Source organism: Oncorhynchus keta, chromosome 11, assembly GCF_023373465.1.
Source record: "Oncorhynchus keta strain PuntledgeMale-10-30-2019 chromosome 11, Oket_V2, whole genome shotgun sequence".
Taxonomy (NCBI): domain Eukaryota; kingdom Metazoa; phylum Chordata; class Actinopteri; order Salmoniformes; family Salmonidae; genus Oncorhynchus; species Oncorhynchus keta.
The window spans coordinates 22,907,328-23,047,517 of record NC_068431.1 but is presented as its reverse complement, the minus strand read 5'-3'; the positions used below and the strand labels follow the sequence as shown (position 1 = coordinate 23,047,517).

The 140,190-nt window shown below is 42.7% G+C and overlaps 5 protein-coding genes across 10 annotated transcripts in view; 3 read left to right on the top strand and 2 right to left on the bottom strand.

The window, feature by feature from the left end:
* Nucleotides 1–23,931: 23,931 nt before the first annotated feature.
* Nucleotides 23,932–71,428, top strand: LOC118389946 (galactosylgalactosylxylosylprotein 3-beta-glucuronosyltransferase 1-like). 3 transcript variants are annotated; one of them, XM_035779967.2, is made up of 6 exons: nt 23,932–24,456; nt 55,465–55,702; nt 64,243–64,385; nt 65,660–66,180; nt 66,718–66,825; nt 69,517–71,428. In XM_035779967.2, exons 3-6 carry the CDS (start codon nt 64,274–64,276, stop codon nt 69,601–69,603), a joined length of 828 nt encoding a protein of 275 aa, XP_035635860.1. In that variant the 5' UTR covers nt 23,932–24,456; nt 55,465–55,702; nt 64,243–64,273; the 3' UTR covers nt 69,604–71,428. The 3 variants fall into 3 exon arrangements, with proteins under 3 accessions (XP_035635860.1, XP_035635859.1, XP_052385726.1); XM_035779966.2 differs by having other exon boundaries at nt 23,934–24,456; nt 66,529–66,825; XM_052529766.1 differs by lacking the exons at nt 23,932–24,456; nt 55,465–55,702 and adding an exon at nt 58,047–58,668 and having other exon boundaries at nt 66,529–66,825.
* Nucleotides 70,929–81,497, bottom strand: LOC118389945 (beta-galactosidase-1-like protein 2). Of its 2 annotated transcripts, none has more exons than XM_035779965.2 (19): nt 81,279–81,495; nt 80,666–80,851; nt 79,793–79,861; nt 79,137–79,232; nt 78,528–78,636; nt 78,316–78,408; nt 77,994–78,075; nt 77,799–77,863; nt 77,538–77,622; nt 77,087–77,224; nt 76,807–76,887; nt 76,503–76,609; nt 76,134–76,280; nt 75,870–75,941; nt 75,662–75,740; nt 75,471–75,558; nt 75,125–75,236; nt 72,099–72,215; nt 70,929–71,905 (listed from the first exon to the last, which is right to left on the bottom strand). In XM_035779965.2, the coding sequence occupies exons 1-19, from the start codon at nt 81,368–81,370 to the stop codon at nt 71,819–71,821; spliced, it is 1,905 nt and encodes a 634-aa protein (XP_035635858.1). In that variant the 5' UTR covers nt 81,371–81,495; the 3' UTR covers nt 70,929–71,818. The 2 variants fall into 2 exon arrangements, 1 of the variants encoding a protein (XP_035635858.1); XR_008147411.1 differs by lacking the exon at nt 70,929–71,905 and adding an exon at nt 73,264–73,482 and having other exon boundaries at nt 81,279–81,497.
* A 13,254-nt stretch (nt 81,498–94,751) lies between these two features.
* Nucleotides 94,752–114,819, top strand: micu2 (mitochondrial calcium uptake 2). The gene is made up of 12 exons (XM_035779964.2): nt 94,752–94,973; nt 101,848–101,977; nt 102,169–102,200; nt 102,340–102,415; nt 102,608–102,655; nt 105,450–105,532; nt 108,574–108,633; nt 108,903–109,000; nt 109,315–109,486; nt 109,796–109,904; nt 110,428–110,585; nt 111,708–114,819. The coding sequence occupies exons 1-12, from the start codon at nt 94,785–94,787 to the stop codon at nt 111,867–111,869; spliced, it is 1,317 nt and encodes a 438-aa protein (XP_035635857.2). The 5' UTR covers nt 94,752–94,784; the 3' UTR covers nt 111,870–114,819.
* On the bottom strand, nt 114,398–117,515 carry LOC118389943 (interferon regulatory factor 2-binding protein 1-like). Its single transcript, XM_035779963.2, has 2 exons — nt 115,418–117,515; nt 114,398–115,317 (listed from the first exon to the last, which is right to left on the bottom strand). The coding sequence occupies exon 1, from the start codon at nt 117,221–117,223 to the stop codon at nt 115,433–115,435; it is 1,791 nt and encodes a 596-aa protein (XP_035635856.1). The 5' UTR covers nt 117,224–117,515; the 3' UTR covers nt 114,398–115,317; nt 115,418–115,432.
* Nucleotides 117,516–118,682: 1,167 nt separating this feature from the next.
* The window catches only part of LOC118389940 (cation channel sperm-associated auxiliary subunit gamma-like), a 32,337-nt gene continuing 10,829 nt past the window's right edge, over nt 118,683–140,190 (top strand). The window contains exons 1-19 of one of the 3 annotated variants that reach the window (XM_035779953.2): nt 118,683–118,762; nt 119,174–119,433; nt 119,533–119,586; nt 119,668–119,815; nt 119,973–120,096; nt 120,604–120,676; nt 120,946–121,101; nt 125,524–125,695; nt 128,258–128,395; nt 128,646–128,711; nt 129,064–129,186; nt 129,323–129,370; nt 131,888–132,017; nt 137,881–137,995; nt 138,110–138,271; nt 139,065–139,183; nt 139,321–139,534; nt 139,921–139,983; nt 140,131–140,190. The exon at nt 140,131–140,190 is cut by the window's right edge and continues 142 nt beyond it. In XM_035779953.2, the coding sequence (XP_035635846.1) occupies nt 119,176–119,433; nt 119,533–119,586; nt 119,668–119,815; nt 119,973–120,096; nt 120,604–120,676; nt 120,946–121,101; nt 125,524–125,695; nt 128,258–128,395; nt 128,646–128,711; nt 129,064–129,186; nt 129,323–129,370; nt 131,888–132,017; nt 137,881–137,995; nt 138,110–138,271; nt 139,065–139,183; nt 139,321–139,534; nt 139,921–139,983; nt 140,131–140,190 (2,223 nt within the window). In that variant the 5' untranslated portion in view covers nt 118,683–118,762; nt 119,174–119,175. Of the gene's footprint in view, nt 118,763–119,173; nt 119,434–119,532; nt 119,587–119,667; nt 119,816–119,971; nt 120,097–120,603; nt 120,677–120,945; nt 121,102–125,523; nt 125,696–128,257; nt 128,396–128,645; nt 128,712–129,063; nt 129,187–129,322; nt 129,371–131,887; nt 132,018–137,880; nt 137,996–138,109; nt 138,272–139,064; nt 139,184–139,320; nt 139,535–139,920; nt 139,984–140,130 lie in introns of those variants that run through there. The other 2 variants (XM_035779954.2, XM_035779955.2) reach the window with 2 other exon arrangements.

The following is a 140,190-nucleotide window of genomic DNA, read 5'->3' as shown; positions in this document are numbered from 1 at the left end:
TGAGTATAATTGTGGATGATATTGCACTCTTTTTGCCATATTTTCAATTTAAGCCTCTGAGAACGTGTGTGCTCCAGGCTTGGAGGGAAGCAAAAGTCCCCTTTACAGGCTCAAATAGCCAACCAATCAGCCTGTTACCAACCCTTAGCAAACTTTTGGAAAAAATTGTGTTTGACCAGATACAATGCTATTTTACAGTAAACAAATTGACAATAAACTTTCAGCATGCTTATAGGGAAGGACATCAACAAGCACAGCATTTACACAAATGACTGATGATTGGCTGAGATAAATTTATGATAAAAAGATTGTGGGGGCTGTTTTGTTAGACTTCAGTGTGGCTTTTGACATTATCGATCATAGTCTGCTGCTGGAAAAAGTAATGTGTTATTGCTTTACACCCCCTGCTATATTATGGATAAAGAGTTACTTGTCTAACAACCTGTCCATCTTTACTAATGACATAACATTGAGTAAAGCCAGAGTGTCTATGTATGTGGATGACTCAACACTATACATTTCAGCTACTACAGCGACTGAAATGACTGCAACACTTAACAAAGAGTTGCAGTTAGTTTTAGAGTGGGTGGCAAGGAATAAGTTAGTCCTAAATATTTCTAAAACTAAAAGCATTGTATTTGGGGCGTCAAGTAGCCTCGTGGTTAGAGTGTTGGACCAGTAACTGAAAGGTTGCAAGATTTATTCCCCGCGCTGACAAGGTAGAAATCTGTCATTCTGCCCCTGAACAAGGCAGTTGACCCATTGTTCCTAGGCTGTCATTGAAAATAAAATGTGTTCTTAACTGACATGCCGAGTTAAATAAAGGTAAAAAATAAATAACATACTGTGGGTCACTCCATAGTTCCTCATCAAGACTAATACCTACATCTTTTCCCCATCTAACTCAGGCAGTGGTAATCCTGACATAAGAGCATCATGAATATGGGAAATGGTCTTGATTAGTGGTTGGTCTGCATGGCAGAGTTGTTCAATAGATGACATTTTAGGAAGGTTTCATTGGCCCTTGAGATTCACCCTAATAAAATGTCGTAGTTGAAGGTAACTAAGGAAGTCCTTGTTAGAAAAGTGGTATTTCTTTTTCAGCTGTTTCAACGGACATCAGCATTCCCTCCTCAAATACATTTTTCCAGAAGAGTGATACCCTTGTCAGACCATGGTCTAAAGTTACCATTCTGGAAAAACATAGGAATCAATCTATTGTTCCATAAAGGGGTTTTAGGGAAAATAAATCCGTCTCATCTGAACAGCTCATGCAGTTTGCACCATGCCAGGACAGAATGTATAGTTAAAGGGTTGTCTGTGATGGTTTTTATAGGTTTTATAGATGTCCCATTTCTATAACAAATCTGCCCCAGTTCTCATATACCTCAAACCTTTCAATGTTCAACCATGAGGGGGAAGGACCATTGTCAAACCAGGTTTAGGCCCCTTGACCAGTTTGTCCAAACTAACCCTAGGAGTTTTGCCGTGCCAGATAAACCGTCTGGTCAGCTTGTCGAGGAAGGAAAAGAATGCTGCGGGTACAGGGATGGCGAGAGATTGAAACCAATATAGAAATCTGGGCAGGACATACATTTTAATAACATTAACCCGACCCAGTAGAGTGACAGGCAAGTCCATCCATTTACACAGGTCACCCTCAACCTTTTGCAACAAACCGGACAGATTGAGTTTATAAAAGGTTCTTCAGGTTACCATCCACCATTATGCCCAAATCTGTGAAGCCCATAGGCAACCATCTAAAAGGAAACTTATGCTTGATGGTATGATGGTCAAAGACAGACTATGATAAGATCCCACTTATCAAAATTGACCTTATATCAAGATAAATAACTATAATGCTGTAATAGGTTCTATAATTGAGAGAGGGAATGTTCTGGGTTTATTAGAAATAAGATAAGGTAATCTGCAAAAAGTGATAATTTAGGAGTATGGGGGCCCACCTGAAAGCCATGTATGTCAGGGCACGTTCTAATGGCCTCAGCCAACGGTTTGATGACGAGGGCTAAGAGGTGGGGGCTAATATGGCAATGCGGTCTGTTCCCCCTATAGAGAGGGAAACAGGAGTAAGTCATCCTGTTGGTAGCAATCCTAGCTTTAGGACATTTGTAGAGTGATTTTCGCAAGTTTACAAATACAGTGTCAAACTTTTCCAAAACTTGAAAGAGATATGGCCATTCGGCCCTATCAAAGGCATTTTCAGCATCAAGGGAGACTGTAATACTAGGTAATTTATTTTTGTTAACAGGGTGAATCATAAAGAACCGTTTAAGATTATTGGAAGACAATCTATTAGTTATGAAGCTGGTCTGATCTGGGTTGACCAGCAGAGGGAGCAATGACTCCAGTCGTTTAGATAGCATCATGGTGGTCAGTTTACAGTCTGTATTAAGGAGAGAGTGGTCTATAGGAGGTGCACTTTAGCAGGTTTTTCCCTTTCTTGTGAATTACTGTAATCACAGCTTTTGAGAGATACAGTGCCTTGCGAAAGTATTCGGCCCCCTTGAACTTTGCGACCTTTTGCCACATTTCAGGCTTCAAACATAAAGATATAAAACTGTATATTTTTGTGAAGAATCAACAACAAGGGGGACACAATCATGAAGTGGAACGACATTTATTGGATACTTTTTTAACAAATCAAAAGCTGAAAAATTGGGCGTGCAAAATTATTCAAAATTAAACACGAACACTACAAAACAATAAACGAAACGAAAACCGAAAACAGCCTATACATGTGTCAACTAACATCAAACAAGGACATCAATACACTCAGGACAATCACCCACAATACAACCAAAGAATATGGCTGCCTAAATATGGTTCCCAATCAGAGACAACGATAAACACCTGCCTCTGATTGAGAACCACTTCAGACAGCCATAGACTCTCCTAGAACACCCCACTAAGCTACAATCCCACTAAACTACAATCCCACTAAACTACAATCCCACTAAGCTACAATCCCACTAAGCTACAATCCCACTAAGCTACACACCACATACAAAAACCCATGTCACACCCTGGCCCGACCAAATACATGAAGAAAAACACAAAATACTTCGACCAGGGCGTGACAGTCAGACTAAAATCACAATCCCCAACAATCATACATGAAAACACTTGTAGAGACACATTGTTGCTGGCTCTCCATTTTGCTCTTACTACCTAAAGTTTGCAATAAACTAAAACCAAAACCTACAAAAAAACTAAAACCTCTACATTGAAAACAAATGTTGTGAATAGACCTTTATGGCTGAACATTTTACTGTCAACAATAAGGGCTGCTTGAGTCTCTTTTCAGGAGAAGAAGAGAAACATAAACGGGGGGAAAAGCAATGGGCCTAGGCCTACTAATTTTCTTTGCCCAATGGATATTGTCAAAACCAAAATATACTCTCCTGTAAATGTAATAGAACTCACCACAGGAAAAATAACTCTTAGTTGAAAATGTCCAAATTATTTGTAGCGGTAAACAGATCCCAATTCCAAATGTTACCTTAGATTGTAAACGGTCATGGTCAAAACATATAGATTCAATGGTTGTAAAGATGGGGAGAGGTCTGTCTGTAATAACGAGAAGCTCTGCTTTGTTGACACCACACTCCAAAAAGCAAATCCTGCAGAATATATTTTTGTCTTATCTTGATTATTGTCCAGTCGTGTGGTCGGGTGCTGCAAGGAAAGGCCTAGTTTAGCTGCAGCTGGCCCAGAACAGAGCTGCATGTCTTGCTCTTCGTTGTAATCAGAGGGCTGATATAAATAAGTGTTTAGGAGAAACTGACTGCATCACTTCTTATTTTTGTGAGAAACATTAATGTGTTGAATATCCCAAATCGTTTGCATAGTCAATTTACTCACAGCTCTGACACACACACTTACCCCACCAGACATGCCACCAAAACCCAGTATCTTTCCCTGTCCTGGAAACAGAGGAACCTGGTCTGGACGTCCCGTGGGGGCTTATCTGGTGTGGTTAAGGTTCTGTGGGCATGTTCGATTTCCAATGGCTTTGTAAAGTTGGTTATGCCCAGAACATCAGGGATCCATTGAGTGAAGAAAAGGACGGGATCACCGCCCTCGCTGTCCTCCTTCAATCCGACCACACGCTTATTGCTACATCTGCTCTGGTTCTCCATCTGGTCCAACTTGTTTGTGAGATAGGCATTGTCTTTCTGCAGCTGTTTGATAACCTGGTCATGTCAGGTGATGGTATCTTCAACCATGCTAAATCACAAGTCAGCCTCAGAGGTTCTCAAAAGGAAGGCATTCAGGGAGGATTTCAGGCCGTCAATGGAAGAATGTTCAACCAATTTCTTGTCAATTTCTTTGTTACCATCTTGAATCTCCCAGAGGAGAGTAGCAAGCATGCCAGAAGACTCGGAAGAGGCTGCTGAGAGGAACAGTGAGGCACTGCCATCTGAGTTATCAGGACTAATGCTAATCTTGCTAGCTGTGGAGTTATTATTATCTTGGGATTCAACTATGTTTTGGTCAACCTTCTTGCCTCTCGGCCGGAGGTCCATGGCTCTTTGAGAAGGTAAGTACTTAACAATTTATCAGCCGATGTTAGAATATTGTTTCAACATGTTTATTAAGGTAATACTAGGATAACTTTGAAGAGTTAAGTTTGTTAAAACTTCTTATGGCTGCAGGGGCACTATTGAGTAGCTTGGATGAAAGGTGCCCAGAGTAGACGTTCTGATTCTCAGTCTCAGTTGCTAATATATGCATATTATTATTAGTATTGGATAGAAAACACTCTGAGGTTTCTAAAACTGTTTGAATGATGTCTGTGAGTATAACATAACTCATATGGCAGGCAAAAACCTGAGAATAAATCCAAACAGGAAGTGAGAAATCTGAGGTTGGTATATTTTCAACTCATTCTCTATTGAAATCAAATCAAATGTATTTATTTTGCCCTTCTTACATCAGCTGATATATCAAAGTGCTGTACAGAAACCCAGCCTAAAACCCCAAACAGCAAGCAATGCAGGTGTAGAAGCACGGTGGCTAGGAAAAACTCCCTAGAAAGGCCAAACGATGTTTACAATCAATCCTTAGGGTCTTTTTATTATAAATCTTCAATAATATTCCAACCGGACAATAGCGTATCATTACAGAGGAAAAAGAAGGAACGGCGCGCCCGCGTGACAGTGCAGTAAACAACTGATTGGCCTCAGCCTAGTTCACTTGTTGAAACAGCTCTTATTCGACACCCTCAAACAACTTTCTAAAGACTGTTGACATCTGCTGGAAGCCTTGGGTAGTGCAATCTGGCCCCATAGACACAGCATATTGGATAGGCAATCACTTAAATGAAACGACAAACCTCAGATTTCCCACTTCCTGATTGGATTTGTCTAAGGTTTTCGCCTGCCATATGAGTTCTGTTATACTCACAGACATCATTCAAACCGTTTTAGAAACGTCAGAGTGTTCTCTATCCAATACTAATAATAATATGCATATATTAGCATCTGGGACAGAGTAGCAGGCAGTTTACTCTGGGCGTCTTATTCCTCCAAGCTACTCAATACTGCCCCCCGTCACCAAGAAGTCAGTGGGGTACTTTACCACTTTTTAACCTCATGTTAATTTTATCTAACAACATACCAGTGTCTCCGTAAAAATATAAATTTGCTACATTCTGTAGGTGTCCTGGAGGGCCGGTAGTTTGCCCCCAGTGATGCATTGTGCAGACCTCACTACCCTCTGGAGAGCCTTTGTCATACCAGGTGGTGATACAGCCCGACAGGATGCTCTCAATTATGCATCTGTAAAAGTTTGTGAAAAAAGAGTTAAAAAATAGTGTTTTTGATGACAAGCCAAATTTCTTCAGCCCCCTGAGGTTGAAGAGGCGCTGCTATGCCTTCCTCACCACGCTGTCTGTGTGGGTGGACCATTTCAGTTTGTCCGTGATGTGTACGCCGAGGAACTTAAAACTTTCCAACTTCTCCACTACTGTCCCATCGATGTGGATAGGGGGCTGCTCCCTCTGCTGTTTCCTGAAGTCCACAATCGTCTCTTTTGTTTTGTTGACATTGAGTGTGAGATTATTTTCCTGACACCACACTCCGAGGGCCCTCACCTCCTACCTGTAGGCCGTTTTGCCATTGTTGGTAATCAAGCCTACCACTGTAGTGTCGTCTGCAAACTTGATGATTGAGTTGGAGGCTTGCATGGCCACGCAGTCATGGGTGAACGGGGAGTACAGGAGAGGGCTGAGAATGCACCCTTTTGGGTCCCCAGTGTTGCTCCCTGAAGAGCCTCCTCATCCCAGCCTCTCTCTGCGACGAGAGAGCGGAACTCACATGCCAGTTCAGCAACACTCTGGGAGACTTGACAGAGGGACAGGAGTCATTTAGCAGCGTCCTTTCTGCAAACTGGGTGGTCAAAAACCTTCCTCATCTCCTCCGTGAATCTATTATAGGAAAAGCAAATGGGTGACTGTCTCTCCCACACAGCAGTGGCTCAGGAAAGCGCTGCTCCACAGAGGCAACCAATCAAAAACTACATATTGGCTCATTCACTAGCATACGAGTAGGGGTGTTGCTCAAATACTAGTGAACATTGTACCAAAAAGGCTCTGCAGTTTCCGAGATTACCATCGTAGCGCTCTGGAGGCGGAACAAATGGCTCCCGTGCGGAGAGGAGGGACTTGGGACAGGTTTTGAGCTTTGGGCAAAGGTTTGACTGTAGGACAGACAGGTTCTGTGAACACTCATTGATAGTCTCCAGAAGGGTTTTAAGAGCTTGGTCATGTTGATTGAGAAGGGAGCCTTGACCAATGAGCATTTGGTGTACTATCAGCACTCAAGTGCTTCCTACCAGTCTCAAAGCAACTCAAAAGTCACCTCCAGATGCTCAAGCGTTTCATCTGTCAAGAGACAAGAGGCTGCGGCAGAAGTTGCTGCTAACCAAGCAGCTTTAGAAGTAATGGTTAAGCAAGAATGCCAACTAGAAGAGCTTCAGAGACTCGAAGATGAAGATTAGAAGAGGACAGCGGAGCAAGAAGCTGAGGCTGTGAAACGCAGCTTAAAGAAGCTAGGCTGTGAGTCAAGTTAGAGGTTGAAAATGCTGCCAGACGAAGGACACTAGAAGACAAGCGTAGAGATCTAGAGTGCCTAGAAGTGCTCAAGAAACTAGATGTTGCCAAGGCGTGGATGCAAGTGTATGAGCAAGATGAATACTCAGAGGATGAGAAGAGAGAACTATTCTCTAACTGCAAATCTGTGAAAGAGAAAGAAGTCATGCACAAAAGTTGCTCATTTCACAGTCTCTCACCACAACATGTTGTGACAAGCACACAACAAGAAGATAGCACCAAGACCATGGTCAGGTTACTAGCGGAATCCATCAGTTTAAGCCGCCTCCCCATACTAGAACTAGTAACATTCATCGGAGAACCACTCTCATTCACTGACTGGAAGGTCTCGTTTCAGACTCTGATAGACAGGAAGAACTGAGAAGATATACTACTTAACTTCTTCGGGCTAGGGGGCAGTATTCGGAAGTTTGGATGAATGAGGTGCCCAAAGTAAACTGCCTGTTACTCAGGCCCAGAAGCTAGGATATGCATATAATATTGTAGTATTGGATAGAAAACACTATAAAGTTTCCAAAACTGTTAAAATAATGTCTGTGAGTATAACAGAACTGATACGGCAGGCAAAACCCCAGGAGAATCCATCCAGAATAAAAAACATTTAGCTCGCCTCTGATTACAATGGCTGGGAATGGGAATATAAAAGTCCTCCCAGATTGCAGTTCCTTGGGCTTCCACTAAATGTCAACAGTCTTTAGAAAGAGTTTCATGCTTGTTTTTTGAAAAATTAGCTAGAATTTGTAGTTTTTCTAAGTGGCTCCCATTTTGGCTGTAGTGTTTGTAGCGCGTTCCGGTGAGTGTACGTACTTCATTATTTATCTCCGGTAATGGTCTCCTGTATTCTCCGTCTTAAATTTGATCGTTTATTTACATAATAGGGTACCTGAGGATTGATTAGGAGCGTTGTTTGACTTGTTTAGAAGAAGTTTATTGGTAACTTACGTGATTCATTTTGTATGCGTTTTGAATGAGGGAAACTGGTGGATTACTGAGTCAAGCGAGCCATTGAAACATACTTTTTTGGGATAAAGAAGGACTTTATCGAACAAAAGGACAATTTGTTATGTAGCTGGGAACCTTGAGATTGCAACCAGATGAAGATATTGCTATTTCTGACTTTTGTGACGCACCTGCTTGGTTGGAAAATGTATGTAATGCTTTTGTGGGCGGGCCGCTGTCCTCAGATAATCGCATGGTGTGCTTTCGCTGTAAAGCCTTTTTGAAATCTGACAACGGATCTGGATTAACAAGAAGTTAAGCGTTTAAATGATGTTTGACACTTGTATTTTCATGAATGTTTAATATTACGATTTCTGTCATTTGAATTTGGCGCTCTGCAATTTCACCGAATGTTGGCCAGGTGGGACGGTAGCATCCCAAGGATCTGCAAGAAGTTGAGAAAATATGTCGGTGGGCCTCCCAAGAAGGCCATCGAAAGTTACTTTCTGTTAGGAAAAGAGTCAGCCTACCATGCTGCATGGAACATTCTTGAAGAAAGGTATAGAAAAAAATCCTCATCACCAAGTCCTTCAGAGATAAGCTCAATGCATGGCCTAAGACAGGATCCGAGGACAGTCTTGAACTTAAAGACCTTGTAGATTTTCTTCACAGCTGTGAGGGTGCTATGTCTCAGAATAAGGGCCTTAAGGTGCGTAATGACTGTAACGAAAACCAAAAGATCCTCGCTAAACTTCCAGATTGGCTAACTTTCAAGATGGAATAGAAAAGTCATAGACATCTTAGAAGAAACTGAGACCTTTCCTAGCTTCAGTCAATTTGTGAAGTTTCCTTTTTTCATCTTGTGTAACTCTCAACAGTGTAACGTTGTTCCAGGATGTGCTTCTTCTTCGTTGCACCAATGATTAACTTCAACCCCATTCCAAAGACTGGTGACATCCTGTGGAAGTCGTAGGAACTGTAAAATGGTCGCTATCAAATATCCCTTGGCAAAGACAACTGAGAGAACGGTCAGAGGCAAAAAAAAATATCGTAACAGTTTTTCCTCTGGGTTTTGCCTGCTACATAAGTTCTGTTATAGTCACATACATGATTGAACCAGTTTTAGAAACTTCAGAGTGTTTTTTATCCACACCTACTAATCATATGCATATAATATATTCCTGGCATGAGTAGCAGGAAGTTGAAATTGTGCACGCTATTTATCCAAAAGTGAAAATGCTGCCCCCTATCCCTAAGAAGTTATTAAAAGAAGAAGTGAGTGAAGTCAGTCTCTCCTCTACTTTTAGCCAAGAGACAGACTGGCATGCATAGTATTTATAGTAGCCCTCTGATTACAGTAAAGAGCAAGACGTTCCTCTCTGTTCTGGGCCAGCTGTAGTTCTTCTACGTCCTTCTTTGCAGCACCTGACCATATGACTGGTCAATGATAAAATAAGATAAAAGGCTGCAGGACTTGCTTTGTGGAGTGTGGTGTCAAAAAAGCAAAGCCTCTCTTTATCACGGACAGATCTCTCCCCATCTTTACAACCATAGTATGAATATGCTTTGACCATGACAGTTTACAATCCAAGTTAACACCAAGTAATTTAGTCTCCTCAACTTGCTCAGCCACATTATTCATTATCATATATAGCTGAAGTCTAGAACATGATGATTTGTACCATCAGCATAGACACACAGGATTTGTAGGAGGTCATTAGTCAAATTCTAAAAGAGTACAGGGCCAAGAGAGCTGCGGTACACCACACTTTACATGTTTAGCATTAGAGAAGCTTCCACTTATTTAACTAGGCAAGTCAGTTAAGAACAAATTCTTATTTTCAATGACTACCTAGGGACAGTGGATTAACTGCCTTGTTCAGGGGCAGAACATCAGATGTTTACCTTGTCACCTCGGGTACTCAATCTTGCTACTTTTGGTTACGAGTCCAACGCTCTAACCACTAGGCTACCTGCCGCCCCATTCTAGAAACCCCTCTGTGTTCTATTAAATAGATAGGTCTGAATACACGACATGGCAGAGCCATAACACATACGTTTTTTCAACAACAGGTTATTATCTTGAGATTCAGTATTTTATCATAACAGAAGTGTCGCAATGCCGGCTGAGTAGATGATGCTTGCACATCTTTCCTGCGTTTACATTACATACATCTCTCTGTGTGTGTGTGCATGTGCGTGTGTTGACTCTGTAGCCATGCAATGCTTTGACACACATCTAAGCCATCATCCCACACACCGGACCCACTCCAATTCACATACAACCCATAAAGAGCCACAGAAGACGCAATCTCTATTGAACTCCACACTTCCCTTTCCCACCTCGACAAGAGGAACAGGAATGCTTTTCATTGATTACAGGTCAGCGTTTAACACCATAGTGCACTCCAAACTCATCACTAAGCTAAGAACCCTAGGACTGAACACCTCCCCCTGCAACAGGATGCTGGACTTCCTGACCCCAGGTGGTGAAGGTAGGCAACAACACATCCGTTATGCTGACCCTGTACGGGAGCCCCTGTACCTATTCACCCATGACTGCGTGGCCGTGTATAACTCCAACACCATCATTAAATTTGGCAACGACACAACGGTGGTAGGCCTGATCACCGACGACAATGAGACAGCCTATAGGGAGGTGGTGAGAGACCTGGCAGGGTGGTGCCAGGACAACAACCTCTCCCTCAAAATCATCAAGACAAAGGATCCGATCGTGGACCACAGGAAATGGATGGCGGAGCAGCCCCCATTCACATCTACGAGGCTGTAGTGGAGCAGATTGAGAGCTTCAAGTTCCTCTGTGTCCACATCACTAAAGATCTATCATGGTCCACACACACACAAACACAGTTGTGAAGACGGCACAACAACACCTCTTCCCCCTCAGGAGGCTGAAAAGATTTTAGCATTGACTCTCAGATCCTCAAACAGTTCTACAGCATCTTGACTGGCTGCATCATCGCTTCGTATGGCAACAGCTTGGCATCGACCGCAAGGCCCTATAGACGGTAGTGCATACAACCCAGTACATCACTAGGGCCAATCTCCCTGACATCCAGGACCTCTATACAGGACCTCTATGGTGTGGATCTGCTTTTTTTCTAAAGCATCTTTCTTTTCTTCCGAACCGGAATCCCCCAACAGAAGCTAGCCAGTTAATAACTAGCTACTAGCCAGTAGTCAGCTAACCACTGCTAGCGGTCATCAGCTAACCAGTTTGCACAACGCGATTCAAACCAGAGCATATCCGGACCTATTTTCTTTCCATATCCCCGGATTCCTACAGAAAGCTCTAAACCTTTTCACCTGGATCATCGCACCAAGCTATCTGCAATCCAAGTGGCTACTCCTGGCTAATGTCTCTGTCCTGAAGCAAGCACCAATTAGCCTGGAGCTAGCCCATGCTAGACCCATTTCCCAGCTAGCTAAAGAGGTCCATCAGCCACTCCTGGGCTACAATACCTATTTTGCTAACTGGTCTGGACCCCTTTTACTGCCGGTACGGGGTACTGAGCCCCGCCGATCCTTCACGACTGGACTACCGATGTAATCTGCTCGAGGGGGGTTACTCAACTTGATCCTACGTCACACGTCCCCTGAATGCCCATCTGCTAGCCTGCTAGCCGCGGACCGCTAGCTGTCTAGAGCATATTGGACTGTTAGCTGAATAGATCCATCTGCAATTTCCTGGGACACTATACCTATTTTGCCAATTGGACTAGACCCCTTTGCTAAACGGAAACCTACTTATGCATCACGACTGGTCTACCAATGTAACCGCTTGAGAAGGCTATAGCAGACTTCCTCTGTCGCAACGTCCATCTAAGGCCCTTCCGCTAGCTTGCTAGCCCCGGCCTGCTAGCTGTCTGAATCGCCGTGTCTCCAGCCAGCCTAATCTACTCACTGGACCCCTATGATCACTCGGCTATGCATGCCTCTCCCTAATGTCAATATGCCTTGTCCATTGCTGTTCTGGTTAGTGATTATTGTCTTATTTCACTGTTTCGCCTCTAGCCCTGCTCAATATGCCTCAGCCAACCATTTAGTTCCACCTCCCACACATGTGGTGACATCACCTGGTTTAAATGTGTCTAGAGACAATATCTCTCTCATCATCACTCAATGCCTAGGTTTACCTCCAATGTACTTACATCCTACCATACCTTTGTATGTACATTATGCCTTGAATCTATTCTATCGGGCCCAGAAACCTGCTCTTTTTACTCTCTGTTCCGAACATACTAGATGACCAGTTATTATAGCCTTTAGCCATTCCCTTATCCTACTCCTCCTCTGTTCCTCTGGTGATGTAGAGGTTAATCCAGGACCTGCGGTGCCTATCTCCACTCCTATTCCCCAGGTGCACTCATTTGTTTACCTCTGTAACCGTAAAAGCCTTGGATTCATGCATGTTAACATTAGAAGCCTCCTCCCTAAGTTTGTTTTATTCACTGCTTTAGCACACTCTGCCAACCCGAATGTCCTAGCCGTGTTTAAATCCTGGCTTAGGAAGACCACCAAAACCCCTGAAATTTCCATCCCTAACTATAACATTTTCCGACAAGATAGAACTGCCAAAGGGGGCGGAGTTGAAATCTACTGCAGAGATAGCCTGCAGAGTTCTGTCTTACTATCCAGGTCTGTACTCAAACAATTTGAGCTTCCACTTTTAAAAATTCACCTTTCCAGAAAGAAGTCTCTCACCGTTGCTGCTTGCTATAGACCACCCTCTGCCCCCAGCTGTGCCCTGGACTCCATATGTGAATTGATTGCCCCCCCATCTATCTTCAGGGCTCGTGTTGCTAGGTGACCTAAACTGGGACATGCTTAACACCCCGGCAATCCTACAATCTAAGCTTGATGCCCTCACACAAATCATCAATGAACCTACCAGGTACAACCCCAAATCCGTAAACACGGGCACCCTCATAGATATCATCCTAACCAACTTGCCTCCAAATACACCTCCGCTGTTTTCAACCAAGATCTCAGTGATCACTGCCTCATTGCCTGCTTCCGTAATGGGTCTGCGGTCAAACGACCACACCTCATCACTGTCAAACGCTCCCTAAAACACTTCAGCGAGCAGGCCTTTCTAATCGACCTGTCCCGGGTATCCTGGAAGGATATTTACCTCATCCTGTCAGTAGAGGATGCCTGGTTATTCTTTAAAAGAGCCTTCCTCACCATCTTAAATAAGCATGCCACATTCAAAAAATGTAGAACCAGGAACAGATAGAGCACTTGGTTCACTCCAGACCTGACTGCCGTTGACCAGCACAAAAACATCCTGTGGCGTACTGCATTAGCATCGAATAGCCCCCGTGATATGCAACTTTCCAAGTTAGGAACCAATATACACATGCAGTTAGGAAAGCTAAGGCTAGCTAATTCAAACAGAAATTTGCATCCTGTAGCACAAACTCAAACAAGTTCTGGGACACTGTAAAGTCCATGGAGAATAAGAGCACCTTCTCCCAGCTGCCCACGGCACTGAGGCTAGGAAACACTGTCACCACTGATAAATTGAGAATTTCAATAAGCATTTTTCTACGGCTGGCCATGATTTCCACCTGGCTATCCCTACCCCGGTCAACTGCCCTGCACCCACCACAACAACTCGCCCAAGCCTCCCCATTTCTCCTTCACCCAAATCCAGATAACTGATGTACTGAAGGAGTTGCAAAATCTGGACCCCTACAAATCAGCCGGGCTTGACAATCTGGACCCTCTCTTTATAAAATGATCTGCCTAAATTGTTGCAACCCCTATTACTAGCCTGTTCAACCTCTTTCGTATCGTCGGAGATTTCCAAAGATTGGAAAGCTGCCACGGTCATCCCCCTCATCAAAGGGGGAGGCTCTCTAGACCAAAACTGCTACAGACCTATATCTATCCCACCCTGCTTTTCTAAGGTCTTTGAAAGCCAAGTTAACAAACATAATACTGACAATTTTGAATCCCACTGTACCTTCTCCGCTATGCAATCTGGTTTCAGAGCTGGTCACGGGTGCACCTCAGCCACGCTCAAGGTCCTAAAAAATATCATAACCGCCATCGATAAGAGACATTACTGTGCAGCCATATTCATCGACCTGGCCAAGGCTTTCAACTCTCAATCACCACATTCTTATCGGCAGACTCATCTGCCTTTGTTTCTCAAATGACTGCCTTGCCTGGTTCAACAACTACTTCTCTGATAGAGTACAGTGTGTCAAATCGGAGGGCCTGTTGTCTGGACCTCTGGCAGTCTCTATGGGGGTGCCATGGGGTTCAATACTCGGGCCTTCTTATTGCCTTTCCTCCCTTATCTTACCTAATTTGCACACACTGTATATATACTTTTTGTACTGTATTATTGACTGTATGTTTGTTTATTCCATGTGTAACTCTGTGTTGTTGCTTGTGTCGTTCTGCTTTGCTTTATCTTGGCCAGGTCGCAGTTGTAAATGAGAACTTGTTCTCAACTAGCCTACCTGGTTAAATAAAGGTGAAAAATATATATATATATATTCCAGGTGGTGTCAGAGGAAAGCCCTAAAAATTGCTGAGGACTCCAGCCACCCAAGTTATAGACGGTTCTCTCTGCTACAATATGACAGGCAGTACCTCATATGTATGCTCGTTGTTCTCACAAGGGTCTTGACTTGACTGCAGTTTGTCGTTATATCCAACTTCCGTGGGAAAACGCTCACTTTCAATGGTCATTGGCACGCTGGAGAAGTGTGCTCTTCACGGATGAATCCCGCTTTCAAATTTTCCATGGCAGATGGTAATTTGAATGCACAGAGATACCGTGATGAGATCCTGAGGCCCATTGTCGTACCATTCATCTGCCACCATCACCCCATGTTTCAGCATGATAATGCATGGCCCCATGTTGCAAGGACCTGTACACAATTCCTGGAAGCTGAAAATGTCCCGGGCCTGCATACTCATTAGAAATGGCACCCATTGAACATGTTTGGGATGCTCTGTATGGACGTCTATGACAGCATGTTTCCTTATATGGAACTGTAACTCGGAAAAATCGTTAAAATTGTTGCATATTGCGTTTATATTTTTGTTCAGTGTAGTTCGTTAAATAGTGAACGAAATAGCTGCCAGGTCTATCTGCATTGACCCTTTTTGCACAAACTTTTTTGACCCATCACATACGCTGCTGCTACTGTTTATTATCTGTCACTTTATTTGGAGTTATATGTACATACAATGAGCTCCAAATGTATTGGGACAGTGACACCTATTTTTTTTAGCTCTGTACTCCAACACTTTGGATTTGAAATGATACAACTATGAGGTTAATGTGAAGACTGTCAGCTTTAATTTGAGGGTATTTTCATCCATATCGAGTGAACCATTTAGAAATTACAGCACTTTTTTGTACACATAGTGCATTTTGTTACAATACCCCATAATGACAAACCAATGTTTAGGGTCGTTTTCCTGTTGGTGTAACCAATACTCAGGGAGAAAAAGGTATAGATTCACGCGCAGAGTGCGACAGATGTTTATTGGGCCTACGCAGAAGGCAGGAATCGTGGTCACAGGCAGGCAATGGTTAAACACAGGTCAAAAACAAACAATACCTCACAACCATTCAAATAGAAATAACTAAATAGGGAGTTGATGAGACCAGGTGAGAAACGAACACAGGTGAAATCATGTGTATTTAGCCACGTTATTGTTACTCATTGTGTATTTATTATTACATGTATTATTACGTGTTTTACTTATGTTATTTCTCTATTTTCTTTCTATCTGCATTGTTGGGAAAGGCCCGTAAGTAAGCATTTCACTGTTAGTCTCCACCTGTTGTTTACGAAGCATGAATACAATTTGATTAGTTTTGAGGTGTGTGCTCAAGTTCTCTCTTGTCCATTTTTACGACAAATAAGGCTGGAGAGTCACCCTCTGAGAATACCAATTGAGCTGGAAAAGCAATTTGTTGGCTGTCAGGGAGAGCCTTCCTTCAAGGCCTTTTGTGAAGGGTGAATTAACACAAACTTTAGGCTGCCCCCTGAGACACTCAGAGACAAAATACCGTAGGATTCAGCTTGGCTGAGCTTCTTATCCCTCTCATTGCAACGTACCCTGCCTTGATCTCTCTTCTATTCCTTTTCACTAACACTATTTTCACCAATCCTATGGTAACTGGGGAATGACATGGTGTATGGTGGGTATCCAAAAGGAACACCGCTGAACTTGGACATGCTTTCGCATTGCAAAAACACTACCTGAAATACACAGTGGATACACAAATGAAAAGAATACACAACTCCCACCATAACTTCTACTTTTTAGCCATTTGCTGATCGTAATCAAAGCTATAGGATTGAGAAGCCATTCTACCCTCACAATCCTGAGCTACTGTACTGTACATTTCACAACCGTCGACAACAGCTATCAATAGTTGTTTACATGGTAGTTAGGTATTATCGCCCAAACCTAGTATTGTGTTTAATGTATGGTCCTGATTTTTGCTTTGCAGTCCAAGATAAAGATTTATTTTCTTCTGGACAATCTCATCTGAATGTCTAGCAAGGGAGAAAGGTTGAGTAAAAGTAAAACAAATAAAACATTGCTAAAAGAGATGTCCTTATATACTATAGTTGGTTCACATTTGATTTGGCCTGTGTGTTATAATAACTTCAGATGGAGACAGATATTCAATTCATAGGAAATTTCACTCCTGGGAGAAAGCATAAGGTTATGTTGTAGGGTTGTATACCTCACATGTCTTCAAAAAATTGGTAGGGCCTTCTCGCAGGAAGTATGGCAAGCCTCGGGGCACAGCCTCTCTCTTCCTTTGGTTGGAAGAGAGACAGAAAAAGCACAATTTACTGTTTTACAACATTGTTCATGTGGTTGTCAATGTTAAGATCTCATCCACAATACTGATTTAAAAAAAGTAGCAATTATCAATACACCAAAACGTAGGTAATAACTGTACGGAAGACTTTGTCTATATAATATTACTTCTAAGGTTTTGACCTGTTGCACACTCGACAACCACTATGATTATTATTATTTGACCCTGCTGGTCATCAATGAACATTTGAACATCTTGGCCATGTTCTGTTATAATCTCCACCCGGCACAGCCAGAAGAGGACTGGCCACCCTCATAGCCTGGTTCTTCTCTAGGTTGCTTCCGAGGTTCTGGCCTTTCTAGGGAGTTTTTCCTAGCCACCGTGCTTCCACACCTGCATTGCTTGCTGCTTGGGGTTTTAGGCTGGGTTTCTGTACAGCACTTTGTGACATCGGCTGATGTAATAAGGGCTTTATGAATACATTTGATGGATTGAAATTTGATTGAGGTAGTTTTGTGGCAACAAAAAAAAGTTTTAAATATGTGTCCAAAACACTTAAATATTTCCTGAACTTTCTTTTATCTCCCATTTTTAGGACAGGCACTTCAAAACCTTATTCCTTATGATTTATTTGTTGATTTTTTTTTGCCATTTATGAATGGGCTATTCAATGTGTTTGTATGGGCTATAGTAGTAAAGGTAGTAATCAGCAATCAATAGCAATGTAATACTAAAAATAATATAAGGTAGAACAAAAACACACAAGAAATACAAATAAGAAATAATACGAACAAGAGAAAGTAAGTAAGCATACTATATACAGGGTCAGTCAGTTCTAGTACCAAATTTACAATCTGCAGGGATACTGGGGTGATAGAAGTAGATATGTATAGAGATAAGGTGACCAGGCAACAGGATATATGATAAACAGAGTAGCAGCCGGGTATATGATGATTGTATGTGAGTGGGTGTGCGTGTGTGTAGTCAGTATGAATGTATGTGCAGATGTGTGTGTGAGCAAATTGTGAAGTGAGTGTCAGTGTGTGTGAGTGTGTAGGGCCCTGTGAGTTTGCATAAAAAGCAAATAAAGGGGTAACTCAGATAGTCCTTGTAGCCATTTTGTTAGTTATTTATATAGTTAGCTGTTAAGCCATCTATGTCTCTGGGATAGAAATGCTTCAGGAGGCTGTTGGTGGTGTCAGACTTGATGCACCGGTACCGCTTGTCGTGCGGAAGCAGAGAGAACACTATGGCTTGGGTGACTATATCACACCGCCTCATGTAGAGGGATGGCAGGGAGTCCGCGCCCCAGTGATGTACTGGGCTGTCCGCACCACCCTCTGTAGTGCCATGTGATCGAGGGCGGTGCTATTGCCATACCAAGCAGTGATGCAGCCAGTCAAGATGCTCTCAATATTGACTCCCTTTATAAATACAGGTTAAATAAATACAAATAAGTGAAACGTAGAGCATGTTCATAGAACTTCAAATCGGCTTAAATGGAAAGCTAACACCCTGCCATCATCTGTGAAGCTCAAAATGTGAGAGATTTTAGATTAGACCATCACACAAGCTCAATATTTGAATACCTTGAACCAGTTTCCAATTCATATGAGTCTCTTGATGTATGGCCACTGCGCAGTATTTGTAAAGGTTAGGTTTGAATTTGTTAGATGCTGTATTTCTTCTAAATGTCACCCCTGTCAAAAGTGGGCAGACAAATAAATAAGCTGTACATGAATGATTTTAAATATGTGATATTTCAAAGGATAACTCAATGCTATACATGAAATAAATGCTTCACTTGCTGTATTGCTGTACAATATACTATAAGAACATAGAGTACAATGCAGAGCAGTATTAACCTAATCATTATACAGTTGAAGTCGGAAGTTTGCATACACTTAGGTTGGAGTCTTTAAAATTCATTTTTCAACCACTCCACAAATTTCTTGTTAAAACTATAGTTTAGGCAAGTCGGTTAGGACATCTACAGTGGGGCAAAAAAGTATTTAGTCATATGGTCAGATGAAAACAAAATATAACTTTTTGGTAAAAACTCAACTCGTCGTGTTTGGAGGACAAAGAATGCTGAGTTGCATCCAAAGAACACCAAAGCTACTGTGAAGCATGGGTGGGAAACATCATGCTTTGGGGCTGTTTTTCTGCAAAGGGACCAGGATCCGTGTAAAGGAAAGAATGAATGGGGCCATGTATCATGAGATTTTGAGTGAAAACCTCCTTCCATCATCAAGGGCATTGAAGATTAAATGTGGCTGGGTCTTTCAGCATGACAATGATCCCAAACACACCGCCCGGGCAACAAAGGAGTGACTTCGTAAGAAGCATTTCAAGGTCCTGGAGTGGCCTAGCCAGTCTCCAGATCTCAACCCCATAGAAAATCTTTGGAGGGAGTTGAAAGTCCGTGTTGCCCAGCAACAGCCCCAAAACATCACTGCTCTAGAGGAGATCTGCATGGAGGAATGGGCCAAAATACCAGCAACAGTGTGTGAAAACCTTGTGAAGACTTACAGAAAACGTTTGACCTCTGTCAATGCCAACAAAGGGTATATAACAAAGTATTGAGATAAACGTTTGTTATTGACCAAATACTTATTTTCCGCCATAATTTGCAAATAAATTCATTAAAAATCCTACAATGTGATTTTCTGGATTGTTTCTCTCATTTTGTCTGCCATAGTTGAAGTGTACCTATGATGAAAATTACAGGCCTCTCTCATCTTTTTAAGTGGGAGAACTTGCACAATTGTTTACAGACAGATTATTTCACTTATAATTCACTGTATCACAATTCCAGTGGGTCAGAAGTTTACATACACTAAGTTGACTGTGCCTTTAAACAGCTTGGAAAATTCCAGGAAATTATGTCATGGCTTTAGAAGCTTCTGACAGGCTAATTGACGTCATTTGAGTCAATTGGAGGTGTACCTGTGGATGTATTTCAATGCCTAACTTCAAACTCAAACTCACCTCTTTGCTTAACATCATGAGAAAATCAATAGAAATCAGCCAAGACTTCAGAAAACAAATTGTAGACCTCCACAGGTCTCGTTCATCCTTTTGAGCAATTTCCAAACGCCTGAAGGTACCACGTTCATCTGTACAAACAATAGTATGCAAGTATAAACACCATGGGACCACGCAACCATCATACCGCTCAGGAAGGAGACTAATTCTGTCTTCTACAGATGAACGTACTTTGGTGCAAAAAGTGCAAATCAATCCCACAACACCAGCAAATGACCTTGTGAAGATGCTGGAGGAAACAGGTACAAAAGTACCTATATCCATAGTAAAATGAGTCACATATCGATATAACCTGAAAGGCCGCTCAGCAAGGAAGAAGCCATTGCTCCAAAACCGCCATAAATGAGATGACGCTGGAGAGACGAAGCAAGTACGGGGAGTAAAACATTTAATAAAGATGGACATGGAACGAGACAGAAACAGCATCAGCAAACTAATCCTAAAGACCAAAAACAATACATTGCAGCAGCGGGGAACAGAGCTGGGGATCTGACAAATATAGGGGAGGAAATGAACAGGTGATAAGTGAGTCCAGGTGAGTCCATGGATGGCAGGAGTGCGTGATGCAGGGCAACCTGGCACCCTCAAGCGCCAGTGGGAGGGAAGAGCAGGAGCAGATGTAATACCCAGACTACGGTTTGCAACTACACATGGGGAAAAAGATTGTACTTTTTGGAGAAATGTCCTCTGGTCTGATGAAACAAAAATAGAACAGTTTGTTCATAATAACCATCTTTATGTTTGGAGGAAAAAGGGGGAGGCTTGCAAGCCGAAGAACACCATCCCTACCGTGAAGCACGGGGGTGGCAGCATCATGTTGTGGGGTTGCTTTGCTGCAGGAGGGACTGGTGCACTTCACAAAATAGATGGCATCATGAGGATGTAAAATTATGTGGATATATTGAAGCAACATCTCAAGACATCAGTCAGCAAGTTAAAACTTCTTTGGGATAGGAGCAGCATTTTCACTTTTGGATGAATAGCGTGCCCAGAGTAAACTGCCTCCTACTCAGTCCCAGATGCTAATATATGCATATTATTATTATTATTGGATAGAAAGCCCTCTAAAGTTTCGAAAACTGTTGGCAGGCAAAAACCTGAGAAAAAAATCCAAACAGGAAGTGGGAAATCTGAGGTTTGTAGTTTTTTTAACTCAGCCCCTATCGAATTCACAATGGGATATGGGTTATTTTGCACTTCCTAAGGCTTCCACTAGATGTCAACTGTCTTTAGAACATTGTTTCAGGCTTCTACAGCAAAGGGGGGCAGGATGAGAGCTGTTTGACTAAGGGGTCAGGCAGCAGCCTCGTTCTCAGTCACGCGCACTTCACATGAGAGGTAGCTCTCGTTCCATTGCTTTTCTACAGACAATGGAATTCTCCGGTTGGAACATTATTGAACATTTATGATAAAAACATCCTAAAGATTGATTCTATACATAGTTTGACAAGTTTCTTCGCCCTGTAATATAACTTTTTTAACTTTTCGTCCTACTGGACCTGAACACACTTTTGGATATGTTTACTAAACGTGTAAACAAAAGGAGGTGTTTGGACATAAATGATTAACTTTATCGAACAAATCAAACATTTATTGTGGAACTGGGATTCCTGGGAGTGCATTCTGATGAAGATCATCAAAGGTAAGTGAATATTTATAATGCCATTTTTTACTAATGTTGACTGCGCAACATGGCAGATATTTCTTTTCTGGTTTGGTCTGGTTTCTGAGCGCCGTACTCAGATTATGCTTTTTCCGTAAAGTTTTTTTGAAATCTGACACAGCGGTTGCATTAAGGAGAAGTGTATCTAAAGTTCCATGCATAACACTTGAATTTTCATCAACATTGATAATGAGTATTTCTGTGAATTCATGTGGCTCTCTGCACAATCACCATGTTTTAGAACTACTGAACGTAATGCGCCAATGTAAAATTAGATTTTTTTATATAAATATGAACTTTATTAAACAAAACATACATGTATTGTGTAACATGAAGTCCTAAGAGTCTGATGAAGATCATCAAAGGTTAGTGATTAATTTTATCTTTGTGCTTTTTGTGACTCCTCTCTTTGGCTGGAAAAATGGCTGTGTTTTTCAAACATAATCGTTTGTGGAGATTTCACTGTAAAGCATTTTTTAAAACAGACACTGTGGCTGGATTAACAAGAATGTTATCTTTAAAATTGTGTAAAATACTTGTATGTTTGAGAAATTAGATTTATGAGCTTTCTGTTGATTTATATTTGGCGCCCTGCAATTTCATTGGCTGTTGGCGAGCGGTACCCCAGTCCTAGACAGGTTAAAGCTTGATCAGAAATGGGTCTTCCAAATGGACACTGACCCCAAGCATACTTCCAAAGTTGTGGCAAAATGGCTTAAGGACAACAAAGTCAAGGTATTGGAGTGGCCATTACAAAGCCCTGACCGCAATCCTATAATGTGTAGGGAGAACTGAAAAAGCGTGTGTGAGCTAGGAGGCCTACAAACCCAACTCAGTTACACCAGCTCTGTCAGGAGGAATGGGCCAAAATTCAATCAACTTATTGTGGGAAGCTTGTGGAAGGCTACCTGAAACATTTGAGCCACATAAAACAATTTAAAGGCAATGCTACCAAATACCAATTGAGTGTATGTACATTTCTGAACCACTGGGAATGTGGTGAAAGAAATAAAAGCTGAAATAAATCATTCTCTCTACTACTATTCTGACATTTCACATCCTTAAAATAAAGTGGTGATCCTAACTGACCTAAGACAATTTTTACCAGGATTAAATGTCGGGAATTGTGAAAAACTGAGTTGAAATGTATTTAGCTAAGGTGTTTGTAAACTTCCGACTTCAACTGTATTGTGGCGAAATCCTGCACGGAGCCTTCACCGTGCGCTGCCACTTTAAGAGCGCATCAGCAGTAAGGAAGGAGGAAATAAAGACAGCTCTTTCAGCTCTTTGGGGAGGAGCTCTTGGTTGGCGCGGCAGTTTGATTGTGTGTGCTATGCTGCAGGTGCCCTTGTTTATTTTCAGCGTGTGTAGTTTATAAAGTATTTAACTCAATCATCGGTGTGACCGCTCTAGGTCGTGGTTGTTATCGTTTGGGACCACACCGGTTATGGATCGCATGGATTAGTAGCAACATTGATGCGAACCTTTGACATACAAACGAACAAAACATCAGATAGTCAGACAGTACACCGGCAAGCCTCCTTTGTTGTCTGTGAACACCCCCCACATTCATACCCTCTGCACTCCTCCACTGGAAGATCATTCAGATTATAGCAAATCCTCTGACTGGGTTCTTTCTTGTAAATTGTTTCTATGAAGTTGCTGTTCAACTGCGCTGCCATTATTATTATTATATTATTATTAGAATAATATGAGGTATTCTGGTGGGGTTACCCCTGTGCTGTGATGTGGGTTTTATAGGGTGTGTAATTCCCTTTTCTCTCCACTGGCTATCTGGTAAACAGGCTACACTCTGGGCAGTCTCTTCTGCTGATGTGTGTGGGTCTGGTAGTGGTACTCCGCCTATTCTACTCTTTTCCTTTCAGCATAGTTAATGCCTGGCGCCTGAACAAAATCTTTATCTTTACCCCTCTCTAATAAATACCGCTACAGTATATTATGTCTGTTTTAACACATTTTAAAACAGACATATTACACAAGTGCTTCTGAAATTAATATTGAAACAAAAACCTGATGTCTGAGAGTCAAGAGAAACCTTATATTTTTCTTTTTTTTTCTTTCTCTTTTTTGCCAGGCCATCCAGCCACTTTGTGCGCCAGTAGTACATGTAATCAGCTAACTCATTTCTTCAAGGTGTGGGGGGTGGTCTTTGCCAGGAAAGAGATACTCTGTTAGTCCCTTGTAAACACATTCACAAATGTCTCACTCCAAGGTGTCTGCCTCTCTCTCTCTCTCTCCCTCTGCCAGATTCAGCTAAGCACCAGCACTAAGAGAGAAAGAGAGCGGGAGAGATGGACAGAGGGGAGAGAGCAAGCGAGAGAGAGACAGAGAGCTCCGAGAGAGCTGAGAGAGGTCAAGCATTAGAGGGAGAGAGCTGAGAGAGCAAGCAAGAGAGGGAAAGAGCTGAGAGAGCAAGCTAGAAAGGGAGAGAGCTGAGAGAGAGGAAAAGAGAGTAAGCAAGAGAGTGCGTACTGTATACTACAGGATACGCTGCCTTATCTATTTCCACGTCTGTATGCGTGTGAACCGAAGCAAGGAGTGAGCATTGGGAGTATCTTCTGCTTCTCCTTTCAGCCAGAGTGAGCATTGGGAGTATTTTCTGCTTCTCCTTTCAGCCAGGTGTTTATCGGGGTTGAACATTTCAATAGGAATGTCAGCTACAGTGTTGGCATGAAATGAAATGTAAAAATGCTTTGAGTCTGTCTTGGAGGTGGAACAGAGCTTGGAAACATAGGAGAGTGAACTGGATTTCATGGACTGAATTGGATTATACACAGCAAGAGGAACGCTGTCAGACTGGAGTTACAATTAAGACTTAAAGTAAGTTCTAATCGTCTCTCTTTGTCATGCCCTGGTCGAAGTATTTTGTGTTTTTCTTTATGTATTTGGTCAGGCCAGGGTGTGACATGGGTTTTTGTATGTGGTGTGTAGCTTAGTGGGATTGTAGCTTAGTGGGGTGTTCTAGGAGAGTCTATGGCTGTCTGAAGTGGTTCTCAATCAGAGGCAGGTGTTTATCGTTGTCTCTGATTGGGAACCATATTTAGGCAGCCATATTCTTTGGTTGTATTGTGGGTGATTGTCCTGAGTGTCTTGATGTCCTTGTTCGATGTTAGTGGACACAAGTATAGGCTGTTTTCGGGTTTCGTTTATTGTTTTGTAGTGTTTGTGTTTATTCGTGTTTACGTTGTTTGATTAAACATGGATCGCAATATACACGCTGCAGTTTGGTCCGACTCTCCTTCACCATATGAAAACCGTGACAGAATCACCCACCACAGGACCAAGCAGCGTGTCAACAGGCAGGAGCAGCCCAAAGAGGAGAAGCGCAATAAGGATTTCTGGACATGGGAGGAAATCCTCGACGGGAGAGGACCCTGGGCTAAACCAGGGGAATATCGCCGCCCCAAGGAGGAACTAGAGGCGGAAAAAGCGGAGAGGCGCTGGTATGAGGAGGCAGCACGGCGACGTGGAAGGAAGCCCGGGAATCAGCCCCAAAAATGTCTTGGGGGCTTACAGGGAGTATGGCAACGCCAGGTAGGAGACCTGCGCAAACTCCCTGTGCTTACCGTATCGGCTGGGCTAGATTGAGCGTCGAGCCAAATGCCATGAAGCCGGCTCTACGCATCTGGTCCCCAGTGCGTCTCCTTGGGCCGGCTTACATGGCACCAGCCTTGCGCTCGGTGTCTCCGGTTCGCCTACATAGCCCAGTACGGGCTATTCCACCTCGCCGCACTGGCAGGGCGACCGAGAGTATTCAACCAGGTAAGGTTGGGCAGGCTCGGTGCTCAAGAGCTCCAGTGCGCCTGCACGGTCCGGTCTATCCAGTACCACCTTCACACCCCAGCCCTCCGGTAGCAGCTCCCCGTACCATGCTTCCTGTGCGTGTCCTCGGCCCAGTACCACCAGTGCCAGCACCACGCATCAGGCCTACAGTGCGCCTCGCCTCTCCTGCGCTGCTTCCAGAGTCTCCCGCCTGTCCGGCGCTGCTTCCGGAGTCTCCCGCCTGTCCGGCGCTGCTTCCGGAGTCTCCCGCCTGTCCGGCGCTGCTGCCGGAGTCTCCCGCCTGTCCGGCGCTGCTGCCGGAGTCTCCCGCCTGTCCGGCGCCAGAGCCCCTCAGCCCAGAGGCGCCAGAGCCCCTCTGTCCTGAGCTTCTTTTCACTCCTGAGCTTCTTTTCACTCCTGAGCTTCTTTTCACTCCTGAGCTTCTTTTCACTCCTGAGCTTCTTTTCACTCCTGAGCTTCTTTTCACTCCTGAGCTTCTTTTCACTCCTGAGCTTCTTTTCATTCCCGAGCTTTTCATTCCCGAGCTTTTCATTCCCGAGCTTTTCATTCCCGAGCTTTTCATTCCCGAGCTTCCCCTCAGTCCCGAGCTTCACCTCAGTCCGGATCTGCTCCTCAGTCTAGTGGGGTTCTGGGTGAGGAATACTAGGCCATGGTTGGCGGCGAGTGTGGACTATCTAGGGACGCAAGGAGAGGGGACTAAGACATTTACTGAGTGGGGTCCACGTCCCACGCCGGAGCCGCCACCATGGACAGACGCCGACCCGGACCCTCCCTATTGATTTGAGGTGCCATCGGGAGTCCGCACCTTAGGGGGGGGTTCTGTCACGCCCTGGTCGCAGTATTTTGTGTTTTTATTTATGTATTTGGTCAGGCCAGGGTGTGACATGGGTTTTTGTATGTGGTGTGTAGCTCAGTGGGATTGTAGCTTAGTGGGGTGTTCTAGGAGAGTCTATGGCTGTCTGAAGTGGTTCTCAATCAGAGGCAGGTGTTTATCGTTGTGTCTGATTGGGAACCATATTTAGGCAGCCATATTCTTTGGTTGTATTGTGGGTGATTGTCCTGAGTGTCTTGATGTCCTTGTTCGATGTTAGTGGTCACAAGTATAGGCTGTTTTCGTTTCGTTTATTGTTTTGTAGTGTTTGTGTTTATTCGTGTTTACGTTGTTTGATTAAACATGGATCGCAATATACACGCTGCAGTTTGGTCCGACTCTCCTTCACCATATGAAAACCGTGACACACTTTCTTCATTGATGCCTCCTTTGTCCAAGTCCTTTATCACTTGGAGATGCTAGTGGTTAATCTAGTCAGTCTTTCAGTCTTGTGTTCATTGACGGGAGTGAGCTATAGTGTGTTCTCACAGTGAAGAGGGACACAACCATGTACAGGTGCTGAACTCCTCCATGTCTTCTGTGTTATTTTGTTGCCGTCACCAAAGGACATGTTGAAGACAAAAATATTATGTGTCATGGGTCTACAGTTAGCATCCTGAGTGTCATGTTCTAAACAGAATAAATTATTTCCCTACTGAAAATTTAGATTTGGTTTCTTCTAAATATTGTGTTTCTTTGTAATAACACTGCAAACACATTTAGAGCTAAACGTGTTTAAAATGCATTTTCAGTTTCAGCAAGTTTATTGCAAATAGATTGAAAATATAGATTTGGTGTTTACAAATTCAGCAAAAAAAAGAAATGTCCCTTTTTTCAGGACTGTCTTTCAAAGACAATTCGTAAAAATCAAATAACTTCCCAGATCTTCATTTTAAAGGGTTTAAACACTGTTTCCCATACAATTAATGAACATGCACCTGCGGAACTGTCTTTAAGACACTAACAGTGTCCCAGACATGCTCAATGGGGTAGGCATTTAAGGTCACAGTAAAGAGAACTTAGGACACTAAAGAGGCCTTTCTACTGGCTCTGAAAAACACCAAAAGAAAGATGGACATGGTCCCTGCTCATCTGTGTGAACGCACCTTAGGCATGCTGCAAGAAAGAATGAGGCCTGCAGATGTGGCCAGGGCAATAAATTGCAATGCCCGTACTGTGAGACACCTAAGACAGCGCTACGGACAGCTGATCGTCCTCGCTGTGGCAAACCACATGTAACAACACCTGCACAGGATTGGTACATCCGAACAACACATCTGCGGGACAGGTACAGGATGGCGACAACAACTGCCCGAGTTACACCAGGAACGCACAATCCCTCCATCCGTGCTCAGACCGTCCGCAAAAAGGCTGAAAGAGGCTGGACTGAGGGCTTGTAGGCCTGTTGTAAGGCAGGTCCTCACCAGACATCACAGGCAACAACGTCGCCTATGGACCAGACAGGACTGGCAAAAAGTGCTCTTCACTGACGAGAGGCGGTTTTGTCTCACCACGGGTGATGGTTGGATTCGTGTTTATCGTCGAAGGAATGAACGTTACACCGAGGCCTGTACTCTGGAGCGGGATCGATTTGGAGGTGGAGGGCCCGTCATAGTCTGGGGCGGTGTGTCATAGCATCATCGGACTGAGCTTGTTGTCATTGCAGGCAATCTCAATGCTGTGCGTTACCGGGAAGACATCCTCCTCCCTCACGTGGTACCCTTCCTGCAGGCTCATCCTGACATGACCCTTCAGCATGACAATGCCACCAGCTATACTGCTCGGTCTGTGCGTGATTTCCTGCAAGACAGGAATGTCAGTGTTCTGCCATTGCCAACGAAGAGCCCGGATCTCAATCCCATTGAGCACGTCTGGGACCTGTTGGATCGGAGGGTGAGGGCTATATATTTTATATTTGAGGTTCTTCAAAGTAACCATCTTTTGCCTTGATGACGGCTTTGCACACTCTTGGCATTCTCTCAACCAGCTTCACTTGGAATGCTTTTCCAATAGTCTTGAAGGAGTTCCCACATATGCTGAGCACTTGTTGGCTGCTTTTTCTTCACTCTGCAGTCCAACTCATCCCAAACCATCTCAATTGGGTTGACGTTGGGTGATTGTGGAGGCCAGGTCATCTGATGCAGCACTTCATCTCTCTCCTTATTGGTCAAATATCTCTTACACAGCCTGGAGTCATTGTCCTGATGAAACACAAATGATAGTCCCACTAAATGCAATCCAGATGGACGGCGTATCAGTGCAGAATGCTGTGGTAGCCATGCTTGTCAAGAGTGCCTTGAATTCTAAATACATTGCTGACAGTGTCACCATTAAATCACCATCACACGCAAGCTTCACGGTGGGAACCACACATGCAGATATCATTCGTTCACCTACTCTGCGTCTCACAGACACATCAGTTGGAACCAAAAATCTGAAATTTGGACTCATCAGACCAAAGGACAGATTTCCACCAGTCTAATGTCCGTTGCTTATGTTTCTTGGCCCAAGCAAGTCTCTTCTTTTTATTGATGTCCTTTAGTAGTGGTTTCTTCGCCACAATTTGACCATGAAGGCCTGATTCACGCAGTCTTCTCTGAACAGATGTTGAGATATGTCTGTTACTTGAACTGTGTGAAGCATTTATTTGTGCTGCAATCTGAGGTGCAGTTAACTCTAGTGAACTTATCCTCTGCAGCAGAGGTAACTCTGGGTCTTCCTTTCCAATGGCGGTCCTCGTGAGAGCCAGTTTCATCATAGCGCTTGATGTTTTTTGCAGCCTCACTTGAAGAAACATTCAAAGTTATTTAAATTTTCCCCATTGACTGACCTTCCTGTCTTAAAGTAATGATGGACTGTCGTTTTTCTTTGCTTAATTGAGCTGTTCTTGTCATAATTTGAACTTGGTCATTTACCAAATATATATCTTCTGTATACCACCCATAACCTGTCACAACACAACGGAATTGCCCGCGCCTCGTGAGTTTCGATTTGTTTACTAAACGCGTAAACAAAAGGTGGTGTTTGGACATAAATTATCGAACAAATCAAACATTTATTGTGGAACTGGGATTCCTGGGAGTGCATTCTGATGAAGATCATCAAAGGTAAGTTAATATTTATAATGCTATTTCTGACTAATATTGACTCCAACATGGCGTATATCTGTTTGGCTTGATTTGTCATCTGAGTGCCATACTCAGATTATGCTTTTTCCATAAAGTTTTTTAAGAATCTGACACAACGGTTGCATTAAGGAGAAGTTGATCTAAAGTTCCTTGTATAATAGTTGTATCTATTATCAATGTTTATTATGAGTATTTCTGTGAATTCGTGTGGCTCTCTGCACAATCACTGCATGTTTTGGAACTACTGAACATAACACAGCAATGTAAAATGAGATTTTTGGATATAAATATTCACTTTATCGAACAAAACATATATGTATTGTGTAACATGAAGTCCTATGTGTGTCATCTGATGAAGATCATCAAATGTTAGTGATTCATTTTATCTATATTTTTGCTTTTGGTGACAACTCTCTTTGGCTGGAAATGTCGCTGTGTTTTTCTGTGACTTGGTGGTGACCTAACATAATTGTTTGTGGCGCTTTCGCTGTAAAGCCTTTTTGGAATCAGACATTAACGAGAATTTTATCTTTAAAATTGTGCCTAATACTTATATGTTTGAGAAATTTGATTTATGAGATTTCTGTTTTGAATTTGGTGCCCTGCAATTTCATTGGCTGTTGTCGAGGGGTTCCACTCCCAGACAGATTAATTGAAATGCATTCCAGGTGACTACCTCATGAAGCTGGTTGCGAGCACGCCATGAGTGTGCAAAGGCAAGTGGTGGCTATTTTGAAGAATTTAAAGTATAAATTATATTTTGATTTGTTTTTAAACTTCTTTGGTTACTACATGATTCCATATGTGTTTTTTCATATGTTAGCTTCGTAGAAATCCAGCCCGGGCCCTTAATAGTCAGTTAATAAGGTCTATCAGTTTATTTAAGTTCCTAACTTCTGATGGAACGGAATTGTTATGTTTTTCCTTCCCCAGTCAATTTTAAACTTTCTGTGGACCTTTTGTTAAGATGGATGAACATTATTTAAACCGAGCATCCATTTTTGTAAGGAACATCATAATCCCTACAATCCTACATGCAAACGGAATGGTCTTTCTTGTTCAGGTGTTCCAGAAGCAGTTATCAGAATTTTGTATTGGTGTCAATCCTCTGTAAACTCTGCCTACTATACTCTTTGTAAAAAAGTTGCTAGGTCGAACCATATTGGGTTCTTCAGCTTGTCTCCATAGGGGAACCCTTTTTGGTGCTAGGTAGAACACTTTGCAGGTTAAACCTTTTTATGGTCACTTGTTTTATAAATAAGAATATAATGTTTCAATTGAACAATTCTACATTAAAGTGGATGCTACCATGATTAGAGATAATCATAAATGAATTACGAGTTAGAAAGTTAGAGGCACAAAGATCGTACCCCTGTTACCAATAACAGGGGAAGTAACATTGGGGGGTATGATATGTATGCCTCACACTTTCTCACTCATCATTATTCACGATTCATTCATGTTTATCCTTAATCATGGTAGCAATAACAAATACAATTAAAAAGCTTATTCAGATTCAGAAGGGATCTATGTAGAATCCTTCCAAAGAATCATCAAAGACCACTTTCTATCAAACTGTTCTTAAGATAAAAAAGCCTCTAGGTAGAACCTTTTGCCTTACAAAGAATGCTCGTCTTCCAAAAAGGGTTCTTCAGATGAAAACGGTTCTTGGTAGAAACCTATCCCTCCGCAAGAATCTCCATTGAAAGTGCTTTTTAGTCCAAGACTAGGCTTAATCTGTGTCCAGGAAACCTCCCCATAGTGTTTTTGTCATAGGCCTAACTAATGTATATTGCTTTAGATTAGAAGCATCATGGACTTTCTAAACTCCTTCTCTCTAGGCTATTGTAAGGCTACTGTACAATGAGCTATTGATGTGTGTTCAAAACAAGTGCTTTTGATTCTGTTCTACTGAGGTAGTGCTGCCTGAAATTCAAAGCCATCTTTCTGAGGATGATCAGAGAGGTATCTCCAGCCTTAAGCAGAGGGAATTCTGCATAAGCAATACACAGAGCAAGGGTTGTGCTTAGCTACTTTTGTCATACTACCACAGTAGCAAGTAGACTCTTAAATCTCTCTTTCTCTCACTCTCGCTCTCTCACCATCTTTCTCTGTGTAGTTTTTCACAGCCAAAACACAAATGGAATCCAACTGCATAAATCTATATTTATTTGTGTTATCTACGCTAACCTGCCTTAAAACCACTGAGCAAATTTATAAGAAGTGACTACTATAAGTAAGGAAGTGCTCCTTATTTTGTCCTTCTCTCTTGTATTGGTTTTATTTTCCCAGTTAAAACACATTAAGTCTAGTCTTGGATTGAAACACACTAACCAGTTATCCTTCAATGTCAGAAAGAAACGTTCAACTGCAGGGGCTTCTGAACCCAATTGAATCCGCTGTTAGAGACTGACAGGTTCCATGGTATGTTTACATTTATAGGAACTCTCCTGGGACTGGAATCTCTACACAGCAAGAGAGAGGCAGTACTGCATGCTGTGGATTAAAAACATGGGCTATGAAATGTCTACATACTCTTTATGTATTAGGGTTTTGTTGTACAGTTTACTGTAGGCAATCTGTAGGTATGTAATCATTCATCCAATATCCAACCATCACTAATCTCATCACGTCCATGGCAAGACATGTGTAAAATCTCATTTAATTGATTGTGTGTGACATGGGTTTGTCTCCTTCTTTCACACATTTCACTCATATTCTGTCTCATATTCAGGTTCTGAGACATAGAATAGACGCGAAGCTAGTGATCTTTGATGGATTGTTCCATATGAATTCACTTCTGTATGTACAGTCCCTTCGAAAGGTATTCAGACCTCTTCACTTTTCCACATTTTGTTATGTTACAGCCTTATTCTAAAATTGATTAAATAAAATAAAAAATCCTCCGCAATCTACAACACATAATACCCCATAATGACAAAGTGAAAACAGGTTTTTAGGAATTTTGGCAAATTACTTAAACATACCTTATTTATATAAATATTTAGACCCTTTGCTATGAGACTCGAAATTGAGCTCAGGTGCATCCTGTTTCCATTAACCATCCTTGAAAGATTTCTACAACTTGATTGGTGTCCACCTGTGGTAAATTCAATTGATTGGACATGATTTGGAAAGGCAAACACCTGTCTATATAAGGTCCCAAAATTGACAGTGCATGTCAGAGCAAAAACAAAACCATGAGGTCGAAGGAATTGTCTGTGGCTCCCTGAGACAGGTTTGTGTTGAGGTGCAGATCTGAAGAAGTGTTCCAAAAACAATCTGCAGCATTGAAAGTTCTCAAGAAAACAGTGGCCTCCATCATTCTGAAATGGAAGAAGATTGGAACCACCAAGACTCTTCCTAGAGCTGGCCAAACTGAGAAATCGGGGCAGAAGGGCCTTGGTGAGGGAGATGGCCAAGAACCCGATGGTCACTGACAGAAATCTAAAGTTTCTCTGTGGAGATGGGAGAACCTTCCAGAAGGACAACCATCTCTGGTTGACTGGCCATAAGGAAGCCACTCCTTACGATAGCCCGCTTGGAGTTTGTCAAAAGGCACCTAAAGACTCTCAGACCATGAGAAACAAGATTCTCTGGTCTGATGAAACCAAGATCTTTGGCCTGAATGCCAAGCGTTACATCTGGAGGAAACTTGGCACCATCCCTACGGTGAAGCATGGTGGTGGCAGCATCATGCTGTGAGGGTGTTTTTCGGTGGTAGGGACTGGGAGACTAGTCAGGATCGAGGCACAGATGAACAGAGCAAAGTACAGAGATTCTTGATGAAAACCTGTTCCAGAGCGCTCAGGACCTCAGACTGGGGCGACGGTTTACCTTCCAACAGAACAACTACCCTAAGCACACAGCCAAGACAATGGAGAAGTGGCTTCGGGACAAGTGTCTGAATGTCCTTGAGTGGCCCAGCCAGAGCCCAGACTTGAACCCGATTTGAACAAGGCCCTTCTACCCCGATTGCTCAGTTTGACCAGGCTCTACGGACAGTTCCTTCAACCTCTTGGCTTGTTTTTTGCTCTGACATGCACTGTCAACTGTGGAACCTTAAATAGACAAGTGTGTGTGCCTTTCCAAATCATGTCTAATCAATTTAATTTACCACAGGCGGACTCCAATCAAGTTGCAGAAATATCTCAAGGATGATCAACGGAAACAGGATGCACCTAAGCTCAATTTCGAGTCGCATAGCAAAGGGTCTGAATACAGTAAATAAGGTGTTTTTGTTTTTTGTTCTTTATAAATTTGCAAACGTTTTTGAACCGGTTTTCGGTCATTAAGCAAATTACGTGTCAAACTTATTCCACGGAGGGCCAAGTGTCTGCAGGTTTTCGCTCCTCCTTTGTACTTGTTCGATGAATTAAGGCAACTAATTAGTCAAATACTCCCCTCACCTGGTTTTCACCTGTTTTTTTATAATTAAAGATATACTGGTTCTTAATGCAACCACTGTCAGATTTTTTTTAAACGGTACGAAAAAAGCATACCATGCAATAATCTGAGACGGCGCTAAGACGTTCTCCGCCATGTTGTAGTCAACAGAAATACGAAATGACATCATAAATATTCCCTTACCTTTGATGATCTTTCATCAGAATGCAGTGCAAGGAAACCTAGTTCCGCAATAAATCGTTGTTTTGTTCCATAATGTCCATTACTAGTGTCCAATTAGATACTTTTGCTAGCACGTTTAGTTCACATGTTCAAAAGCTGGCGCTGGTCCAAGCAAACTCGGACGAAAACTTCAAAAAGTTATATTCCAGGTCGAATAAACTGGTCAAACTAAGGTCAAACTAAGGGCAAGGTGTCTGGTAACACCGAATACAAACAGTGCAGCTATTCCCTCCGAATACAAACAGTGTAGCTATTCCCTCCGCAAAGCTATTAAACAAGCTAAGCGTCAGTACAGAGACAAAGTAGAATCTCAATTCAACGGCTCAGACACAAGAGGCATGTGGCAGGGTCTACAGTCAATCACGGACTACAAGAAGAAACCCAGCCCAGTCACGGACCAGGATGTCTTGCTCCCAGGCAGACTAAATTACTTTTTTGCCCGCTTTGAGGACAATACAGTGCCACTGACACGGCCTGCAACGAAAACATGCGGTCTCTCCTTCACTGCAGCCGAGGTGAGTAAGACATTTAAACGTGTTAACCCTCGCAAGGCTGCAGGCCCAGACGGCATCCCCAGCCGCGCCCTCAGAGCATGCGCAGACCAGCTGGCCGGTGTGTTTACGGACATATTCAATCAATCCCTATACCAGTCTGCTGTTCCCACATGCTTCAAGAGGGCCACCATTGTTCCTGTTCCCAAGAAAGCTAAGGTAACTGAGCTAAACGACTACCGCCCCGTAGCACTCACTTCCGTCATCATGAAGTGCTTTGAGAGACTAGTCAAGGACCATATCACCTCCACCCTACCTGACACCCTAGACCCACTCCAATTTGCTTACCGCCCAAATAGGTCCACAGACGATGCAATCTCAACCACACTGCACACTGCCCTAACCCACCTGGACAAGAGTGAGAATATGTGAGAATGCTGTTCATCGACTACAGCTCGGCATTCAACACCATAGTACCCTCCAAGCTCGTCATCAAGCTCGAGACCCTGGGTCTCGACCCCGCCCTGTGCAACTGAGTACTGGACTTCCTGACGGGCCGCCCCCAGGTGGTGAGGGTAGGCAACAACATCTCCTCCCCGCTGATCCTCAACACGGGGGCCCCACAAGGGTGCGTTCTGAGCCCTCTTCTGTACTCCCTGTTCACCCACGACTGCGTGGCCACGCACGCCTCCAACTCAATCATCAAGTTTGCGGATGACACAACAGTGGTAGGCTTGATTACCAACAACGACGAGACGGCCTACAGGGAGGAGGTGAGGGCCCTCGGAGTGTGGTGTCAGGAAAATAACCTCACACTCAACGTCAACAAAACTAAGGAGATGATTGATTGTGGACTTCAGGAAACTGCAGAGGGAACACCCCCCTATCCACATCGATGGAACAGTAGTGGAGAGGGTAGCAAGTTTTAAGTTCCTCGGCATACACATCACAGACAAACTGAATTGGTCCACTCACACTGACAGCGTTGTGAAGAAGGCGCAGCAGCGCCTCTTCAACCTCAGGAGGCTGAAGAGATTCGGCTTGTCACCAAAAGCACTCACAAACTTCTACAGATGCACAATCGAGAGCATCCTGGCGGGCTGTATCACCGCCTGGTACGGCAACTGCTCCGCCCTCAACCATAAGGCTCTCCAGAGGGTAGTGAGGTCTGCACAACGCATCACCGGGGGCAAACTACCTGCCCTCCAGGACACCTACACCACCCGATGTTACAGGAAGGCCATAAAGATCATCAAGGACATCAACCACCCGAGCCACTGCCTGTTCACCCCGCTATCATCCAGAAGGCGAGGTCAGTACAGGTGCATCAAAGCTGGGACCGAGAGACTGAAAAACAGCTTCTATCTCAAGGCCATTAGACTGTTAAACAGCCACCACTAACATTGAGTGGCTGCTGCCAACACACTGTCATTGACAGTGACCCAACTCCAGCCACTTTAATAATGGGAATTGATGGTTACTTACCCTACATTATTCATCTCATATGAAATTATGTAAATATATCACTAGCCACTTTAAACATTGCTACTTTATATAATGTTACTTACCCTACATTATTCATCTCATATGCATATGTATATACTGTACTCTATATCATCGACTGCATCCTTATGTAATACATGTATCACTAGCCACTTTAACTATGCCACTTTGTTTACTTTGTCTACATACTCATCTCATGTATATACTGTACTCGATACCATCTACTGTATGCTGCCCTGTACCATCACTCATTCATATATCCTTATGTACATATTCTTTATCCCCTTATTGTTAGTTATATTACTTGTTGGTTATCACTACATTGCCGGAACTAGAAGCACAAGCATTTCGCTACACTCGCATTAACATCTGCTAACCATGTGTATGTGACAAATCAAATTTGATTTGATTTTGATTTGATTTGATTTAGAGAATCAATCTTCAGGATGTTATTATCATATATATATCCAATAACGTTCCAACCGGAGCATTCGTCTACAGGGTAATGGAACACAAGACAATATAATGACTACTGCGCGTAACCAGGAACTGGCATTCTGCCAGACCAGTGACTCAAATAGCTGCCATCTGGTCCCACATAACACTAGAGGCTTCATTCCACGTTCTACTGACTGTTGACATCTAGTGGAAGGCGTAGGAAGTGCGAACAGATCCATATCTTATTTGGATGTGAATAGGCGATGAGTTGAAAATCAACCAGCCCCAGAATTTCCACTTCCTGTTTGGAAGTTTGCCTGCCCTATGAGTTCTGTTATACTCACAGACATAATTCAAACAGTTCTAGAAACTTCAGAGTGTTTTCTATCCAATAGTAATGATAATGTGCATATATTAGCATCTGGGACAGAGTAGGAGGCACTTCACTATGGGCACGCAATTCATCCAAAGTGAAAATGCTGCCCCCTATCCCTAAAAGGTTATTAATTGAAATCAAATACATGGAATGAGTTTGACACTCCTGATATAAATCAACAGTCAGAACCTTGAAAGTTGCGGGGTGGCCGGTAGCCTAGTGGTTGGAGCATTGGACTAGTAACCAAAAGGGTTGCATGTTCAAATCCCTGAGCTGACAAGGTAACAATCTGTTGTTCTGAACAAGGCAGTTAATCCACTGTTCCTAGGCTTTGAAAATAATATTTTTTTCTTAACTGACTTGCCTAGTTAAATCAAAGGTGCATGGAGGTGTGGTTTGGAGCTTTGCTTCTCTTTTGAGAGAAAGGAGCAGAGACGCTCTTTCACTTTGACTCCGACTTTGAGGTCTAAGATTTGATGTTTTCATTGAAAATGTAGCTTTCGAAACTCTCCGACAGCTCAATTACAGAGTTGAAAATCCACATCTAATAATATCTTCCATGATGAACTCAAATTGTACTGAGAGAATTAAATTCCCTGCGTTTATTTACTGTTTTAGTGACTAGTTCAATAATACATTATGATATGATTAGAAATGCATGATATCTGCCATAAACTCATGGTATTACACACCATTGTAGAGGTGAGGTGAGCTGTCATACTGCTCAAGCTTGACAATAATCAAATGTCTATGTGCTGTCATCTTCCTGCCTGGGTTTGCTGGCTCCTTTGTATGCTCCAAACCAAGTTAAACATGACTGATTTTAGTACAATTGCACACACTTCACTATCGATTTCAGGGGTATGTCAAGGCTGCACTGTTTTGACTTGTTCATTCAGAATCCATCTGCCCAGGTGGTTATGTTTCTGAGCATTGGTGAAACACTGCTAATCCGCCACGCTGTTCTGCTCATGAGAAAGAAAATGTTTGCTCATATTGCACAAACACAATCAGCCCTTTGCAGCTCCACCAAGAATGTGGAAAATTTGTAGAATTAAAACAAGATATTTTCTCAACTCTGTGTAATTATTGTATTTTTTGGTCTTGGTGTTATGGATGGAATTGTGTTTATTTTACTTTGGCAAATCTTGTTCAGTGACCTGTCCTGAGTCTGAAATGTACTATTTTGCTTTGTCTGTTATAAAGTGAAATAAGTAGGAGAGCGAAACACACGTGATTAAACATTATGCTAAACTGGTCCAGTTTGTTATCTACACATTTATTTTTTTCCCTTATTTATCAAGCATAAACAGTAAGAGTAACAATAATAGTAGCAGTAAGAGTAACAATAATAGTAACAGTAATAGTACAAACGGACATTATCAATGTTTTTGGAGTGGGTATAGGATTCAATGGTGATTGGCAGGGGAAATTGTTGTCTCCTGAATTGACGCTTTGTCACACACCTGAAGAATTATTCCAATCTTTTACATACTGTTTGTGTGAGTTCAGTTAAGAGTTAAGTTTCAAAGTATATGACACATTGCATATACATTCCTTGAAGGAATATTGCACCATTTATCCAGGAGAAAGTGAAAATAAGTATAGGAAATGGATTTCTGTTTCAATTACTAGTTAACAAATAACTCGTGCCAATAGCCACACAATATCAGCCTTCACAATCATATGGGACTTAAATATATCCCCAACCCCTCATATGTTTAAATGAATCAGACTCCTCACTCTTTCACCATAAAGAAGTTATATGATTACACCCATGGAATATTTTCTCGCCCTCATCTTCAGTCATAGAACATGTGTAATCAATCAAAATAACCGATACATTAAGCAATCAATCAAATTAATTTATAAAGCCCTTTTTACATCGATGTCACAAAGTGCTATACAGACACCCAGCCTAAAACTCCAAACAGCAAGCAATGCAGATTTAGAAGCACGGTGGCTAGGGAAAAACTCCCTAGAAAGGCAGGAACCTAGGAAGAAACCTAGAGAGGAACCAGGGTCTGAGGGGTGGCCAGTCCTCTTCTGGCTGTGCCGGGTGGAGATTATAACAGTACATTTACATTTACATTTAAGTCATTTAGCAGACGCTCTTATCCAGAGCGACTTACAAATTGGTGCATTCACCTTATGACATCCAGTAGAATAGTCACTTTACAATAGTGCATCTAAATCTTAAAGGGGGGGTGAGAAGGATTACTTATCCTATCCTAGGTATTCCTTAAAGAGGTGGGGTTTCAGGTGTCTCCGGAAGGTGGTGATTGACTCCGCTGTCCTGGCGTCGTGAGGGAGTTTGTTCCACCATTGGGGGGCCAGAGCAGCGAACAGTTTTGACTGGGCTGAGCGGGAACTGTACTTCCTCAGTGGTAGGGAGGCGAGCAGGCCAGAGGTGGATGAACGCAGTGCCCTTGTTTGGGTGTAGGGCCTGATCAGAGCCTGGAGGTACTGAGGCGCTGTTCCCCTCACAGCTCCGTAGGCAAGCACCATGGTCTTGTAGCAGATGCGAGCTTCAACTGGAAGCCAGTGGAGAGAGCGGAGGAGTGGGGTGACGTGAGAGAACTTGGGAAGGTTGAACACCAGACGGGCTGCGGCGTTCTGGGTGAGTTGTAGGGGTTTAATGGCACAGGCAGGGAGCCCAGCCAACAGCGAGTTGCAGTAGTCCAGACGGGAGATGACAAGTGCCTGGATTAGGACCTGCGCCGCTTCCTGTGTGAGGCAGGGTCGTACTCTGCGGATGTTGTAGAGCATGAATCTACAGGAACGGGCCACCGCCTTGATGTTAGTTGAGAACGACAGGGTGTTGTCCAGGATCACGCCAAGGTTCTTAGCGCTCTGGGAGGAGGACACAATGGAGTTGTCAACCGTGATGGCGAGATCATGGAACGGGCAGTCCTTCCCCGGGAGGAAGAGCAGCTCCGTCTTGCCGAGGTTCAGCTTGAGGTGGTGATCCGTCATCCACACTGATATGTCTGCCAGACATGCAGAGATGCGATTCGCCACCTGGTCATCAGAAGGGGGAAAGGAGAAGATTAATTGTGTGTCGTCTGCATAGCAATGATAGGAGAGACCATGTGAGGTTATGACAGAGCCAAGTGACTTGGTGTATAGCGAGAATAGGAGAGAGCCTAGAACAGAGCCCTGGGGGACACCAGTGGTGAGAGCACGTGGTGAGGAGACAGATTCTCGCCACGCCACCTGGTAGGAGCGACCTGTCAGGTAGGACGCAATCCAAGCGTGGGCCGCGCCGGAGATGCCCAACCCAACGGAGATGCCCAACAGTACATGGCCAAGATGTTCAAACATTCATAGATGACCAGCATGGTAAAATAATAATAATCACAGTGGTTGTAGAGGGTGGTTGTACAGGGTGCAACAGGTCAGCACCTCAGGCATAAATGTCAGTTGACTTTTCATAGCCTATCATTCAGAGTTCGAGGCAGTATGAGAAAGTCGAAAACAGCAGGTCCAGATGAAGGTAGAACGTCCGGTGAACAGGTCAGGGTTCCATAGCCGCAGGAAGAACAGTTGAAACTGGAGCAGCAGTACGACCAGGTGGACTGGGGACAACAAGGAGTCATCAGGCCAGGTAGTCCCGAGGCATGGTCCTAGGGCTCAGGTCCTCCGAGAGAAGAGAAAGAGAGACATTTAGAGGGAGCATACTTAAATTCACACATGACCCCCAGATAAGACAGGAGAAATACTCCAGATATAACAGACTGACCCTAGCCCCCGAGACAAACTATTGCAGCATAATTACTGGAGGCTGAGACCGGAGGAGTCTGGAGACACTGTGGCCCCGTTCGACGATACCCCCGGACAGGGCCAAAGCACAGCCCCCACACCACGAAAGGGATATCTTTAACCACCAACTTACTACCCTGTGACAAGGCCGAGTACAGCCCCACGAAGATCTCACCCATGGCACGAACAAGAGGGGGGTGCCAACCCGAACAGAAAGACCACATCAGACTCAACCCACTCAAGTGACACACCCCTCCTAGGGACGGCATGGAGGAGCACCAGTAAGCCAGTGACCCAGCGTAGCTCCAGTGCTTTTCCGTTCACCTTCACACCCCTGGGCCAGACTACACTCAATCATAGGACCTACTGAAGAGATGAGTCTTCAATAAATACTTAAATGTCGAGACTGAGTCTGCATCTCTCACATGGATAGGCAGACCATTCCATAAAAATGGAGCTCTATAGGAGAAAGCCCTGCCTCCAGCTGTTTGCTTAGAAATTCTAGGGGCAATAAGGAGGCCTACGTCTTGCGACAAAAGCGTACGTGTAGGTATGTATGGCAGGACCAACTCAGAAAGATAGGCGCAAGCCCATGTAATGCTTTGTAGGTTAGCAGTAAAACCTTGAAATCAAACCTAGCCTTAACAGGAAGCCAGTGTAGAGAAGCTAGCACTGTGGTAATATGACTTTAAAAAATTGGTTCTATTCAAAATTCTAGCAGCCATGTTTAGCACTAACTGAAGTTTATTTAGTGCTTTATACGGGTAGCTGGAAAGTAGAGCATTGCAGTAGTCTAATCTGGAAGTGACAAAAGCATGGATTCATTTTTCTGCATTTTTGTACAGAAAGTTTCAGATTTTTGCAATGTTACTTAAATGGAAAAAAGCTGTCCTTGAAACAGTCTTGATATGTTCGTCAAAAAAGATCAGGGTCCAGAGTAACGCAGAGGGATGGTGAGTCGGAAGTAGGTGCAGGTGAAACGTTTTAATAAAACAACAAAACCAAGAATGTCCTCCACCTGAACCCAACACCGCTCCTCAGGGTCCCAGTCCACCAGATACTGGAGCCGACCCCCACGATGTCGGGAGACCAGTAGGGATTTGACAAAGTACGCCGGCTCCCCTTGATGTCCAGGGGCGTGGGGGTGTCGTGGGGGACAGCATCAACTAGGGGACAAGGAACCACCGGCCTGAGAAGGGAGACATGAAAAGAGGGTGAGATACAGGTTCCAATTACCAAGTCACTACCGTATGTCACCTCATTGACCCTCTGGAGAACCTTGAATGGCCCCACAAACCGGGGGCTCAGTTTCTTGCATGCAGAGAGCCAGACGCAATACCCAGGGAGGAACACAGGGGTCTCGCTGTGGTGATGGTCTGCCTGCTCCTTCTGACGATGGACAGCATGCTGGAGTCTCACGTGTGCATTGTGCCACACCACCTCCGCATGCTTTAACTACTCCTCTACCGCAGGAGCTGTGGTCTGGCCCGGGGTCCACGGGGCCAGGACCGGCTGGAAACCCAACACACACACTGGAAGGGGGTCAACCCAGTGGAGGAGTGACATAGAGAGTTCTGGGCATACTCTGCCCAAGGAAGGAAATGTGCCCACTCACATGCCGCTCCTGACAGTGACTCCTCAGGAACCTCCCCAGCTCCTGATTCATCTCTCCACCTGCCCGTTAGACTGAGGCCAATACCCAGATGTGAGACTAACCATGACCCCAAGCTTCTCCAAGAAAGCCCTCCATACTCTGGGTGTGAATTGGTGGCTACGGTCCGAGACGATGTCCTCCGGAAGGCCATAATGCCGGAAGACCTCCTGGAAGAGTGCCTCAGTGACCTGGAGAGCAGTAGGAGACCAGGAAGAGGGATTAAACAACATGACTTGGAAAATCTATCCACTACCACGGTGAAACCATCAGAAGGGGGAAGATCAGTTACAAAGTCAATGGACAGATGGGACCAAGGTTGCTGAGGCATGGGAAGTGGCAGGAGCTTCCTTGCTGGATGGAGCAATCTGGAGGGACTTGTTTTGAGCACACACGGAACAGGAGTTAACATACCGCGTAACATCCTGCACCAATGTGGGCCAACAGTATTTCTCAGTGATGGAATGGATGGTGCGAGAAATACCTGGATGTCCAGCAACGACAGCTGTGTGTGCCCAGGTCAGCAGTCGATCCCTTATCTTTGTGGGAATGTAGATGCGTGTGGGAGGACAATTCCGGGGTGCGGGCTCCCTCTCTAGGACCTGGCGGATGTCCACAGCTACGTCCAAAACCACTGGACCCATGACTCGGGAGGACGGTATTATGGGGGCCCTCTGGAAGGGCGATATGTCAGTGTGAAGTCAAACCTGGTGAAGAAGAGGGCCCACCTGGCTTGGCGCGGATTCAGTCGCCCAACTGTCCATATGTACTCAAGGTTCCGATGGTCGGTGAGGGTGACGAATGGTTCCTTGGCACCCTCCAGCGAGTGTCTCCACTCCTCTAATGCCAACTTCACCACCAAGAGCTTCCTTATCGCCGACGTCGTAATTCCTCTCTGCGGGGGGCAGGTGAGGGGCGGTGATGGCACTGAAGATCCTGATGAAGCAGCGATAAAAGTTGGAAAATCCCAAAAACCGTTGTAACCTCTTGATGGTGGATGGGACTGGCCATGACCTTAGCGCATCTACCTTCTTCTTCTCCATCCTCACTCCCTGCGGGCTGATTTGGTAACCCAGGAAGGAGACAGCCCTCTGGTGGAATTGGCACTTCTCCGCCTTGACGAACAGGGGATTAGCGAAGAGGCATTCCAGGACTGCTCAAACGTGAGTGATGTGATCCTCCAGGTTAGTCGAGAAGATCAGGATGTCATCAATGTACACAATCCCCTGACGTCCGAGCATGTCCCTGAACACCTCGTTGACGAATGCCTGTAACACTGACAGAGCATTGGCTAAACCAAAGGGAATAACCAAGTACTCGTAGTGACCAGACATCGTGCTGAATGCTGTCTTCCATTCATCCCTCTCCCGGATGCGAATGAGATTGTAGGCACTCCGCAGGTCCAGTTTGGTGAAGAACCGGGGCCCGCGGAGCTGCTCGATGGCATCAGCGGGAGAGGGTACCGATACTTTGCGGTGATGTCATTGAGTCCACGATAATCGATACAAGGGCTAATCCTCCCTCCTTTTTGGCCACGAAGAACTAACCAGCCGACGCAGTGGACTTGGATCTGTGGATGAGGAGTAGCATAGGAAAACAGGTCAATGGCACAGTCCCAGGGGCAATGAGGAGGGAGACAGGTAGCTCACGTCTTGGAGAATACCTCCCTTAGATCCTGATATTCCTCTGGAATGTTGGGCTGGAGGGTCCAGTATGCAGCTTGAAGATTTAGAGGCCATGACTATTTTCATCAATGTGTCAAGAGATATAGTATTAAAAAACTTGAGTGTCTCCCTTGATCCTAGGTCCAGACAGTGTTGTGCAGACTCAGGACAACTAAGCTTTGCAGAAATACGCAGATTTAAAGATGAGTCCGTAATTTGCTGTCTAATGATCATAATCTTTTCGTCAAAGAAGTTAATGAATTTCACTGCTGAAGTGAAAGCCATCCTCTCTTGGGGAATGCTGCTTTTTAGTTAGCTTTGCAACAATATCAAAAATATATTTTGGATTGTTCTTATTCTCCTCAATTAAGTTGGAAAAATAGGATGATCAAGCTCTTCGATACTGCACTGTACTGTCTTTCCAAGCTAGTCGGAAGACCTCCAGTTTGGTGAAGCGCCATTTCCGTTCCAGTGTTCTGGAAGCTTGCTTTAGGGCTCGGGTATTTTCTGTATACCAGGGAGCTAGTTTTTTATAACAAATGTTTTTTTGTTTTTAGGGGTGCGGCTGCATCTGGAATATTATGCAAGGTTCAATTGAGTTCCTCAGTTAGGTGGTTATCTGATTGTTGTACTCTGACGTCCTTGGGTAGGTGGAGGGAGTCTTGAAGGGCATCTAGGAATCTTTGGGTTGTCTGAGAATTTATAGCACAGCTTTTGATGATCCTTGGATGGCGTCTGAGCAGATTATTTGTTGCGATTGCAAACGTAATAAAATGGTGGTCCGATAGTCCAAGATAATGAGGAAAAACATTTAGACATTTATTCAATGGGACAAAACTAGGTCCAGAGTATGACTGTGACAGTAAGTAGGTTCAGAGACATTTTGGACAAAACCCACTGAGTCAATGATGGCTCTGAAAGCCCTTTGGAGTGGGTCTGTGGAGTTTTCCATGTGAATATTAAAGTCACAAAAAAATATAATATTATCTGCCATGAATACGAGGTCCGATAGGATTTCAAGGAACTCAGTGAGGAACGCTGTATACGTCCCAGGAGACCAGTAAACAGTAGCTATAAAAAGTGATTGAATAAGCTGCATAGATTTCTTGACTAGAAGCTCAATAGACTAAAAGTCTTATTTTTTTGTTGTAAATTGAAATTTGGTATCGAAATGTTAGCAACACCTCCGCCTTAGCGGGATGCACAGGGGATATGGTCACTAGTGTAACCAGGAGGAGAGGCCTCATTTAACACAGTAAATTCATCAGGCTTAAGCCATGTTTCAGTCAGGCCAATCACATCAACATTATGATCAGTGATTAGTTAATTGTCTATAACTGCCTTGGAAGTGAGGGATCTGACATTTAGTAGCCCTATTTTGAGATGTAAGATATTACAATCTCTTTCAATAATGACAGGAATAGAGGTCTTTATTCCAGTGAGATTGCTAAGGCGAGCACCGCCATGTTTAGTTTTGCCACAGACACGGTCTCAATGGAGATAGCTGAGCTGACTACACTGACTGTGCTAGTGGCAGACTCCACTAAGCTGGCAGGCTGGCTGGCTAACAGCCTGATGCCTGGCCTGCACCCTATTTCATTGTGGAGCTAGGGGAGTTAGAGCCCTGTTCATAGATAAGATGAGAGCATCCCCCCAGCTAGAATGGAGTCCGTCACTCCTCAGCAGGCCAGTCTTGGTCCTGTTTGTGGGTGAGTCCCAGAAAGCGGGCCAATAATCAACAAATTCTATCTTTTGGGAGGGGCAGAAAACAGTTTTCAACCAGTGATTGCTGTAGTGCTCATCACTCCCCCTAACTGGGAGGGGTCCAGAGACAATTACTCAATGCCGACACATCTTTAGCTGATTTACACGCTGAGGCTATGTTGCGCTTGATGACCTCTGACTGTTCCATCCTAACATCGTTGGTGCCGACATGGATAACAATATCCTTATACTCTCTACACTCGCCAGTTTTAGCCTAAGCCAGCACCATCTTCAGATTAGCCTTAACGTCGGTAGCACTGCCCCCTGGTAAACAGCCTATGATCGCTGGATGATTATTTTTAAGTCTAATACTGCGGGTAATGGAGTCGCCAATTACTAGAGTATTCAATTTGTCAGAGCTAATGGTGGGAAGCTTCAGCGTCTCAGACCCCATAACGGGTGGAGGAGAGACCAGAGAAGCCTCGGCCTCTGACTAGTTGCTTAATGGGGAGAGAGACCAGAGAAGCCTCGGCCTCTGACTAGTTGCTTAATGGGGAGAACCGGTTGGACACCGGTTGAGCATTCCTACAGCATTTCCTTCAAGAAGCCATGAGAAAGTTGTCCAGCTGCGGGGACTGTGCGAGGGGATTTATACTACTATCTGTACTTATTTGTGGCACAGACGCCGTTTCATCCTTTCCTACACTTAAATTACCCTTGCCTAACGATTGCGTCTGAAGCTGGGCTTGTAGCCTGGCTATCTTTACCCTAAGGCAATCTTTCTCCTGTATATTATTGTAATGAGTATGATGGGAGACAGTGTGCTGGTTTCAAGCGCAGGGTTTCAAGCGCAGGGCGCAGCAGGTGATTATTAGTAAAAGACCACAGGAGGAGGCAGGTAGCTGGGTCCAGGGACAGGGACAGGCAGAAGGTCATACATAGGGACTCCAAAAAGGTAACAGTACAGGCAGGGAAAAGGCTAATAATGTAGTCCAGGAGATCAGGCAAGAGGTTGACGCCAGGAAATCTGATAGGCAAAAGTACTGGCAGGTAATAAGGCAAAAAGGTGTTGTTAGTGAGGATGGCCAAAAACTACGATACATGGGAGGACTACTACTGAAATAAACCGCGCTCTGAATAGACCATGTATCAAAACAAATGGAACAATGGAATAGTCCCAAAAGTAAAAACCCCACACCCATCGTTCACTCCAGGCATGTTCAATCAAACAGTCAAAGTATTTGAAAGAAAACAAATAGGCTACTATTTGAACCCATGTGTGATCACAAATCAGACGTTACTTTTGAAACACAAAGGGAGGAGGAGCAGCAGGATTTGGGAGCAGAGAGGAACACAACAAGCCGGTACCCAGAACCCCCACTCATTGCCTGGAGCTGTGGTGCCTTTGTTGCCATAGCAACTGTCATTAAGTGTAATAGTGTGGTTTGTATTGGAGTCACAAGGGGGGTTTCAATCGACAAAGACAATTTGGCTCCTTTGTCTGTCTGTGGCCTCTATCATTTCTTTGTCCTTCAATATACAGTGCTGTAATTAAGTACAGCAATTTGGTATAAACATCCTCTGTGTCTGTGACTAAAACACTAACTCCTGAAGCATGATGTACAGAAAAAGGCACTTATTATTCATAAGTAAATGAAAAGGGCACATTCCTATCACACCTCCAATAATAAGGACATCAGTTTGATTAATTATCACGTGGGTTTAGTTTTGCTTGATTTGATATTTTGAAAGACATACTGTATAATATACTGTGTACTATCCAGAGGGGTACAGAACAATCATGTTAATATGGGTTCGGGGACAACACATGCAGTTTTTGTAAAGTCTGCTTCCAACTCGCACTCTCAAACATGTTGATCCCCTGAACGCAGCTCACTTTCCAGCTCACACTCTGAAACACATAGATCCCCTGAACGCAGCTCACTCTCCAGATTCCAATCACCTGAATTCTGATCACCTATTCACACACCTGTATGTCATTATCACACACTATTTAGTTCAGTTCTTTGCGTGGTATTATTTGTTTTATGACACACTTCTAATCAGAGCTCTGGTTTGCCCATAATTTAATCCTCACTAACAACGCCTATTCCCTGCCTGTACCTTAACCTATTGGATTTCCTGTAATCAACCTATTGCCTGATCTCCCAGACGACGTTACTAGCCTTTTTCCTGCCTGTACTGTTGCCTTTTTGGACCCCCTGTGTATGAACTTCTGCCTGCCCCTGGACCCTGCTACTTTTCTCCTCCTGTGGTCCTTGACAAATAAACACCTGCTGCATCCTGCGCTTGAAACCATCTCTTTGTCTCACATCGTGTTCATTACAGTTTTGTGTTAATGCAACTTGTTACATCTGCACCAATTACTTGTGGAGTCCATTCCTAGGACCATGTAAATGTCCTCTGTCGAATCAACTTCTATTCGCCTCCCTCTGGTTCTCGGCTGCATCGTGACATCGTTTTATATCACTTCACTGCAGCGGTACGTCAAAGGGGCAGTCCTTAGAAAGACATTTATCCAACTTATCCAACTTGGTATTAGGTTCTTACTGTGGAATGCAGTGATGGTTTTCGCCAAGCATAACTTATTTATTATTTAACTAGACAAGTCAGTTCAGAACAAATTCTTATTTACAATGACTGCCTACCCCAGCCAAACCCTAACGAGGACGATGCTGGGCGTATTGTCCGCCGCCCTGTGGGACTCACAATCATAGCCGGTTGTGATATAGCCTGGAATCGAACCAGGGTCTGTAGTGACGCATTTAGCACTGAAATGCAGTACCTTAGACCGCTGCGCCACTCGGGAGCACAAATATGGGACCCATGTCATCCAAAAAGTTATCCTTTTGACAAATCTGACCATAGAACATTCATAAAATATTCTTGATGATCATCCAGATGCTTCCAGGAGTTTTTTGGCAAACTTGAATCACTTTTTGGTTGAAAATGGTCCCATTGGTCCCATTATGTCTGGTGAAGAACCTCTGTAACGGATTTCCTCCTCTTCGTCTGAGGAGGAGTAAGGATCGAACCAAAGCGCAGCGTGGTAAGTGTTCATGATGATTTTTAATTCAAACTCAGAACACTAGACAGAAAATAACAACGTGAATTTACAAAACCGAAACAGTACCGTGTGGCCAAAACACTCACACGGAAACAAACAAAAGTGAAACCCAGGCTACCTAAGTATGATTCTCAATCAGAGACAACTAACGACACCTGCCCCATACTAGGCCGAACACAAAAACCAACATAGAAAAACAAACAGACTGCCCACCCCAACTCACGCCCTGACCGTACTCAAACAAAGAATAAACAAAGGAACTAAGGTCAGAACGTGACAACCTCATTCCAACGGTCAGGCATGGTGCTGGTCGTGTGATGGTTTTGGGATGCTATACTGCTTCAGGACCTGGACCACTTGGTTTAATAGAAGGAACTCTCAGGAATTCTTCCCTGTATCAGAGAATTCTACAGGAGTATGTCAGGCCATCCGTCTGTGAGCTGAAGCTGAAGAACAGCTGGGTCATCCAAAATGTGTTAAAAAGCAACACATTTGACATTTTGGAATGACCTAGTCAAAGTCCAGACCTAATCCCAATTGAGATATTGTGGCAGGACTTGAAAAAAGCAGTTCATGCTTGAAAACCCACAAATGTCACTGAGTTATAGCAGTTATGAATGCAAGAGTGAGCCAAAATTCCTCCACAGTGATGTGAGAAACTGATCAACAACTACATGAATAATTTGGTTGCAACAACCAGCACAACCAGTTATTGATTATAAGGGGGCAATTACTTTTTCACACATTTATATTTGTAAACTCAGGTTCCCGTTATCTAATATTAGGTTTTGGTTGAAGATCTGATAACATTCCATTTGCAAAATTTGCAAAAAGTGGCTTCTTGAGTGGCACAGCGGTCTAAGGCACTGCATCGCATTGTTGCGGTGTCACTACAGCCTGGGGTTTGATGTGTCACAACCGGCCATGACCGAGAGTCCCATAGGGTGGCGCACAATTGGCCCAGCGTTGTCTGGGTTGCGGGAGCGTTTGGCCGGAGGGGCTTTACTTGGCTCATCGCACTCTAGTGACTCATTGTAGCGGGCTGCAGGCTGACTTTGGTCGTCAGTTGAACAGTGTTTTCTCCGACACATCGGTGCAGCTGACTTCTGGGTTAAGCCAACAGGTGTTAAGAAGCGTGGCTTGGTGTGTCATGTTTCAGACGACGCATGACTTGACCTTTGCCTCTCCCAAGCCCGTTGGGGAGTTGCAGAGATGAGACGAGATCTTAATCATAAAGTAGGGAAGGAAAAGAGGGTAAAAAAATATAGAATAATATGCAAAAAACAGAGAATATCAGAAAGGGGGCAAATACTGTTTCAAGGCACTGTAAATACATAACTTTTGTCAGCTCAACTTTAACATGATTTTTGAATGATGACCTCATCTGTACCCCACATACAACCGTTTTGGGTCACTTAGAAATGTCCTTGTTTTTGAAAGAAAAGCCATTTTTGGGGTATTTTTAAAATAACATGAAATTGATCAGAAATACAGTGTAGACATTGTTTATTTTGTAAATTACTATTATAGCTGGAAACGGCTGATTTTAAAAAAAAAGGAATATCTACATAGGCGTACAGAGGCCCATAATCAGCAACCATCACTCCTGTGTTCCAATGGCATGCAGTGTTAGCTAATCCAAGTTTATCATTTTAAAGGGCTAATTGACCACTAGAAAATCCTTTAGCGTTCATGATAGCACTGCTGAAAACTGTTGTGCTAATTAAAGAAGCAATAAAACTGGCCTTCTTTAGACTAGTTGAGTATCTGAAGCATTGGCATTTGTAGTTTCGATTACAGGCTCAAAATGGCCAGAAACAAAGAGCTTTCTTCTGAAATTCATCAGTCTATTCTTGTTCTGAGAAATGAAAGCTATTCCCTACGAGAAATTGCCAGGAAACTGAAGATCTCGTACAACGCTGTGTACTTTTCCCGTCACAGAACAGCGCAAACTGGCTCTAACCAGAATAGAAAGAGGAGTGGGAGGCCCCGGTGCACAACTGAGCAAGAGGACAAGTAATTTAGAGTGTCTGGTTTGAGAAACAGATTCCTCACAAGTTCTCAAGTGGTAGCTTCATTAACATAATTGCAAAAAGGTTTTCCAGTGATCAATTAGCCTTTTAAAATGATTGACTTGGATTAGCTAACACAACGTGCACAGGAGTACACAGGAGTGATGGTTGCTGATAATGGGCCTCTGCTCGCCTATGTAGATATTCCATAAAAAAATCTGCTGTTTCAAGCTACAGTAGTCATTTACAATGTCTACACCGTATTTCTGATCACTTTAATGTTATTTTCATAGACATAAAATGTGCCTTTCTTTCAAAAACAAGGAAATTACCCCAAACTTTTGAACGGGAATGTATCTGCAAGGTCCCTGAGTTCAGCAGTGAATTTCAAACACAGACTCAACCACGAAGACCAGGGAGGTTATCCAAAGCCTTGCAAAGAAAGGCACCTATGGGTAGATGGGTGAAACTATTTAAAAAGCAGACATTGAATATCCTTTTGAGCATGGTGAAGTTATTAATTACACTTTGGATGCAATACATCCAGTCACTACAAAGATGCAGGTGTCCTTCCGAACTCAGTTGCCGGAGAGGAAGGAAACAGTTCAGGGAATTCACCATGAGGCCAGTTACAGAGTTTAATGGCTGTGATAGGAGAAAAATTAGGATGGATCAACAACATTGTAGTTACTCCACAATCCTAACTTAATTGACAGAGTGAAAGGAAGGAAACCTGCACAGAATATATATTCCAAAGCATGCATCCTGTTTGCAACAAAGCACAAAAGTAATACCACAAACAATGTGGTAAAGCAATTCACTTTTTGTCCTGAATACAATGTGTTTTTTTGGGGAAAATCCAATACAACACATTACTGAGTAACACTGTCCGTATTTTCAAGTATAGTGGTGGCTGCATCATGTTATGGGTATGATTCTAATCATTAAGGACAGGGTAGTTTTTCAGGATAAAAAATAAATGGAATGGAGCTAAGCAGGCAAATCCCTAAAGGAATACCTGGATCAGTCTGCTTTCCACCAGACACTGGGAGATTAATTCACCTTTCAGCAGGACAATAACTTGAAACACAAGGCCAAATCTACACTGAAGTTGCTTACCAAGAAGACAGTGACTGTTCCTGAGTGGCAAAGTTACATTTTCGACTTAAATCTGCTTGAAAATAAGTCTATGGCAATATTTGAAAATGGTTGTCTAGCAATAATCAATAACCAATTTGACTGAGCTTGAAGAATGATGGGCAAATATTGTACAGTCCAGGTGTGTAAAGCTCTTAGAGCCTTACCCAGAAAGACTCTCAGCTGCCAAAGGTGATTCTAACATGTATTGACTCAGGGGTGTGAATATTTATGTAAATGAGATATTTCTGCATTTCATTTTCAAAAAAAGTCTAAAAACATGTTTTCACTTTGCTATTTTACCAGCCAAGTCAGTTAAGAACAAATTCTTATTTTCAATGACAGCCTAGGAACAGTGAGTTAACTGGGGGCTGAACAACAGATTTGTACCTTGTCAGCTCGGGGGTTTGAACTTGCAACCTTCCGGTTACTAGTCCAACACTCTAACCACTAGGCTACCGTGCCCTATAGTGTGTGTAGATGGGTGAGAAAAAATATACATTTGATCCCTTTTGAATTCAGTCTAACTACAAAATGTGGAATAAGTTATGGGGTATGAATACTTTCTGAAGGCACTGTATATGCACTGTATATGTACGATCGTACAAGTCAAGTTTGGATAAGTCAAGTTTGGACACATCTACTCATTCAAGGGTTTTTCTTTATTTTGACTCTTTTCTACATTGTAGAATAATAGTGAAGACATCAAAATGTTGAAATAACACATATGGAATCATGTAGTAACCACAAAAGTGTTAAACAAATCATAACATATTTTATATTTGAGATTCTTCAAACTAGTCTTGCCTTGATGACAGCTCTGCACACGCTTGGAATTCTCTCAACCAGCTTCACCTGGAATGCTTTTCCAAAAGTCTTGAAGGAGTTCCGACTCAACCTGAGCACTTGTTGGCTGCTTTTCCTTCACTCTGCGGTCCTACTCATCCGAAGCCATCTCAATTGGGTTGAGTTTGGGTGATTGTGGAGGCCAGGTCATCTGATGCAGCAATCCATCAATCTAAGAAACCTATAGAGGAACCAGGCATGAGGGGTGGCCAGTCCTCTTCTGGCTGTGCCGGGTGGAGATTATAACAGAACATGGCCAAGATATTCAAATGTTCATAATTGACCAGCATGGTTCCAGAGTTCCAGAGTTCCAGAGCCGCGGGCAGAACAGTTGAAACTGGAGAAGCAGCACGGCCAGGTGGACTGGGGACAACAAGGAGTCATCATGCCAGGTATTCCTGAGAGAAAAAAAAACAGAATTAGAGAGAGCATACTTAAATTCACACAGGACGTGATTTTCTGGATTGTTGTTTTAGATTCCGTCTCTCACGGTTGAAGTGTACCTATGATAAAAATGACAGATCTCGACATATTTTGTAAGTCGGAAAACCTGCAAAATCGTTAGTGTATCAAATACTTGTTCTCCCCACTGTGTGTATATATATATATATATATACTATACCTTTCAGTTAATCCATGTAATGAAGATGATTACTATTATTTATATATCACTACAGTACTCAGCTACCAATGTGTTGCCTCATTCAGAAACCTTGACAGAAGGCAGACATTGATCAGGGTTCATTTATGTTTGTATTCTCATATCCTACCTGAATAATTAAATAGAGCATGGAGAGATATTTATCAGAGGAAGAGAAACTGTATTTGTTATATTGGGCTGAGACAGATGGAAGAAGATAAACTTTGGAAATGTTGGAATTCCAATATGGCTCCAAATACAATTTTATGTGTAGCAGTTGATTTTCCAGTTCTCTTAAATCATACTGTAAATTGTGTTTAGGATATTCTATCTTGAGAAATGCCACATATATAGAATATTTTGTTCTCTGTACCTAAGCTTTTTTCCACTTGGTCTCAACTCAAGAGTAGGTTTCACGTACTCAGTGGCTCTAAAAAAACTAAACAATCAGAAAACAACGACTCATTTTATATCCTGAACAATTGTTTAAATTGTCTCAAACTACAAAAGAATAGAAGATATGAGTCATTTCTATGGAATGTATTTCTGGTATCGTGTAGCATGATAGAGTACTCAAACACCCAGACCTAAAGCATTACATTCAGTGCAGCACGCCAGTGCTCTAATAGGAAAGTAGTTTGAGCATGTGTAGATGCTGCTCCTCCTGGATAAATTGCAGGTGTTTTATTGCAACTGGGACCACAGAGCGGGCACAAGACCAGCTGACCTTGGCTATATCCCTTTACAATGGGAGGAATAATACCAGGGATACAGACTGTGGGGCGAAGGAAGAGCTGTAATGAACAAGCAATGGGAGAATGGCAGAGTGGACAGAGGTGGTAGAAGCCAATGCTACCACATCCCCACTTTTTTGCCAGTTGTGCAACATTTTTGTTCCTTCTAACTTGGCAATATTGGAGAAAGCAATTGTTGTCCAAACATTCAATTTGCTACGATCAAAATTAGGAGTTTAGGAAATAAGACAGACTTGTCATTCAACAGGAGCCAACTGCCAGAATCAGATTTTTGAGTTTTTCAAGGATACCCTTCTCTCTGTCATCCTGTAATCTTATTTTGTGAGCTGCCTTCCATCGTCTTCTGTCATGGCCCTTAAAGTAAAATACCCTAACAAATATCTTCTTCAAAAAAGGAGACTGAGACGGGGTGCATGCCTTTTCAAGAATTTGATGCTGTCTGTCTCACCTGTCTGGTACTAAAGAATAAATGGGTTGTGAGATTTCAAACATGTCATCAGTTGTTGTTGTGTTTTTTTGTGACAAATTCTAAAGAAATCTGACAAATGTTTTCTTTGCTGAAGAGGTTATTGAGTCCAAAGCATATACAGAATTTGACACATCATTCAATATAATCTTATATTACTTCACTGATGAACAATTTATCTTAAAATAACTAATTCACTCATTCTGAGTACTCTTTTATTTCACATTGCCATTTTAATACAGTAGCTTTGATCTCGACTGGTCTAGTCTGTCACAGGGCAGGGAGTTCAGACAGTTCCTCCTCATCCAAAACACCTGCTGCATGCACTCCTCAGAGAAACAATCGTATTCTAATCCCCATGCCAAAAGTATTTAGCTAATTTCCAGCTAAATTACCACTTTCAGCATGTTCTTCAATCCAATATTGATCCAATTTAGAAATGTCTCACTGTACTGCCTCTCGTATAGTCGGTTTTCTTTTTAACCATCTGTGAAATTCTTTCGATTAGAGGATTATTTTTACCATGTCAAATATGTGGCAGTTTGGGGGCTTTAGGAATTCTGCTCAGAATGTGGCCCTTTCATAACGCTAGTCAGGAAATTAAAGCGAATGAAAAGAAATGACACAACTGTCTGTCTGACTACCCATGTGACTGCTGCTTGTACTGCATATGAAAGACCTGAATGTTATGCATCACTCGCTTTGTTTTTCAATGCCTCATCCCTAAAATTCTGTTCAGAGGGCTGTGACATTTTTTACGTGATTTATTCCATTGTCCCACCATGCCCCCCTTCTCCTTCCGCCAGCTTTCAACAATCACAGCCTTTGTTTTAGGAATGAGAAGCAGCATTCTTCCAGAGGGATGACCTCTTCTGTCTCCACAGGGGCTGGCATTGAGGAAGAGTACCCTGCTGCCGGTGGATCGAATACTCCCGCCCGAACGCACAGCCCGGATCAGCCTGCTCAGACTCAAAGCTTCTCAGTGGGGCAAATCACTTTGTCTAGTTTACTGGAGAGAGAGGAGGAAGCTGACTTAATGGGTCCCGTCTGACACACTATAGCACCATCACCAGACACTACAGGATTTGCCTCCCTGAGAAGAGCAGCAGATCCAATGTCCTTGTGAGTATGATGAGTCATTCATGTTTGAGTTGCTGTGGCATTTGATTTCCCTCTTATTTTGGAATCAGTCCCAATCGCAACCACAGGAAAATAATGACCACCATCATAGAGTGTTGACACACATGGGGATGTCTGTTCTATAGATTATATTTCTATGATCTCAAAGTCAAGAATGTTTAACCTGCTGTCCAGGTTCAGGGACTGATCCAATTGGATTGACCTGAGAACTACATGTCATGTAGGTCTGTGGCACAAATAGGTAGCATTTATAATGATGATTCTGTAACTGCTTAGATGCCCATGCAGACCACTCATGGGAACACAAAGATTGGTTCCTACTGACCAGTGCAGTCAAAAATGTGATTTTCCTGTGTTTTATATATATTTCCATACTATGAGGTTGAAATGATACTGTGAAATTGTGATGCCCATTTAGTGTAAGAGCTGTTTGAAAAGACTGCCTGAAATTGAGCCTGTTTTTGTGGGATGGAGTTTTGGCCTTCCACGGTGACATCACCATGCAGTAAATTAGTTAATGTACCAATAAGAAAGAGAGTTCCAAATCTTTTGTCTAATAACAGAAGTTTTCAGTTCCCCCTCCCCACTCAGACCATTCCCAAACAGTCCTATCAAAGTTCTTGCTTGAGAAATTGCTCTTTGCTAAGCATCTATTTTTCTTTCTTTTTGACAATTTTAATTGAAAACAATCACAGTAATTATTGTATTTTGTAATTGACACTGATAACACTCCATGATGCTGTGTCATGCTGTATGCATGCAAAACATGTCTGCATCTGTATGTGCACTTCACATATTAAAACCAATACATAAGTCTACTTTCTCTTTAACATTTAAAATGGACAACAATCCACTGTATTCCATGCTGACATATTTATAACCTAAACCTAAAGCATCTTTCCTGTCCTACTCCCACCTTGTGACGGTCGTTAATGCCGACAACATTGTGGATTTCCCGACTGAGACTGGGATTTAACACAAAAAGACCCCTGTCTGAGTGTTTTGATATCAGAAGTCGAAGGTTTACATGCACTTAGGTTGGAGTCATTAAAACTAGTTTTTCAACCACTCCACAAATTTCTTGTTAATAATTTCTTTCTTGTTATAATTTTGCAAGTCGGTTAGGACATCTACTTTGTCCATGATACACGTAAAGTTCCCAACAATTCTTTACAGACAGATTATTTCACTTATAATTCACTGTATCACAATTGCAGTGGGTCAGATGTTTACATACACTATGTTGATTGTGCCTTTAAACAGCTTGGAAAATTCTAGAAAATTATGTCATGGCTTTAGAAGAATGTACATATTTTGAGCCCATTGGAGGTGTACCTGTGGATGTATTTCAAGGCCTACCTTTGCTTGACATCATGGAAAAATAAAATAAAAATCATCCAAGACCTCAGAAAAAACATGTAGACCTCCACAAGTCTGGTTCATCCTTGGGATCAATTTCCAAACGCCTGAATGTACCACGTTCATCTGTACAAACAATAGTACGCAAGTATAAACACCATGGGACCACGCAGCCGTCATACCACTCAGGAAGGAGATGTGCCCGGTGTCCTATTGTCCTACTGCCAGGTGCCCTACTGTACCACAACCATTGTCGATGGCAATTTGACTTTACAGCCATCCCATTGACTTTGTGGCTGAGAGCCTGTATAGTATTGCAACAAGCAGCTCACAGCAGAGGCAATATGGCTGCCTTGATAAGTGTCCGCATTTGATTATTAAAAGACCCGCAAATGTTTCGCCGACTGAACCACCCGCACGGTCCAACCAGAGTTTATGGGTGGCCTGCTTACAGTTACCGGGCCATACCCACATGTAACAAGGCCAACCCCAGTGGTTTCCATTAGTAAGGATCCCTGCATCTTCCAGTGTGGTTTATGGTTTGGTCCTTGTCCAGCTCCTTCACTGAGTGTGAGTGTGAGTGTGAGTGTGAGTGTGAGTGTGTGTGTGTGTGTGTGTGTGTGTGTGTGTGTGTGTGTGTGTGTGTGTGTGTGTGTGTGTGTGTGTGTGTGTGTGTGTGTGTGTGTGTGTGTGTGTGTGTGTGCGTGCGTGTGTGTGTGTGTGTGTGTGTGTGTGTGTGTGTGTGTGTGTGTGTGTGTGTGTGTGTGTTAATGTACACACACGCGAGGCTCTTCGTGATGTCTCTGTCACCATGGAGCATTCAGTGAGACTTGCTGTCAGTCCCCCAAATCTATGGCATTCAGAGGACAAACTCCAGAGCTGCCAAGCATTTGAAAAAGTGGTCTGACTGTTATATCTACAGTACATCTACTATATCTACCGTAATTTCCGGACTATAAGCCGCTACTTTATTCCCACACTTTGAACCTCGCGGTTTATACAATGACACGGCTAATTTATGGATTTTTCCCGCTTTCACAAGATTCATGCCGCCAAAAAACTGAGCACCGTCACATAATGTGACGTAAAATCGAGCTCGCTCAAACTTCCCATCATTCTGATTACGGTAGTAATTTTGTCACCCTCATCATGGCAAAGACACGGAGAAATGCATATGATGCAGCTTTCAAGTTGAAGGCGATCGATCAGTGTAAATCGTGCTTTTAAGGTGGCGCTCCGTGTTCAGTTGGAGGCTTGGATGACAAGTGGGGAGAAATCCTTCACTAAAACGGGCCGCATGCGAAGAGCAACTTATGGTCAAGTCTGCCAGTGGGCTATGACAGCGTGGAGCATTGTCAAAAAATCCACTATCATCAACGGGTTTGGAAAGGCTGGACTGCTGCGTGTTGAAGGGGCAGTATGAGCTCAGCGGGGTATTTGCCTCCGGATGAAAGTGATGAGAGCGACAATGAAAACTATCCAACATCGGATGAAGCAATTCTGAGGCTATTCAACTCCGACACCGAAGGAGATGACTTCAGTGGTTTCAGTGCACAGGAGAAGGAAGATAGTGACCAATTACTTTCTTGGTAGGCTACTGTTTCATTTTTGTAACAAGCCGTGTTTCATTTAAATGCTGTGTAAAGTTCATTTGTTTCAATGTACCGGTAGGCACCTGCAGTTTATAGACATGTGCGGCTTATTTATGTACAAAATACATCTTTTTTAATAATTCAGTGGGTGCGGTTTATATTCAGGTGCGCTTAATAGTCCAGCAATTACGGTAGGCATCACAAAGCTGAAAAAGATGTAACTATTAATTGGCGTCACTAGTAAGCACATTTGGTAGTGAGCATTTACAAACATCAATACAGTAAGTGTAACGAGGGAGTAACAATGAAAAAAGTAAGTTGGTTTGTTATCAGATACTCTAAGTGTTGTGTGTTGGGCGGTTTTCTCATTCCATCACAATGTCCTGGGGGGGGGGGTTGTATTGTGTGATGTGCTTTGATATTATTTTGTCACTCAGAAAAGCTTTGCATGTAAAACAAGCTGAGTTCATATCATGAATATAAACATTTAATATATCTACACTGGGTTGGCTTTGCTTGTCTGGCTTTTTAAGCTCGAGATTTTTAATACAAGTTTGTTTGCAGATTTTAATAATACCCCTATTATGACCTGTGGCTATATTATTCCAGTATGATACACTTTACAGTCCATTCACGTCTTAAAATACTGACACAAGAGAAAACACCATTGTTGTTGTTGTTCCTCTTTTCATCACTGTTTAGTGAGGAAGAACAAGGTCATGGTTTTGTCTTGACTCAGTCCAATCACATAATGACATCCATGGTATGTGCTTTGCTTACCACGCAAAATGGAGTGGAGTCTAGACTTAATATACTATCATCAAATAACTGCTTAAAACAGTAACATCTTATATTTTATGTTCATAGTCTGTTTTTAACTCTACCTATTTATATTTGCCAACCACAAAACATACACGGATCTTAGAAATGAGGCTAATGACAAATAGAAAAACATTTGACTAACCTTCACCTGCTCATAGTTGTTTAATATCAGATGATGTCATCAGTGTCACCGGATTATGTCATCAGAAACTCTTTGCTTTCTATTTTTTTGACTACAAAACATAGCAACCTGCCATTTTCACAATTTGATATTGAGTTGGTGCTGAAGATATTCAATTTAATGTTGAAAAAGGGTGGAATTTCCCATTAACAATGAATATAGATATTAGTCATGGTTGCTCTAATACCACATCAAACTGATTACATAATTATAATGCACAGTGTGTCAGCTTTAGGCTTGCCATGTAGTGCCATGTTGGAGTAATGCTGGATGTGTTCCCTTTCTAATGAGCCCCAGCCTCTAGATAGGCTTGGTGTGGGCTAGCCCGTGCTAGGCTTGGTGTGGGCTAGCCCGTGCTAGGCTTGGTGTGGGCTAGCTCGTGCTAGGCTTGGTGTGGGCTAACCCTTGCTGGGCTTGGTGTGGGCTAGCCTGTGCTAGGCTTGGTGTGGGCTAGCTCGTGCTAGGCTTGGTGTGGGCTAACCCTTGCTGGGCTTGGTGTGGGCTAGCCCGTGCTAGGCTTGGTGTGGGCTAGCCCGTGCTAGGCTTGGTGTGGGCTAGCCCGTGCTAGGCTTGGTGTGGGCTAGTTCGTGCTAGGCTTGGTGTGGGCTAGTTCGTGCTAGGCTTGGTGTGGGCTAACCCTTGCTGGGTTTGATGTGGGCTAGTCCATACTGGACTTGGTATAGGCTGGCCTGTGTTGGATTGGTTTGGGCTAGTCTGTGTTGGGCTGTTTTAGGCTAGCTCGTGTGGGGCTGGTGTGGGCTAGCACGTGTTGGTCTGGCGTGGACATGGTGTAGACTAGCACGTGTTGGTCTGGTGTGGACTTGGTGTGGGCTAGCACGTGTTGAGCTTGGAGTGGTCCTGTTGGGTTGGTGTGGGCTTGGTGTGGTCGTGTTGGGCTGGTGTGGGCTTGGTATGGTCGTTTTGGTTGGTGTTGGGCTGGGGCTGGTGTAGTCGTGTTGGGCTGGTGTGGGCTTGGTGTGGTTGTGTAGGGCTGGTGTGGGCTTGGTGTGGTTGTGTTGGGCTAGTGTGGGTTTGGTGTGGTTGTGTTTAGCTGGTATGGGTTTGGTGTGGTCGTGTTGGGTTGGGTTGGTGTGGGCCTGGTGTGGTCGTGTTGGGCTGGTGTGTGCTTGGTGTGGTCATGTTGGGCTGGTGGGGGCTTGGTATGGTCTAGCCTGTGTTGGGTTTTTGTTCGCTAGCACATGATGGGCTGATGTGGGATTGTTGTGGGCTAACCTTGCCCACTGAATACCCACATGGGGTCAATGGGGTCATGTTGGCTGGGTTTACATTAACCATAGCTGTTATCATACAAACAACCAGTTGAACATGGTGGTTTGGTGTTAGGATTGCAGGCCAATTCTCTTTCCACAGGTTGGCCATAATATGACATTGTGCTGATACTGTCCTAATGGGTAATGTAGGCTATAATGATGTTGCATTAGGGCTCAGAGCTTTCATAAGGTTTGATTTAAAGTAATGTTTGTGTCTCAGACAGAAGTTTCTATTTTTCAAGTAATTTTTTTCAAGTTTTCCAAATTGATTTCCAGGATGCTCTGTAATGTCAATTGCCCTCCGGATATTAATTATACATAATTAACAAAGAGACCCCCAACACGACTTGCCTAGCTCGAAAATTAGATACTGTGTCCCTTTGATCTCCCAGACTGAGGTTTATCCTCTTTAATCAAGGATTAATTACATCTAAAGAGCTGTGACTAACAAGCCTATCTGTCTTGTTCACACATCGAAGGTGAGGAGAATGAAAAGAGGGTGGGTGGCTATTTTTTGTGCCTTATTTATCCCTCCTGTTTTGGTTGGAGATAGGTGGTAACTTAAAGAGGAGTATTTGATTTATGGAATACATACAGTGCCTTGCGAAAGTATTCGGCCCCCTTGAACTTTGCGACCTTTTACCACATTTCAGGCTTCAAACATAAAGATATAAAACTGTATTTTTTTGTGAAGAATCAACAACAAGTGGGACACAATCATGAAGTGGAACGACATTTACTGGATATTTCAAACTTTTTTAACAAATCAAAAACTGAAAAATTGGGCGTGCAAAATTATTCAGCCCCCTTAAGTTAATACTTTGTAGTTCCACCTTTTGCTGCGATTACAGCTGTAAGTCGCTTGGGGTATGTCTCTATCAGTTTTGCACATCGAGAGACTGAAATGTTTCCCCATTCCTCCTTGCAAAACAGCTCGAGCTCAGTGAGGTTGGATGGAGAGCATTTGTGAACAGCAGTTTTCAGTTCTTTCCACAGATTCTCGATTGGATTCAGGTCTGGACTTTGACTTGGCCATTCTAACACCTGGATATGTTTATTTTTGAACCATTCCATTGTAGATTTTGCTTTATGTTTTGGATCATTGTCTTGTTGGAAGACAAATCTCCGTCCCAGTCTCAGGTCTTTTGCAGACTCCATCAGGTTTTCTTCCAGAATGGTCCTGTATTTGGCTCCATCCATCTTCCCATCAATTTTAACCATCTTCCCTGTCCCTGCTGAAGAAAAGCAGGCCCAAACCATGATGCTGCCACCACCATGTTTGACAGTGGGGATGATGTGTTCAGGGTGTTGCTTTAAAACTGTATTGGCAACAATGCAAAACGTTATGTTTGGCGTTAAAGCAACACAGCTCATCACCTGAATAATTTTGCACGCCCAATTTTTCAGTTTTTGATTTGTTAAAAAAGTTTGAAATATCCAATAAATGTCGTTCCACTTCATGATTGTGTCCCACTTGTTGTTGATTCTTCACAAAAAATACAGTTTTATATCTTTATGTTTGAAGCCTGAAATGTGGCAAAAGGTCGCAAAGTTCAAGGGGCCGAATACTTTCGCAAGGCACTGTACCTAGGTGTCTGACTAGACTGTAGGTGTCTAACTCTCCTTCCAGAATCATATTAAGCATCTCCAAGCCAAAATTACATTTAGAATAAGCTTCCTATATCGCAACAAAGCCTCCTTCACTCACGCTGCCAAACATACCCCCATAAAACTGACTATCCTACCGATCCTCGACTTTGGCGATGTAATTTACAAAATACCCTTCAACAATCTATTCAGCAAACTATATGCATTCTATCATAGTGCCATCTGTTTTGTCACCAAAGCCCCATATACCACCCACCACTGCGACCTGTATGCTCTCATCGACTGGCCCTCACTACATATTCGTCACCAGACCCACGGGCTCCAGGTCATCTATAAGTCTTTGCTAAGTAATGCTCCACCTTATCTCAGCCCACTGGTCACCATAACAACACCCACCCATAGCACGCCTCCAGTAGGTATATCTCACTGGTCATCCCCAAAGCCAACACCTACTTTGGCCGCTTTTCCTTACAGTTCTCTGCTGCCAATGACTGGAACAAATTGCAAAAATCATTGAAGTTGGAGACTTATATCTCCCTCACTAACTTTAAGCATCAGCTATCTGAGCAGCTTATCGATCGCTGCATCTGTACACAGCCCATCTGTAAATAGCCCATCCAACTGACTACCTCATCCCCATATTGTTTTTTTATTTACTTTTTTTTGCTCTTTTGCACACCAGTATTTCTACTGGCACATCATCATCTGCATATCTATCACTCCAGTCTAAATTAGCTCAATTGTAATTACTTCGCTACTATGGCTTATTTATTGCTTTACCTCCTTACGCCATTTGACCACACTGTATTTAGATTTTTCTATTGTGTTATTGACTGTACTTTTGTTTATCCCACGTGTAACATTGTGTTGTTTTTTGTCGCACTGCTTTGCTTTATCTTGGCCAGGTCGCAGTTGTAAATGAGAACTTGTTCTCAACTGGCCTACCTGATTAAATAAAGGTGAAATAAAAATGTAAAAAAATAATAATAAAAAATTACAATGCCACCAGCCATACTGCTCGTTTTGTGCGCGATTTCCTGCAAGACAGGAATGTCAGTGTCTGCCATGGCCAGTTAAGAGCCCGGGTCTCAATCCCATTGAGCACGTCTGGGACCTGATGGATCGGAGGGTGAGGGCTCATAGAACTGGCAAAGCTGGTGCAGTCCACGAGGAGGAGATGCACTGCAGTTCTTAATGCAGCTGGTGGCCACACCAGATACTGACTGTTACTTTTGATTTTGACCCCCCTTTGTTCAGTGACAGATTATTACATTTCTGTTAGTCACATGTCTGTGGAACTTGTTCAGTTTATGTCTCGGTGGTTGAATCTTGTAATGTTCATACAAATATTTACACAAAATAAACGCAGTTGACAGTGAGAGGACATACACATTTTTGCTGAGTTGATATATTCTGATGACAAGTTATGAGGCTTGCATGGAGTATGAGCACATGAATCATGCAGTTACTGGCAGTTTAACCAATGCTTACAGCCCCACCTCTTAGCCTTAACAGGTCAATTGGCTAACAATAATCATTGCATGTCAAAACAGAGGAAAACGACATGTTAACATGTCTGTAAGTAGACTGTTAATGTGTTGCCAATATCAAAACGATATTTACAGAGGGAACTGTAAAAGTGTAAAGGAGACTAAGCACATAACACTCCCCATCTGTTGTGTGTTGCAGGTAATGACGTGGCTCAGGTTTGACCTCGGAGATGCCGAAGAGACGAGACATTCTGGCCATCGTGTTGATCGTGTTGCCTTGGACGCTACTCATCACTGTTTGGCATCAGGGTGACATCAACCCCTTGCTAGCTGCTCGAAAGGGTAAAAGTCGTTCCTGCATTTACCTAGGGGGGTTTCATGGTTAGTCTCTCTAGTAAAGGAAACTATTTTTTCTTATTTTGGGATGCTCCTCTTTATATAGTACACTTTAGAGACATGATTAAAAATAACAGCGTCTACACATGTCCCTGATTTTACAGCTGATTTTTTTGGGGCATTTTCCCCCACTTAACATTTTATCAGAATATGCTTCATTCTCTATTGCAAGACTTTTAAGACAATGGGGATATGTTTTTGTTCATAATGAGCTGAAAATCTCACCTGTGTGTGAAGGAAAATTGTCATTTTGTGAGACCGTGACATGAGGTCACTATCAATTTGAGCTCTATCAGTACAACATGTATGGTCTGCGAAATTGAATTGCACTATATATACAAAAGTATGTGGACACCCTTTCAAATGAGTGGATTCAACTATTTCAGCTACACCCGTTGCTGGCAGGTGTGTAAAATCGAGCACACCGCCATGCAATCTCCATAGACAAACACTGGCAATAGAATGGCCTTACTGAACAGCCCCACCATGGCACCATCATAGGATGCCACCTTTCCAATAAGTCAGTTCGTCAAATTTCTGCCCTGCTAGAGCTGCCCCGGTCAACTGTAAGTACTGTTATTGTGAAGTGGAAAAATCTAGGAGTGACAACGGCTCAGCCGCGAAGTGGTAGGCCACACAAGCTCACAGAATGGGAGTGCATACAAATCTGTCCTTGGTTACAATACAAGGCCTAATCGCCCAAAATCAGTGCCAACCTCACTAGTGCGCTTGTGGCTGAATTTGAAGCAAATCCCGCAGCAAATGTTCCAACATCTATTGGAAAGCCTTCCCCAAGAGTAGATGCTGTTATATCAGCAAGGGGGGAACTGCATATTAATGCCCAGGATTTTGGAATGAAATGTTCGACAAGGTCGTGTAGTGTATTTCTCTATTCGGGTTCACACCTTAAACTAACTCATATTAGTCTGACAACTACTTCATTCCTTTATAAGTTAGTGATGAGTACATTATATTTATCACAAGGAGAATACATGTCTCGCAAAAGAGCATGGCATTAGATTTCAGAATGATACGTTTGTTCAAAAGATTTACTCCATAACATATGGGTAAGTCCAACTGTATAACTATGTACAACTATTTGCAAGACTAGATCTTGCCTTACTCTCTACGAAGGCCATCTTTCTGGAAACATACAGTTCCTAAACAGTCTATAATAGTTTATTATACCAACAATACCAGCTTTCTTTCCCTTCTCCTAGATGACAGACATGAGAGTCGACGAGACTCCCGGAACACCTTCACCCTCAAGAAGCCCTGCTCCTCTGAGAACAACAAGGACATTGTGGAGGTGGTACACACCGAATACGTCTACAGCCGCCCGCCGCCCTGGTCTGATGTCCTCCCCACCCTCCACGTCGTCACCCCAACCTACAGCCGGCCGGTCCAGAAGGCAGAGCTGACACGTCTGGCTAACACCTTCCTCCACGTGCCTAACCTGCACTGGATCCTGGTGGAGGACTCTCCGAGACGAACCCCGCTGGTCACCAGGCTTCTCCGGGAAACAAGCCTGAACTACACTCACCTCAACATGGAGACACCCAGGAACTATAAGCTGCGTGGGGACACGAGGGACCCCAGGATACCCCGGGGAACCATGCAGAGGAACCTGGCCCTGCACTGGCTCCGAGAGACGTTCAGCTCCAATAATAGACACAGCCAGCCAGGTATCGTCTACTTTGCAGATGATGACAACACCTACAGTCTGGAGCTGTTTGAGGAGGTGAGTGGAACAGGGAGAGAGAGATGTTGTGCAGTACAGAGTTGTTTCCTCTTGAGTTACCAAAATAGGCTACATTTTTGGCTTCAGTGCACACTAACTGTGTAATGACATAAAGAACATGAATCCTTACAGTATTCCATTAGCTAAATGCACAGCCTAAAAACATAGGCATCACTTGACACCTGCCTATTTGCGCATGATAAAATAAATTAATATCCAATGAATGTGGAAAATCAATACTTATTGATCACATGGTAATCCTTCTCCAACCAATGACTCAACCATATAATTACATATAGAATACAAATCTCTATGGGAACAACCCTCTCTCTCCTTCATCTTGTGTAGATGCGTTCAACGAGGAAGGTGTCGGTGTGGCCTGTAGCCTTTGTGGGCGGCCTGCGCTACGAGTCCCCTAAGGTCAACCTCCTGGGCAAGGTGTATGGATGGAAGACTGTGTTTGACCCCCACCGACCCTTTGCCATAGACATGGCTGGGTTTGCGGTGAACCTCCGCCTCATTCTCTTTAAACCTCAGGCCTACTTCAAGCTGCGAGGAGTCAAGGGAGGATACCAGGAGAGCAGCTTACTGCGGGAGCTGGTCACCCTCAATGACCTGGAGCCCAAGGCTGCTAATTGCACTAAGGTGAGGAACTGATAGTTGTTCTGTGTGGCTCAGTTGATAGAGCATGATGCTTGCAACGCTATGGTTGTGGGTTTGATTCCACCCATAAGAAAATATATGCACTCACTACTGTAAGTTTCTCTGGATAAAAGTGTCTGCTAAATGGCATATACTGTTATTATATTAAAGAGGCGTGTTATGACTGTTGACCATTACAAGACAAGTAGACAATGTTTTATTTATTTTTATTTATTTTATTTTATTTCACCTTTATTTAACCAGGTAGGCTAGTTGAGAACAAGTTCTCATTTGCAACTGCGACCTGGCCAAGATAAAGCATAGCAGTGTGAACAGACAACACAGAGTTACACATGGAGTAAACAATTAACAAGTCAATAACACAGTAAAAAAAAGGGGGGGAGTCTATATACATTGTGTGCAAAAGGCATGAGGAGGTAGGCGAATAATTACAATTTTGCAGATTAACACTGGATGTACAGGTAGAGATATTGGTGTGCAAAAGAGCAGAAAGTAAATAAATAAAACAGTATGGGGATGAGGTAGGTGAAAATGGGTGGGCTATGTACAGCTGCAGAGATCGGTTCAGATAGCAGATGTTTGAAGTTGGTGAGGGAGATAAAAGTCTCCAACTTCAGCGATTTTTGCAATTCGTTCCAGTCACAGGCAGCAGAGTACTGGAACGAAAGGCGGCCAAATGAGGCTTTAGGGATGATCAGTGAGATACACCTGCTGGAGCGCGTGCTACGGATGGGTGTTGCCATCGTGACCAGTGAACTGAGATAAGGCGGAGCTTTACCGAGCATGGCCTTGTAGATGACCTGGAGCCAGTGGGTCTGGCGACGAATATGTAGCGAGGGCCAGCCGACTAGAGCATACAAGTCGCAGTGGTGGGTGGTATAAGGTGCTTTAGTGACAAAACGGATGGCACTGTGATAAACTGCATCCAGTTTGCTGAGTAGAGTGTTGGAAGCAATTTTGTAGATGACATCGCCAAAGTCGAGGATCGGTAGGATAGTCAGTTTTACTAGGGTAAGTTTGACGGCGTGAGTGAAGGAGGCTTTGTTGCGGAATAGAAAGCCGACTCTTGATTTGATTTTCGATTGGAGATGTTTGATATGAGTCTGGAAGGAGAGTTTACAGTCTAGCCAGACACCTAGGTACTTATAGATGTCCACATATTCAAGGTCGGAACCATCCAGGGTGGTGATGCTGGTCAGGCGTACGGGTGCAGGCAGCGAACGGTTGAAAAGCATGCATTTGGTTTTACTAGCGTTTAAGAGCAGATGGAGGCCACGGAAGGAGTGTTGTATGGCATTGAAGCTCGTTTGGAGGTTAGATAGCACAGTGTCCAAGGACGGGCCGGAAGTATATAGAATGGTGTCGTATGCGTAGAGGTGGATCAGGGAATCGCCTGCAGCAAGAGCAACATCATTGATATATACAGAGAAAAGAGTCGGACCGAGAATTGAACCCTGTGGCACCCCCATAGAGACTGCTAGAGGACCGGACAGCATGCCCTCCGATTTGACACACTGAACTCTGTCTGTAAAGTAATTGGTGAACCAGGCAAGGCAGTCATCCGAAAAACCGAGGCTACTGAGTCTGCCGATAAGAATATGGTGATTGACAGAGTCGAAAGCCTTGGCAAGGTCGATGAAGACGGCTGCACAGTACTGTCTTTTATCGATGGCGGTTAAGATATTGTTTAGTACCTTGAGCATGGCTGAGGTGCACCCGTGACCGGCTCGGAAACTAGATTGCACAGCGGAGAAGGTACGGTGGGATTCGAGATGGTCAGTGACCTGTTTGTTGACTTGGCTTTCGAAGACCTTAGATAGGCAGGGCAGGATGGATATAGGTCTGTAACAGTTTGGGTCCAGGGTGTCTGCCCCTTTGAAGAGGGGGATGACTGCGGCAGCTTTCCAATCCTTGGGGATCTCAGACGATATGAAAGAGAGGTTGAACAGGCTGGTAATAGGGGTTGCGACAATGGCGGCGGATAGTTTCAGAAATAGAGGGTCCAGATTGTCAAGCCCAGCTGATTTGTACGGGTCCAGGTTTTGCAGCTCTTTCAGAACATCTGCTATCTGGATTTGGGTAAAGAATTACTGTATATTGCTACAGCTGATATTACACTGACATTATAATCTTGTTGTAGTGACTTCATTTCAACTAGTTTGGTGCTCTGAAAATGTGGTCATAACAAATAGTGGTATGCACAGCACAGGAAGTCACTGAAGCAAACTTGTCTTTTAGTTGTTCTTTTCCACTGTAAATGGAGGAGAATAATGCTCTTACTGTATGGATTTCAATAGGCTTTCAGTTGCTAAGGCCTTTATTCCTCAACATTTTTTACATTTTGCCTCGTGAAATGTACTTCCGATCAAATGCTTTAGAAAATGCATGTTGTTTCATAAACCCATGTGTTTTAGACCCCTTGCATCTCACCTGTGTTCACACACTCGCACACACAGTTCTGCACTCCATATACCTTCAGCAAATGTGGACCATGTTTGAATATCAGTGCGAATCTAGCAAGTGAATCATACTTCCGCTCTTTACAACAATACAAACATCTTCAAAAACACGATAAAAAAGGTGCGCAAAGATTTGTGGATCTTTGAACTGGTACAAACATGCTTTCAGCTGTACCTTCTCCACCTTTTTAACTTGAACCCCCCCACCCACCAGGTACTTGTATGGCACACTAGGACAGAGAAGCCTGTTCTGGTGAATGAGGGAAAGAAAGGATTTACCGACTCCAACGTGGAGATATGAAACTTCTTCCAACACAGGTAATAAGAAAGCTTTACATTGACTGGGATTATGTACCTTTCCCAAAGTTCCCAGGTTTTTCAAATGGAATTTTGCAACCTTATGTCTGAGGGCCAACCTGTCTATCTGAGCCTCTGTGAGCTTATTATTATTATATTAAAACATTTAATATTATTTTATTATTCATAGAGTAAAGCTTTGCCGAATCTGTCTGAATTTGTATAACAGGGATGTTATGATTTCATAAAATAAAAACTTCACAAGTGATCCATACTAAAAAGCTATTTTTATGGTTTAATGTCTATGAACCCCTCTTCAAAACCAGTTGCCTAAACAATTCTCTCAATGTTTGGTATTAATGAGAATGTAACTCTGAAATTACTTCTTAATTATGTATTTTCTTAATCTCCTAAGCCCATATACTTTACACCATTGAGTTATTAATAAATATGACTGTCATTCCAAACAGACTGACAAAAGACAAGGCAGGCAGGATTGGAGTTTAACATGTATTTACAGTAATAGTACTGTAAAGGGAGTCAGACAGCCACCTTGTCTACTACAAGCAGCACATAGCCACGTATCAATACAGGTGTATAATATCAAAGCATAGCTTCAAAGATGGTGATACTGTATCTAGCTAAGCGTTTTACTGATGCATCGATGGAAGCTGTACACGAGGAGCTAGCCAGTCGCCAGAGTGCAGCTTAAGACAAAAGACTGTCGGTGGTTCAGACTACTGTCGGTGGTTCCTTACAATGGCCAATAAGAAGCATTGTCAACCCAGCCGACACGAACCAACTGTCCAATCAACATCCTTAAAACTAGGTACTGGACCAAACCGGACCAATCAGGGGACCTGAATGGCCCTTGTTTGCTGGTGATTGGGCTCCCTTTGTCGTAGAGCGGACTCTTGGGGTGTGGAGCAGACCTGGATAAAGGGGTCCTTGTCTGACTCGAGTCAGCATTGACTGAAAGAATGATCTGGAGAGGACATGAACCCTTCCCGCGTTCCACTGTAAAACACTGAACAGACACAGACAGCTACACTCCCTCAAATCACTAATTATGACACGTCTCATACACAGACACAGATAGGCGCGCACAGTGTACAGACATACAAATGCGTGTGCACAGACACACACATACATACATGCGTGACGCACATGCACACAGACTTTTGGTTGTTTGTTTTTTGTCCATTTGCACATGTTTACTGATCACATAACACGACTGATTGTATCAGCACTATAAGATCAGGCTCTGCTGCCTATGTTCATTTTGGTGTGAAATGCTGTTTCACCTCCAACAGAAAATAGGTGAGGACGTTTGCCAGTGAAAACGTTTTATTAAAAAAATTAAAAATAAATGTTATAATGCTAGTCAATGCAATATTATTATTTCACAACACATACTACAGGATACATGCCAGTAATAATCTTCCCTTGATACAGTATGTCATTTTCTGACCAGTCTGGACCCCAAACACCACTTATTGACCTTTGATTTGATATTCAAAGGTAAACAGAAGGAATACTTCTGCATTGTAAACTGCCACTGTAATATTTATATGTAAATACGATCATAAAAATGTACTTAGTATGTCAGCATCTCTTTGCTTTCCTTGTTTGAAGTGGTTTATTATTTTTGTTGATATTGTAATTTCTGTTCAAAATCATAGCATTGGTTTAATTTTGTATTAATTAGTCCTATACAGTCCTGGTCTCAGGGAAGATACATTATTGAAGTGCCAGGCACATACAGCACACTAACTCATATTTGCCAATTTGATGCATGATGAATACTAAAATAAAACTGCTGAAGCTCTTGTAGTCTATCAATCAGTGGTCAGATGATACAGGTATAACATTTTGTTTGGAAGCAAGGGTCACCAGAATGCTATCATTAACATGACATGCCATTTGTTATAACCAAAATACTTGTCATCATGACACATACAGACGTTGATGACTTGTTTAGCCAACACAATGATTCCAGTTGAAAATAGCTTTGTTTTTAGGCTGTGATATTTTGTTCTCGTTACTAGATTCAATACAAATCCAGTTTGGATGATATTTACGTCAATAAAATTATGAACAATATTGTATGGTGAGTTATCCCCATACAATGTACAGCATTTTGGGTCCCAGAGAAAAATAAAAAATAAGATCCATCCAGTATTATTGTTTATTAAAAGTACAGTAGCTTGGGAATGCAGTTACTGAATGTCCACAGCCATGCCCAGATCAGGAGTCTCTTCAAAAGTGATTTTATAATCAGCTTCCTGCTCTTCAAACACAATGACCTGCATGATGATGATGATTATGATGTTGATGAAAATGAAGATGATGAAGAAACACATGAGGGTAACTGAACGAGACTGTAAGTAAACACAACTTTGTGAATCTAAGACTAAGAACCTAAGAGCATGTATGATCTCTTTTAATGTCTTATTTTACCATAATGTTGCTGACTAAGTGCTTTGTAGTGAGTCCTACCTGGTTTACTCCACTGTTGAGAAAAGGTCCTGGGAGGTAGAGTGTTTGCTGGGGGCCGATATACCAGTGGCGCCCCAGGTTCAAACCATTGATGAAGACTACCCCTTTGCCCCAGCCCTGCAAAGGTTATTATAGGCATTACAAAATTATCAACATCATAACTTTACTGTCATCCCCTTTAGTTTACGCCTCATAAATAATTAATGTGCTTGCTGAAAGCCACCTCAAACATAAGTACTATCAATACATTTTTTTCAAGGGATTTTCTAGTTCATTCTTAGAAAATGTATCTATTTACAATTCACTTAGGAGGAATTCAGATTTGAGCTATGGGACTTTATTCCCTTTTTATGCACTTTAATCTTTACGCGTATTTTGACCTTGAACTTGTGTGTGAGAAAACGCGTGTGACAGCCAGCTATTGGTTTGTGGTGGAGATCATAGAAATGTATGGCGGAGGTGAGTATACAGCTACGCCGTATTCTGCCATGGTTTAATACCCTCATAATTTCACCACCTTTACGCATGAGGAAACCATGAATAAGGTCGAGCAGCGGTCGGTTCCAAGTGGAAAAACATCTGCTATAGAAATAACACCATTCTCCATGCGCTATAATGTAGAAATTGATAACAGCTAGGTAATTGACTTTGGAGAAGGGGATTGTAATTACAAATAGCATTTTTTTTTGATGATATGATATTTACTTATGATCGCTGGAGACAAATGTGAAACCAGTCATATGGAAGCAAACATTTCAACATGATATGTACAGTGCATTCAGAAAGTCTTTAGACCCCTTGACTTTTTCAACATTTTGTTGCATTACAGCCTTATTCTAACATTGATTAAATTGTCCCCCCTCATTAGTCTACAAAGCTAAAACTGTTTTAAAATAATAATAATAATGAAAAATGACATTTATATACAATAGCAATCAAAAGTTTGGACACACCTACTCATTCCAAGGGTTTTCTTTATTTTTTACTATTTTATACGTTGTAGAACAATAGTGAAGACATCAAAACTATGAAATAACATATATAATCAAGTAGAAACCAAAAATGTGTTAAACAAATGAAAATATATTTTATATTCTTCAAAGTAGCTACCCTTTACCTTGATGACAGCTTTGCACACTCTTGGCATTATCTCAACCAACTTTACCTGGAATGCTTTCCCAAACGTATTGAAGGAGTTTCCACATATGCTGAGCACTTGTTGGCTGCTTTTCCTTCACCCTGCAGTCCAACTCATCCCAAACCATGTTAATTGAGTTGAGGTCAGGTGATTGTGGAGGGTGACAGGTCATTTGATGCAGCACTCCATCACTCTCCTTGGTCAAATAGCCCTTACACAGCCTGGAGATGTGTTTTGGGCATTGTCCTGAAGAAAAACAAATAATAGTCCCACTAAGAGCAAAACAGATGGAATGGCGTATCGCTGCAGAATGCTGTGGTAGCCATACTGGTGAAGTGTGCCTTGAATTCTAAATAAATCATTGACAGTGTCACCAGCAAAGCAACCCCACACCATCACACCTCCTCCTCCATGGTTCACGATGGGAACCACACATGCGGAGATCATCCGTTCACCTACTCTGCGTCTCACAAAGACATGGCGGTTGGAACCAAAAATCTCAAATTTGGACTAATCAGACCAAAGGACAGATTTCCACCAGTCTAATGTCCATTGCTCGTGTTTCTTGGCCAAAGAAAGTATCTTCTTATTATTGGTATCCTTTAGTAGTGGTTTATTTGCAGAAATTCGAACATGAAGGCCTGATTCACGCAGTCTTTGAACAGTTGATGTTAAGATGTGTCTGTTACTTGAACTCTGAACTCTGTGAAGCATTAATTTGGGCTGATATTTCTGAGGTGGGGTAACTCTAATGAACTTATCTTCTGCAGCAGAGGTAACTCTTGGTCTTTCTTTCCTGTAGCGGTCCTCACGAGAGACAGTTTCATCATAGCGATGTTTTTTTGCAACTGCACTTGAAGAAACTGTCAAAGATCTTGAAATGTTCCTGACCTTCATGTCTTAAAGTTAAAAAATGTTGTTTCTCTTTGCTTATTTGAGCTGTTCTTGCCATAATATGGACATGGTCTTTTACCAAATAGGGCTATCTTCTGTATACCACCACTACCTTGTCACAACACAACTGATTGGCTCTCCAGGCACATTAAGAAGGAAAGATATTCCACAAATTAATTTTGAACAAGCCACACCTGTTAATTGAAATGCATTCCAGGTGACTACCTCATGAAGCTGGTTGAGTGAATGCCAAGAGTGTGCGAAGCTGTCATCAAGGCAAAGGGTGACTACTTTGAAGAATCTTAAATATAAAATATATTTAGATTTGTTTAACAAATTTTTTGGTTACTACATGATTCCATATGTGTTATTTCATAGTGTTGATGTCTTGACTATTATTCTACAATGTAGAAAATAGTCAAATAAAGAAAACCCCTGGAATGAGTAGGTGTGTCCAAACTTTTGACTAGTACTGTAAGTATTTAGACCCATTACTCAGTACTTTGTTGAAGCACTTTTGGCAGCGATTACAGCCTCGAGTCTTCTTGGGTATGACGCTACAAGCTTGGCACACCCGTATTTGAGGAGTTTCTACCATTCTTTTCTGCAGATCCTTTCAAGCTCTGAATATGCATATGTTTAGATGGCTTTCTTTCATTGATCCCTAATATTCTGAACTGTTATCTCAATATATTATATTGAGTCTATAAAAAAAGTTTAGATAAATGTACTGAAAACACCATTGAATGAAAATTCCATGAGGAAATCTATCTTTTTCAGCGGTTTAATTCAATATATTCAGTCCGCATAAGGGAGACACTCCCAAAGAGCTCATTGTGCATTTCCTAAGTCTGAAAATCAGGCCCTTAATCACAAGACTTCCCTGCTCCACTTCCACGATAACAAACATACAATAGCATCAGAGAGAAGCACGCACACCATAACAAGTGTCACAGCCAAAGTATCACAGTATAATATGACTGTATTTACTCACTGGTAGCTTGACGAAGGTGTCACTTGGATAGCCGTAGGTAAACATTCTTCCCAGGAAGAATCCAGGGAAACTGGGAACGTGTGGAAGGGACATCCAAGGCGCCTGGTTGAGGCTGAAATAGATATTACTCAAGGTATAGTCACAAATATATTAACGCCACACTGTTTAATATGTACATGCATACCATCAAAGAGTGGGCCACCAACAGAAATGTGTTCCATGAAATGTTCACACGCAAACATGGGTTTACTTGATTGGTATCTGTAGTGCTCAAGCTCATAAAAATGACTTTTTATGAACTTGATTGTTTACAAGTACTACAAGTTGAAAATTAAAATATACAAACCTATCAATAAAGCTGGTTTTCATATCCAGACTGTATATCGTGAAGTCCCTCAAAGGACTGTTGTTCAATAGAATGTCACCTACGAGTCCTAAAATACAACACAGACAATAAAAAGGAGTCAAAGCTGAAAATAAGGACATTGTTATCGGTTTCTGCTACAGTAGAATAATATAGGCAATATAGTTGTGCACCTTTGCGCTGTTTATCTAGAGCTTTCCCATAGTGAACTCGTCCACAGTTCTCAACCAGTAAGCTCAATGTCCGTTTCTCCTGTAGTTAGAATATTAAATCATTATTTGGCTCCATACTTTTTGTTGTTGACAATTATGAAAGTTTGAAAAGCTTGTAGGTACTATTTGGAAGTAGCTTCCAGTAGGCCTCGTGTTCATCTTGCAGTACCTTTCCATCAGGCACTGCTAACTCCAGATTCTGATGCTTGAAAATGCCAATGTAGTGTCTGTCCACAAACACCTAAAAACAAACTTCATATCTGTCAAATAAATGCCTTCAAACGTGACTGTATTTTCCCAGGTTCTTTATCATCAGAGAATCATAACAGATTTCCACATTAACAGGACCATTTTAATAAAAACATGTGATAGAACTGTGTCATAAACTCTATTTTTTAACAAGACATCGTGTCTATAGGATGTGTAGACTCACCAGGGCTCTGTCCCGTACATTGTCTCCAGACTTGAGGGAGCCTCCGCTGGTTATAATGGTCTCATAGAGGGTATAGCCATAGGACTGGCCATTCCCACTGTTCACTGGGAGATTCTCCATGTTGACTGGGGTTGGTGATTTAAATGGCTAGAGAGACATAAAGAGCCACACTCACACACACACACACAGTCGTGAAGCGTAAGTTTGGTGTAGATCTGACCCATGCATACGCATACACACGCATACAGTACATACACACATACGCACAAATGCACACAGAGGCACAAACAGACCCACACACACACACAGACTGACCTACACATGGACCAGCACACACACACACACACACACATATATGCACACGCATACCTCCTCAGCGAAGGTCAAGGCGTCCCACAGAGAGAGGTGCTGGTACATGATGGCTGGCTCATACGTCTCCTTCCAACGCAGGGCTGGCATATCAGGGAGCTTCTCACCTCCGACACACAAGGACAAGGGAGTCATCAGACAGTGAGGTCACACACAATCTTCCAGACTCAGGTTACAGTAAAACTAACCCTGGATTTGAACATATTTTCAATGGGGATTCTCTATTGGTCTGGAAAACCAGCCCTTAAAGTTGACAAACGTCGGGCTATTTAATTATTATTTTTACGTTTAGTGATCAACTTACTGTGGTACTGACTGAATAGATCCCTGAGAAGGTGATACTTTGGCGTGTATTCTCCCGATTCGGACAGAGGTGCATCATAATCTGGATAACATCAATCATCAGTCGGGGCAGGGAAGATCTCTTATGACATGTTGGTACACACTGCCACTCACTGGTGGCAATGTGTAATACAAAATAATACAATTCAAAACTCATTTGTGAGAGGAAACTTCAAAACACATTGCCACTAGTGTAAATTGGAATGCTGCTAAAACCTGTAATAAATATCTGGATAAGATACCATAGCTTGTGATTAGTGCCTTGTAGATTGGGTTTGTCAGTGCTCCACTCATGAAGCCAAAGTTAGTCCCTCCGTGGAACATGTACAGGTTGATGGACATGCCGCGTCTCAGAATCTCCCGTACAGCAGAAACCATATCTGACGAACAAAGAGATCATTCATGTTCATCGCAGATATCAAACAATTTAATAACTGACATTTTGGAGAAGCATGTTAATGTGGAAATGACAGGCACAAGAATATGTTCATGAATAGCAGCTTCAGAAAAACTACAGAATAAGCTAACGGAATATTAGTCCATTTCACTGACTACTACTTTCAAATCATTGCGGAATCCTTCATATACTGGAAAGATGAAGGTAAACACATGGAAAGAGGTTCAGGACAGGGAGAAATGGAGGGACCACGACAAAGCCGAAGTAAGTAAGTAAGCTTAAAAATACAACCCTACCCTCTTGAGCGAGGACATGGTGGAGGTCTCCCCATGCATCAAACCAGCCTGTCCAGCACTCCATCACCATCATGGGGCTATTGGGCTGCCATGCATAAATACACAGTCCACAACATACACATGATCAATACAGACTTGTGTCATTTTAAAACGTGGCCAATGTATAAATACTTTGCTGATCTTCCTAGTAACCTTTGCTAAGCATTTGTTGAAAATGTTCTAATATGAAGATGAGGAGCAAGTGGAGTGGATGAGACGTACCTGAATAGCATTCAAATACTTGATGTCCTCCTGATTTAGTTTCTGTAGATTCACTGTTCTGATTACTATAAGATAGGTTGGAATGAAAGGAATATACTGTAAAATGACGGCAGAACTTTGATCAGTGAATGTGGACACAAGGACGGTGTAAAATAAGGACTCTGTAAGTGCGTCAACTGTAATGATAAACTGTACCTCCCGTCACACCCCCTTCCTTTAATCCCTCATGGTTATCTGACGTCAGTAAGAGCTCATTGATTCCTCTGGACTGTAGAGCCTATGAAGAAACACAGTAGTGAGTACCAATACTGGACATGACCCATACATTATAAAACCTCATTGGATAATGCCATACATACCGTAATTACATTGTGTGTGTGTGTGTGTGTGTGTGTGTGTGTGTGTGTGTGTGTGTGTGTGTGTGTGTGTGTGTGTGTGTGTGTGTGTGTGTGTGTGTGTGTGTGTGTGTGTGTGTGTGTGTGTGTGTGTGTGTGTGTGTGTGTGTGTGTATGATTACCTCCTTGATGAAAGGCATGTAAGTGTTATCCATTGCAAATGATCCATATTCATTTTCCAACTGTACAGCAATGATGGGCCCTCCTTTCTTGAACTGAAAAAAAAAAAACATTTTCAAATGATATAGGACAATTATACCGCTAATGTATTCCCTAGCTATAGCTTTAGTTTGGCTACAGCCAGGTTCTATTCGAATAGGAACCAAGTAATGACCTGTAGAGGAACCACTTTTGGAATGAGCTTGTCAAAGAACGTGTTGACTGCCTCAGCAAATCCTGGGTGAGTAGTCCTCAACCTCATACTCTCGTCACGAAGAAGCCAACTTAACCGAGGGAAGAAAAGAGAGTGGGAAAGTATTATTAGAACTGCCAGGGAGAAAGAGAATTGGGAGTGTTGTAGTCAGTGAAACTCACTGTTCATTAACTGTTGAGTCATATTCCCAGGAGGACAGAAAGGTAGAAGACAGCCAATCCACTCCTCCCTGGGGTATAGCATAAGTTGTTTACCCTGGTCCCCATGGTCGCATATTACAATCAAAATGGTACCTTGTGTTGCTAGATCAAGTGCCTCTGTGCAAAACACATTTACACGCTCCGACTTCCTTATTACATTTACTGAGGAATGTTGCCTCAGAAATGTCCTGGCTCTTAAGAGTAGACAATTCAACAGTAAAGTAGTGTAGGACAGAGTCTCCTATTCAAAATGGATGGCTCCGTTGGCCTCAATTTCACCAAACTCCAAATGCAGTGGTTTAAAAATGGAAGGTCAGACAGACAGATATACAGGCAAACATACAAATAGATAGACCGACAGCTGACTGACCTCGGCAGCCCTCCTAGGTCGAGCTCAGAGCAAATGTATGGCCCTGGACGCAGGATCACCCAGAGTCCTACCTCAGCAGCCAAGTTAATGTAGGCTCTGGGAAAACAAGGCACGACGAAGAGTTATAATCAGTCAGGTACACCACTTAATTCACCTCAACACCAGTGGCAAAAACAGGGACATCACTCTTTACCAAAAATTGTCAGTACTTTTCAGATATAAAAATAAGTCCACTTCTGGACTGAGGTCTGATTTTAGAGTGTAAGTTTCACTTGAGCATCAGATTTGCAAATATTCTGTGAACCATAGACATATGAAATTGGTGTGAACCCAAGTCCCCTGGAAACATGATAAATCATGTGACCTGACCTCAGTGCCATTAATTGCACAGCAAGCGCTGTTGTTGTGGAGATGCATTGGATGTTGTCAGGATAGTGCATCTGCTACTCACTCCCATGAGCATGGCAGCTCGGGTAATAACAACACCTGATGCCAAAAGATGTAGAATGAAATTGCCAATACATTTCAGTCGTTTGAGTATTAATGCCAGGGGGGATAAATAAGATGAAAGGCAATTGTTTGTGTTTGTATAGAGCAATGGAAAGCTGCAAACATTCAACTGTAAATGGTGAAGAGGAGGAACAGGGGGTCCTTACTCTAAATCCAACTCTGTTTGAAAGTGGAAAACCCCTCTCTCTGGCTGATGTAAGCTCCATGGTACATATCTGCAAGATAAACAGAATGCTCCTCATTATCGCCCAACAAATGACCAGTCATGAACTATTACAACACACACACACACATAACATGCGCACACATGTATACTGATGCCACAGGCACACTGAACACACACACACACACACACACACATGCATACTGATGCTACACACACACACTCACACAAACACTTTCACACTCACCACATATACTGCAGTTACTGTCTATTATCTATCCTGTTGCCTAGTCACTTTACCCCTACCTACTGTATATATTCATAGCTACAAAAACAACCTTGTACCCCTGCACATCGACTCGGTACTGGTACTCCCTGTGTACAGACAAAGTTTTTTTTACTCATTATTGTTATTCGTTATTCACTTCCTCGGTTTACTATTTCAAATGTATTTATTTTTATCTTTAATTATGCATTGTTTGAAAAGGACCCGTAAGTAAGCATTTCACTGTTAGTCTACACATGTTGTTTACAAAGCGTGTGACAAATAAAATTAGATTTTATTTTATTAGTAACTATTGTGTCAACATTTAAGACCATGGTCAACATTGGCTGACAAAACCAAAGGCTTTCAACATACACACGTTAACACAAAAATAATAAGGGAGATTAAAAGATAATGCTTAAGTTACGACCAAATTGGAACCCTATTCAGTATAGTGCACTACTCGGACCCATAGGACCCATAGGACCCATAGGACCCATAGGACTCTCGTCAAAAGTAGTGCTCTATGAATAGCATGCCATTTCAGATGGTCAAAGGTAGTGATTGCCTTAGTGATTGTATGCTACCTACGTAGTGAGGGTGTTGATGCCACAAGCCTTCATTTTCATCAGGCGGTCTCTCCAGTAGGCTCTAGGGACCCGGAAGTAATGGACGGATCCCCCCAGAATACGGAATGTTTCTCCCTCCAAGGTGAACTGGGACGAGTTGGCACTCAAACCTACTCTCCTGCTCATTCTCCTGCCTCCGGGCGCAGTACTAGGCAAGAATTGTCCGTGTCACATAGATTTGGGTCAATAAACATTGAACAATACAGGTCACATAAGTAGCACTCCTTTCTAGGCTACTCCAATTCATCGCCTTGTGCTTGGAGATTTTTTTATTTTTAGACCCCAAGTTTGCTGAAGTTCCAGATGGGACATAGTCCTCCAATCTTGTAAATAGATAATATGGATAAAATAAGGTACTTTTGTGTTATCCACTATCAAGAAATGATATGCATGAAACCACACACAGTTGTATTCATCCTTTTTACATACTGGATAGAAAAGGGCACTGTGCGAAAGTCCAATACTTCAGAGTAGGGCTAATCATTGAAGTGAAGACAAAACGTTTTTTCAGTCTATCAATTCATGCTCATAAAACATGCCATATAATGAATAATAAGTATTATTATCTTACTTACCCCAGGTACCGGTACATGATGAAGCCAACAATGCTCAAACATAGAAGTGCATAACGTCTTTTGTGGGCTTTCCTTATTCTTAGAACAACCATCTGTTAAGCGTAAATATATATGTTAAACTGTTATCTGTTGATAGACAGTACTTACTTTATAGAAATGAAACCCTTTCCAATGACAAACACATCTAATCTGCTCGGATCTGCTGGGGAAAATGTAGCTAGGAGGATCACTGCAACTCCCTCAGGATAGATAGAGCATAGCCTATTAAGCATTGTACCGCCTAGAAAGGGTGTGTTTGTGCGATGGTTTGAGAGAGAGACTCTTTGACTCTGAGACAAAAGAAATACATTGAGACATTTCCACGTCATAAATTGATAGCCTATCGAAGCAAAATGCTGAATAATTTAAAATATTAAAGTATTTATGGGACATTATTATTTCCATATTAGAAGCATGGTTGGGGTAATGTAGTCAGTCGTCGGTGTGGTAAATGTTTGTAAGGTGAAGGAAGCATGGAGAGGTCAGCGATAGCCAGACTTGTTAAGTGGGCTAATTAACAGAAGTTGGGTTTGGAGGAGCGCCATCAGTGCGTGCTCTACAAGCAATGTAGTGGATGAAGGTGCAGCAAGAGCGTGGAGAACGATGAAGAGCCAAGTGTAATTGGGAAGATGAATGTTTAGGAAGAATGGCATCAGACATGATAAAGAAGAATCTGGACCAGTGGGAGTTACATTTTTGGAGAAAGTGGACCCTTGCCTTTTGGCTGATCTATTTGTGGTTTCAGGGTGGGTGAGAAAGGAGTTGGGGACAGTTGAATCAGTGAAGGTAGCCTGTAGTGGACTTGTGTTTCTTCTGAACAGAGGGAACAGGCTTGGGTTACGTAACTTGGGTCAATATCTGTTTCTTGCTTTGCTCTTAGGAACAGGGCATCATGGAAAGGAGTAGCGTTAAGTTTGGAGGTGGAGCGATTTAAGTTGAAAATTCCTGGTGTTTGTGATGCCCGCCGTTTGGTGCGACGTAGAACCGGTGGGGAGCATAGTAAAACAGAGGAATCATTGTCAGCCCTTTAGAGTTTTACTACAATCCCCACCGGTAACCCAAGCCTGTCAGAGCCTCTACCAGACAAAGTCATGTTAGGATATATCAGTTATCCTGTTAGAGTTTCATGGTCATGTTGCAGCAGTGTGTAGGAAGGAAATTCCAAGATGTGGGAATTGTGCAGGAGGGCATGGGACAGAGGTATAGTTTTGGTGGATAAAGTTGTGTGTCAATGGTAGGGGTGCTCATCTTCCCGGCGGATCGGCGGTGTAAGGTGCGAGAGAGGCAGGTTGATGTGGCCAGAGTTCGAATAGTGCAAAGGGTGTATGTTGAGGTAATGAAGAGAGTGGAGGAGGATGGGTCAAGGGTGAGGGATAGTAGTAGATTTGTGCCAGCACAGAGGGTTAGTGTTGGTATAATTTCATTATTCCAATATGTTTTCATTAATTGAATTCACTTAGTCTATTTTATGAGAATTTGTAAGATTCTTATTTGCATAAAATAGACGGAGACCAGTCTTATAAAAAATAGATAATAGTATTTATTCTCGGAGCTCGCTGCCATGTAACCACGAACCACGAATATACAAAATATGACGTCATTGATTCTAGAATGAATCTCCTCCTCTCCACCAAGACAAAGCAGGTTTAAAAGTTCATTCCGACCTACAAGCGCACACACATGACACACAATATAAATGAATTAACTCTTGACTCCTCATCATTATCCATCACCACTTAGCTGACAGTTCCAGTTAACGGAAAACCTGGGAAAGCACTCATTGCCTTATCTAAACATCCCAGAGCTAAGTTGCGTCGGTTCAACCATAGGTTAATGACCACAGAGAATAGATGTTGTGGTGGGTATTGCGTATTTGGGTATACGAGATTTGACTTCAGAATGGTTACAGGGTGTGTTGAGGGGTGGTGTCAGGTCCTCGCAGGCCGTTGGCATAGAGCAGGAGCTAATAGGGTCAAAGTAGTGGAATGGGTTAGTGGGGTTTTCATGAGTTTAGGTGGCAGCTGCAGAGAAGTACCTGGGTGTATGCAATTTTAGGATTAGGGTTAGGGTAAATGGGGTGGTGATTTACATTTTGATGAAATAGTGGTATATAGGTGTAGGGTTAGGTGGTGCATGTTTTTCCTTTTAGAAACAGGAATAATGAAGAGAATTTAATGTAGGTCAGCCGTGACTGGCCTCACACTTTAGTACAGAAGGTGGCGGTGTATGAACCTTTAAGTCAGATGCGATCCACCAACCCAATCCCGAAGAAGAAGAAGAAGAAGAAGAAGAAGAAGAAGCAGGGTTCGAAAATGGTTGATGAAAGATGGATGAAGAGTTTGAATCAAGCAGAGCGTTGAGCAAAGTTGGTGAAGATGAATGTTCTGAAAGGACAACAGTAGTTTCGAAAACTGGGGGAAAAAAGGAAATTTTCTAAAATTGGAGTGGATGATACTTGTATGAATTATAATGAATCACTTCTTGTTGGGATGTGTTTATTGAGTAGGGGTGCATATGTGGAAGAGCCGTTTTAGGTGTTGAAAATGGTGAAGTACTCATTGGGAAAAGTGGAGTCTGTCAGAGTGACCAGGAGTGGTCTTATTTTGATTAATTGTATTTCTGAAGAACAGAGGAAGATTGCAGTGAGCCTCAAAAGAATCCGGACAACAGAAGGTTTGTGGTTTTAACTTTGCAGTAGAGCACCGGTCAAAGGAGTCATCTCAGGGCTGACGACGGATGTTCAGGTTAAATCCCTGAAGAGAATTCCTGGTGTGGTTGGTGCCCGGCGTCTGACTCACTGGTTAAATGGAGAAAGAGAAGAAATGCTGTATGTCCTGTTTTTTTTTTATAAAGAGCAAGTACCTACGCATGTGAAGCTTGGTTATGTAAGATACACTGTAAGAGCTTTTGTCCCCAAACCATTGCAGTTGTAGAATTGTAAAGGATTTGGCCATGTTTCAAGTGTGTGCAGACAGACAGAGTATATTGAAGAATGGTGTGTAGAAGGACGACGGTATTGCAATTGTGGTGAGGATCATGATCCCAATTACCTGAAGTGCCCTGTAAGGGTGACGGAGATTGAGGTGGCAAAAGTTAGAGCGGTCAATCGAATCTCCTATGTGGAGGCGATTAAAAGAATTGAGAAAACAATTGATGCTAGTAAAGACATGGTGGTGGACACACCACAGCCTGCAGTAAATGTTTGATATCCTGGGTGTTAAAAAGGTGGCCCGTCCTCCCAGGTTCCCCTTGAGCCTGTGTAGGGATCAGATTTGTGTTTTATTTTTTTATTGTTTTTGAAAAGTTGTTTGATTTAGTTTATTTATTTATATTTTGGTAGTTTGGTATTTTTTTGTTTTATTTTCTTCCATATTTTGGAATCATGTTTCCATCCCGCACAGTAGGTGGCGGAATGCATATGAAATTGGGTGATCGCCAATATAGCATAGAATAAGAAGAAGAAGAAGAAGAAGAAGAAGAAGAAGAAGAAGAACCACCTGTTGCAACCTCGAGAGGCCACAATGTGGAAAGGTGGCGGAGGCGGACGCTGAAGTGGATTGTGAATCTAATGGTGGTAGAATGAAGGAGAATTGGAGTATTGTCCAAAAGAATGGAAAACAGAGAAAAGTATTGTACAGTGCTGAGAATGTCTCTTCATATCTTGTAGGAGTGTGGTTTGTTAACGAGCAGCAGCTGATCGAAATACCAATCTTGAAGAATCCATTTGAGCTATCCACACTGGTGGAGTGTGTTATGGGTAGAGTGAAGGCTGTGAGGATCACAAGAGGCGGGCTTGTTTTGATTTTTTGTACTTCTGCGTATCAGAAGGAACGTGTGCTGCGTCTCAACCGGTTTGATAAGTTTGACGTGTTGTGTGTGTCTCTTTGGAACAGGGCACCCCTCAAGATGATAATATCTGACATTACGTTGAAAGTCGATGTTGAAGAGATATATAAACTACACAGTCAGAGCATTTATCCCAAGACCAATGCAGTGGGATCACTGTAAAGCTTTTGGTCATTATTTCAAGTGTTTGCAGACGGGAGAAACCGAGATATCCAAGTTGTGGAAAACATCACATCATGTGTTATAAAAGTGATGAAAATGTGACATGTTGCGATTGTGGTGGGAACCATGAAGCCACGTCATTTCAATGCCCGACAAGGGTGAAAGAAAATTAGGTGGGCAAAGTTAGGCTTGTCCAGAGCATTTCATATGCAGCAGTTGTTTAAGGTGTTGATGGTTTGAATGGTGCTCCTGAAAAGTCCATGCTGGTGGATAGGCTTCACTACATGCTGCAGGGGTTTGCCTTTCACTAGCAGGACCTTGAAATTTTTAAGAAGGTGGCCTTTATAGCTATGGTGATCGATGGCATTGCCAAGGTGGAGAGAAGGTGCAGGAAAAAATACATTATTGTGGATGCGGCGGAGCATTTCCTGGGAGTGAAAGATTTGTCGGCGGAGGAACAGGGAATATTGTCACAAGCCGTACTCTCAGGCCCTAGAGCCCCCCCCTAACCCTAACCCTAACCCCTAACCCTACAATGTAGAAAATAGTAAAAATAAAGATAAACCCCTGAATGAGTAGATGTTCCAAAACTCTGGACCGGTAATGAGGGAGTGAAGCAGTGACAGGACTATGATACAGCTCACTTCACTACCAGAGATTAGTGAATGACACATTTCCTGAACAAATTCAGTGATATCTGCTAACCAGACCTCTCATTAAGCGATTAATTAATCATTAATCTAGATTTTTTTCTTCTATTTTCGACATTGTAGAATAATAGTGAAGATGTCAAAACTATGAAATAACAAATATGGAATCATGTAGTAACCAAAAAAGAGTGAAATCAATCAAAATATTTCTTCTGGTGGCGGCAATATAACTTTTGGGGTTGTACTCCGCTATAAAACCCACAGAAGAAGAAGAAGAACAACAACAACAACAACATTGGCTACTAGGATGGTGATTAGAAGAGAGTGCTTGTTTGAAATGGAAAAGCGTTGGGGTATCTTTTGATAAAGAATAACATCAAGACGAAGCAGCTGTTTTACAAGTGGGGTGCACTGTTGAGCACTACATTCCGAGGGGTTTGTGCTGATGGTACGGAGATTGTGACAATCGGTTAAATGGCATCCATTTGTCACGTTCTGACCATAGTTCCTTTGATTTGTCTTTGTTTTAGTATGGTCAGGGCGTGAGTTGGGTGGGTGGTCTATGTTCCAATTTCTATGTTGTGTTTGTGTTTGGCCTGGTATGTTTCTCAATCAGAGGCAGGTGTCGTTAGTTGTCTCTGCTTGAGAATCATATTTAGGTAGCCTTTTCCCACTTGTGTTTCGTGGGTGTTTATTTTCTGTTCTGTGTTTGTATTTCACCGTTCTGGACTGTTTTCGTTTCGTTCTCGTGTTTTTTTGTTTTCGTTCGAGTATTCCTTTTCATTAAAAGATAATGTGAACACCTACCACGCTGCACCTTGGTCCTCCTCTCTATCTCCCAATGATGAGCGTTACAGAAACACCCACCACCAAAGGACCAAGCAGTGTGGTAACGGGCAGCAGCAGCAGCAGCAGCAGCGGCCGAAATCTCAGGACTCCTGGACATGGGAGAAGATTTTGAACGGAGAAGGACCCTGGGCTCAGGCTGGAGAATATCTCCAACCCAAAGCAGAGCTGGAGGCAGCGAGAGCTGAGCGGCGGTGGTATGAGGAGGCAGCACGGCAGCGCGGTTGTAAGCTCGTGAGGCAGCCCCAAAAATGTCTTGGGGGCGGCACATGGGGAGTGTGGCGAAGTCAGGTAGGAGACCTGCACCAACTCCCCGTACTTACCGTGGAGAGAGAGGGACCGGGCAGGCAACGTGTTATGCCGTGAGGCGCACGGTGTCCCCGGTGTGCAGGCATAGCCCGGTGCGGTACATAGCAGCGCCTCGTATCGGCCGGGCTAGGTCGGGCATCGAGCCAGGTGCCATGAAGCCGGCTCAGCGCATCTGGTCTCCAGTGCGTCTCCTCGAGCCGGGGTACATGGCACCAGCCCTACGCATGTCCCCGGTTCGCCAGCACAACCCAGTGCGGGCTATTCCGCCTCGCCGCACTGGCCTGGCTACGGGGAGCATCCAGCCAGGTAGGGTTGTGCAGGCTCGGTACTCAAGACCTCCAGTGCGCCTTCACGGTCCGGTCTATCCGGTGGCGCCTCCACGCACCAGCCCTCCCTACAAGTGCTCCCGCCTGTCCAGCGCTGCCAGAGTCTTCCTCCTGCCCAGCGCTGCCAGAGTCTCCCGTCTGTCCTGAGCTGCCAGAGTCTCCCGTCTGTCCTGAGCTGACAGATTCGCCCGTCTGTCCTGAGCTGACAGAGTCACCCGTCTGTCCTGAGCTGACAGAGTCGCCCGTCTGTCCTGAGCTGCCAGAGTCGCCCGTCTGTCCTGAGCTGCCAGAGTCGCCCGTCTGTCCTGAGCTGCCAGAGTCGCTTGTCTGTCCAGAGCTGCCAGAGTTGCCCGTCAGTCAGGAGCTACCAGAGCCACTCGTCAGTCAGGAGCTGCCAGAGCCGCTCGTCAGCCAGGAGCTGCCAGAGCCGTCCGTCAGCCAAGAGCTGCCAGAGCCGTCCATCAGCCAGGAGCTGCCAGAGACGTCCATCAGCCAGGAGCTGCCGGAGTCTCCCGCCTGTCCGGTGCTGCCGGAATCTCCTGTCCATTCGGGATCCATTGCTAGGGTCCCCAGTCCGAGGACGGCGGCGAGGGTCGCCGCTCGAAAGAGGCCACGGAGGCAGTTGAGGAGGCGGACAAAGACTATGGTGGAGTGGGGTCCACGTCCCGCGCCAGAGACGCCACCGTGGACAGACACCCACCCAGACCGTCCCCTATGGGTTCAGGTTTTGCACCCTTGTAAAGGGACCGTTCAAAAGTTTTAGAAGACTTACTCATTCAAGGGTTTTTCTTTTATTTTGACTATTTTCTACATTATAGAATAATAGTGAAGACATCAAACCTATGAAATAACACATATGGAATCATGTAGTAACCAAAACAGTGTTAAACAAATTCAAATATTTTATCAAAATATTTTACCAAATATCAAATCAAAATCAAAACAAATGTATTTATATAGCCCTTCTTACATCAGCTGATATATCAAAGTGCTGTACAGAAACCCAGCCTAAAACCCCAAACAGCAAGCAAAGCAGGTGTAGAAGCACGGTGGCTATGCCAAAACCTAGGAAGAAACCTAGAGAGGAACTAGGCTATGAGGGGTGGCCAGTCCTCTTCTGTCTGTGCCGGGTGAAGATTATAACAGAACATGACCAAGATGTTTAAATGTTCATAAATGACCAGCATGGTCAAATAATAGTAATCACAGTGAACAGGTCAGGGTTCCATAACCGCAGGCAGAACAGTTGAAACTGGAGCAGCAGCACGGCCAAGTGGACTGGGGACAGCAAGGAGTCATCATGCCAGGTATTCCTGAGGCATGGTCCTAGAGCTCAGGTCCTCCGAGAGAGAGAAAGAAAGAGAGAGAATTAGAGAGAGCATACTTAAATTTACACAGGACACCGGATAAGACAGGAGAAATACTCCAGATAAAACATACTGACCCTAGCCCCTGACACATAAACTACTGCAGCATAAATACTGGAGGCTGAGACAGGAGGGGTCAGGAGACACTGTGGGCCATCCGATGATACCCCCAGACAGGGCCAAACAGGCAGGATATAACCCCACTCACTTTGCCATGGCACAGCCCCCACACCACTAGAGGGATATCTTTAACCATCAACTTACCATCCTGAGACAAGGCCGAGTATAGCCCACACAGATCTCCGCCACAGCACACCCAAGGGGGGGGGGGCGCCAACCCAGACAGGGAGACCACGTCAGTGACTCAACCCACTCAAGTGACGCACCCCTCCTAGGGACGGCATGGAAGAGCACCAGTAAGCTAGACACTCAGCCCCTGTAATAAGGTTAGAGGCAGAGAATCCCAGTGGAGAGAAAGGAACCGGCCAAGCAGACAGCAAGGGTGGTTCATTGCTCCAGTGCCTTTCCATTCACCTTCACACTCCTGAGCCAGACTACACTCAATCATAGGACCTACTGAAGAGATGAGTCTTCAATAAAGACTTAAAACCTGTTACGGCTAGACGTTCCGCTAGCGGAACCCCTCGACAACATCCGATGAAATGGCAGAGCGCCAAATTCAAATTAAATTACTATAAATATTAAACTTTCATGAAATCACACATGCAATACACCAAATTAAAGCTACACTTGTTGTTAATCCAGCCAACGTGTTAGATTTTTAAAAGGCTTTACGGCAAAAGCAAACTATAGGATTATCTGAGGATAGCACCCCACCAAACAAACGCATGACATTAATATTTCAACCAGCCAGGCATGACACAAAATTCATAAATAACGATATAATTCATGCCTTACCTTTGAAGATCTTCTTTTGTTGGCACTCCAAAATGTCCCATAAACATCACAAACGGTCCATTTGTTCGATAAATTCCATCTTTATATCTCCAAAATATCAATTTATTTGGCACGTTTGATGCAGAAAAACACTGGTTCCAACTCGCGCAACATGACTCCAAAATATCTAATAAGTTACCTGTAAACTTGTTCCAAACATTTCAAACAACTTTCCTAATACAACTTTAGGTATTTTTTTACGTAAATAATCGATCAAATTTAAGACGGGATAAACTGTGTTCAATACCGGACGAAAACAAAGTGGAGCGAGCTTTCAGGTTGCATGCCCCAACCACAACAGTACACTTGGCTATCCACCCAGATAGGAAATGGCTACTTCTTCATTTCTCAAAGGAAAAACATCAACCAATTTCTAAAGACTGTTGACATCTAGTGGAAGCGATGGGAACTGCTAGATCCACATAGAAAACCCATTGAAAACACTGTTACCTCAACAACAACAAAAATCCTGGATGGGTATTTATCAGGCTATCGCCTCCTATATCAGTTCTGTTATACTCACAGACATTATTTATTTATTAAATCTACCAATTATATGCATATCCTAGCATATGGGCCTGAGTAGCAGGCAGTTTACTTTGGGCACGCTTTTCATCCGCACGTGAAAATACTGCCCACCTGCCCAAAGAGGTTATTAAAGGTTGAGACCGAGTCTGCTTCTCTCACATGGGTAGGCAGACCATTCCATAAAAATGGAGCTCTATAGGAGAAAGCCCTGCATCCAGCTGTTTGCTTAGAAGTTATTGGGACAATTAGGAGATCTGCTTCTTGTGACCATAGCGTACGTGTAGGTATGTACGGCAGGACCAAATCGGAAAGATAGCTAGGAGCAAGCCCATGTAATGCTTTGTAGGTTAGCAGTAAAACCTTGAAATCAGCCCTTGCCTTAACAGGAAGCCAGTGTAGGGAGCCTAGCACTGGAGTAATATGATCACATTTTTTGGTTCTAGTCAGGATTCTAGCAGCCGTATTTAGCACTAACTGAAGTTTATTCATTGCTTTATCCGGGTAGCCGGAAAGTAGAGCATTGCAGTAGTCTAACCTAGAAGTAACAAAAGCATGGATTACTTTTTCTGCATAATTTCTGGACAGAAAATTTCTGATTTTTGCAATGTTACGTAAATGGAAATAAGCTGTCCTTGAAACAGTCTTGATATGTTTGTCAAAAGAGAGATCAGGGTCCAGAGTAACGCCGAGGTCCTTCACAGTTTTATTTGAGATGGCTGTACAACCATCAAGATTAATTGTCAGATTCAACAGAAGATGTCTTTGTTTCTTGGGACCTAGAACAAGCATCTTTGTTTTGTCCGAGTTTAAAAGTAGAACGTTTGCAGCCATCCACTTCCTTATGTCTGAAACACAGGCTTCTAGTGAGGGCAATTTTGGGGCTTCACCATGTTTCATTGAAATGTACAGCTGTGTGTCATCCGCATAGCAGTGAAAGTTAACATTATGTTTTCAAATGACATCCCCAAGAGGTCAAATCTATAGTGAAAACAATAGTGGTCCTAAAACGGAACCTTGAGGAACACCGAAGTTTACAGTTGATTTGTCAGAGGCCAAACCTTTCAGAGACATACTGATATCTTTCAGACAGATAAGATCTAAACCAGGCCAGAACTTGTCCGTGTAGATCTAAGCAGGGTTGGTCCTGGTCAGTGCCTGGATGGGAGACCAGATCCTGCTGGAAGAGGTGTTGGAGGGCCAGTAGGAGGCACTCTCTCCTCTGGTCTAAAAAAATGAAAATATCCCAATGCCCCAGGGTGCTGTGTAGGGTGCTGTCTTTCAGATGGGATGTTAAACGGGTGTCCTGACTCTTTGAGGTCATTGAAGATCCCATGGCACTTATTGTAAGAGTAGGGGTGTTAACCCCAGTGTCTTGGCTAAATTCCCAACCTGGCCCTCAAACCATCACGGTCACCTAATAATCCCCAATTTATAATTGGCTCATTCATCCCCCTCCTCTCCCCTGTAACTATTCCCCAGGTCATTGCTGCCAATGAGAACGTGTTCTCAGTCAACTTACCTGGTAAAATAAAAATTATCTTTTCCTCAAAGAAGTTCATGAATTTATTACTGCTGAAGTGAAAGCCATCCTCTCTTGGGGAATGTTGCTTTTTTTTTTTTTAGCTTTGCGACATTATCAAAAATAAATGTAGGATTGTCCTCAATTAAGTTGGAAAAATAGGATGATCGAGCAGCAGTGAGCGCTCTTCGATACTGCACGGTACTGTCTGTCCAAGCTAGTCGGAAGACTTCCAGTTTGGTGTGGGCCATTTAAGTTCCAATTTTCTGGAAGCTTGCATCAGAGCTCGGGTATTTTCTGTATACCAGGGAGCTGGTTTCTTATGACATATGTTTTTAGTTTTTAGGGGTGCAACTGCATCTAGGGTATAGCGCAAGGTTAAATTGAGTTCCTCAGTTGGGTGGTTAACTGATTTTTGTCCTCTGACGTCCTTGGGTAGGCAGAGGGAGTCTGGAAGGGCATCAATTAATCTTTGGGTTGTCTGAGAATTTATAGCACTACTTTTGATGCTCCTTGGTTGGGGTCTGAGCAGATTATTTGTTGCGATTGCAAACGTAATAAAATGGTGGTCCGATAGTCCAGTAGAATAAGGAAAAACATTAAGATCCACAACATTTATTCCATGGGACAAAACTAGGTCCAGAGTATGACTGTGGCAGTGAGTAGGTCCGGAGACATGTTTGACAAAATCCACTGAGTCGATGATGGCTCCGAAAGCCTTTTGTAGTGGGTCTGTGGACTTTTCCATGTGAATATTAAAGTCACCAAAAATGTTCATATTATCTGATATAACTACAAGGTCCGATAGGAATTCAGGGAACTCAGCGAGGAATGCTGTATATGGCCCAGGAGGCCTGTAAACAGTAGCTATAAAAAGTGATTGAGTAGGCTGCATAGATTTCATGACTAGAAGATAAAAAGACGAAAAAATTTAAATTTGCTAGCGTAAATGTTAGCAACACCTCCGTCTTTGCGGGATGCGTGGGGAATATGGTCACTAGTGTAACCAGGAGATGAGGCCTCATTTAACACAGTAAATTCATCAGGGTTAAGTCTTGTTTCAGTCAGGCCAATCACATCAAGATTATGATCAGTGATTAGTTCATTGACTATAACTGCCTTTGAAGTGAGGGATCTAACACCTAAGTAGCCCTAAATAGCCACCCTTTGCCTTGATGACAGCTTTGCAGCCTCTTGGCATTCTCTCAACCAGCTTCATGAGGTAGTCACCTGGAATGCATTTCAATTAACAGGTGTGCCTTGTTCAAAGTTTATTTGTGGAATTTCTTTCCTTCTTAATGCGTTTGAGCCAATCAGTTGTGTGCGACAAGGTAGGGGTGGTATACAGAAGATAGCCCTATTTGGTAAAAGACCAAGTCCATGTTAGGGCAAGAACAGCTCAAATAAGCAAAGTGAAATGACAGTCCATCCTTGCTTTAAGACATGAAGGTCAGTCAATACGGAAAATGTAAAGAACTTTGAAAGTTTCTTCAAGTGCAGTCACAAAAACCATCAAGCGCTATGATGAAACTGGCTCTCATGAGGACCGCCACAGGAATGGAAGACAACTAGTTACTAGAGGTCGACCGATTATGATTTTTCAATGCCGATACCTATACCGATTATTGGAGGACCAAAAAAAGCCAATATCGATTAATAGGCCGATTTTTATATATATATATTTGTAAAAATTACAATTACAACAATACTGAATTAACAATGAACACTTTTATTTATTATTTTTTAACCCCCTTTTTCTCCCCAATTTTGTGGTATCCAATTGTTTTAGTAGCTACTATCCTGTCTCATCGCTACAACTCCCGTATGGGCGAGACGAAGGTCGAAAGTCATGCGTCCTCCGATACACAACCCAACCAAGCCGCACTGCTTCTTAACACAGTGCGCATCCAACCTGGAAGCCAGCCGCACCAATGTGTCGGAGGAAACACCGTGCACCTGGCAACCTTGGTTAGCGCGCACTGCCCCCGGCCAGCCACAGGAGTCGCTGGTGCGGTTGGGTTTTGTTTCGGATGACGCATGGCTTTCGACCTTCATCTCTCCCGAGCCCATACGGGAGTTGTAGCGATGAGACAAGATAGTTACTACTAACAAAGAAAAACAAAACAAAAAAAGAGTTACCAGCCTCAGAAATAGCAGCCCAAATAAATGCTTCACAGAGTTGCTTCACGTTGTTATAGGTGTCAAGCTTATGGGCATGCTTATGGGCATGTGTGTAGGAGGGAGGTTCCTAGGTGTGAGAAGTGTGTAGAAGGCCATGAGATAAAGGAATGTGTAGCATTGAGGAAAGTAGTGTTAATTATACGGGTGCCGATGGGGCTGGGGAACAGAAATGTACGAGAGAGGCAGGTTGAGGTTTCCAGGGTTAGAGTAGTGCAGAAGTTGTCATATGTTGATGCAGTGAAGAAAGTAAAGGAAGATGGGTCAAGTGTGAGGGACCCTGAGAGGAGTGGTGTGAGTAGTACATCTCTACCAGTACATATATGTTTCAGTAAGATTGGATTTTTAGCATTTATAGCAATGGTTATCAACTGTACTGCAGGGATGGAACGTAAGTTGCAGAAAATTGGGGTTGTGGTGGCAACTGCAGAGAGGTATTTGGGTGTGAGAGACTTGACATCAGAAGAGTTAGAGGGTGTGTTAAGTGGTGATGTCCAATCCTTTCAGGTTGTTGGCCTGAGGAAAGTCTAAATAGATTTAAATAGTCGAGTAGGGTGGTATTATTTTTATTGTATAAAAAGTGTGGTGTTAGAAGGGTAGTGTATTTGCTTATATTGTTATATTTTTTATTTTCAAGCGAGGTATAAGGGAGCTGTAATTCAGTCTAGTAGGTGGCGGTAATGCAACATATTGGATGTCAGACGTCGTTAAACCTCATCGAAGAAGAAAATTATTAAGAATGTTGGAACCTGACCAGTGGGTGTGGCAGTTTATGGAAAATGGCTAGCTGGGGAAGGGCTGCTGGAGTTTTGAGAAACTTTTTGACTAGACCTTGGTCGTACAGAGCGCTGCATCGTACCTTGGGACCTGGCATTTTGGGGTCTCTCGTTGGAGGCGGACTGATATATTATCACTATGAACGGAGTAAAAGGTTTTTTCCCTTCACCGTTCATGCCGAGGAAGAAAAGGTAACGTATATTTGGCGCAGCAGTAACTAACTTTAGCTGGATTGATATCTATGTTAGCTAGCTAAAGTTAGCTAGTCAGCCACGATGTTTGACATTTTCTTGCTAGTTAGTTACCTGTCAGTGCCTGGTGAATCAGTGTTTGTTCGCTACACTCGTCTACCATGATCACAACTGAATATTACAGTGCACAAGTAAACAGCCCTACATAGGACGATTCCGCGGAGTCCTATATAGGGCTAAAGTAAACAAGTAACGTTAGTCAGGGTTGAGGAGTAACTGATTACATATAATCTGTTACATGTAAGGGATTACATTTAAAAAACTGTAATCTGTTACCTTTAAAAATATATATATTGTAATCAGATTACCTATAGTTTTGAAAAACTAGATTACTTCGAGGGTTATTTTTGAATTCTGAAAGGATGTTTAAGAAAAACAATATTTGACACTTCTCTGTTTACTAAATGACATTCAAATAAGCATTGAAAAACGGCGCATGTTTATATTTGTTCCACCTGAGCGAGTCTGGCCACAATGATGACACACCAAATGTGTTTGATGGATCGCGGGAAAATAGCAGGAATAGGCTTTTGCAGGCTACAGTTCAAGCCATGTCTTCTAATGGTGCGACTAATGTCGGCATCCAAAGATGTTCCAACTCGAATAAATGGAGGTAAGGGTGGCAGCAGTGGTGTAGCCTACGGCGATACGGATATAACTTATTATTGATATCTACATAGCGCATTGACGTGAATCATACTGTTGCGCTGTCATTAGCTATTTGCGCCTTACGGATTGAGGTGGTTGTGGATGGCCGTTGAACCCAATAATGGTTGAATTCAAGAAGCTTAAACTGCCGATCAATTGAAGCCAGTGGACAGTGCGGAACCTAGCCTATGGAATATTGCTCAATCTAATTAATTCTGATAAATAAATACAACAAATCCATAGGCCTAATGCTCAAACTGGCACACTTTTGATAGACTTAAAAGGACAATCTGTAGTTGCTACATCCATATTTGGAATTATCAATATATATATATATATATCTCCATTGATTGTTGAATATAACTTAGAAATGCCTCATGAGCTTAGTTCAACTGTCACACTACACGAGAACCCAAAATATAAGCCTGTTTTCACCAATGTTTGTAAACATTGTAAGTCTAAACAAACACTTTATAGGCTCATAATATTGTTAAAACTATAATGTTAATATCATGGATGGTCAATCCACAGCTCTGTCTATTAATCTGAGAGTGGTTACATTTCTTCAAGCCCATCGCTCAGTTTCTTTACCAAAACTGAGGCGGGCAACCGTTTTGTTATTGCTTCATTTGAGGATTTGCCCTTTAAACAGCTGCATATTAAGATATCAGAACTTTTGTGAAATAGCACTGTTGCAAATAGAAATCAAACTGGATCTGATCCTACTCCAGGCCAATGACCTGAGAGGACAGGACACTACTACTCAACACACCCTGTAACTCTCCTGAAGTCAACTCTACTCCCTCCAAGTACTTCTCTGCGACTGCCAATGCATCTATTTTCTGTGACTTATGTTCCATCTCTGCTGTACAGTTGATAAACATTGCTATGAACGCTTAGAGAACAACCTTACTTAAATTTCACTCATTGGTCTCCCTCTGTTCTTGCACAGATTTACTATTCACAGGGATCCTCTCAGAATCCCTAACCATTGATCTACCCTCCTCCTTTCATCACTGCCTCGCCATACAACATCTTCTGCACTACTCTGACCCTGGCCACCTCAACCTGTCTCTCTCGCACTGGACACCTCCAATCCCCAGCAATGTGGGCACCCCTACAGTTGACACACACAGCTTTTTTTCACCGGAACTACACATTCCTCTGTCCCATGTCCTCCTACACACTTCCCACATATTGGAATCTCCCTCCTACACACTGCTGTGACATGCTCATGACGGCTATAACACTAGTGTATTCGTCACAAAATATTTTAACAGCATCACTCCTACAGTTGAAGTCGGAAGTTTACATACACCCTAGCCAAATACATTTCAACTCAATTTTTCACAATTCCTGACATTTAATCCTAGTAAAAATTCCCTGTTTTATGTCAGTTAGGATCACTACTTTATTTTAAGAATGTGAAATGTCAGAATAATAGTAGAGTTATTTATTTCAGCTTTTATTTATTTTTTATTTATTTTATTTCTTTCAGTTCACATACACTCAATTAGTATTTGGTAGCATTGCCTTTAAGTTGATTAACTTGGGTCAAATGTTTCGGGTAGCCTTCCACAAGCTTCCCACAATAGGATGGGTGAATTTTGTCCCATTCCTCCTGACAGAGCTGGTGTAACTGAGTCAGGTTTATCGGCCTCCAAGCTCCCACACGCTTTTTCAGTTCTGCCACCACATTTTCCATAGGATTGAGGTCAGGGCTTTGTGATGGCCACTCCAATACCTTGACTTTGTTGTCCTTAAACCATTTTGCCACAACTTTGGAAGTACGCTTGGGGTCAAAGTCCATTTGGAAGACCCATTTGCGATCAAGCTTTAACTTCCTGACTGATGTCTTGAGATGTTGCTTCAATATATCCACATAATTTTCCATCCTCATGATGTCATCTATTTTGTGAAATGCACCAGTCCCTCATGCAGCAAAGCATCCCCACAACATTATGCTGCCACCCCTGTGCTTCATGGTTGGGATGGTGTTCTTTGCCTTGCAAGCCTCCCCCGTTTTCCTCCTAACATAACAATGGTCATTATGGCCAAACAGTTATATTTTTGTTTCATCAGAGCAGAGGACATTTCTCCAAAAAATACCATCTTTGTCCCCATGTGCAGATGCAAACTGTAGTCTGGCTTTTTTATGGCGGTTTTGGAGCAGTGGCATCTTCCTTGCTGAGTGGCCTTTCAGGTTATGTCGGAAAGAAGACTAATTTTACTGTGGCTCCAATCTAAGTATATGTAAACTTCCAACTTCAACTGTATATCCTAACATTACTTTTTCAGGTAAAGACTCTGAATCAAAGCTCAAAAGAACAGACTGCCACCTCTGTTTCACCATGCTCCCCACCGGATCTACTTTACACCATATGGCAGGCGTCGCAAACACCAGGGAACTTAAATTCCACCTCCACACTTAATGCTACTCCAGAAATCACTCCCTTCAATGGTGCCCTGTACCTAAGTGCAAAGCAAGATACTGGTCTTTCCTCAAGTTGCCGCATGGAGTGCCTGCTCCCTCTGATCGGAAAAAACACAAACATCACAAGTCTGCTTCGGGTTACCTTCACTGACTCAACAGCACCCACCATCTTTTCCACCCAACCTGAAACCATCCATGGATCAGCCAAAAGGCCTGGTACCACCCTATTCAAAAATCACACTCCCTCTGGACCAAACGTATCTTTATCACAACCATGTCTGTCAATGCAAGGCTCTGGCTCCGAGCTCCTCACCACACCTTCTACCCCTTCCATTTCACCTCCAGAACTCAAAAATGGCATCTGGCTTACTTTGTTTGAACTTGACACCAATCGTCCTTTACATACCCTCTCCCTTGTTATTGTTAGCTTCAACAGATTCAAACCCATACTCTGCCTCCCTCAGTCTTTTCAACCTCCTCTCTCTTTCCCTCCAATCCTCCTCCCTTAACCAATTACCCAACTCCTTTTGAAAATATTCAACCTTTCCAACCTTTCCTTTTAGCCTCCTCGAGAGATATGCTAAGCCCTGTACTCCCTTCACCTCAAACGTGAACAATCTGCCCAAAATGCTACCGAACAACAAGCTAGCTAGCGAAATTGCCCCAATCAGCATTCGAGCCCGGAATGCTGATTGGCTGACAGCCATGGTATGTCAGACCGTATACCACAAGTATTTTTACTGCTCTAGTTAAGTTGGTAACCAGGTTATAATAGCAATAAGGCTACTATGATATATAGCCAATATACCACAGCCCTTAGCTGTAGTAGATTGGTCCTATACCACCCCCCTCAGGACTTATTGCTTATATATACCACTACCCCCAACACACCCCACCATTCCTTCCCACTACTTTTGGGGTAAAAAAAAGAAGACATTGGGGGCTTAGCTGAAAGTTACATAGCCTATAAAGGGATAACAGACAATAGGCTAACAGACATGAGCCAAGTAGAAAATGGGTTATAAGACCCCTGATTCATTTAATTTAGTCAGTTCTACCACTGAATTGCTCATTTTTAACAAGGTTAAAGGTTGCAGTACAGTTCAGCTTCAGTCCACAGGAGGGCACTGTGTCACTGTCAGAAGATGTGTGCTTCAGTCAGAAAAAGTTTCTTATCTCTTTGGTCTCAGCTAGCCAGCCAGCCAGCCAGCCAGCCAGCCAGCCAGCCAAGCTAGCTACAGAAACGAAACCAATCAAATGCACTCACTGGAAATACACACTTTTCCTGTTATCGTGACTTATATCAACATCAGTTGAGGCTGCTGAAGGGAGGACGGGTCATAATAATGGCTGAAATGGAGTGAATAGAATGGCGTCAAACATATAGAAATAATGTATTTGATACTATTCCCATCTAGCCATTACCACGAGCCCATCCTCCCCAATTAAGGTGCCACCAACTTCCTGTGATCAACATCCTTACATGGTGACCACTCCGCTCGCGTTACAAAATTAATGTAAACATGCATGTTATTCGATCATTGCATCCAAACAGCTTGCGCTTGTCAACGAGCGTCTGCGTAGCCAGGCGCTAAGATGTAACTTGGTTCTATTTGTGACGCTTGACGAGCTGAAAGTCCTGCCTTTCCCATCTCATTGGTTTTTGGGAACATATTCCCATGTGGGTGATTGAAAGATGAACTAAGGTCCACACTCCAGCCCAGTTGGTGGTGGTAATGCACCTTAAAGTTGGTTGCCAACCGCCATATAAAGTCCATAGAAGAAGAAGCCTGAAGGAGGAGATATAACTAGAAACAAACTCAGTTTACCCTTTTATCTGTGGATTAATTAAAAATAACAACACAATTTTTAAATCGCAGGACAAATTAGCTAACAGCAAGCTAGCTAGCTAAATTCCCATGAATGTTTCATGCATTTGTCCCCAAATGATTAACATAATTGTAATATAGTTGCTTCAGAGTTCGTTTTGATATTTAAACCTACGTGTCCTGATCGTGTCTGGTGTGGATGGACAAAATCAACATGCGCGAACGCATGATCTAATCAGCATGTTGGCTTGCCCATTCACTAAATACACTGTTAAATAACTCCGACTGACACACAGTACCTTAAATTAGCCAACTCTTATGCTGAGGGAGACTAGCTATTTAGTATGAAAGTCCAGAGAGGACATATAAATAAAACATTTATCTCATGTTGATCACAATTGATTTATTTCATGATCATGACATAACAAAAGTTGTTTTGTTGAGATCACGATAAGCTCTATATATAGGAGTGGACATATTGATGATAGATTAAAAGTATGGCTGAGGCTGCAGAGCCCATGATGGGTCAGCGCATAGTGTAGCAATCAATTTTAAAAAACGAAGAGATGGTACCTTCCATGCTAACATCATGCTTCCATTTGTGTTTTGGAGCTCAGTATCAGTTTATAAGTTAGAATGTTAGGAAGCCAAATTGCCTCTTACCTTGAGCTTAGAGCTTGTGGGGCATTTAAGCACTTTACGATGCCTGTAAGCCAGCTCTTTTTCTCCTAGGCTGTGTGCCACCCAAAAGACCACAGCCAATCGCATGCGAGCAACAATGCCACTAACTTGCCAAATCTTGTGAGTGAGCGCATTACAATCAAAGCAGTCACAGGGTTCCTTGATGTGGTTCTTGTGCATCTGGACAAATGAATGGATAATACGTGGTACTTTGGATTTATCTCATCTCGACAAAATGTTCTCGTGATCACAATTAAACAACTTTTATGTAGTGATCATGAGATAAATAAGTTGTGATCTCGACATAACGAGGGATTTATTTTATTCATATGTCCTCTCTTGACTTCTGTAAGTTAGCTATCACCAACTCTGCACACACCAAGGGGCCAGGGTTTTGGTCTAGAAGCACTGGTTTGACTGCTCCTACAGTTTTGCTCGGTACTGCAGTTTAACTGACACCCGGCCCAGAAACACAATTTCCATAGACGGTCACATAAAGAAATCAGATTTGAAGACACTTTAGTCATCAACTTTGTGCACAAAACATCCATTGAATTATTCAAATAATTGTTGCTGAGGTGGATTATTATTATTATTAATATTCATTATTTTTTTCATCACTTTTTTATATTCATCCAATGTCTTCCTTGTTTTTGGATGACCAGATGACGTCGCTGCTCGTTGACGCTGACCCCTACCCTTTTTAGGGAATAAAAGTATTACTTTTTCTCTGAGCAATTTTATTAGTATAAAATAATATAATTTCCCAATTTGTCTTGGAGCATACAATATAGCTCAGTACTTGAATGATTTATTTTATACAGTAATTTTTGCTCATCTTTATCAAGGGTGTCATTAATTTGGGACCCCACTGTATATCCATAGTAGGTAGACAGTTCTTACTAAATCGGCATCCCTTACATCACCACACCGAGCAGTGCACAATAAACTATTCAATCCAATTGTTAGACCTATGTTTTCTATCTATGGGGAAATTGTGCAATCAGTAGCCTTGATAAATTGATAGCTGAAGCAAGTGAAATGTATTAACTAGTTGCTGTTAGACAAATAACAGACATTCATGCAATGTGCCACAATAGTTGGTCAGGAGTCCTGACAATTCTTCTATAGTCATTACCTTATCCAATTTTCAGCTTTGCACTGCCCTTGTATTTTAGACCTCGTCTTTCTTTTAGTGCTAATGCTTCTTTCCATATTATAGTTGCTTCCAGTGTTCCAGCTGTCTGCCAGACGGCTGTGCTTCAACCAGTTTGCTTCCATGACGTACAATAAGGAACTCTACATGACACCAAGGGATTTCCTCTTCTCAATCATGTTGGAGAATGTCGACCGTAAGTACAGTTGTATAAATTGATATTGTCCATGTTGTAAAATGGCCTAGCTGGTAGAAAAGGGAATACTTCATGATGTAATGAATTGAATTGATTGGTATATGGCTACACAAGCTCCCTCTGTAAGTGTATTCAATTTTGTTACAGGCAAGAACTGCACTTTACATAATTTTCCTTTCATCTGCCATTAGGTAAATTACCAAAGAAAGCTCTAACCAAAAAGGTGAGTGTTGTGATCAGGTTAACTCATTGTCAGAACGGGTTTGGGATTTTAGTCCTATCGTGCAATGCCATCAACATGAGCTTTACAGCAAGAGAATACTATTGGTTCTTTCTCCTTGTATAATATATGTTACTTGCAGGAGGTGGATAAGATGCTGGATGCTGCCTCACGGGTCCAGGCAGGTAACAGTCTGTTCAGACACTTCGGAGACGATGGTACGTTTTCATGCCATGGTCAAACAGCCTCACTGGTGCTATGTGCTTCATCGATGTAAAAAGATGCGGGATAGTTATACTTCAGGCAGGACATATGTATTTGATCACTATGTGGGAGTGTCAATCTAAACAGGATAAATGAACACTCACTGAAATGTTTGTGTGATGGAGAAGGCATGTTTTGTCTTGCAGGTCTGATATCCTACACAGAGTACCTGTTCCTGTTGACTATTCTGACCAGTAAGTTATAGACCCAGAATGGCATACAGTGGAAACAGCCCTCCCTTTCAATGACATGCATTTGCAACCAGCATCCTCTAATTCTTACACAACACATTTCACTTCATCTGGGTTGTGTGGACTATGAGTCCATGTCCTTGTTTTTGTTTGAAAAGCCATTTTTTTTGTCAATTTAAAATAACATCAAATTGATCAGAAATACAGTGTAGACATTGTTAATGTTGTAAATTACTATTGTAGCTGGAAACGGCAGATATATAATTTTTTATGGAATATCTACATGGACGTACAGAGGCCCATTTATCAGCAACCATCACTCCTGTGTTCCAATGGCACGTTGTGTTAGCTAATCCAAGTCTATCATTTTGAAAGGCTAATTGATCATTAGAAAAGCCTTTTGCAATTATGTTAGCACAGCTGAAAACTGTTCTGATTTAAAGAAGCAATAAAACTGGCCTTTAGACTAGTTGACAATGTCTGCACTGTATTTCTGATCATTTTGATGTTATTTTAATTGACAAATTATTTTTGCTTTTCTTCAGAGAGAGAGATCATTTTAGAATAATAGTGAAGACATCAAAACTATGAAACACCTGGAATAATATAGTAACCAAAGTATTCTTCAAAGTAGCCACCCTTTGCTTTGATGACAGCTTTGCACACTCTTGGCATTCTCTCAACCAGCTTCATGAGGTATTCACCTGGAATGCATTATAATTAACAGGTGTGCAATGTTAAAAGTTAATTTGTGGAATTTCTTTCAAAATGCGTTTGAGCCGTTGTGTTGTGACAAGGTAGGGGTGGAATACAGAAGACATCCCTATTTGGTAAAATACCAAGTCCATAGTATGGCAAGAAACACAAATAAGCAAAGATAAACGACAGTCTGTTACTTCAAGGCATGAAGGTCAGTCAATCTGGAAAATTTCAAGAACTTTGAAAGTTTCTTCAAGTGCAGTCGCAAAAACTACCAAGCGCTATGATGAAACTGGCTCTCATGACCACAGGAAAGGAAGACCCAGAGGTACCTCTGCTGCAGAGGATAAGTTAACTAATTAACTGCACCTCGAATTGCAGCCCAAGTAAATGCTTCACAGCGTTTAAGTAACATACCCATCTCAACATCAACTGTTCAGAGGATACTGTTCAGAGGAGACTGCATGAATCAGGCCTTCATGGTTAATTTGCTGCAAAGAAACTACTAAAGGACACCAATAAGAAGAAGAAGATACTTGCTTGGGTAAAGAAACACGAGCAATGGACATTTGACCAGTGGAAGTCTGTCCTTTTGTCTGAGTCCAAATTTGAGATTTTTGTTTCCAACCTCCATGTCTTTGTGAGACGAAGAGTAGGTGAATGGATGATTTCCGCATTTGTGCTTCCCCCCATGAAGTGTGGAGGTGTGTCGAGGCTTTGCTGGTGACACTGTGATTTATTTAGAATTTAAGGCACACTTAACCAGCATGGCTACCACAGCATTCTGCAGCGATACTCCATCCCATCTGGTTTGTGCTTAGTGGGATGATAATTTGTTTTTCAATGGGGCAATGACCCAACACACCTCCAGGCTGTGTTAGGGCTATTTGTGCTGCATCAGATGACCTGGCTTCCACAATCACCCGACCTCAAAACAATTTAAGATGGTTTGGGATGAGTTGGACCACAGAGTGAAGGAAAAGCAGTGCTCAGCATATGTAGGAACTCCTTCAAAATATAGAAAACCCTTGACTGAGTAGGTGTGTCCAAATTTTTGACAGATACTGATCTTTTTTTCTTTCTTACTTTCTAACCCTACCTCTCCTGATTGGAGTGAGAGCTAACAACAATTCTTAGCCCTCTATTTCCAGCTTATACATATTATGGACACAGTATTTTACAATAGTTCTATTTTGTTTGTTTTTACTCCATTCCTTCATAATTTACATGCATTAACATGTAGTGTGTGTGCATCTATCAGGTGCATTTCAGTACAGTACAGTACAGTACATATAGTGGAGACAACGTGTTCAGAGGGTCCCTGATTCGAGCCCAGGTTGGGGCAAGGAGAGGGACTGAAGCTGTTACACTGTTACACAAGTACATATAGTACCACCTTGTTTCACTCTGTTTTGGAACACTTTCTTCTGTTGAGTTTTGCCTAATGAACAGGACCCTGGTTTAGTGCAGCTGTAGCTTAAAGACGTGACCAGGCAGTGCCACATTAGTGAGCGCTCATATACTTTTCTGCATGCACGGCACAACCATGCCTTGGCGGACCAGCACAACCATAATTGTCGCAATATTTTTGTACAGGAGCTGGCTCCTTATGGATTGCCGAGTGTCCGTTGCCCATGATATTCTCAGGACCTGCAGTTGTCTGCACATTAACTTCATTTATTGACATTGTACGTTAGATTATGGTATCTATCCTGTTTAGGATCGTACATTGTGTAGCCTTTTACTGAAACACATTGACTGAACCTGGGTGGTGTTCAGTTGGCACAAAACAAAAAAGGATGTCTTCAAACGGTCCAATAGAACACAAATTTTCCATTGACAGTTTTTTATTGCTGTTTTCGTACTTACTGAACACACTGCCCATGTGGTAGTGTTTTGACGACTTAGCTTCCTCATTCAAAATGTTGCCCAGTCACCAACAATGTTGTGCTTGAATCATTATTTCAGGAGACCCTGCTGTTAACCTTGTGGCGTGGACAGCAATCGAAAACTAACCGCTCATCTTGTCGCTGCTTTGTTCTGTCCAAGCAGCACCTAGTGAAGTTAATTTCTAACAGAAAATGCATTGTTATTTCAGAGCCACACACAGGATTTCATATAGCTTTCAAAATGCTTGATATTGATGGCAATGAGCATGTGGACAGAAAGGAGTTTCTCAAGGTATGTTTTATAATCTATATTATAAAATGTTCCTTAAAGGGGCCAATCTGCAGTTCAAACAACACCAAACGGGTACCACTCCACAGTTTTAGGTAAACGGCTTTGGGGTGGGACTAGAGAAATGTAACCACTCTCACTTTCATAGACAGGACTATGGATGCAAGGACTAACCATCCATGAGAGCAAAATAATAGTTTTAACTATGTTTTTAAGCTATAGTGTTATTTTACAATTGCGTTTATAAACAATGGAGTAACTCAAGCTTATATATAAGCTTATCATTAATTTTACATTTTAAAAATGGATGTAGCAATTGCAGATTGCCCCTTTTTTAAATGTTTTATTTTATGCTTCTCAAGGAATTGATGGAATTGTATTCTGTATTCAGTGTCATGTATTTTATATCTATACAGTGGGGCAAAAAAGTATTTAGTCAGCCACCATTTGTGCAAGTTCTCCCACTTGAAAATTACAGGCCTCTCTCATATTTTTATCATATGTACACTTCAACTATGACAGACAAAATTAGAAAATGAAATCAAGAAAATCAGATTGTAGGATTTTTTATGAATTTATTTGCAAATTATGGTGGAAAATAAGTATTTGGTCAATAACAAAAGTGTATCTCAATACTTTGTTATATACCCTTTGTTGGCAATGACAGAGGTCAAACGTTTTCTGTAAGTCTTCACAAGGTTTTCACACACTGTTGCTGGTATTTTGGCCCATTCCTCCATGCAGATCTCCTCTAGAGCAGTGTTGTTTTGGGGCTGTTGCTGGGCAACACGGACTTTCAACTCCCTCCAAAGATTTTCTATGGGGTTGAGATCTGGAGACTGGCTAGGCCACTCCAGGACCTTGAAATGCTTCTTACGAAGCCACTCCTTCGTTGCCCGGGCGGTGTGTTTGGGATCATTGTCATGCTGAAAGACCCAGCAACATTTAATCTTCAATGCCCTTGCTGATGGAAGGAGATTTTCACTCAAAATCTCACGATACATGGCCCCATTCATTCTTTCCTTTACACGGATCAGTCGTCCTGGTCCCTTTGCAGAAAAACAGCCCCAAAGCATGATGTTTCCACCCCCATGCTTCACAGTATGTATGGTGTTCTTTGGATGCAACTCAGCATTCTTTGTCTTCCAAACACGACGTGTTGAGTTTTTACCAAAAAGTTCTATTTTGGTTTCATCTGACCATTTGACATTCTCCCAATCTTCTTCTGGATCATCCAAATGCTCTCTAGCAAACTTCAGACGGGCCTGGACATGTACTGGCTTAAGCAGGGGGACACGTCTGGCACTGCAGGATTTGAGTCCCTGGCGGCGTAGTGTGTTACTGATGGTAGGCTTTGTTACTTTGGTCCCAGCTCTCTGCAGGTCATTCACTAGGTCCCCCGGTGTGGTTCTGGGATTTTTGCTCACCGTTCTTGTGATCATTTTGACCCCACGGGGTGAGAACTTGCGTGGAGCCCCAGATCAAGGGAGATTATCAGTGGTTTTGTATGTCTTCCATTTCCGAATAATTGCTCCCACAGTTGATTTCTTCAAACCAAGCTGCTTACCTATTGCAGATTCAGGCTTCCCAGCCTGGTGTGCAGGTCTACAATTTTGTTTCTGGTGTCCTTTGACAGCTCTTTGGTCTTGGCCATAGTGGAGTTTGGAGTGTGGCTGTTTGAGGTTGTGGACAGGTGTCTTTTATACTGATAAGTTCAAACAGGTGCCATTAATACAGGTAATGAGTGGAGGACAGAAGAACCTCTTAAAGAAGGAGTTACAGGTCTGCGCGAGCCAGAAATCTTGCTTGTTTGTAGGTGACCAAATACTTATTTTCCACCATAATTTGCTAATAAATTCATTAAAAATCCTACAAAGTGTTTTTCTGGATTTTTTCCCCTCATTTTGTCTGTCATGGTTGAAGTGTACCTATGATGAAAATTACAGGCCTCATCTTTTTTAAAGGGGAGAACTTGCACAATTGGTGGCTGACTAAATACTTTTTTGTCCCACTGTATAAAGTATCCACACTGCAAAATATTGCCGCCCCTTACATGGACATTACCTAATTGGAGGTTTTGACATACATACATGGAGGTTTTGACATACATACATATATGAACACTTGATGCTAACACAGAGGTACTATATGGCCAGTACCTTAAGTCTGTGCCACATGTTTGTTCCTCTGAACTAGTGTCTCTCACCTCAATTGGTTCCTTCTGTCAAAACATTGGCCTATCACATTTAGGCCAATGTATCACTTTTTACAAGGCACAGAAACTAGCTTGTAAACGTACTGTATCTGTTAGTTGGCTTTAGCACAATACAGTGTGCATACATGGCTACAAAAATGCCTGTGACTACAATTTTGTACAAAACCAGTGAAAAGTTGATTCCCTAATTTAGAACTGAGGCTGTTGTGAAAATTGGCACCACTGGGAACCACAAGGGTTAGAGTCAGACCACTGTTGTGTTCCTAAAACCCACTGCACATCTAAAAGGTGTTCTGCACCTCCAATTAGATTATCGTTTGGTTTAGAAGATGAGTTCCACACCTGACAAAGTAGAGCGGAGCAGCGTGGATAATAATTCAGTGTGTTTGAGGGGATCCGTGTGAGCAAAGCAAGGCAAAGGATCACTAATCTTGATCACATAATAATTAGTAATTGGGCTACAAGGTGATGTGTAGATTAGTGATTATGTGTGGTCCAACTGCTTTGTTGTCGATCTCAAACACTCACTGTTTGCTGTTTCATACTGTTTCCAGTTTTAATATTAGAGTGAGGCATTGTGGGTAGTTGATAACCTTTTGACTAATGAAATGTTCTGTTATTGCTGACATTTCTTGGATTATTCAGATGAGTAAGAGGTATGTATGTGTTATTTGTGAATTGAACTGAATTAGTAGTTTCCCGCATTCTGAGAACATAGCTAGCTAAGAAATGCTCTCACAAGTAGTAAATGTTTTTAGCTTAATCTTCTGTTTTATCTGCATTATTATAATGCAAAGAATCATTGTTTCTGCTTTGTTTTATGATGAAGCTCAAGAAAATCATTGGGAAAAGAAAAGAGACCGTGCCTAAGGAAGGTGCCACAGATGTGGTAAGTCAACACTGAACTTTTATTTTTAAGGCGGAATTCTCATGTGACTTTTGGAAACACTTTTTTAGAATACTTTCTATAGATGACATTGAATGGCCTTTGGGGAAATGCCTATTGAAAGCACTAAGCCTGGCCAACTGTCATTATATGATAATGTAAACCGTTGTATACGGGCTAGAAAAATGATTGTTTACTCGTATTTCAAGCGTGATGGGGCTTGCAGTAATAACAAAGGCTGGAAGTGTTTAAACTTGATGTCATCTAAACAGAAACCAGTCGCAGAGGGGGATGATGTGAACACTACACTGCAGGCCTTCTTCTTTGGCAGGAATGGTGAAAACAAGCTTCAGTACAAGGGATTTTGCAGGTAAAATATCTGTGGGTTACAATGTAGTATCATTGGTGTTAAACGGTATAGCTACTCCCAACCTTTTCCTTGTAGGTATACCTAATCCTAGTAAAATCATGATTTCGATACTTCATATAGACACTATGGATAGACTTCAGAGTAGGAGTGTTGATCTAGGATTATTGTTGCCTGTTAGATCATAATGAATATGGTTACATGGACAGGGGGAACTTGATCCTAGATCAGCACTCCTACTCTTAGACACTTTTTGAATACAGGCCCAGAACCGACCTAGTCATGTTCAGTGTCTTTACTCTGGATTTCTCCTCTAGGTTCATGGAGGACCTGCAGGCAGAGGTGCAGGAGATGGAGTTCCTGCAGTTCTCCAAAGGTATGGACACCATGCGGCGGGAGGACTTTGCCGAGTGGCTGCTGCACTACACCAACGAGGAAGCCAACGAGGCCTACTGGGAGAACATGAGGAAGAGGATCCCTGCGGGCCAGGTAAAAAGGAAAGTAATCCACCCTCCTTTCCTCGTTTCCTTGAGATCATCACAGATCAGTAAGGGTTGTAATAGGTGAAAGCGAGGTTGCCAATTACTACCCAAATGTTTTCCCCAATTCAACAAATTCAGATATGGGGGTCACTTTTTATTGAAGGATGACATTTCAAAACATTCGGATAGGGATAATATGCAGTAATGTCAATGTACCTTCAGGTCTAAGAAGTGAAAAATAACACATTTTGGGGGACTCTTAAGGGGTGACTGATCAATGTACGACTTGGACATATTTGTCCCTCTTCTCTTGTAGAGCATCACATTTGACGAGTTCAAAGCGTTCTGCCTCTTCACCAACAACCTGGAGGACTTTGCCTTCTCTGTGAAAATGATAAGTGAAGCCAACCGACCTATCGGAATGGGTAATTTTCTTATCTCTACATAGTTTTTTGTAGGAAGGACATTTTGTCTGAAATATTCTGATTCTACACAGTCAAATCACTTTAAAGCAGCATTCAGCAGTTGAAACAGTAACAAAGGGCACTCCCTGCCCCTGTTTTGCTGAGGGAGTGTGCTGGAGAAATGTAACCACTCTCAAATGTATATCCAGAAGGACTGACCATCCATGATATCAACATTTTAACCATGTTTTGAGGCTATATAGTGTTTCCATCCATGATATCAACATTTTAACCATGTTTTGAGGCTATATAGTGTTTATTTACATTTACTTTGATTACAAACATTTGCGTAAAACAAGCTTATTTTGGGTTCTGTTGGGGTACGACAGTTCAACTCAGTTCATGAGACATTTCTAAGTTATATTCTTCCATGGATACGTATCATAATTATTTTTTTTGTCCAATAATAGATGTAGCAACTGCTGATTGCCCTGTTAGCCAAGTACATTATCCTGATAGTTTATTTCCCTTTCATTCTCTGCAGTCCAATTTAGGCGAGCTGTGAAGATTGCCACAGGGCACGACCTCTCTGAGAACGTGCTAGACACTGTGTTCAAGATCTTTGACCTGGACGGCGATAACTGTCTGAGCCACAAGGAGTTTATCGGAGTGATGGAAGACAGAGTACTGCGCGGCTTGAAGGTACAGGGGGCATTTATCTATCAGTTGAAGCAGTCCTTTATGGCGTTATTTGGTCTTGAGATCCATGTTTAACTCTAACTTTCATGCAAGTCTCCAATTGATGTTAATAATCATTGTGATGTGAGTTGCGGTCTCTGTATGAATTGTGCTATACAAATCAAGTTTAGGCTGAGGCTGTATGACCTGATTGATTTGCGATGTTACTTTACCCACAAAAAAACATTCAGAAAAGCCTGATGCAGCTGCTGCTCCCTCCCCATCCCTTCACGTTCCTCACTTCAGGCTACTCACCTTTATGAAAACCCCAGTCTTATCAGCAACATGGTTTACAATCTGCCTCACATTACTGAACTAAAATAATATATTAAAAATGTATTTCACCTGTGCTTTTGAATATTTCCTGCATGTATTATTTTAGAACGCATGGGTGTGGTTTTATGCTGTCTGTTAACTCCCCCATCAATTGATGTAATCTATTTGGGCCTAGTACAGACTAAAAAGCTTTGTGCGTGAGAATTAGAAAAGGGGAGGGAGGGAGCAGCAGACATTGTGTAAAAAAATAACACGTGCAGTAAACTTGTTTAGTCCTGGGCTCAGTTTGTCAAATGTTATCTGGATTTTGCCTATCGGATAGGATTAAATGCATAGAAATAGAATGAATAGAATGGACAAATCAGTCTTGAATGGGGACTCCCGTTCTATTGTTATGCTTTTAATCGTATCTGATAGGATAGGGCCCTGGTGATCAGGTCATGCAGCCACTCTGGGAAGTTTATTAAAGCTGCAATATGTAACTTTTTGGGCGACCCGACCAAATTCAGACATGTCATTCTCATTGAAAGCAAGTCTAAGAAGCGGTAGATCTGTTTTATGTGTACTATTTCTATGCTACCCATTAAATTTAGTTTTTTTGACTTACTTTCGGTTTTGTATACTAGCTTCAAACAGCGGAAAATACAATATTTTTGGTTATGGAAAAGATACTTCAGTTATTTTAGATGGTACAATGAATTATCTAAACAATGACTGCTTGTTTTGTTGGCAAACTATTAGAATTGTAGCAGAGCGATATTTGCATATTTTACCTTTAACGTTTATTATGTGATGTCTGTATTTCCCCAGGTGCAGCCCCAGCGTGGCATCACAAATTACTGGAAGTGTGTGAAGAGGGAGACCCTAAAGGGGGCCCAAGAGGCCCTCCGGGACACCGGAAGCCCTTTTGAGGGGCTAGGCCATTGGATGGAGAAGCGTCTTACGAGTGTTCACTGGGTGACTCCAATGTAAAGCATTGATGGCTGACCACTAGTTGACCATTATCACTGGATATTTGTTAATGTAATATAAACATGGTCCTAATGAACTAAATCAATGTTTTTTTAGGATTTTTGTTTGCGAAAATATAATTGCAATATACAGCACATAATCTATAGGTGAGGTTTATTCTAATATAAATGGGTTGTTGTGATGCTTGATACCAGTCTATGCATACAAGGCATATAAATGTGAGATCTTTTTACATTTTATTTTGAAAGTGTCTTGGCACTTTTTACCCTATTTCCCTCAAATGCAAGTGATTTGTTTACAGGCAGACATGGTGTACTGTGGTATCATTTGAAAGTTATAAACTGTTGAGTCATATAGGTGGAAAGAGTCATGTTTGAAATATGTTTGTCTTAAACACTTTGCTAAGTACAGTTGTGTTGTAATATATTGGCACCCTTGCACAATTCATTTTGATTTCTTCAATAAATTGACATTTAAACTTTTAGTTCACCCATGTATTTAAGAACTGCGCAGGATCAAAAACAAAATCTGAAATTAAGATTGTTCACTACAAAGTCAAAATGGTGTGGACAAAATAATTCAGAATTCCAATGAATTTGGTTGAAGGAAGGAGATTCTTGTTTACGATGTGATTTTTCACCTGTGGTAAGTTGCATGTGCTTACAGGGTACAAAGCTATTCAATATGTTTTGAAAACAACATTCTGCTCCATTTCATTCCATTGTAAAGTGCAAGGGTGCCAATCTATTAGATCATAGCTGTGTACTTTTTTTTGTGTGTAGATTAAATACATTTAGAATTGCTGCATTGCTCCTGGAATGTGCATTTGGGAAAGATTCAGACCCCTTGACTTGTTCTACATTTTGTTACGTTACAGCCTTATACTAAAATGGATTAAATACTTTTAATTAATCTACACATACCCCATAATGAGCTAAAACTTTTTTTTAAGCAAATTTCTTTAAAAAATAACACCTTATTTACAAAAGTATTCAGACTTGAAATTGAGTTTAGGTGCATCCTCGATGTTTCTACAACTTGATTGGAGTCCACCTGTGGTAAATTCAATTGAAGGACATGATTTGGAAAGGCACACACCTGTCTATATAAGGTCCCACAATTGTCCGAGTAAAAACCAAGCCATTCGGTCTAAGGAATTGTCTAGAGCTCTGAGACAGGATGGTGTCCGAGGCACAGATCTGGGGAAGGGCACCAAATAAATTCTGCAGCATGGAAGGTCCTTAAGAACACAGTGGCCTCCATTCTTAAATGGAAGCCGTTTGGAGCCACCGTGACTCTTCCTGGAGCTGGCCAAACTGAGCAATTGGGGGTGAAGGGCCTTGGGCAGGGAGGAAGAACCTGATGGTCACTGACAGAGTGTAGAGTTCCTCTGTGGACATGGGAGAACCTTCCAGAAGTACAACCATCACTGCAGCACTCCACCATTCAGCCCTTTATGGTAGCGTTGCCAGATAGATGCCACTCCTCAGTAAAAGGCACATGACAGCCTGGTTGGGGTTTGCCAAAAGGCACCCAAAAGACTGACCATGAGAATCAAGATTCTCTGATCTGATGAAACCAAGATTAAACTATTTGGCCTAAATGCCAAGCATCACATCTGGAGGAAACCTGGCACCATCCCTACAGTGAAGCATAGTGGTGGCAGCATCATGCTGTGGGGATGTTTTTTTTACAGACTGGGAGACTAGTCAGGTTGGAGGGAAAGATCCTTGATAAAAACCTGCTCCAGAAAGCTCAGAACCTCAGACTAGGTCGACAGTTTACTTTCCATCAGGACAACAACCCTAAGCACACAGCCAAGAAAACACAGGAGTGGTTTCGGGACAAGTCTCAATGTACCTGAGTGGCCCAGCCAGAGCCCAGACTTGAACCAGATCGAACATCTCTGGAGACCTGAAAGCAGAGATGCTCCCCGTCCAACCTGAGATTGGGAGGATCTGCAAAGAATGGCAGAAACTCCCCAAATACAGGTGTGCTAAGTTTGTGTCATACCCAAGAAGACTGAAGGCTGTAATCACTGACAAAGGTGCTTCAACAAAGTACTGAGTTGGGGGACTGAATACGTATTTAAATGTGATTTTATTTTATTGCTAAAACTTCTAAAAAACAGTTTTTGCTTTGTCATTATGGGGTATTGAGGGAAACAAACTGTTTCATCCATTTTAGAATAAGGCTGTAACTTAACATTTGGAAAAAGTAAAATGGTCTGAATACTTTCCGAATGCGCTGTAAATGTAAACAAAGCGTATCATTTTTTTAATTTTATTTTACCTTTATTTAACTAGGCAAGTCAGTTAAGAACAAATTCTTATTTTCAATGACAGCCGAGGAACAGTGGGTTAACTACCTGTTCAGGGGCAGAACGACCTTGTCAGCTCGAGGGTTTGAACTGGCAACCTTCCGGTTACTAGTCCAACGCTCTAACCACTAGGCTACCCTGCCGCCCCAAGTTGGTAGAACTGCAATTGCACCACCAAAAAGGGAGCAAGAAAAAAAAACAAGTGCAATTAATATTCTGTAATTTATTATAGAGTTGACCCCATTCGATCACATTTGAGTACGTGGGCTAACCATTGAAGCATGTTGCTAATTATCTAACCGTACATATATTTGGGAGGATTTCAGGAAAAGTCAATTAGACAGACAAACAACCAGCTTACTTTTGTGGTAGATGAAACAGAGTGACTGATGCCAGAGGTTATCAGCGTGTACAGCATACATAGATACAATACAATAAAATTACAGCGCACAAAGCAGTCTTTGGTCTTACCACTATAAACTCATACATATAAATGTGTATTGTATCAAAAGTAGAAATTACATAGTCGTTGAAAGTAAATTCACATTTTTGACATACAATATGTAATAAAGGAGCATACATGGAGACATTGTATGTGTTAATAAAATGTTGAAACCATGGCTTTAAGGACCTACTAGGTTTTGCCATTTATTTTTTCACAATTATATTTTTCCTGTCCAAATAATTGCATGATTCTGGCTACCCATGTACTTTCAATATCAGTATCATTCACTTGTATGACAGTATGCAACTAAATATTTTTTTAAATATAATATATAGAAACATCTGAAACGCTGAGAGATTGTCATATTGAAGAGCAGACCTGTGCTTTTAATCCTGGGCTTTTAAAACAAGGCCTCTTGAATAGCCTCTGCTGCTGTGTTGGACATGAAGAATAATGTGTGCCAGATTTTCTCTTGTTTAAACTGTTACTACTAACCCCTGCAGATGAGCCCAGCCCAGAAAAGACTTGTGGCCCCCCTCGATGGTTCTGGTGCCCTCCTAACTTGTTTAGAAGGTTGTTCTGTTGCCTCCTGGCTTGCGTGGTGATTCAGTTATGAGGCACATGTGATGAACCTTCCGGGTGAGATAGATCAGGGAAGTGCTTTTAAAGTGTTGTTTGACCCGCTGTGGAGAAAGAGGACAATTACAATCTTTATTAGCAACAGAATCACTACTCAAATAGATCTATGGAAAAATATAAAGAGTGATGTCATCAGCCTCTCACCTCAATAAGACATGGTCAGGGGTCGTTCTCCTTCTTTACCGTCACGTCTCCGTCTCCGGCAAGGATGGTGGAGATCTCTCCCTGCATGAAGGCCCAGGGCACGGTGGATCCAGCCAGAGGGCAGCGCTCGCCGCTGGGGCAGTACACCTCTCCTCCGGGGCCCTGGCTGCGAATGGAGCCGCGCGTGCATGGGAAGCAGAACTTGTGGTGCGGGACAGATGGACACTGGACAAAATGAGTGTCCTCCAGGCGCTCTCGGCAAAGGGTGCAGCAGAGCAGGGCGCTTGGGGTGCCACTTCCAGACTCCCCAACACTGGTGGTGCTTGGCCCCCCTTGGGCACCTTGGCCCATAACTGCCTGGGAGACTGCAGCAGAGGCTGAAGAGGGACTGCCACTGGTTGGGCGACCAGATGCGGAGGAGTGGGCCGAGGACATGCCGGGGCCATCTCGTGACATCTGGTTGGAGCTCAGGCTGTCGGCAACTCCGATGAGCGCTGAGATGGGTGAGGGCTGGCTGTGGGAGCGGGGCGGGCCGTCCTGGGGGTTGGGCATGCCTGAGCCCAGGGGCTCCATGCCTGGATAGGCACCTCGAGGCCAGGGATCCCTGGCTGGGTGATCCCCCATTGGCCTTCCTTCACTCTCTCCGTTTTCTGATCCAGGGGATGCTTTGCGTCGCCGTGCAGCACCCTTTGGAGGTGCAGAGCGAACGGCAGGCACCATTGGCATGCCGCCATCTGCGTACAACTGTGGAAGAACATCGGGCATCGGTGGCTCCTTAAATGAACGCACGCCATCGCTCAGGAGCTCAGTGAGTGCACGCCAGTCCCCAGCGCTCTGCCGCCTCTCGTATTCCACATAGCGCAGCCCAGAGTTCACTGCTTTGCCTGCGTCTTTGTTAGAGTCTCGGAACATCTGCCTGACCAGCTCCGTGATGCCAGAGAACACTATTCCAGAGCCGCTGGGGTACTCCACAAACACCTTCAGCTCAAACTCTGGCCCGGCCCCGGCTTCGAAAGCGAGGATGCGCCCCACCAAGTTGTGGTCTTTCCTGAAGCGCACACTGAAGGGGGCACAGCCACAGAGGGTCACCAGGACTTCTCTTACCACTTTGGGGCGGTTGGGCCAGCCCTCTGCCCGGCTCCTGGCGCTCTCCGCTAGCTCAGCCATGACCTCCCCATTCCTCCAGCCTGCTTCCAGACCCACCAGAGCAGAGGCGCCAGCTCCCAGGGACATGGCTGACACTACCTGACGCCTACTAACATCACCCATTATAGGGCCAGAGGAGCCAGCAATCTGTTGCCCCCCAGCCCTGGTGCCTAAAACGGGAGCCAACAAGCCGTGAGGGGGCCCCACTAACCCCTGGGCTATCAAAGCATGAGGTATGGTCCCATGTAAAGCAGGTATGGCCCCAGCCATAGCCCGTCTGGTGTTGGGGCTCTGCCTGCTCCCTTCTGACATACTCACATCCTCAGCTCTGTGCAGACCATTGGGGAGACGGGGGGAAACTCCATACTCTCCCCTAACCCTGTCTAAACGCTCTGCGTGCTGCCTCCCTCCTTCCATTGGCCCACCTGAGCTGGGTTTTCCATGCTGAGGGCCTGGGGACCTTCCGTCCAAAACACCGTGGCTGCTCTTCAACTGCCTGGCCGTCTCAATTAGAAGCTCGATTCTATCTGCCCCGTCGTAGTTCACGCATCCCCGGCAAACAGCTTCGCTGAATTCCCAGAGCATGGCCCAGGGCATCTTGGGCAGATCGCAGAGATAGCACCATTGCCGCCTAGAGGATGTCTGTGAGGCAGACGACATGTTGTTTACAGGCCCTCGCACAAACTTTCTTGAGCGGCCAACGCGTTTCAGTCTTTACTTTTCGCGGATTTTTCAATATTCAGTCACGTCGAACAACATGCCCCGATTTTGTTGTAAAATTTCAAACTGTCCGAACAGCTCTTGTCGATTGCCGCTTTTAAAAGTTAGCTACGTTTTCTTTCTCGGGCTGCCCGTGTCGTTACGTCTGGGAGGAAGTAAAATGAGTTTAAGACACCGGATACACCTACTGCATTGCTGTTGAATTCTGGGAGTTGTAGTTGAAGTCGGAACTTCCAGAGAAAGCTAGCCAGCTCACACTCATTGAACAATGAAAAATGAGCTACGAACTCGGTACTTGAGTAATGCCATTTTCAGTCACCAATGCTTCTATGCATGATGGCAAAAAGCTAAACGATGGGACTAGTTTATATTTACTGAAATCGATCATATATATATTTACTGAAATCGATCATCTGAAATCGATCATATCTAGAATTTATGAGATACCATTTAAAAATGTTGCGACACTAAGTTTATCCTGATCTGGTAGGCAAAGCTAACCAGGAAAAAATCTGGACCGTAATTAATAATTAATTAATAATTAAGCATTCAAAATGTAATGAGTACTTTTGGGTGTCAGGGAAATGTATGGAGTAACAGTACATTATTTTCTTTAGGAATGTAGTGGAGTAAAAGTAAAAGTTGTCAAAAATGTACATAGTAAAGTACAGATACTACTTAAATAGTACTTAAAAGTATTTTACTTAAGTACTTCCTTTACACAAATGCTATTGTGTTGATTTAATTCCAGTCAATAATTTTGGATTCATAAGGTCGAGGTAGCCTAATCACCCGAAGTTTGAATATAATCAACATTTGATCACATTCACGTGTTCTCTTAACACATATAAATAGTCGATAAATACAGAGTTTATGGTCTATAAATACATGGCCTTACCGCTTCGTTTCCCCTGGCCAGAGGGGATAAGACTGCATAGGCTTCTTTCTCTAGGCTACCTACAGTTGTGGTTGTTATCAGTAGGCTACATTTAATCAGACTGAAGCACAGATTAATTGTGCATGAGTTGACAAATCATGAGGCAAAACAGACTAAACAACAGTACTTGGTCCGTCTTTTCAGCGCTTTTGTGTTTATTAAACCTAATCTAAAGTGTTGGGGCAAATACCAGTTGACCACATGTTTGCCAGTGGCCCTGTTGTGCTGTTCCCTGCAATGATATATCTATATAAATCTCCATCTAATGCTACAAATGAAGAAACATATCCAGTTTGTTCTATCTCAAAATGTCGAGATACTATCTCGATTTTTTTTTAGATAGTATCTCAACATTTTTACATACGTATCTCAAATTGAGATAGTACATTTTATAAATTGGTGTTTATAAAATACATTATATAAATTGATGGCTGGATTGGCCTTCTTTCCATACACGACAGTGCCGTTTTAATGTGCTTATCTGATTTGCTTGGTGAGGCCATGGCATGAGGGAATATCCGTTGTCCCCAATTGAGTGAAAAGTAGGCTCTTTCTTTGTCTATTCATAACTGTTAAGCTAGCTACAGGTGTAAACTATATACTCAGATGTTGAAACAAATTCGCGAATTAGCTAAGTATTTTGATTGAATTTGACTTTTGTCAAAAATTTTGGTGACGTTCATGTCTAACGTTACTCAATGCGAGCTAGCTAACTAATGCATAGTTAGCTAACGTTACAGTACACAATAATGTTAAATTGGTGACAGAAATTACTTTTGCAGTAAGTAGCTATCCAGCTACTTTTACGCTCACACTTTTATTATCTTTTATATCTAACCACCTGTGTAGATATGTGTAGTCAACTCTTTGTTAGCTAACGGTTAACTTGCTAGCAAAGTTGAATTTAATTTCACACAAATATCAACATTGTTTTTTGGTTTTGTCCATTTTAGAAATGTGGACCATCCAGGTCTCCCTCATTCTGAGCTTTCTGTGTGGAAGAGGATTAGGAGGAGCAGCCAGAGGAGAGTGTGAATGGGGTGTCAGTCTTTGTGAAATCGGTGACCCCCTCAACCGCATTTCAACCTGTAACTTTGAAAGTCCTCTGACCACCCTGTCAGGAGGCATAGAGATGCAGCAGTTCAGCACCAAGGTTCAGGACATTATAAAGACTCTGACTGACCAGCCAGTCAACACCCAGGAGAGTACCACCGTGAGTTTCCAACCCAGTCGAAGTACAGTGGTTGAGATTTATACCTTGTAACTAGAGAAAGATTCTTCACTGGTTAACTGCACAGTTTCTGTTCTGCAGAGTTATCTTGGCTTCCCTTACTACCTACGCATAGACCTACTGTGTGGTTCAAAGGTAACATAACACCTCTTACATCCTGTAATATGACTTATTTTGAATGCAAACACATTGACTAGAAGAAGAATCTACATACAGGAGTCTTCTAAGCGTGCCATTCGGGAGGCCCTTCTCACAGGGTTGACCCCCAATGTAGTCCTGACCTTCCAGGAACCTGTCCACCCCATCCGACTCAAATCGCAGAGACTGCAGATCATCCTTACCACAGCCCCCCTGCTGGACAGTGGTGTGTGCGCATGTGTGTCAGTTTTGTCTTGCATGTTGATTTGAACTAGGCCAAGTTTTTATGAGCTACATGTGTGGTCTGTTTGTAGAGTGGAATTCACTCATGTTCATTTGTGCTCCCGGTCAGGAATGTCAAGTGTGTGTGTTTCCCCCTGCAGTGCCCTGTGACAGCGACCTGTGCCAGCTGGGTTGGTATGCTCCCATGCCCATCCTTAATGGGTCAGTAGTATACAGGGTTCAAGTGGTGTCAAATGGCCAGGGTCAACTGGTGCCTGAGAGAAGGTCAGTGACAACTGTTTGTGTTTTTAAATGTGCATGCATGCATAGGCCTATACCACACAGTGCCTGCCTAGCGTTGGTCGTGTACTTGCTTCACTTTACAGGATGTCAAATCGGCCACACTTAAAAGTTTACTATTGAATTCTCATCTAGAAAATATTTTTGGGGGTATGTCTATTAAGCAATAAGGCACGAGGGAGTGTGGTATATGGCCAATATACCACAGCTAAGGGATTTTCTTATGCACAACGCATCGCGGAGTCCCTGGACACAGCCCGTAGCCGTGTATATTTTGGCCATATACCACAAATCCCTGATGTGCCTTATTGCTATTATAAACTGGTTACCAACGTAATTAGAGCATTAAAAATAAATGTTTTGTCATACCCGTGGTATACGGTCTGATATACCATGGCTGTCAGCCAATCAGCATTCAGGGCCAGAACCAAGATCATGACTCTCTCTACATGACTGCTGAACTGCATGCTGTGTCTGTGTTTGTGTGAGCAGCTTTGCAGTGAATGTTAATGGCTATGTGCGCACCACTGACAGAGGGGAGACGGAGATCTCCTTTGGTACGGAGGTGAGGGACAGACAGATCCACAAAGAGGGAGAGGAGGAAGGAGAGAGAAAATTAAGCTAACAGACATTCTGTAGATGTGTGGGTGGTTTTGTGCAAAAATGTTTTGCACTAGGTGTCTTCTGAAGGAAGGATTTTTAAAGACATGTAAACAAAAATGTATTGAAGTTGATTATCCACAAGTAATTGTCAAAGTATAGATTATTTATGATTTTTCAAATGTATATACAGTGCTCTGCTCTTTCTATCTCTCTCTGTTCGTATGTCTATAGATGCCCGCACTAGAGGACATGATGGTTTTGGGCAGTCCCTCTCGCCCTCTGTGGGCAGTGGTGCAGAGTTCTCCCGTCCTCATCCTCCCTGGTATTCCTGGCTTCAAGGCTGTTCTGATGACCGCCACAGAGTTCCAGCACACCTCCCCCATCGAGGTAAAACCAGACACATAGTATAAAGATGCAGGCTCATTGACTGTTTTTGTGAGTGTGTAGTACTGTGTACCCAGAAGACCTGGGTTCAAATAGCATTTGAAAAAAGGTCAATCTATTTTGTCAGGGAGTCATGCTGAGACCAAGGTCTATTTTGCAGGTTAGCCCTGTAATTACAAAAATAAAAGTCAATACAATACATTATGCAAAACAGAGATACATTCATGGAAGGCAAACACATTCTTCGTCAAAAATCAGCTGCCTGAATTGCTATAGAGGCACCAAATCATCCAATTTTGGAGAGTTTTGGAGATTATTCCACAAGGTGAATTTTTTTTCTCCTAAAACCTGATTTACATAACTCTTGTCGACTGAATTATCTGCTTTCTACTATTAAGCAAGAGGCATGACCTATTTCCATAGAAGAAGCCAATTTTTATTCTAAGCTTCTTTACTTACTCCTCAATATGCTTTTTAAAAGACAATTTATTGTCTTTCAAGATGCCCAGACATTTGTTATCTGGGACACGATAATGTGGACCCCATCCAAAGTACTTATGCTTAAGTCATTGACGTCATCTCTATCCGTTCTAGAAAACAACATATACTTAGTTTTAGTTTTACCCGCTTTCAAAACTATTTTAAGGTCAAATGTTTTCTGTAAAACAATGAAGTTCAGATAGAGCCTGGTTAACAGAAAGGGCAATAGAATACACAACAATATAATCCGCATAGTGACAGTTACAATTTTTTACAGACAAACCAATATTGTTTATATAGATAGTAAAAAGTACATCACCTAAAATCAACCCCTGTGGGACACCTTTTGTAATATCAAGGAAACCTGACTTAGCACCATCAGAAAATACACATTGTGTCCTGTCAGTCAGGTCATTTTTAAACCAATTACATGCAGCCTCATCCAGACCAATTTTGGACAACCTTTTTAATGAATGGTCAACAGTGAGTGGTCAACAGTGTCAAATGAATTTTACAGGTCAATGAAAAGGGCAGCACAATGTTGTCTTTTGTCCATACAGTTAACTATATCATTTATAACCAATGAAGCAGCAGAGATAGTGCTGCCTGAAGCCAGATTGAGGAACTCTTAAAATACATTTTGTAGATAGGAATGATCTTAGCTGAGAGTTGATCAGAGTTTCTAATATTTTTGCTAGTCAAGAAAATTTAGAGAGAGGGTGGTAATTATTTTGTTCCTTCCAAATGCTTGTGCCTTCCAAATGCTCGGGATAAAACCAGATATGAACGCCAGACAAAAAAATGGTTAATAATTCAGCAATCAAGGGGCTTTAAACCTGCAGTAAAAACAGGTCAAGCATATCAACCCCAGTAGGTTATGTAACATCAATCTTAAGCAAGGCAGTTAGCACATCACAGGTAGTAACTTGTTGAAATGAAAACACAGATTCACTAGTAGTTGAGGAGTTTTCAGCTAGAGGCTGGGAACAAACTGACTGATCAGGGCCCTGTATCCCGATAGTGATGGAACCTAGGTATACGAGTGTTTTAACTATGCATCTTTCCTACAACGGCTGAAGATGTAACGTACATTTCCCAAAACACCCCGCAGATATGTTGTTGAGTCATGTCGATACTGATAGTATCAAAAGAAAGACAATGCTGCTCTCGGATCAGCTTTCTCCATTAAAATCTTAACCTAACATTATAATTATTCTACAATACTGACAATGGATCAGCTCCTAGAAAGATATTATCACCTATGGCTGCAAATATTGATACGGCTTATTATAATGCTAACCCTATAACAGGTTACCAACTTTGTTAAAGCAAGGCCCCTGAACTCTCATGTATTTTCTGCACTATGCAATGATATGGGCAGCGACCATGTAAGGCTTTTACAACATATAGAAGTGCGCTGGTTATCAAGGGGCAAAGTATTGACACATTTTTTAAACTTGAGAGACGAGCTTAAAGTTTTCTTTACTGACCACCATTTTCACTTTCCTGACCGCTTGCATGATGACGAGTTTCTCACACCACTGGCCTATCTGGGTGATGTGTTTTCTCGCCTGAATGATCTGAATCTAGGATTACAGGGACTCTCCGCAACTATATTCAATGTGCGGGACAAAATTGAGGCTATGATTAAGAAGTTGGAGCTCTTCTCTGTCTGCATTAACAAGGACAACACACAGGTCTTTACATCATTGTATGATTTTTTTTTGTGTGCAAATGAACTCAAGCTTATGGACAATGTCAAATGTGATATAGCACCTGAGTGAGTTGGGTGCGCAATTACACAGGTACTTTCCCGAAACGGATGACACTAACAACTGGATTCGTTATCCCTTTCATGCTCTGCCCCCAGTCCACCTACCAATATCTGAACAAGAGAGCCTCATTGAAACTGCAACAAGGGTTTCTGTGAAAATGTTATTTAATCAGAAGCCACCGACAGATTTCTGGATTGGGCTGCCCTCAGAGTACCCTGCCTTGGCAAATCGCGCTGTTAAGACACTGATGCCCTTTGCAACCACGTACCTATGTGAGAGTGGATTATCGGCCCTCACTAGCATGAAAACTAAATACAGCCACAGACTGTGTGTGGGAAATGATTTAAGATTGAGACTCTCTCTAACACAACCCAACAATGCAGAGTTATGTGCATCCTTTCAAGCACACCCTTCTCATTAACCTGTGGTGAGTTATTCACAATTTTCGATGAACAAATTAGGTTTTATATGTAAGATTGTTAAATAAAGAGCAAAATTATTGATTATTATATTATTATTTGTGCACTGGTCCTATAAGAGCTCTTTGTCACTTCCCACGAGCAGGGTTGTGACAAAAACTCACACAAAACTCATAAATGTATCGTATAGTGTGTGGCAGGCTTACAATGTTGGCAAAAAACAAAATTTGAGAGTGCGCTGACTCTGATGCTAGAGGGGGTACGCAGCTGCAGGTTTAATATTTAAAGGAACGGGACTATAAAAAGTTTGGAAACCACTGCCCTATAATAATGCACTAAATCAAGATTTGGGAACATCATTATGTACATGTTAGGCTACACTTCATGAAATATTTTGAGACAAATTACAGATAGTAGTGTACAAGTAGAAAATTAGAACTCAATTAATTGATCATTGGCCTATAGCCTACTGTAGACAGTTTATATTTGAATGCAGTCATCTGTTTTAATTTGAAGTATATTTTTTTATACGTCGCTTGTTTGTATGAATTGCAAAGACATTGGCAACTTTTTAATGATGCCTGTGTCTGACAGAACTTGCTTAGGCAGGGAAGGGGAGGAATTTGCACACTTCAGCAAATACATTTTTTTCACAAATGTATAAGAATCACCAGCAGAGTCAGAAATAGAGCTTAACAAGTAGTTGGATTTCGCTTTCTTAATGAAGATAGTACAACTGTTTCTGAGTTGTCTGAAAGAACGCCAATCAGAGACAGTCAGTTTTCCTAGCTTTGGCCGAGGCTTGGTTCCTCTTGTGAATATCAAATGAATACCAAATGTTTGATTTGTTCTTAACTGTATATTGTTTTAAAGGTGCATGTTTATCTGCTAGGCATCAGCCTGGGCAACTCCAGTCCTCGGGGGCCTGATTGGTGTCACACTTTTGTCCCAGTCCCAGCTAACACACCTGACTCCAATCATCAACTAATCATGATTTTCAGTTTACAATGCAATTAGTTTAAATCAGCTGTGTTTGCTAGGAGGGGCAAAGTGGGGGAAAGTGTGACACCAATCAGGCCCCTGAGGACTGGAGTTGCCAAGGCCTGTCAGACCTCAGACAGTGAGGGGAATAAAAATAGAGGAGAAATTTTCAATGGCTAACTGAGTCAGGAATTCGGGAAACTCTGGATAACTCGCATTGGGATAATTCATGTAAAATTTTAATAGCCGATTAAGTATAGAGGTTTGGCCACTGATGCGACTCGATAGGTTTGGGAGATCCCTCGATGACCAACGGGAAGTGGGACATGGTGGACCCAAGCCAATCAGTAGAATACCCCGAGGCTGAGGGACTGTAGTCCTCCGCAAGTAAACAGGTGTTGCATTGGAAATTGCGCCGGTCCACGTTGTCCAAGAACAGAGCAAAATAGATGCAACTCCTACAACGTAATAAACATTTACCTTTGATATTTTTGTTTCATATACTCCCAATAATAAACTATACAAAAATATGAAAATGTTTGAAAGCTTTAATTGTGCTTGATTGCTCTTGCATGATGCAATGGAACTAATGGAATAGTCCCTAAAGTGCAAACCCTGCCCATCTGTCACACCAAACAGGCTCAAGCAAACGTTTCATTTTAGTCAATTTCAATTCCAATTTTCCTGAATGCTTCTCCATAAGAAAAACATTGTAATTTCAGTTTACTACCTGAATTTACATGGAATTGACCCCCACGGTTTACACTTAGGTGGGCATCGAGAGCTGTTGGGCGGGCTCCCTGAACTGCCCCCAGGTGGAGTTCTCCTCCATGATCTTGGAGGCAATCTCCACAGAGAGCTCCCTGTTCATCCGCCAGAACCAGCTGCTGCACCGCTTCGTGGGCAACTTCTCTCTGCTGCCTCTAAGAGCCCCGCCCTCAGGTACAGCACACCGTCAGACACCGCTGGCTCCCATTCACCCTGCTTACACACTGGAACAAGAAATCGGGAATCTCTGTCCCCTGTGTCCACAGAATAAATCAAATCAAAGTTTATTTGTCACATGCGCCGAATACAACAGGTGAAATGCTTACTTACAGGCTCTAACCAATAGTGCAAAAAAGGTATTAGGTGAACAATAGGTAAAGAAATAAAAACAGTAAAAAGACAGGCTATATACAGTAGCGAGGCTATAAAAGTAGCGAGGCTAAATACAGACACTGGTTGGTCAGGCTGATTGAGGTAGTACAGTGGGGCAAAAAAGTATTTAGTCAGCCACCAATTGTGCAAGTTCTCCCACTTAAAAAGATGAGAGAGGCCTGTAATTTTCATCATAGGTACACTTCAACTATGACAGACAAAATGAGAAAAGAAAATCCAGAAAATCACATTGTAGGATTTTTTATGAATTTATTTGCAAATTATGGTGGAAAATAAGTATTTGGTCACCTACAAACAAGCAAGATTTCTAGCTCTCACAGACCTGTAATTTCTTCTTTAAGAGGCTCCTCTGTCTTCTACCCGTTACCTGTATTAATGGCACCTGTTTGAACTTGTTATCAGTATAAAAGACACCTGTCCACAACCTCAAACAGCCACACTCCAAACTCCACTATGGCCAAGACCAAAGAGCTGTCAAAGGACACCAGAAACAAAATTGTAAACCTGCACCAGGCTGGGAAGACTGAATCTGCAATAGGTAAGCAGCTTGGTTTGAAGAAATCAACTGTGGGAGCAATTATTAGGAAATGGAAGACATACAAGACCACTGATAATCTCCCTCGATCTGGGGCTCCATGCAAGATCTCACCCCGTTGGTTCAAAATGATCACAAGAACGGTGAGCAAAAATCCTAGAACCACACCGGGGGACCTAGTGAATGACCTGCAGAGAGCTGGGACCAAAGTAACAAAGCCTACCATCACTAACACACTACGCCGCCAGGGACTCAAATCCTGCAGTGCCAGACGTGTCCCCCTGCTTAAGCCAGTACATGTCCAGGCCCGTCTGAAGTTTGCTGGAGAGCATTTGGATGATCCAGAAGAAGATTGGGGAAATGGCATATGGTCAGATGAAACCAAAATATAACTTTTTGGTAAAAACTCAACTCGTCGTGTTTGGAGGACAAAGAATGCTGAGTTGCATTCAAAGAACACCATACCTACTGTGAAGCATGGGGGTGGAAACATCATGCTTTGGGGCTGTTTTTCTGCAAAAGGACCAGGACGACTGATCCGTGTAAAGGAAGGAATGAATGGGGCCATGTATTGTGAGATTTTGAGTGAAAATCTCCTTCCATCAGCAAGGACATTGAAGATGAAACGTGGCTGGGTCTTTCAGCATGACAATGATCCCAAACACACCGCCCGGGCAACGAAGGAGGGGCTTCGTAAGAAGAAATTCAAGGTCCTGGAGTGGCCTAGCCAGTCTCCAGATCTCAACCCCATAGAAAATCTTTGGAGGGAGTTGAAAGTCCGTGTTGCCCAGCAACAGCCCCAAAACATCACTGCTGTAGAGGAGATCTGCATGGAGGAATGGGCCAAAATACCAGCAACAGTGTGTGGAAACCTTGTGAAGACTTACAGAAAACGTTTGACCTCTATCATTGCCAACAAAGGGTATATAACAAAGTATTGAGATAAACTTTTGTTATTGACCAAATACTTATTTTCCACCATAATTTGCAAGTAAATTCATAAAAAATCCTACAATGTGATTTTCTGGATTTTTTTTCTTCTCATTTTGTCTGTCATAGTTGAAGTGTACCTATGATGAAAATTTCAGGCCTCTCTCATCTTTTTAAGTGGGAGAACTTGCACAATTGGTGGCTGACTAAATACTTTTTTGCCCCACTGTATGTTCATGTAGATATGTTTAAAGTGACTATGCATATATGATGAACAGAGAGTAGCAGTAGCGTAAAAGAGGGATTGGCGGGTGGTGGGTGGCAGGACACAATGCAGACAGCCCGGTTAGCCAATGTGCGGGAGCACTGTTTGGTCGGCCCAATTGAGGTAGTATGTACATGAATGTATAGTTAAAGTGAATACGCATATATGATAAACAGAGAGTAGCAGCAGCGTAAAAATAAGGGTTGGGGGGGCACACAATGCAAATAGTCCAGATAGCCTTTTGATTACCTGTTCAGGAGTCTTGGGGGTAAAAAATTGTTGAGAAGCCTTTTTGTCCTAGACTTGGTCCTAGAAATTGCACTGTTGATTCTCAAACTGAGACTACAGCACCTAGAGACGCATGAACACAGATTAAATTGCATATTCATTCATGAATTGTATGTTTCTGTCCATCAAGTTAAACAACTCAACTATTTTTGGATAAGCTGCATATGTAAAAAGACTGTCAATGGATGACTCACATTGGGGAAAAAACAGTGGCAAAATTTCGGACACAAAGTCTCTTTGTGGCCATAGCAATCAGATCCACTAACAAAACTGTACATGGCTCCATTAAAACTCTCCGTATCCCCCTCTCTCTGCCCTGTGTCAGAGGCGTGGCAGCAGGTGCTGCGCACAGTGTGTGTGTCCCGCATGGTGCCTGTGTTCATCCCGTACCACGGCACCGAGTACTTCTACATCCTGGGAGGAGGCTGGCAGAAGGGCACCCTCTACAGGGCCCAGGTCTACGGTCAGTCAGTTAGTTAGTTAGTTATTCAAGCAGACAGGCAGCCAGTCAATTATTCAAACAATGAATGAATGAATCAGTCAGCCAGTCAGTCCCAAATCCCTGACTGTCAGATATGATGATTATTTTTTTACTCCGGCTATGTGCTTAGCTGTCTCTTATTTGGGATTTACTTCTCTGTTTTTTACTTATCACACAATTCTCTTAGTCTTTACTTCTCTTATTATTTTCCACGGTTCAATTTCCCCAACAGATGGGGATGTGACGTTTACTCAGTTGCTAGACTCCAAGGGTAGCACTGCTTGCGAGTTTATGAACAGTGAGTTCACCAGCCACTATATTTCCATGAATTACCATGAATGTTTTATATTAAGGTTTTTTGAAGTACTATATACAACTGTCTAATGTAGGCTAACTGATGGTTGTGTTCTGATATATTATTTTTCATTGTCTGCAGACCTGGGTAAAATTGTATTTTAAATTATTTGAAATACTTTCTGTGCTTAATTGAACTTTCCTGGCTTAATTAACCAATATAATAGTTACAAAGGTGCTAACCCTGCCCATTTGGTGCTCAAGCAAACGCTGGAAGTATTTGAATGAATTCAAGTAGTATTTGAACCCAGGTCTGAACTGTTTAGATTCACCCCTCATGTGTATATTATCCTCAGGTAAAGCCTGCCAGGTCAAATGGGCAGCCCAGGATTCTTCCCACAACCACCTGATTGACTTGGTTCTCCTCGAACTGCTACCGGACAATAAACAGGCCCACTCCTACCACCTCCTCATATTAGGTACAGTAGTAACATGTTATTTCAGATGATTTACAGAAACTTTGAAGCCCGAAAGTCTGCACACTATAATTTCAATGTAACAGAGTGGTGTGAAAAGTAGGACATGTAATAATAAAACTGTTTCTGGTCTTTGCAGACAATGATTTCCACCTTGGCGACACCTTGCCCAAGTATATACCAAAAGGTATTTTCTGCCCCTCTTATATATGTTTTGCATTTTGTAACTGAGTTGAGTTGGTTTAAACTCACTCCTCAGGTTGAAATACCCCCACCCGCTAGCTTTTCGTTGGTGCAGCTGGCTAAGGTGTTTCCAGAGGACGGGCACGTGTGTTTGCAAGACAGAGGATGCAAGATTGAGTTCCAGTGTGAAATCTTGAGCGAGGAAGCTAAACTATTGAGCGACAGCGTGACCACATTAATATTATGTATTATACAGTGATGGAAAAAAGTATTTGATCCCCTGCTGATTTTGTACAATTGCCCACTGACAAAGAAATGATCAGTCTATAATTTTATTGATAGGTTTATTTGAACAGTGAGAGACAGAATAACAACAACAAAAATCCAGAAAAACGCATGTCAAAAATCATATGAATTTATTTGCATTTGAATGAGGGAAATAAATATTTGACCCCTCTGCAAAACATGATTTAGTACTTGGTTGCAAAACCCTTGTTGGCAATCAGAGGTCAGATGTTTCTTGTTGTTGGCCACCAGGTTTGCACACATTTTAGGAGGGAGTTTGTCCCACTTCTCTTTGCAGATCTTCTCCAAGTCAAGGTTTCGAGGCTGACGTTTGGCAAATCGAAACTGGCTAGGCCACTCCAGGACCTTAATGTGCTTCTTGAGACATTCCTTTGTTGCCTTGGCTGTGTGTTTTGGGTCATTGTCATGCTGGAATACCCATCCACGACCCATTTTCACTGCCCTGGCTGAGGGAAGGAGGTTCTCACCCAAGATTTGACGGTACATGGCCCCTTCCATCGAAGTTGTCCTGTCCCCTTAGCAGAAAAACACCCCCAAAGCATAATGTTTCCACCTCCATGTTTGACGGTGGGGATGGCGTTCTTGGGGTCATAGGCAGCATTCCTCCTCCAAACACGGCGAGTTGAGTTGATGCCAAAGAGCTCCATTTTGGTCTCATTTGACCACAGCACTTTCACCCAGTTGTCCTCTGAATCATTCAGATGTTCATTGGCAAACTTCAGACGGGCATGTATATGTGCTTTCTTGAGCAGGGGGACCTTGCAGGCACTGCAGGATTTCAGTCCTTCACGGCGTAGTGTTCCCAATTGTTTTCTTGGTGACTATGGTCCCAGCTGCCTTGAGATCATTGACAAGATCCTCCTGTGTAGTTCTGGGCTGATTCCTCACCGTTCTCCTGATCATTGCAACTCCACGAGGTGAGATCTTGCATGGAAGCCCAGTCTGAGGGAGATTGACAGTTCTTTTGTGTTTCTTCCATTTGCGAATAATCACACTAACTGTTGTCACCTTCTCACCAAGCTACTTGGCGATGATCTTGTAGCCCATTCCTCGTTTTTGAAAGTGTTCAGTTTCATTAAAATAAGATGAACCCTTACCACGCGGCTCTTTGGTCCTCTCCTCCTTCCCAAGACAACCGTTACAGAAACACCCACCAAAAAAGGACCAAGCAGCGTGGGGGGGGGGAGTGTGGCGAAGTCAGGTAGGAGACCTGCGCCAACTCCCCGTGCTTACCGGAGAGAGAGAGGGACCGGGCAGGCACCGTGTTATGTGGTGGAGCGCACGGTGTCCCCGGTGTGTGTGCATAGCCCGGTGCGGTACATTCCAGCTCCTCGTATCGGCCGGGCTAGAGTGGGCATCGAGCCAGGTGCCATGAAGCCAGCTCTACGTATCTGGTCTCCAGTGCGTCTCCTTGGGCCTAATCTCAGCTCGTTACCTGTATCATTTTTTATTTTATTTCACCTTTATTTAACCAGGTAGGCAAGTTGAGAACAAGTTCTCATTTACAATTGCGACCTGGCCAAGATAAAGCAAAGCAGTTCGACACATACAACAACAGAGTTACACATGGAGTAAAACAAACATACAGTCAATAATACAGTAGAAACAAGTCTATATACGATGTGAGCAAATGAGGTGAGATAAGGGAGGTAAAGGCAAAAAAAAGGCCATGGTGGCAAAGTAAATACAATATAGCAAGTAAAACACTGGAATGGTAGATTTGCAGTGGAAGAATGTGCAAAGTAGAAATAAAAATAATGGGGAGCAAAATAAATAAATAAAATAAATACAGTAGGGAAAGAGGTAGTTGTTTGGTCTAAACTATAGATGGGCTATGTGCAGTAACCTGTGAGCTGCTCTGACAGCTGGTGCTTAAAGCTAGTGAGGGAGATAAGTGTTTCCAGTTGTAGTTCGTTCCAATCAAAGACACCTGGGAGCCAGAAATCTTTCTGATTGAGAGAGGGTCAAATACTTATTTCCTCCCATTAAAATGCAAATCAATTTCTAACATTTTTGACATGCGTTTTTCTGTTTTTTTTTTCTGTCTCTCACTGTTCAAATAAACCTACCATTACAATTATAGACGGATCATTTCTTTGTCAGTGGCAAAACGTACAAAATCAGCAGGGGATCAAATACTTTTTTTCCATCACTGTATTAGGTGAAATATTGACTTGTTTTGCATTAGGGTGAGTAACGGTGTGTGTTTGTGCAGGCAGTGGAGACTCGTTCACGGTGGTGACCAAGACTCAGGAAAATGTCACAGTGACTCTGCACTTGAGGGGCATGGTGTTCAACCCCATCAGTGCCATCCTCTACATCTGGGGCAACGCTCTGCTCTGCTCGTGGGTATTCAGCTGTGTGTGTGTGAGAGAGCGGCTAGCTTACATTTAGGGTTCATATAACTATAGATTTGAGCGACAGGACTGTGAGCACACACAACTGAAACCGCCTCTGAAATAAAGGCTAGAAAGTAGCAGAAGTGTGTGCATAACGTTCGTGTAAGGGTTTCCATTAGGAAAATGTGGCGCCAAACATTTGGCTGGCATTATTTTAATTTACCAGACACTCACGGTTCTCAGAATGACAGAAATCACCTCTCCATCACGGTTGACAACTCCACAGTGTCGCCCTCCCAGAGTGCAAAGAACCTTGGCGTGACCCTGGACAACACCCTGTCATTTTCTGCAAACATCAAAGCAGTAACTCAGTCCTGCAGGTTCATGCTCTACAACATCCGTAGAGTACGACCGTACCTCACACAGGAAGCGGCGAAAGTCCTAATCCAGACACTTGTCCTCTTCCGTCTGCACTACTGCAACTCGCTGTTGGTTGGGCTCCCCGCTTGTACCATCAACCTCCTGCAACTTATCCAGAACACTGCAGCCCACCTGGTTTTCAACCTTTCCAAGCTCTCTCATGTCACCCCGCTCCTCCACACACTCCCCTGGCTTCCACTTGAAGCTCGCATCCACTACAAGACCATGGTGCTTACCTACGGAACAGCAAGAGGAACTGCCCATCCCTACCTTCAGGCTATGCTCAAACCCTACACCCCAACCCAAGCACTCTGTTCTGCCACCTCAGGTCTCTTTGCCCTCCCACCCCTAGGGCAGCTCCTGCTCAGCCCAGTCCAAGCTCTTCACTTTCCTGGTACCCCAATGGTGGATCCAGCTTCCCCCTGATGCTAAGACAGCAGAGTCCCTTCCCATCTTCGGAACACCCCTGAAATCCTACCTCTTTAAGCAGTATCTTAAATAATCCTCCTCACCTTGAGCGCCCCCCCCCCTTCTAGCTCTGACTCTACGTTGAGGAATAATTTACTGTCTATGCCTGTCATGTTTGTCCCACCTAACTGTCTTTAGATGAATGCACTGACTAGATAAGAGCATCTGCTAAATGATTAAAATGTCAACTTAATTAATCCTATTAACAGAATATGCAACTCGATGATGCAACTGCGTGCGTACTTTAGAATAAAATGACGAGTAACGTTAGGCCTAATGAACAGCAAAATCACTAGTCTATGTCAATCTATTATCCCCCATAGTAGAACAGTTGACCTATTCTAAATAGCCTATTCCAAACAGACTCTGGGATGATATATCATACATTCATATAACCAGTAGGCCTAGGCAAAAAAAATCTAAATAAGCCATGAGGCTGATGCAACAGATCAGAACGTTTCGCTTAAAATGTTGATAAACCATTATTTCTTCACATTATAAGCGGAGCAATGCGCAGGTTTGTGCCTTTGGCTACTGGACAATGAAAGAAAGTTGATTTGAAAACCAATAGAACATGAGAGAAATGGGCTACTTGTTTCAATGGCATATTTATGAAATAATTACCTGTGGATATATTTCAAGGCCTACCTTTCAACTCCGTGCTTATTTTCTTGACATCGTGGGAAAATCAAAAGAAATACAAGACCTCAGAAGTTTTTTTAGACCTCCACAAGTCTGGTTCGTCCTTGGGAGCAATTTCCAAACGCCTGAAGGTACCACGTGCATCTGTACAAACTATAGTACACAAGTATAAACACCATGGGACCACGCAGCTGTCATACCGTCATAGTGGTCCTTCTGTAGCTCAGTTGGTAGAGCATGGCGCTTGTAACGCCAGGGTAGTGGGTTCGATTCCCGGGACCACCCATACGTAGAATGTATGCACACATGACTGTAAGTCGCTTTGGATAAAAGCGTCAGCTAAATGGCATATATTATTATTATATAATAATATAATATATAATATATATATTATTATTATTATTATATTATACCGCTCAGGAAGGAGACGCGTTCTGTCTCCTAGAGATGAACGTACTTTGGTGCGAAAAGTGCAAATCAATCTCAGAACAACAGCAAAGCATCTTGTGAAGATGCTGGAGGAAACAGGTACAAAAGTACCTATATCCACAGTAAAACGAGTCCTATATCGACATAACCTCAAAGGCCGCTCAGCAAGGAAGAAGCCGTTGCTCCAAAACTGCCATAAAAAAAGCCAGACTACGGTTTGCAACTGCACATGGGGAAAAAGATTGTACTTTTTGGAGAAATGTCCTCTGGTCTGATGAAACGAAAATAGAACTGTTTGGCCATAATGACCATCGTTATGTTTGGAGGAAAAAGGAGGAGGCTTGCAAGCTGAAGAACACCATCCCAACCGTGAAGCACGGGGGTGGACGCATCTTGTCGTGGGGGTGCTTTGCTGCAGGAGGGACAAGTATACTTCACAAAATAGATGGCATCATGAGGAGGTAAAATTCTGTGGATATATTGAAGCAACATCTGTCATGGAAATTTCCTTAATTACCAAATGATGAGAGAGCAAATCACACACCAGTCAGAGTTAACCTTCACCTTTAATAATAATTAAGCTTTTGCAATAGCATTTTGACTTTCAACATTTCAGTATCTCTAATGAAAAGTTGAGTGAGATCTTTTATAGCAAAGATCCACCCCCCCTAGTCGCCTCTTCAACCTCAGGAGGCTGAAGAAATTTGGCTTGTCACCAAAAGCACTCACAAACTTCTACAGATGCACAATCGAGAGCATCCTGTCGGGCTGTATCACCGCCTGGTACGGCAACTGCTCCGCCCACAACCGTAAGGCTCTCCAGAGGGTAGTGAGGTCTGCACAACGCATCACCGGGGGCAAACTACCTGCCCTCCAGGACACCTACACCACCCGATGTCACAGGAAGGCCATAAAGATCATCAAGGACAACAACCACCCGAGCCACTGCCTGTTCACCCCGCTATCATCCAGAAGGCGAGGTCAGTACAGGTGCTTCTATCTCAAGGCCATCAGACTGTTAAACAGCCACCACTAACATTGAGTGGCTGATGCCAACACACTGACTCAACTCCAACCACTTTAATAATGGGAATTGATGGGAAATTATGTAAAATATATCACTAGCCACTTTAAACAATGCTACCTAATATAATGTTTACATACCCTACATTATTCATCTCATATGTATATACTGTACTCTATATCATCTACTGCATCTTTATGTAATACATGTATCACTAGCCACTTTAACTATGCCACTTTGTTTACATACTCATCTCATGTGTATATACTGCACTCAATACCATCTACTGTATCTTGCCTATGCCGCTCTGTACCATCACTCACTCATATATCTTTAGGTACATATTCTTATCCTCTTACACTTGTGTCTATAAGGTAGTAGTTCTGGAATTGTTAGCTAGATTACTTGTTGGTTATTACTGCATTGTCGGAACTAGAAGCACAAGCATTTCGCTACACTCACATTAACATCTGCTAACCATGTGTATGTGACAAATAAAATTTGATTTGATTTGACATGACAAACCACAGGTCTTAGGAACTTACACAAAGAAAGACTTTACTTCAGGAGTATCCCATAGCCAGACAGCATTGGCTAAACAAAGCTCTTATCTCGTTCTTGGTACAAAGTGGTACCAAGACATTACCCCCACCCAATGATATATATTAATTGTCATTTTAGACACTCCCATCCCAAATACAACCAATTCTGGACAAGCTCACGGAGAGGAGAGTGAGCCTCTAGGTCAGGGGTGTCAAACTCATTTCGCATCGTGGGCCACATACGGCCTAGGGAGATGTCAAGTGGGCCGGACCATTAAAATTATACCATACTCTGCTATAAATAACCAAAATATCATGTCTTTCCTTTGTTTTGGTGTAAAGAAGCACAAGAACATTAGGAAAATATTGAAATTTAATGAACTATCCTTTTACAAAACATTTCATGAAACACCTCATATTTCCTTAGACAAATGTGCAATTTACTTTTATCATTCACAAATATGCATTGCAACTGATCCCACTGATTGTACAAAGGCACAAAACTTTAATTGGTACTGAAAAATATAGTAATGCACTTTAAGATTAAATGAGACTTTTAAAGAAAGGAATTTTTAAACCACTTACACTTACACATACGCATATAAAATCTAAATGTAATCCCTGCGTACACCTTACAAACTAAGGAGAGTGATTTTAAATGTGTAATGAAGAAAGTGTTCGCCTGTCCTGTAAATCTGTAAACTTCATACATGAAACATACATACACATACAATACATACTGAAAATTTATGGAGTTGGAGTATGGAGCTTCAATACCGAAACTTGTTGCAAACACACCAAGCACAAAGGTTTTCCGTGCATCTCTGTAAATAAATAGGACGTGGTCCATTTTTCTTTGAAAATTCTACACTCCTTATCTACTTTTCTCCGTTTGGATAACGACATTTTGGCTAATGAGGGTGTAGCGGAGAGGTAGAGACCAAGGTATTAACAACGTCGTAACAAGCAGCAGATGGCGCATTGATACCGTCTGCTGTTTTCAGTCTGTCTCAGTGATGCGGCTTGTCTTCTACTCTGATGGAAAGAGTGCGCCCCTTAGCGGATAATCCATGAATTGCAGCGAATTAAAAATATTAATTCCATGTCTTTTATGCATTTTTTCCACTTTCAAATTATCCTGCGGGCCTGATCGAACCTCCTTGGGGGCCGGTTCCGGCCCGCGGGCCGTATGTTTGACACCCCTGCTCTAGGTCAAGATAAGGGCAACGAGAGAGGGAACATAGAATGGTTCCAGACACTGCCATCTTCCTCTCCCCGATGGTAAAAGTAGGGAGTGACTGGCACACAGACATGGTGGAGCCAAGAGATAATTGGTTCCCCCTCAATCATCCCTTCACATGGTTTAAAATATACGTTTACACATGACGACAAGTTTGACCTCTCCCCTCTCTGCGGCCCAAGTAACTGAACCCTGACAGAGAACAGATAACTGCAAATGGCCACCATATAGTACAACAAGATACCTTCTGATGAGAAGTAACTCACAAGCATATAATGAAAATAAACATCTTATCTATGTTACCCAACTAATTCTGATTTATCCCCAACACATCTCAAGACATCAGTTAGGAAGTTAAAGCTTGGTTGCAAATGGGTCTTCCAAATGGACAATGACCCCAAGCATACTTCCAAAGTTGTGGCAAAATGGCTTAAGGACAACAAAGTCGAGGTATTGGAGTGGCCATCAAATCAAATCAAATTTATTTATATAGCCCTTCGTACATCAGCTGATATCTCAAAGTGCTGTACAGAAACCCAGCCTAAAACCCCAAACAGCAAACAATGCAGGTGTAAAAGCACAAAGCCCTGACCTCAATCCTATAGAAGATTTGTGGGCAGAACTGAAAAGGTGTGGAGGCATACGCAAGGAGGCATACAAACCTGACTCAGTTACACCAGCTCTGACAGGAGGAATGGGCCAAAATTCACCCAACGTATTGTGGGAAGCTTATGGAAGGCTACCTGAAATGTTTGACCCAAGTTAAACCATTTAAAGGCAATGCTACCAAATACTAATTGAGTGTATGTAAACTTCTGTCCCACTGGAAATGTGATGAAATAAATAAAAGCTGAAATAAATGTTTCTCTCTACTGTTATTCTGACATTTCACATTCTTAAAAAAAAGTGGTGATCCTAACTGACCTAAAACTGGGAATTCTTACTAGGATTAAATGTCAGGAATTGTGAAAAACTGAGTTTAAATGTAGTCGGCTAAGGTGTATGTAAACTTCCGACTTCAATTGTACATGCATGATGCTTGCATGAAGGTAGGTCATATTTGCAGAAAGTCATTGTCTATCGTTTGTCTGTGGTTCCCAACAGTCAAGACCAGGGGATGAGCTACCTGTTCTTTAATGGCTTCCCTCTGGATCAGATGATCAAGTACTTCACTCTGTCCTACCACGGAGAGTTCGCCTTCGTCACAGAGACCGAAGAGGTATGTATATCCGTGTGAAGTACTTTTTTGCTCATTCATTGTGAAATTACGTGTATTTGTGTTACAAATTAGTGTGTGTGAGCATGTTTGTTTGTGTGTATGTGTGTGTTTCAGCTGTGGTGGGGGCAGGAGGGCGTGGACCAGGTAATGCGAGTGCGCCCCTCCCTGGGCTGGCAGGCCTTCTCTAGCCTGCAGGCTCTGAAGGGCGACAGCTCCTACTCCATGACCCACAGCCTGCTCACTGTCTTCTACGACTGGGACAAACAGTTGCAGGAGGTAACCCTATAACTATTATCAATTTATAAACGTGGATTGTGTATCAGTCTCATAGGGATGTATATGATTAACCAGATTGACAAGTGTATTGTGGTAGAATCAGACAGTTGTGGCAGTCTTAAGATTTGATCACAGTTGTTATATAAAATACATTGTACATCACTTGTACAATCTGAGTGTGCACTAGGCCTATTTGTTTTCATGAGAATATACACTGCGTGTACAGAACATTAGGAACACCTTCCTAATATTGAGTTGCATCCCTTTTGCCCTCAGAACAGCCTCAATTTGTCTAGAATGGACTCTACAAGGTATCAAGCATTCCACAGGGAAGCTGGCCCATGTTGACTCCAATGCTTGACACAATTGTGTCAAGTTTGCTGGATGTCCTTTTGGTGGTGGACCATTCTTGAAACACACGGGAAACTGTTGAATGTGAAAAACCTGAGTGCGTTGCAGTTTTTGACACTCAAACTGGTGCGCCTGGCACCTACTACCATACCCTTTTCAAAGGCACTTAAATCTTTTGTCTTGTCAATTCACCCTCTGAATGGCACACGTCTCAATTGTCTGGAGGCTGAAAACTCCTTCTTTTAACCTGTCTTCTCCCCTTCATCTACACAAATTTAACAGGTGACATCAATAAGGGATCATAGCTTTCACCTGGTCAGTCTTTGTAATGGAAAGAGCAGGTGTTCCTAATGTTTAGTTTTCTCAGTGTAGATGTTGTATAATTCCACCTGTGGGAGGTTGACTGTAAACCCTCTCTCTCGTCTCTCTTTCCTCTTGTTAGGTGGTTTACACAGTGGACTCTAAGGGAAAGGGTTCTGTGGTGAAGAGGGAGCTGCCTGTGCCAGAGATACTTTCCTATAGCCACTTCTCGACCACCCCCCGCAAAGTCCACCACTTGGAGTACTGTTCCTTTATCTGGGTTTTCTACTGACTATACTTCAATGTACATTTTTTTATATATACATTATTATTACATTTTTATATATATATATATATTACCGTTTTCCTTTCTCCCGCCCTTTCCCCTCTCCCCCCAGGTCGTTCAGTGCCTTCTCTTTTCCCCTGACCTGCCCCTTCTTCTGGGAGCACATGGCAGACCTGCCCCACCCAGAGCCCTACAACCGCATCCAGCAATACCTGACCCGGCCCCCCCTGGTGCCCACCTCCTTGGGCCTCCAGACCACTGCCTCCCTGGCCACCTACCAGGGCCTGCTGCACCACCTGCTCCAACTGCACTCGGACTACATCATGGTAGGCCTATATCAGCCGTCTGTCTGCTCCATATCACGCCCAATCCCAAGTCGACCCCAATTCACTTGTGGAGATGAGAGGATTTCCCCAGGTCCTACAAATGAGAATGTCATCTCGGTCAACTTACCTGGTAAAATAAGGGTTAAAAAACATTTGACCACCATCTACCTCAGATCTCCACAAGTGCATAGAGCGAAGAATCGAGGGGCCAATTTGGGATTGTGTCCTACTACTTCATTCTCCTTCCTCAAGCTCCAGTGTAAAATTACCGCCTCCCATCAGGCTGGTGAAATCCCTCACCTCAGTGCTGTTGTGATTGCCAGAGGAGGCATTGCTTTTGTGAAGGATTTAACGATACTGACTTGATTGACTTTACCTCTTTCCAGGACATTGGCGACCCCGTCCATAACCCAACCTGGCGCTGGTGGAAGGACAAAGTTATATATGCGGTCAGATTCTTCTTCTAAGAGTTTGACCCTGCACAGAAAACACACACGCACAGATGGATACACACACAAATATATACACCATCTGTCACTCCACATGAAAGTTTACTTTTACCCCTTAATACCAATCATGTCCTCTTGGCTCCCCAGGACTACTACTTCTACATGGCTAGCAACGGCGTGTCGTCCACAGGCTTCAACGTGGAGATT

Excerpts from the sequence above, each read along its gene's own strand:
- LOC118389945 (XM_035779965.2), bottom strand. The coding sequence starts at position 81,370 with ATGGTTGTTCTAAGAATAAGGAAAGCCCACAAAAGACGTTATGCACTT. Across the intron at positions 80,852-81,278 it reads ATCATGTACCGGTACCTGGG|TACTGCGCCCGGAGGCAGGA; the intron begins GTAAGTAAGATA and ends ATTCTTGCCTAG. Across the intron at positions 79,862-80,665 it reads GGCATCAACACCCTCACTAC|ATATGTACCATGGAGCTTAC; the intron begins GTAGGTAGCATA and ends TTTATCTTGCAG.
- LOC118389946 (XM_035779966.2), top strand. The coding sequence starts at position 64,274 with ATGCCGAAGAGACGAGACATTCTGGCCATCGTGTTGATCGTGTTGCCT. Across the intron at positions 64,386-65,659 it reads CTTGCTAGCTGCTCGAAAGG|ATGACAGACATGAGAGTCGA; the intron begins GTAAAAGTCGTT and ends CCCTTCTCCTAG. Across the intron at positions 66,181-66,528 it reads GTCTGGAGCTGTTTGAGGAG|ATGCGTTCAACGAGGAAGGT; the intron begins GTGAGTGGAACA and ends CATCTTGTGTAG.
- LOC118389943 (XM_035779963.2), bottom strand. The coding sequence starts at position 117,223 with ATGTCGTCTGCCTCACAGACATCCTCTAGGCGGCAATGGTGCTATCTC.
- micu2 (XM_035779964.2), top strand. The coding sequence starts at position 94,785 with ATGGCTAGCTGGGGAAGGGCTGCTGGAGTTTTGAGAAACTTTTTGACT. Across the intron at positions 102,201-102,339 it reads AGAAAGCTCTAACCAAAAAG|GAGGTGGATAAGATGCTGGA; the intron begins GTGAGTGTTGTG and ends TGTTACTTGCAG. Across the intron at positions 102,656-105,449 it reads CCTGTTGACTATTCTGACCA|AGCCACACACAGGATTTCAT; the intron begins GTAAGTTATAGA and ends TTGTTATTTCAG.